This window comes from Urocitellus parryii, chromosome 6 (genome assembly GCF_045843805.1).
Source record: "Urocitellus parryii isolate mUroPar1 chromosome 6, mUroPar1.hap1, whole genome shotgun sequence".
NCBI classification, from domain to species: domain Eukaryota; kingdom Metazoa; phylum Chordata; class Mammalia; order Rodentia; family Sciuridae; genus Urocitellus; species Urocitellus parryii.
The window spans coordinates 138458124-138602302 of NC_135536.1; the positions used below are offsets into that span (position 1 = coordinate 138458124).

The 144179-nt window shown below is 41.4% G+C and overlaps 3 protein-coding genes across 5 annotated transcripts; 2 read left to right on the forward strand and 1 right to left on the reverse strand.

Moving 5' to 3' along the window:
* Positions 1 to 36783: 36783 nt before the first annotated feature.
* Sv2b (synaptic vesicle glycoprotein 2B) lies at positions 36784 to 97587 on the forward strand. Of its 3 annotated transcripts, XM_077799836.1 has the most exons (12): positions 36784 to 37234; positions 61576 to 61756; positions 62116 to 62267; positions 67449 to 67582; positions 68862 to 68951; positions 74303 to 74413; positions 75168 to 75256; positions 77962 to 78126; positions 88223 to 88356; positions 90064 to 90264; positions 94814 to 94973; positions 97404 to 97587. In XM_077799836.1, the coding sequence occupies exons 1-12, from the start codon at positions 36784 to 36786 to the stop codon at positions 97585 to 97587; spliced, it is 2052 nt and encodes a 683-aa protein (XP_077655962.1). The 3 variants fall into 3 exon arrangements, with proteins under 3 accessions (XP_077655962.1, XP_077655963.1, XP_077655964.1); XM_077799837.1 differs by lacking the exon at positions 90064 to 90264; XM_077799838.1 differs by lacking the exons at positions 61576 to 61756; positions 62116 to 62267.
* Positions 97588 to 136425: 38838 nt separating this feature from the next.
* Positions 136426 to 137820, reverse strand: LOC144255455 (sperm motility kinase 2B-like). The gene has a single exon (XM_077800157.1). The coding sequence runs from the start codon at positions 137818 to 137820 to the stop codon at positions 136426 to 136428; it is 1395 nt and encodes a 464-aa protein (XP_077656283.1).
* Positions 137821 to 140172: 2352 nt separating this feature from the next.
* LOC113183419 (ubiquitin-conjugating enzyme E2 E3) lies at positions 140173 to 141466 on the forward strand. The gene has a single exon (XM_077799702.1). It carries the CDS (start codon positions 140310 to 140312, stop codon positions 140931 to 140933), a length of 624 nt encoding a protein of 207 aa, XP_077655828.1. The 5' UTR covers positions 140173 to 140309; the 3' UTR covers positions 140934 to 141466.
* Positions 141467 to 144179: the final 2713 nt, after the last annotated feature.

Here is a 144179-nt window from a genome sequence, read left to right on the forward strand (position 1 = left end):
GAACATGCCCTATTCTTACAATCAGTGCAGGGCACGTTTTGAGTCATGTGCAAGGCACACTTTTAGGAAAAACTGACAAGCATTAACATTTTATAAACATTCATTCCTAGATGCATGAACACTGCATCTGAAAAAAAGCTATTGACATTATATTTTGTGGCATATTGTTGAAGGTGAATAATTTATCTGGTATAACTCTTTGAGGAAATATTTCTCCATATTTGCAAGTGGATTCTTCTTTCTCATTACTCAATAGATTTATTGCGTGGGTAAAATGAATTCTATAATGCTCTGAAATGTTTCCCAGTAAGAGATGAATTTCAGCATCTCACATTGAATCAATAATTTTCTACTTGACAGCAGAATGGGAGACCATTCCAACCGGCTTGCTCACCAGCATCTGAAGAGAGTAGATAAAGGTCACTCTCCAATGTGCTGAAAGCTGCTCCTTGCTATGAGATCAGTGGCCCTGGCTTTGTTTTTTGGAAGACACTTCATTCTAAGACCATAAGCCAGCATTTTAAAATACTTCGGCACAGTCAAGCTTTTTGTGACTTGCAGGAAAACATCTGCCAAGTGCTGTTTTGATCCTTAGAAAAATAGTGCTAACCCTGAAATAATATGATTTTATGCTTTTTGTTGTAGCAACATATAAAAATTTTGTCCTTGCTGCCAAGACAAGGAGATTTGTTAATTTTTTATTGTGTAAGTTAAATTAATTTGATAATTTTCTGTTTTAATTTACCCAGCACTTAGGACTTGTGGTTTTTCAAATTCTGGTTTTCTTTCTTTTAATCTTGGTGATTAGGGCTTTTGAATAACTGAACCACATAATTAAGAGTTCAGCCAGTTTCAATTTATTTTATTTGGATTTAATTTAAAACTATAATACCATAATAAGCAAAATAACAATTATAGTGAAGATATCTTGTACTTTATAGAATATTCAAATGTGCATTACTAAGAAGTTGGGGACCAAAAGCTGTCTTAGCTTTCATTTGATTTTTATTTTATCTTATCATTGTTCTTCTACATGCACCTTAGTTTAGAAGGTGACTACATCTAAGTGAGACCAAGTGACATAGTTAGGGTGTTACCTCACAACCTGTTGTCTGCTGAGGCTAATGAGGAACCCGGAGGGACCCATCAGTAAAATGTATCTTCACTCTTTCAAGTCCAGAGAATTTGGAGTCCAAAGAATGTTTTCTACCTGCAGCATGAATGTGTGGCTTCACCAGTGAAAGTTACTATGATACTTCTTTGTAAAGAAAATTACTTAGAAAGCACTTGTTTTTATGACCTGTCAAATTTTACAGTTGCCTTGCTTATCCTTCTCATTATCTAGTGGCTTCTCATACTCATCCCTCATTTTCCTACATCCTCTTTACTGCCTTATTTCTTTCCCCTCTAAGTTTCATTTCTCCCCCATCTCTTTTACTTCTTTTGGACCATGATTCGTTCAGTGCATATTGTCCTAAGTGGCCCTTGGAGAGGTGCCTTGCACTTTGAGTTATTTTAGTCATCTTTTCTCATCTCCATTCACATTTACCTCCTCCCTTAGGCATCCATTTCAACATGTTTAATAAACATTTATGTATATGTTCTACAATATATGGGTTGCTTTGTTTCTACACATTTTATATGCATAGAGAGCATTGCACCATAGTTTTATTCAATTTCTTTCCTTTTTATGCCATACTGTTTTTGTTCTCAGAATTGAATCCAGAAATGTTAACCATTGAGCCACATCCCCAGCCCTTTTTATTTTGAGACACAGTCTCGCTAAGTTGCTTAGGGCCTCACTAAGTTGCTGAGGCTGTCTTTGAACTTGTAATCCTCCTGTCTCAGCTTCCCCAGCCACTGGGATTACAGGCGTGCACCACCGTGCCTGGTTTACAGTGCTGTTTTTAATGATCTATCCATGTTTATGTGCACGTGGGTGCATGTATATACACACACACTCACACACACACACACACACACACACACACACACACAGTTGGCTCTCTTTTATCTGTGGGTTCCATATCCTTGGATTCGGTCAATAGTGGATTTAACTAAATATAGATTGAAAATATTTGGAAAAAAAAATTCTATGAAGTTTCAAAAAGCAGAACTCGGATTTGCTATGCACCTAGAACTAGGTTGAATCTGCTCAAGGGAAGTGATGTGAAGGGGCACCCTGCTGTGGTCTCCCACCTCACAGGTCCATGGTCTCCTACTCTACCCAGGGCTTGAGCTTCGTTCACCATTGTATTTAGGCTGACCTTGGTTGTGTCTGTCCTGAACATGTAAATTTTTTCTTTTCATTGTTCCCTAAATGTACAGTGTAACAACTATTTACACAACATTTACGTTATGGTAGGTATTGTAAGTAATCTAGAGATGATTTAAAGTATATGAGAAGAATGCAATATTCACCATTTTATAGAAGAGATTTTACAAAGATGTTTTTATTAAGAGCATCTATGGATTTTGGTGTCTGGGGGGGGGGGGTCCTGGAACCCATCCCTCACACATACTGAGACATAACTCTGTGTGTGTGTTTGTGTGTGTGTGCACACATGTATGTTTAAATGTACTTTAATACTTCTGGCTTTATAAAGAAGTCAGTTTTTGGAACAGGAAAAACAGTAGAATGAATCAGACATAACTTTCCTATGTTCACATATGAATACACAACCAGTGTAACTCCACATCATGTACAACCACAAGAGTGGGATCCTAATTAGAATAAGTTATACTCCATTTATGTGTCATGTTTCAAAATACACTCTACTATCATGTATATGTAAAAACAACAAATTAAAAAGTCATTTTTTTCTGGGGCTGGGGTTGTGGCTCAGCTGTAGAGCACTTGCCTTGCAAGTGCGGGACCCTGGGTTTGATCCTCAGCACCACATAAAAATAAATAAGTGAAATAAAGGTATTGTGTCCAACTAAAACTAAAAAATAAATGTTCTTTAAAAAGTCAATTTTTCTCTGAAAATTAACAATAACTTGCTGATACAATCTAAGTCTAAGATAATTCCTCCTTTATTGTCATGCCATACATGAATATGGTTAATCTTTCTATATATTCAAGTCTTTTAAAAAGGCTCTTGTTTCATATTTTATTGGTGCTTTATAATTATACATAATAGTGGAATTTGCAGTTATATATTGATATGTGCACATGATATAACAATATAATTCAGACAATAGCCATCCCTAGCATTTTCCTTTTCCCTCCTCCTTGCCTCCCTGTTTCCTTTCTTGTATTCTACTGATCTCTCCTCCATTTTCATGAGACGAACCACCAACCTTTCTTTTCCTTTTTACTTTCTAGCTTCTGCATATGAGAGAAAACATGACTCTTGACTTTCTGAGTTTGGCTTATTTCACTTAACATCATACTCTCAATTTTCATTCATTTTCCTGCAAATAACATAATTTCATTTTTCTTTATGGCTGAATGAAACTCCGCTGTGTATATATACCACATTTTCTTTATCCACTCATCTGTTGATGGACACCTAGGCTGGTTCCGTCGTTTGCCTATTGTGAGTTGCTATAAACATGGATATGCCTGAATCACTGTAGTATGATGGCTTCAGTTCTTCAGGGTAAAGATGGAGAAGTGGTGTAGCTGAGTCATATGGTGGTTTCATGCCAAGTCTTTTGAGGATCCTCCATACTGATTTCCAGTTAGGTAGTACAATCATTTACAATCCCACCAACAGTATAAAAGTGTTCCTTTTTCCCTCACATCCTCTCCAGCATTTATTATTGTTAGTACTCTTGATGGCTGCCATTCTGACAGGAGTAAGATGAAATCCCAGTGTGGTTTTGATTTGCATTTCCCTGATTGCTAAAGTTGTTAAATACTTTTTAATGTTATTTGTTGGCTATTTTGAATTTCTTCTTTGAGAAGTTCTGTTTAGTTCATTTGCCTATTTATTAACTAGATTTTTTTTAGTTCTTTATATATTCTGGATATTAATTCTCTGTCAAAAGAATAGCTAGCAAATATTTTCTCCCATTCTGTAGGTTCTTTCTTCGTATTCTTTTTTTTTTTTTTTGTACCAGGTATAGAACCTAGGGGCTTTCAACCACTGAGCCTCAACCCCAGCCTGTTTTTAAATTTTTATTTTGAAATAGGGTCTCACTAAATTGCTTAGGGCCTTTCTAAATTGCCAAGGCTATCTTTGAACTTGCCATCCTCCTGCCTCAGCCTCCTAAACCACTGGGATTGCAGGTGTGAGTCACCGAACCAGGCCATATTCTTAATCGTTTTCTTTTCTGTGCAGAGGCTTTTAAATTTGATGCCATCCCATTTATTTATTCTTAGTATTATGTTGTGAGCTTTTGGGGTCTTATTGAAAAAGTCATCGCCTGTGCCTATATTTTGGAGTGTTGGCCCTATGTTTTCTTCTAGAAGTTGCATAGTTTCTGATCTAATTCCCAGGTCTTCAGTCCATTTTGAGTTGACTTTTGTGCAAGGTGAGAGGGATTTAGTCTCATTCTTCTATTTATGGATAACCAATTTTCCCAGCACCATTTCTTATCTTACATGTTTTTGGGCACCTTTGTCTAGTATCAGGTGACTATGCCTATGTGGGTTTGTATCTGTGTCTTCTATTTTGTTCCATTGGTCTATGTGTCTGTTAAAAGGATTCTTTGACAAATATTAGATTCTCTCTCTAAGGTCTCATACATTCTTTTAAAGAATCATTTCTTGATATCTTTTAGATTTTATTTCTTCTCTATGTTTTATTGGATTTCAGATTTTATTTTCTTATTCTTGCTGATAAAGAGAATCGCTGCTGATTTATATTGATCTTCTGTCCACCTACCTCTTAGGTTGTGACATCTTACTCTTCTATCTTGGGCTGTATTACACCTATATGAATGTTATATATGATTGATCACATTATTTATCCATACTGATCATTATGCCTTTTGACTTTGTGTTTTTTCTATTTTCCCCTTTATTTATTTTTTTCTTGCCTAATCATCTCAGTAAGTACCTTCATTACTATGTCTTACAGTTGTTGTAAAAGTGTGAAATCTGTTTTTTGTTCCTGTTCTTCAGGTGAATACATGTAAAATTTCCTCATTAAGTATGATGGTTGCTGTAGGATTTTGGCAATTAGGGTATATTTGTGGTCATAAGTACTGACTTGAAGTTCTCTCTTCTTCACTCAGTTTTAGGTATCTTCAGATTTCCATTTTTATTTCTTCTTTCTCCCAGAGAGAGAACATATCTTAGTTTTCAGACATACAATGCTGATTTCTAATGTTATTGGTTTATGATTAGAAACATAATCTCTTTGCAGCTTCTGTTGTGAACTTTATAAGTGTTCTATGTTTCAACAGACCTATCTATACACAGAAATTTTTTAATTACATGACAAAATTTTTTTGCCTTCTTTATCTTTTTTGTGGAAGGAAGCCTTAAAATCTCTGGTTAGCATGATTGGTTTATTTATTTCTCTCTGTAGTTTTATCAATGTTTCTTCATACATTTCAATATTTTATCTAGAACACTAAGTTTATAATTATTACAATTTCTTATCTAATATATATTTATATACATAGCATATAAAATACTTTAATATTACATATATAAAATACTCCTTTGTCCTTATGATAATTTTATCCAATTTCTGTTTAGTCTAGTATTAAGATGGTTTTCTTTCTTTTGGTTTATACTTTTCTTTCCTTTATTTTTAAATAACACAGATTCCCTTCTAGACCAAACTTTGGTTAGGGTCCTTCTAAGCCCCCCCCCTTTTTTTGACTAGGTCTTGACCTTGGCCTGCTGAGCCCAATTTTAGCAAAGAACTCTGCTAAGTCAGTTTAGGGAGAATCCTCCCACCTTGATATATCCTCAAGTTATTCACCCCCACCCTTGACATCTGAGTCCTTGGTCCCTTTCAGCATCAAGCCATTTTTAGCAACAAAGTCTCTACCCTTCATAGGTAACCAAGTTCCTGGTAATGATTTAACACCCGTTGACCCTCTCACTCTGTTCTTGGTTATAAACCCCCAGCTGTCTTTGCTGTATTTGGAGCTCAGCTGTGTATCAAAATCTCTCTCTTCTGTGGTAGTAGCTCAAATAAAATCTATCTTGACATTTTAAATAAATGTCAGTGCAAAAGTTTTCTTCTATATAACCTCTATGTGTACTTCTGTTTTAAATGAGTCTCTTATAGGCAACAGGTTGCTGGAGAATTTTTTTTTTCCAAAATACAATCTGACAACACTATGTTTTAGTGAGTTTAACTCTTTTGTTTTATTTTTTGGGGGACAGTACCAGAGATTGAACTTAGGGGCACTGAACCACTGAGCCACATCCCTAGCCCTTTTTCATATTTTGAGACAGGGTTTCACTGAGTTGCTTAGTACCTTGCTGTTGCTGAGGCTGGCTTTGAACTTGTGATCCTCCTGACCCAACCTTCTGAGCTGCTGGGATTACAGGCATGTGTGAGTGTGCCCAGCATGAATTTACTCTTTATATTAGTTTTACTTATTAAATTACTTATTGCTCTTATCTCACTTAAAAAACTTGCACACTGGGGCTTGGGTTGTGGCTCAGTGGTAGAGTGCTCTCCTAGTGCAGGTGAGGCATTGGGTTTGATCCTCAGCACCACATAAAATAAATAAATAAAAATAAAGGCATTGTGTTCACCTACAACTAAAAAAAATTTAAAAATTTAAAATTTAAATTTAAAAAATTTGCACACTTTCTTTTTAGAAATCTTTTCTAATGGATATGTTGAATACTGTTTTGTAGGTTTTATAATTTTAATTTTCTAGACATTTTCCTTAGAGTATTAAAAAAATTTTTTTGTAGTTGTAGATGGACAGAATTGCCTTTATTTTATTTATTTTTATGTTATACTAAGGATCAAACTCAGTATCTCACACATGCTAGGCAAGTGCTTTGCCACTGAGCTATAGCCCCGGCCCTTCCTTAGAGTATTAAAACTATACTGGGGCTGGGGATGTGGCTCAAGCGGTAGCACACTCGCCTGGCATGCACGGGGCTCTGGGTTCTATCCTCAGCACCACATAAAAATAAAATAAGGATGTGTGTCCACCGAAAACTAAAAATAAATATTAAAAAATTATCTCTCTTTAAAAAAAACAAAACTATACTTATTACTTAAAATCTTCCATAAAACAAAGAAAATACTACATCATGTCCTCATCCCATGCTTTTCTAGCCCTTTCCTGCCCACTACCATGTCAGTATTGATCTTTAGTAATGGGCTTTTATAATTTTTTTGAACTCAATCCCCAGTATTACTGAGCCACATCCCAAGTCTTATTTTGTATTTTATTTAGAGACAGGGTCTCACTGAGTTGCTTAGCACCTCACTTTTGCTGAGGCTGGCTTTCAATTTGGGATCCTCCTGCCTCAGCCTCCTGAGTGGCTGGGTTTATTGGCATGCTCCACCACATCCAGCCTATAAATTTGTTTCTGTAGTCGTTGCTTATTTAGAAAATGTTGGGAGTCTCCCTGAGAACTCCCCGGGCCTTTCAAACATGGCGGTGGGCAAATTGCTCAGCTAGAACTCCCAGGGCCTTTCAGATAAGGAGTTCCTAATGCAACATGGCGACGGGCAAGTTGCCAGTGGGCGGATAACAAGTTGTTTTGAAAATTTTCTAATTGGTCCTCCAATCTTCCACGCTCATGGACAGTTTGTGCCCCCCATGAATCTTATGCAGGGCGGACCGTGCGTGCACCGGTCGGTGATGACCTAACCTTTACTATGATTGGCCCAGGGAGCTTCCTGGTTTAAGATCACTGACTCTCACTTTCTACTAAGCTAGCACCAGCTTGCAGTAAAGTGCTTCATCTTTGTCACTGCTATCTGTGTGTGTGCATTTTAATCTCTGACGACGAACCTTGGCCTTTCAGAAAATAAACTTTGTAACCTCATGTACTCATTTTCCCTCCCATATCTAGTAATGCCCGTCTGGAATTTATTTTCTTCTTTTGCAATCCTATTTCTCCTAAAAGTATTTTCCAGGTAGGTCTTTACATATAATTAACCTTCTGAATGACTAGAACATCTGAGGTCAGTCTTGGGAGTGGCCTTTGGTTTCCTTGGACTTCCACTTATTGGAAGTTAATGGATAAGAGTATCAAACATTTGTAAAATGTGATAATATCAGTATTATCTCACAAAGGAGATTTTAATAAAGTAGTGTATGAGAAAATGTGATATTCTTGATGTGTTTATAGACAAGAGAATAGTCACTGAATTGTCCCTAATATTACTTTAAACTTTTTGACAAAATACTTCCGTTTCCAAAAGGAAGAAAAAGAAAAGGGAGAGCAAATGACATTTACTTTGACTGTACAAGGTCAAGGAAGTCACTTGATTTTTCCTGTTGTTTAAAGTTGTTTAAAAAAAAATGAAGTTTTTCTTTTCTGGGCAGGTTAATGACTTGCAGCGGCCTCTTACAAGGAGGGCCTCAGGGACTAACCTGCCACTCATAGCTTGAGACCCAGCAGCTGTGCTGTGTTCCAGGTCTGCTGCTGTGCAGGACTCCAGGTTGGGTGGGATGGCTGCTGGCCCTGATGCAGGCAACTGGCCCGGCCGGGGAGGTTCAAATCATTCATTTTCAGGTTTGTGGCTGCTCTTGTATCATGAATTACTTTTTTCCACTTTTTCTTCTTAAACCTTTATTGTATTTATTTTTTGTGTGGTGCTGAGGATCGAACCCAGGGCCTCACATATGCTAGGCGAGCGCTCTACCGCTGAGTCACAACCCCAACCCCTCACTTTTTCTTTTTTGAAGTGTTAAAAAAAAAAAAAGCAGCAAATCTGGTTGCTGATGTTTTTCCATTAACACATAGTGGTTCCTTTTACTCAGTGAGGCATTTGTTTCTTAGGATCTGTGTGTGCTCAATGTCATGTGCTGTATCTCTTGGAAGTAGGTAAGTAGGGGGGGTGGTTCAGGAGACACAGCGGGATGGAAAGGGACCTCTGCAAATGCCATGGGAAGAGAAAGAGACAACAACCTGCTTTGGGGGTTGGCTGCATCTGCCTGGGTGCCCTGGCAGGTGGCAGTATCTCAATAAACAGGTGTGGAAATTTGTGTTTGTCAACCTTATGTACTTCCTGACCTGTGTGGTTAGCCTCTTATTTCCAATGATGTAGCACTGACTTTGCTTTGCCTTGACATTCCCCAAATTGGATATTTATAAAAGCAAAAACAATATTGGAGCCAGGGAACTCCCTTTGGAAGATCCAGACAGAGCCTGTGCAGTCCTTTTTGGAGCAGAGCAGATGGTCACTCCCCTTGCCAGGTCTGAGCAAGAGGCAGATCTCAGAGTGGATGCACACCATGCATTTTTAAAAGTCTAAGGCCTTTGAAGACATTCAAAAGTGTGAGAGAAGCACAAGGACATTTTGCCAGTGCAGAATTAAAGCGGCCTTCATCTTCTCAGAGTTGCCTCACATCCTTGTTCTAGAAAGCACTCAGCTTTCATATCTGTCTGTTTATATACTACAGGGACTAATTCCCCAGTGAAGTGCTTGTAAAATGACCACAAAAGAGATTGCGGGAATAGACAAAAATGCTATGCATATGTTTATCCTCTCAGGGATAGCAGTCTAGAAAAAGAATTGATAATATGTTCTCCATATTCTAGCATGCTTAAGTATATCAACCCTAAATTTTTACAAGGACACACAAAAATTTTCACTCCTTTTATAATATAAATGTGGGAATTGCAGACAGTTGTGTTTTCTAGATAATCATGAAAACCGATAAAAGATTTTTTTTTTTTTTTTAGTACTTTTATTTTTATAGGAACCTGGCCAGGGCACTTTCGGTGCCCAGTGAGAGAGAATTGAGTTTAGGGAACATTGGCTGGGATTGGTCAAGGGCAATTTGTCTGATTGATGTCTCATACTAGGACACCTGTAAAGGAGACAATGCTTCAGTTAAGCAGAAGTGGGGGGGGGGCAGGCAGAGAAGCAGGTGATGTGGCTCAGTGACTTGGGGGGATGATAGACAGAGCAATGGGCACCATCTAGGAATGCATGGCTTCTCCCTAAGCTCTGCCTTCAGGAGGGGTGACTGGAGGCAGCTTTCTTGAGCTCTGTTTCCCCTTTTTTTTTTTAAATTGGGATAATGCCTTTGACAGGTTGTTTCCACTTTGGGGTGATTATGAATAAATCTGCTATCAGTGTTCTTGTACATGACTTTTGGCACACATTTGCACTCCTTTTCTTTAAAAAAAATACTTAGGAGTGGATTTTCAATCATAGGTACACATATCTTTAGCTTAACTAGTTCTTTCTCTTGAACTTTCTGGAATATTCCAGAAATGAATTTCCAATGACTTCAGAACTTCTGATGAAGCACCCTAAGACTCAGGAGAGCTCATGAGTCAAGGATTTAATCATCAGGAAACCAGCTGGTGATACAGGTGTTAAGGAAAGAGATTCTCTACTTTGGTAGCTCTCACTGACTTGAAGGGATATAGCATCTTTTTATGTGTGTGTGTGGGATTAAATTCTTACATTGCTGTGCCTTGTAGTGGGCTGAACTACTTGGTACCCTTCTCTGTGAGAGGGTCATAGAGGATTACTCCTCTTCCCAAGTTGAATTCAAGTGTGGCCAATGTGACTGGCTTTGGCCAATGAAGTGTACATGAAAATTACATGTGTCCATGTGGCTTTAAGAGTCAGAATATAGTTTGTAATGGTGTTGCTCCCCTTTGTTACAATAACTTGCAGTGTTCAAGATCAAGGCTGCTCCTGCTGCACTGCATGGGTCTTAGAATGAAGGCAGAATAAAGCAGAGCCAAGCAGATGCAAAGATAACTTATAGCATGAACAAGAAATAAATATTAATTGTTTTAAATCACTAATATTTAGGGGCTATTTGTTACCACCACATAACTCAGCCTGTCCTGACTGATACAATGTTTCCTAACAATGGATCCTTTATTGTATTATGTAAATTCTTTGACCCACAGATGCACAATTTATAAAATGAAGACATGGCATCCCCCCGAATTGATACAATCTCCCAGAGTTGTGAGAATGGAAATAAGCAACAGCTTGTGAAATTGCCTTGAAAGTGTGCTACAAACATGAAGCTTGGTTCTGTTGTAGCAATCAAATAAACAGTTAAAGACACAGGCAGGAGTTAATCAAGTGGGTCATTTACTAGCTGTGTGACTCAACTCCTTTAAATTCCCTTAATTCTAAGATGTGGTCCATAGTAGGATACACCTTATAAGGTGACAGGTAGGTTAAATGCCAAAGTGCAGCTAACACACAGCACAGTGCCTGATTTATATCAACTCCTTATTGAGGCCAGTCTGCCATTATTGTCACCTAGATACATTTTCTGTTGGCATCAGGAGTACAGAAGCCAGGGGAGGGATGGGGTTCTGCAATTCTATTCTATCACTACTGGAGCAAAATAGGTCTATCTCTTTAAAAGAAGAAGAAAAAAAAAAAAACAAAACCCGCAGGCAAGAAAAACATCCATGCAAGGGAAATTGTTTAAGTGCCTTAGATTTTGTGTTCATAATAATTTTTTAAAGATATGCTGCTTAAAGAGTGTTCTTTCAAAAATAAATCAATAGTACACAGACGCCTAGATACTAAAGTCTCTTCTTGCTGGAAGTTAGTCATGGGAAAAAAAATCACATTTGATGTGTTTGTGAAACATTTATTCACTTTATTATGCACAAGGCAAAGTGTGGGGGTAAAATAATGCATAAAACAGGTCATTGCACTGCAGGGCTCATAGTCTAGAGGGGGAGATGGACATCTGTATGAATAATTAAAATAAGATCCCATAAAGGCTCTTGCATTGCAGAGTTACAAAGAATAGCTGATAAGAATATAGATGTGGGAATGATGTATTATGTGTGGGTGAGTCCCGGCCAAAGCTTTACAGAGGAAGTGACATTTGAGTTGGGTTATTTAGGCTAATCTGATAACCCCTTGGATATGTAGGGCCCAGTAGGATGAAGGAAGGCCCAGAATGGAATGCAGGATGTGGGATACAGCTATGGATGAGATGGAATAGGTGGCCCAGGCTGTCCAGAAAGGCAGACTTGATTCTTCAGGCAAGGTAGGGATGTTTTAGAGACATGTGCATTCAGCTTATATTCTTGGATAAACACCAAAGGCACGGAGGAAGAAAAATCAGCAAAGTTTTAAATTATCTTCTGGCTTTATGTCAAGCAAAATCTTTTGCTTGCTGAACAGGATGTGCCTACATAGATTCATTGGGATGAAATTGCACTAAAATAAGAAATATGCCATTTGGGCCTGAATAAAAATGTCACTGTGGGGTAAGACTAAAGGGGAGGCCTGAGACACCAGCTTAGCAGGGGGGTCAGGAAGATGATGATGATGATGATGATGATGATGGCGGCTGCTGTTTACACTATGCCAACCGCTGACACTTCATGGATTGTGCTGCTGCAGGGCAAGTTTCTGTCCAATCTCAGGGCCATGGGTCTCTCCCCCTCTTATGCTAAGCTTGCTGGCTGTGGCAGACTTTGATGCATAGATGCTGGTCTCAGATGGAGGCAAGTCAGAAAGACCTGTATGCTTTGCCCCTGATAGATATTGGAGGGACGCTGGTTAAAGTATTGTACTTCTTCCCAGACAATCAATATCAGTTAATGTAAAAGACTGATCCCATCATATTGTTTTTGAGAGAAAAAAGATAAATCACTGTAAAGAGGGGAATGGCTGCGTAAAGAGAGGGGTATGCAAGGGAATACTATATGGCCATTCAAATAAATTAATTAGAACTACATATATGCTAAGGCTTTAGTTTTAAAATGTTGGGCGAAAAAGCTAGGATACTCACTGAGGATAACACATAAAATTTAAATATCATGCGGACATATTTGATGAATACATTGATATTTTTATATGTATGATAGATATAAAAACTGCTCAATCTGTGGAGAGGAAGAGAGAGGAGTAAGATGGAAAAGGTGCACACAAGAGATCTGATGATTTTCAGTGCTTATTTTGCCTTGAAAGAAAAAGAAAATAAAGTACATGTTAAGATTAGATAAAGCAGGTTTTATAGTTTGGATATGAGGAATTTCCTGAAAGCTCCTACGTGAGACAATGCAGAAATGTTCAGAGGTGAAACGATTTGATTACCAGAGCTGTAACCTAATTAGTGGGTTAATCCATTTAATGGCTTAATAATTTGAAAGGACAACTGTATTGGGTGGTAACTGTAAGCAGGTAGGATGTGGCTGGAGGAAGTAAGTAGGTCACTGGGGACGTGCCTTGGGGATTATGTATTTTGTCCCTGGCTCTTCCTGCTCTCTCTCTGCTTCCTGCCTACCATGAGGTGAGCAGCTTCCTCCCACCATGCTCCTCCACCATGAGGTTCTGCCTCATCTAGGCTCAGAGCCATGAAATCTGCTGACCATGGACCAAACCTCTGAAATTATGAGCCCAAATTAACTTTTCCTCCTAAGTGAGCATATTTATTGATTGGAGTCTTTGTTTCAGAACCTAAAAACATACATTTTTTAGATGAAATGCAACATTACCTTTATGGGCTTCTGCTATGGATAACCAGGCATAGGCCACAAAATATGGTGGGGTGAGGATACCAGGGATAAGTCCAGACTCTGTGGGGGTACATTCTGACCAAGGATAAAGGCTGAAGAACTTAGCTATAGCTTTTAGAACTATGTGGCAAACTTGGATCTGACCTGGACTAGGGTTCATATGCACGAGGCCAGATCTGCTAGACAGAATAAACATCAGAGATTCTGAGCCATGTGGGTGGGGATGCCTCTCTGGGACTGGCAGAATCTCCTATGGTTTTAAAATGTATATTAAAATTAGAAACAGCATATTTCAGTATTATAAAATGCATTTTCTATTTTGAAAAAATAGAATGACAAAAAAATTTTTTTAAAAAGAACATCTGACCTACCCAGAGATAACTTCAACAAATCTTAAGGGAAGAATTTTTGAAAAACAAAAACTCTCTGGGGAAAGAAGGAGGATGAGGAGTAAATGGCCCTGTGATTTGTTGAAGAGAGCAGGACATGGGGTAAAGGGCTGAGTGACACTGCTGTCAGTGCTCAGAGCTACCAGAAGCTTGGTGGTGATGGAGGGGCAAAGGGTTGATAAACAAGTGATCTTCATCTTCTCTGAGAGTCTCTCTACCTGGGGTGGAGGTAAGCAGGTCTTGTTTTCTGTTGATTAAATACGGCTGTTATCAACCTTGGTATTGCTGGGCACATGGGCCTTCAAGTGTCCTAGAGCAGAGAAAAGGCTTTGAGAATCCCAGTAGGGTAGTGCATTTCTTGGTATTGATTTCCAGGAGTGTCTCTATTGATGCAGGGCCACAGGTAGTAGAAGCTGAGAGGAATCCTCAAGGGATTGCATTTCAGTGTCTGGGTGGGGCAGTGAATAACCTAGGACGCAGAATGGAAGCCTCGTGGAAGTTTCTATGGAGGAGAGCATGGTGGGTTATTCTGGGCTGCAGGCTATTTATTTCAGGACTGCTCATGAGGAGGAAGCAGCTCTCTGACCATACTGCCCTATAAGCAACATAGGGGCCTAGATGGTTGAGGGGGTGGGGCTACCTGAGGCGGGGCCTGCACATGGAAGGTCTTCAGTGGGTGGCCTGGCCAGAGAGGCATGCTCCTACTGCTCAGGATCTGGCTGTCTTTTGAACTAGCTGTTACTAGTGGTTGAGACTTTCCATACTTACATATTCAGGATGCATTAAAAAGTGAGGAAATGCTTTGACCCCATACAAGTTAAAGCCTTTCCTTTTTTTGCTTGTGTTCTGACACTTGACGATTTACCAAGTGGTAAAGTTTTTGTAATGAAATCTGATGCTTAACTTCTGAATCTGTCTTTGTGGACCATTCACTGAGTTCCAGGCAGAATTGCTCTGCTGGAATCAAGCTTTTGACCTTTCAAATGCTATTTTCTTTTTTTTAGCAGAATTGTTAGGAATGGTAAGGCACAGAGAGTTCAAGGATACTTATTGGTCCACATGGACTTGAAACATGTTCAAATAAAATTAGAGAAAAGGCAAATATCATGTGCTTTTTGAACACCCTCACCTAAGAGATCAGAAAGGCAGCTACCTGGGGGTCGGCTGTCAGAAGCCCCAGTATGTCAATATGGGTTTCCCATGCTCATGGTCAGTGGTGGCCCTGATCCAACTCAGTGAAGACAGGTGCATGAGAAGACCAGGTGGGCTTACTAGGGTTTATTTATTTTGAATACATAAGCTGGAAAACATTCTCAGTCTCTTTGGACACATTTTAGATTCCACAGAACCAGAGAGAAGGATAAATACAAGTGTCTTAAGAGCCATTTTATATTTGGCTTTTGCTGCATATTGGTTCTATGATCAGGAAGAGACGTGCCGATCCCTCTGTCTTGACTGCCCCACACCCTCTGCTTCCTTACCCATCTGGCTATTTCATCTATTCATCTTTCAAACACAAACCCAGATGCCCCCTCCTGTGGGAAACAAGTCTTCAGAGTCAGAGTGAATCACCCTTCCTGGGTGTCAAGTATATCATGTATAGATTCTCAAAATTCACATTAATCAAGAGCCATATTTTAATTTTTAAATACTAATAGAGGGCTTATTGCATGAGAGTTACTGTCCTGAGCATTTGCACATGTGCATGCATACATACACACACATTTAAGCTTCACAACACCCTCGTGAAGTTAGTACATATGTTCTTTCTATTTATAGGTAAGAATAATGAAGCCCAGAGAGGTGTAGGACATTGTCCAAGGTCACACAGATAATGGCAGCAGAGCTGGTGAGACTTAGCTCTGGATAGTCTGGCCATGGGATCAATGTTCATAACCTGCAGGCTATGTCTTCTCTAAGTGTTACTGGCTGGTGACAGCTAACTTGTGTTACTCCAAATCCCTGGATCCTTCCCCATCTTGCTTTTCCCTCCACAGATCTTTTTTATCTCCGGCCATGGCAACTCCATCCTTGTAACTGCTCAGGCCCCAAATCTTGGAATCATCTTTAATTTTTCTCTTGCTCTTGCACATCTGATCCGTTTGCAGATCCAGATGGCTCTACCTCTGGCATAGATCGAACAGTTCCAACCACTTCCTTGCTGACATCTTGGTCTGAACCACCACCATTGCCGGCCTGGGATATGGCAAGAGACTACTATTTGGCATCCTTACCTCCTTTTTGTTTCTGACCTAAGTCTGTTCAACACAGCAGCCAGAGTGATTCATGTAAAATTTGTCAGTTCTTGCCATACCTCTGCTCAGGATCTTGTGTTGTTTCTGACTTGGGCATTGTCCATTGCATTTGACATCCTCTTTCTTTAAATATTTACTCACTGACTTCCTACTATCTGTCCTTTACTCAAGTGTCACTTTATCCTTGAGATCTTCCCTTACTTCTCTAGAAAAAAATAGCTGCACACCTGTCCCTGCCTTCTCCTGTCTCCCTTAACTTGCCTTATATTCTGCACAACACTCGTGTGACATCTATATTTTCTTGTTTATTTGTCTATGTCTTGCCCTGCCTGCTCGAGAAGGTTAGTTTTTTTTTTAGGTCAGGGATCTTGCTCACAGCTCTATCTGCAGTGCTGAGCATAGGGCTCAGCAGATAGTGGATGCTCAGTAAATATTTATAGACTGAATGAAAAACCTTAATGAATGATTTGGGGACTGACTCTGTGAGTCACCGTTCTAAGTATATTGACATACACCATCCTTCAAGATCTCCCAAGGCCACTTGGGTGTCTGGAAAAATTATTGATCTCTTTGTAGTCTCAGTTTATCTCTAAAACAAAGATAATAAAAGTACTTAGTTCTACAAGTAAGTACACATAAAAAGTCGAGAACAGTGCCTGGCACATAGTACCTGTCCCAGGTGGGTTCTCTGGGAATCAGAGAGAGATTAGCACAAAGAACAGATGCCCGTGGCATTAATGCCTGTGGAGGTAGTGCTGGTAGTGAAAGAAGCGGGTGGATTTTCCAGAAGGAGAAGATGAAAGAGCTCATCCCTCCAGGGAGTGGAAAGGCCTTGTGGAGTTGGCCTGAGGTAGAGCCAGCAAACCTGGACTCCATAGCCCCATCATGATCAATGGCTTTAGGGATGCTCAGAGAACAGGCCATGACCTAGGGAAAGGTACTCACTTCAGTCCTGGCAACTCCAGGAAGGACTGGCGGCCACCCACACTTCCAGCATCTGGGGATGAGGGCTCCAGTCCTGGTGTTGAGAGTGGGGAGCTGGAAGACCATCACAGTTCCCACCAGAGCAAACCTTCGGTGCCCGGAAAACCTGAATCCAGCAGTTAACTCCTTGCCCAGGAATGCCTATCATTTTAGTCAGCTTTTTTTCTGCTTAAAGAACCCGACCAGGACAATTGTAGAGGAGGAAAGGTTTATTTGAGGGCTCACGGTTTCAGAAGTCTTAGTCTATAGAATTCTGACTCCATTCCTCCAGGCTCCAGGTGAGGCTAAAGATCACGGTGGAGAGTGTGGCAGAAGGAAGCAGCCCCCATGATGATCACAAAGCAGGGACAGAGACTCCACTCTGCCAGATACAAATATATACCCAAAGCCACGCCCCCAGTTCCCATTTCCTCTAGCCCACCTTACCACTTCAGTTAATCCCTATCAGGGGATTGAATCACTGATTGGGTTAAGACTCTCACAACCCAGTCATTTTTTCCTCTGAACCTTCTTACATTGTCTCACATGTGAAATTTTAGGGGACACCACTTTCAAACCATAACATCTATTGATCTTAGTACTCATTGAATAGAGTGCAAATGCATTCTTTGAGAGTCTTGACTTCACTTTGGTTGCATTTATCTATAGGACTTTCCTAGGTCACTGCTCAACAGGTTCATTGCCATCTTCTGTGACCAACGTGATTCAGAATAAGATAGGGCCAGCCTTTGGAGTAGTCTAGATCAGCAGACATGAGTACCACTTAAAGGAATGCCCCCAATCCCTGCAATCCTACCATTAGAATGCCATTATGTATTGAAGCATTTTTAAAAAGCATCAAGAGTGTTCTATTTAGATGCAAAAACAACTCTGTAAATGTTAACAGCTTAAACCTTTGTGATGAAATGCCTTTGTATCTTTACTCAAAAACACACTGTTTCTATTTTAAAATATTCTAAATGTGGCAATGCTGTTATGGTTTAGCTAGGGTTTAATGGACTTTTAGTGAAAATAAAAATAATCCATTTGGGTTCCTTCATTTGGGCATTTTCTTTGCAGAGTTGGGGATTATCACCTGGAGACCTGTCTTAACAAAATGGGGACTTTTGCATGTCTCTGATACCCTTGGTGCAAAAGAGGCCAGATCTGGATTTGCATTGTTCAACACCAGCCCCATGTGGCCATTTCCTTTTAGATCTAATTTAAATAAAGTTTAATTGATTTCGTCAGTCACATTAACCACCTTTCAAATTCTCACTAGCCAGTGGAAGCTAGTGCTGTTGTAGTGGGAAAGTTCTTCTGGATAGCATGTGAAGACAGTGTGTTTGTATCTTTTGTGTTTTTTTTTGATGAGATTGTTTTTGTGTGTGTGTGTGTATTTTTTTTTTTTTTAAGAGACAGGATCTGGTTATGTTGCTCAGGCTGATTTGGAACTCCTGAGCTTAAATGATACTCCCACCTCAGCCTCCCAAGTTGTTGGGACTATGAACATGTGCTGCCATGCCCGAATTGATTTATAATATTTTAAGTTTTGAGTAGGGTTATTTGTGTTGTGAGCAGCACTATTAATAATTACTTGGAGGTGGATTATCTTTAAATGCAAGTGTATATTTGATCATACCAATCATCAAATATAAACAATTAATGCAAAAATGTTGGGTGTGCTGGAGCACCCCAACTAGCATTCAGTGTACACTAATTAAACACCATAAGCAAATTACACAATCCTAAGGCATCCATGAGCCCCAAAATACCTCCAATGCCACACAACTTCTCTTAGCTAAAGAGCAGATATCGTCCTTGTTTAGTGGTTCTTTTTAGCCCCTGGCTGGACATCAGGGAATAGTGAAGTCAGTCCAGGGACGGACAGCAAGGAGGCCAGTCTCACTGATGTCCTTGGAGCAAAATTATTCAATGTGACAGGGCCAGCAATTTAAATACAGTTACAAGTCGGTGGTGCACATTGGTGATTGGTTAAGTGAAAATCAATGTCTACTGGTTATGTCCACTGAGGTGATGTAATTGTAGCTGGGCATGTTCTTTGCACATGTCCATGGAGCTGTGCTCCCTGTCAATTGTAACCAGTCATTGCTAAGCATGCCTATGGCTAGTGCCCCACACAGCTCTTTATGAATTGCAAGCAGACATGACTAAGCAGTTCAATGGCTGCTGTTCCTTATGGCCACCAACTTAATGAGTCCCAGCATGCCCCAGCATGTCTATGGCTTATGCTCCTGGAAGAAAAAAAATCAACCCACATATGTGATGTGTTGACAGTAGGTAATATTTATTGTGATTTACACATGTCCACCAGTGCTGATTTATGTATCAATTTCCTTTCTTTTGATTCTCATCATCTGAGCTATTTTTTTACAGAAGGGAATACTGAGTTTAAGAGGTGCTGAGTGACTTTCAGGAGATCTGCCCTTGAATTCAGACCCCGGTGGGTCTGGAGGCTCAAGTTGTTTTCTAAGGTGACCCGTGCTCAACAATGACCAGCTCACTGTGCTTCATAAAGATGTCACTGAGCTCTTCCCTTCCACTACTCTCCCTTCTCCTTTTCCTCCTTTCCTTCTAGAAAGTGTTTTTTTTTTTTTTTTTTGATCTGGCATCCTGAACATAGCTCCTCTCCTGGAGCTAATTACTATTAATATTTTGCTGAGGATTTTTGCTTTCTGGAAAGTTCTCCATGCATACCACTGTGCATATGGCATTGTCTTACATGGATGACACCCAGGGGGCTGCTCTTCAAAGCCCCAGCTGAGGATACTGTTTTCAAATTCAGTTCTGTAAAAGTTAGAAACCCCTGCAGGAATTTCTTTGGATAGAATCATGAAAACTTGTTCGTTTGCTTGGAATTCAAGAAGAGCCATCCATTAGGGGACACCATGGGCCACACCTATTTGGAAGCTAATGGTCAGAAAAATATTTGAGTCTGTTCATGTAGATGGGTGGCTCATGCCTATCTAAGGGGCAATCCCTTGTCTTCTGGTTTGTTGGCTGATGTGCTTCTAAGGATATAAATGTTAGAGACTTAATCCTGGTTTCTTTCTTCTTGGCTTGAATATATTCTATAGCAGCAAAAGCATACTCAAAGTCAGCAGTGTTCAGAGGAGGAGAAATGGGTCTTCTAATTCATTTAGAAGGTTGATAGGCTTATGTTCAGATGTTAGGATCCGTCTTTGGACTCATCATACCAAATGGGAGGGCAGATTGTGATCCAGTCCTGGGGATGTGCACATTACAGAGAGGACTGAGAGAGTGAGAAGGGAGCGTATTGGTCAAGAGCAAGGGCAAGCTGATAACTAAATAGAAGATGTGGAATTAAGTCTGGCACAGTGGTGTTCACCTTGTAATCTCAGTGAGGCTGCGACAGGAGGATCAAAGGTTTGAGGCCAGTCAGCCTGGGCAACTTAGTGAGAACTTATCTCAAAATAAAATAAAAAGGGCCAGAGATGTAGCTTAGTGGTAGAACACCCTGGGTTCAATCCCCAGTACGAAAGAGAGAGAGAGAGAGAGAGAGAGAGAGAGAGAGAGAGAGAGAGAGAGAAGAGAGAGAGGAAATTCAATGATGAGTAGTTTTCTATAAAGCTGTAGGATTTTATTTAAAAAGGTGGGACTGAAGTCTACCTCTGTGGAAGGCATCCAGTGTCAAGAGCTCAGGAACTAGTCTGTTTGAACAGTTTAATATTGTAGGGAAGAAAATGTAATTTCTTTTCCTCACCCATTGTGAGGTTCATAGCTGAAATCCCTATAACAAAAGACAGATTAGCCAGAGAAAAGCATACAATAAAGTTATGTTAACATAAAGTCGTCTTATGGATAGGGTATTGATTTAACATCCCAGCAGCCATCTTAAATGTAAACCACCATCTTATGAGATGTTTCACTTTCCTGTACTTCCTCTTTCCTGAACTCTCCCCACCCCCATTAGTGACCTACCCCATGGTACCATAAGCCAATCCCAGAAGGACAGGACCCCTTTGCTCTGGAAAGCCCCATGGTGCCATCTACCTAAGCCAATCCCATGCTGTTCCCCACTCTCCCAGCTCTGATGCAAGCACCCCCACCCTATCCCATAGCACCACAAATACAACTCCAAACCCCTACCCCACAAAAGCTCAACACCCTAACATCTTGGGGGTCTCTCTCTCCTATAGAGAGATGGCCTTTATTTGTCAGCTTTGACAAATAAACTCTCTTGTGGATCTCTGCCTGGTCTCCATCTTTCATTTCTCGCTCGCCCGTCTCTCTTTCCTTGCTTTCCCTTCGTTATGTGATCCAGGAGTCTTAAGAAATGAAGGCCCAAAGATGGAGGAGGGAGATCTGCGTATTTTTATGGATCGATGTGCACAGTGTGATTGGAAGATAAAAGGTTATAATCTAATGAAAATGAGCTCAGATGGGTAGGGTCTTGGCAATGGTTGGTTCAGTTTCTTCTGGGCATCATTGTGTGACATTCCTTCCCTCCAGGTATAGAGAAAGACACCTGTCATATAGGGTCTTGAGAAGAGAGGGAAATGAGAGAGTGGATTGTTTTTGGAAGAAGGGGCAAGGGAAATTCTAGTTTCTGTGGCCCTCATCAGGGGAGAGAGGGGCAGAAGAAGCCATAGAGACCTCTCTGCTCTGTTATTTCCTCCATCTTTCAAGATGCCAGTGCTTCCTGCATCATATCAATACCCACAACTGCCCAGATCTCTGGCCCAGAGAAAGCAGCTGGAACTTTTTCCGTGTAGTAGAAATACACTGGTGTTTGAGCAGCTGGTTTCAAATTCCCCAGGAGAGACCACTAAGCCCTCCCCATTTTGCAAAGCTCATGTTATCTATATTTCTATTTATATGCACAACAGCTTGCAAATCACTTCTTTCTTCCTCATATTTCCAGGGGGAGTCATCACTGTGCAGTTTAGGAGGAAGAGGAAAGTGTCTTCTTTTCCCTTTGAAAAGAAAACAACAAGTTGTTAGTTGATTTCAGAGGTGAAAGTTGCTAAAGATCATTTTGCTAATGACAGTCTCATACTCATGGAATGCAGAAAGACATCGTGTATTTGGTTTCAAGGCTCCTGATGACAGCAGCAGGCAGCTCTGGGGGTGGACCCCGATGATGCCTGATGTAGGAATTGTCCTTTGTGCCGCATGTTGCAGTAATGTACCATCTGTTTCTCTGATGATTCTAGTAACTGTTGAGGGGCCTACAAAAATATTCCTGCCAGGTCTTCTCAAAATGTATCTTTTTCTCTCCTTGTGTAAGACAACCTTTTATATAACAAGGAGATTTAAGAATAGGAGGGCAATGAAGACTCATTTTGTAAAAAATGATTTTGTCACCCGGCTTGGTGTTGGTGGATCGATCTCTCTCTCTCTCTCTCTCTCTCTCTCTCTCTCTCTCTCTCTCTCTCTCTCTCTCTCTCCCTCATCTCCTTTTCCTGCTCCCTTGGGATTCCAGGACACAGCAATATTGTTTCAGTATCCAAGGATAGTTTAAAGGATGCCCTAATGGACTCTGGGTTTCTGCTTGGGGATCCAGTTGCACAAGAGTCCAATTTTCTCTCTATTTTTCTTCTGTAATACCCCATTTATTGTGGGACCATCAGTGCCACATGGGAGACAAAGATGACTAAGAGATGTACCCTGTCCATAAGTTGCTTACAACCTAGCAGTGGCTGCACAAGTGAGTGCCTGGCAGGATGGCTTTTGGTGGCTTTCTCAGAGTTGTTCAGAAATGTTGACATCATTGGAATTTTTTTTCCTTGCCAAGTATGTAGGAGTTTTTTGAACAGGAAAACCCAACAGTGGAGAGAGCCATGTTGAGGAATTCTGTCACCCAGTGAGCTGAGCCCATCAGGTGCCAGTCTGAAATCATTTGTGATAGTCTGTGATCACGTGGGGAAGCCCCAAGATCACAGCGGATGCGGCAGTCTTGGTTGGGTCTGGTTCTGCCCCTTTCCAGGTTTGCTACCTTGGACAAATCCCTTGACTCTCTGAGCTCTGTTACCTAAGCCCCTCTCAGGTCTTTGGGGATTAGATGCCATTGGGACAAAGCCCCTCACATGGACTGTAGGCTCATTTCTTTCCCCTTGCCTGTTCCTCTAGGATTTGGAGTAGAGCCCAGAATGGCACAAAATGCTAGGCTCTAGAACTAAATATGTTTGCATTCCTGGCAAGATTTTACCCCTTCCTAATTACAAAGTTTATATATTGCCAAGGCTGAATTAGGGGTGAGGATGAAGAGGAGGAGGGACTAATTACAGAGAAGTACTGCACTGGAAGGGGAGTGTGTGTCAGCAACTGAGCAGTTGCAAGATGATTAAGAAGAGATGGAGATGGAATGGTATGCCCTGGGGGTGTGTTAAAAATGATGATTTCAGGGAAAGACCTGGGACCCCAAGATAACCTAGGAAGTCTCTATGCTTATTTTCCCCACTGAGAAATGTGGGGAGGTTTTCAGAGGCTGGGAGAGCTGCAGGTTGAGCATGTATGGCCAGAGCTGGGCAGCAGAGACTGGGAGACCCTGACTGTGCAGGGAGAGGTAAGTCAACAGGCCAGGGTACTGACTACAGGCAATTCTAGAGGATGGAGCTTTTCCGTGGGTTGGGTGATGGCAAAGTAAGAATGTAGTAAAGGACAGGTTAGTTTTAAGAAAGAAAAAAATTCATAAAGGCCAAGATTAGAGCAGAAGCGAATCAAGACATGAAGAAGTGATCCTTGGGGCCTGCCAGCTGCTCTCAGACTTGCATTCAGGGTGTGTGGGAAATAGTCCTAAATCCTCTTTTTATATATACGACTTTCCCAGGCTCCTTCTCAATAACCCATACATCTGTATGTACAAAGTTTCTTAAGTCGTTTGAGGTTCAAATTTGCAACCAGTGCCCTATTTTGGGACAATAAATCTGCTAAGTTTAATGTCATCTCTGTATTTTACTTTTGGGGTAGGCTTCCAAAGGTTCTAATGAGCCAATGATAGAGAATATCTTATGTTATATCCTGCTGGGTGCCAGGACCTACATTAACTCCCCTAAAGTATTGACAGATAGGTCAACCATGGCAGTGGTGAAGCATGAGAAGATCACTCCCTTGGGGGGGATACCAGAAAGGGAGAAACGGAAGCCAACTGGAGCGCATTGTTCAGTGAGGGTCTATTATGGTTTGGACATGAGGTATCCTCCCAAAGCTCCTGTTACTGCAGGAATATGTAGAGGTAAAATGATTGGATTGTGAGAGCTATAACCTAATCATGCCATCTAGTTTGAATGGACTGACTGGATGGTAATTGAGGGCAGGTAGGGCATGGCTGAGGAAGTGGGTTACTGGGGTTGTGCTCTGGAAGGGTCCACCTTCCCTATGACCCTTTCCTGCCTGCTTTCTCTCTGCTCCATTACGTCCTGAGCAGCTTCCCTTTGCCAACCCCTTCCACCATGATGCTCTGCCTCGTCTCAGGCCTGGAGCATTGGAGTCACCACTGACACCATGAATGGAGACCTCTGAGACCATGAACCAAAATAAACTTTTGCTTTTTCTAAATTGTTCTTGTAAGGTATTTTGGTCACAGTGATAAAAAGCTCACGACCACAGGGGCCTTCTAGGTCAAATCAAGGTCAGTGATCTGAAGATCTGGAGAAGCCACTAAGGGATTTAGCCAGGCTGTGTGGAGGGGGCTGATGGTCTTGGGGAAATGCAGGGGAGAGGCACACACCATGGCAGTGCTGCTGGAATGGAGCCGGGGGCTTGTCTCCAGACCTTACTTCTTTGGTATAGTGTCAGAATTTAGACGTTATTAAGATCAGAAAACAAAATCTGCCAGCCACATAAGAAGGGGATTGTCAATACTCTATTTTCTGAGGGTTCATTTGATGTTGATGGTCATGGAGTTCTTAAAGGTCAGACTCAATTCTATTATTGGCTTAGTGGTTTAAACTATTTGTTCCTTATATTTGAGGCAGGCTTTCTACATGGAGAATTGTTTTTGAATCATCTCTATTTTGGGAAGAAAAAAAAAATGTGTCTGCAATGCCCAGCGGGTTATGATATCTCTTTGCTCTGGTAGGCTACTGGAATATGACCTACCTATAAATGCTGTGGTGTGTCTGATGAGCCTCCAGGTGGCTGTACAGCAGAAGAGGGTTTCATTGTAACAGCTCTTACTTTTCTTCCAAAAGAAATATTGCTTCTCAGGAAAAATAGACATGGAAACAATGTCCTCCTCCCTCACCCCAAACTTGTCATCTTTTTTTCCTCTGATTGAACCCGAGTTCTAACTGTGCTGGTCTCACTCCTCAAGCCCCCACGTGTCAATTAGCTGACGCCCTCTGTGGTCATTCAAGCCCTTCCCACCCTGGCTCTGAGTGTGTCTCTTCTAGGTGTGGCTGCAGTCATCCTCCCAAAGCCCCTCCTGACTCTTGCTGGACTCAGTGACCCCTTCATAAGATAATTTGATGTTACCCAAGTTTGCTGAGATTCGTTGTATAATTCTATCCCTCTTAGAGTTTACTTAAGTGATTTTACAGGGATGTGTTCAGTTGTTGTTTACAGTAAAAGCTCTTCGCCAGGTGTACTTGGTTAGATGGTAAAGTGGAATTGTTAAGGATCTCTCTGGTAGAGAAGGGAGGAGGCCAAGATCCCCAGGGTGTGAGGGTGGAGTGTCTGGCCCACAGGCCCTCCTGGGGGCTGCTGATAGGGTCCTATGTACATTTAGTGTTCCCTGCAGCTGTTGTTGGTTTCCAAGAGGCATCCTCTAGCAGCAGGAGATGTAATAGGGTGTGTCTGGGAGAGTTTGAATCCTGACTCTTGAATTTACTGGCAGCGTAACCTTGGCAAATGACATAACCCTTCTGAACCTTAGTTATCTCATATCTGGAACAGAAAAGTAAAAGTATCTATTTTCTAGCATTGGGAAGTTGCAACTAGATGATCAAGTTCAATTATTCAGCTCAGAAAATGCTACTTTCTCCACCTCAAAGGCAGCATTTCCTATCTGGGTGGTATTTGAAAACTTCTCTCTGGCAAGGATCATCTATCACCTCTATTCTTCTTAGTTACTTACTTTAAAAAATATCAAGTCACTTTTCTTAACTTATGTATTTATTTAGGAAAGAAACTGTATTAATTCTGTAAATACAGGGTATCTACAAAAGCAAATACAATGAAAACAATACCATGTTACATCTTTAACTCTTCTGAATTCCAGGTTTTTTTTTTCATTTCATTAAAAAGGACAGTTGGCAAATTAGCAAGGAGGTGGGAGAGCTGAGCTGGCCCCTAAGAGACTCTTCTATTAAATTAAAAGGCATTAAAAGAACATTGAACATGGATCCTCTTTTCCTCTATGTGATTTGATGTTATTTAATGATATGTTTGAATACCTTTTGAATCATGTCAGGTACCATAAAAGGTAACATCTTTGCTTTGGGAAATATTCACCTTCAGAATCAGCCAGTTGGGAACAAATATCAGTGGTCAGGATCCTCACGGAGGTGGGGTGGAGAGTCAGGGGTCTGCTCCAGCAGAGTGTGGGGGAAATTTGGGGGAGGGGTCTCTCTTGAGAAGGCTGAAGATTTGCCTGTAGGGTGAAGTTAAGGCTCTTGCTGTCCTTTTGGCCCTGGTATGCATTGCTGCAGGATATAGTGAATACACAGAAAGGCCTATCTCTATGTGTGTATTTATAAAATAAAAGCTATTTTCATGGAGCTCTTTCTTGGTGATAGGCACTGTACCAAGCTTTTTGAAAATATTAATTCATTTAATTCTCATACCAACTCAATTGCCAAGAACCCATATTCTATTTTGCACATGAAACAGAAGCTTCAACAACCCACTGCAATTGTGATTCAGTTTACAAATGACAGAGCTTGTCTGTCTGTCTGTTTGCAATGGGCAAGAGTTTACTTTACAACTCTCACTCCAAGGCAAAAAATATCACTAAGATTTCTTTCTTGATGAAATCAAATCAAAGTAGGATTGGCAAGATGTTCCAAATTGGTCCCTTAGAACCGACTTCCCTCCCCATTCTGGGAGACCACTTACTGAAATAGTCACCTGAACAGTCAGGTGCCTGGCTCCTTGGTCCATGGCTGTCGCTACAATGGATCTCCTCTCCTCCATCTTTCTGCTGCTTGATGCTTCCTTCAGGGGCAACTTTCTGATATCTGCTGGCAGTTCTGCTTTGAATGAACCAAAGACACTTCTACTCAAGGTCTCTTGATCCTGCTGACAGGATGTGCTATGGGTAAGGGCTCTTACAGCTGATCCCAGGCTTACAGGGAAAATAGCCTCCACAGACATCCCACAGCTATTCCACATCCAGAGTGCTGCCTGCAAGAGGGGCAGGTGCTATCTCTTCTCAGGGAGCTCAACATGGAACCTCTTTTCCTCTATGTGATTTGTCGTCCTCTGAGTTCCTGTAGGCTGCAAATCTGCCTACAGGCTGAGTTCCTCTAGTGGTCGGGCATCTCTGGAAGTCAAAACATCAACCCCTTTCTTCTTTCCTTCTAGCTCAGCTCCTGAACGGACTTACCTATTGGAAGCTGTGGGTGCTTCTTTGGCCTTGCCTGTGAGTCACAAAGAAAGGACTGTTTCCTGAGGTAAGAGAACTTGGGTTAGTGATTCTTGACTTTAAGTGAATAATCTGGAGAGGTTGCTAGTAAAGCAGAGTTCTGTCCTTCTGTCTCAGCGAGTTTGGGATGGGGTCCTGGGGTCAGAGTGACATAGCACCAAGTTGATTCTCCTGAAGGGGGTTTGAGGATCATACACTGGAAAAATATGACCAGACTTTAAATACAGAGGAGCAGAGAAGGAGAAAATTGGCTTTGTAGGGAGTAAAGCACCAACATTTTAGATCATCCTGCCGGAAATTCTTGAATAAACAAAATACACATTTATATGTTATATAATAGTATGGATATTATTGGTATAATGACATGAATATATCACTTACCTAGCAAGTTCACCTGGCATTGCAGTTGACAATTTTCCCCCCTAAAAAAGTTAATCAAAATCACAATTGTTACATTACCATAATACTTAACTGTGTAAATACATCATGATTTATATACTCAGTCCCTGTTGTCTAACATATGGGTTGTTTTCAAGGTTTAGTGTTAGAAATAATGCTATGATTAATACATTTCTCCATAAGTTGTTGTCTTATCTTTTTTTTTTTGTATTTTAAAACTAAGAACCATTCTGAAAATTCAAACTAAAGCTGGTATTACTTTGAAGGACTTAGATTAATGTATTTTGTTTTCCACCAACCAACCAGTCAACCAAACACAAGGTTTGGTTCTTGTTTAATAATCAATTATTTCTCATACCTTGGGAACTAGCTTTCTATTCTAACATACTAGCTCAGAAAAGTGCTTCCCATGTCAGACTAATGAACCCGTATGGTTCTAAGTGGGGCAAAACCTATAGCGATTGATGGTGCCTCAAAGAACTGTCTCCCATTAGAAGCCAGTTAAGTCCTGGTATTTTCAGTCCTCGGGTTGATGTAACCTATCCAGAAACATGGCTCATGGGGTGCTTTTGACTTGCTTTCAGTTAGGCACTGAATAACTATCAACTTCCTTCATTCAGCAAACATTTTCAAGAACCTTCTATTTTCAAGACTTTGCATTTGGTGTTGGAGATTCAATAATAAGTAAAATTCAGGGCTTTGTCTATCCTGAACTTGCTCACAATCTGCTGGCACATAAACAGTATAATGTGGTAAAAAGAGAGACATACACAATGCCTTGGGACCCATTGGAGTAGTTCTAAATGTTTGAGAGTTAAAAAGCCATCAAATTAGTTTAAAAAATGGTTATATGGTTTGTAAATGTTGCTCTTATTTCCAGAGTCAATATCTTAGATATTAAAATGAGAATAATTATGTTATACTATATTTAATAGATGGTTCAAAGAATTTTTATAGATACATCAGAAAAAGATATTGCTAAGTGAAGTTAACCAATCCCAAATAACCAAATGTCGAATTTTTTCTCTGATATAAGGAGGCTGATTCATGGTGGGATAGAGAAGGGGAGCATGGGAGGAATAGACAAATTCTAGATAGGGCAGAGGCGTGGAAGGGAAAGGGAGGGGGCATGGGGTTAGAAATGATGGTGGAATGTAATGGACATTATTATCCAAAGTACATGTATGAAGACACGAATTGGTATGAGTATACTTTGTATACAACCAGAGATGAAAAATTGTGCTCTATATGTGTAAGAAGAATTGTAATGCATTCCACTGTCATATATAAATTAAAAAATTAATTTAAAAAATAATAAATACATCAGAAAATATTGACTCAGATTGCTAGAAAGGGCCTTAGAAATCATCCAGCACAGGAGCTGGGGCTGTAGCTCAGGGGCAGAGCACTTGCCTAGCATGTGTGTGGCACTGGGTTCGAGCCGTGGCACCACATAAAAGTGAACAAAATAAAGGCATGCCGTCCATCTACAGCTTTAAATAAATAAATAAATAAAAATCATCCAGTACAGTCTTCACTTGAGCAGTAAGGGGTAACGGCCTCAGAAATTGTGTGACTCATCCAGGGTCCCTCAGCAACTTGATGGCAATTCTAGGACTGCAGTTTGTGTCCTCTGTCCAGGGTGCAGAGGTATTTCTTTTATCTCCTGCTCTCTTTGAATACTCAATATTGGCATGATTTCTTAAAAGGGAAACTAAAGTAAGAGGTGATATAAGGGAAGAAATTTCTCACCCATTGCTAGGTTTGTGAATGGGATACCCTAAAATAAGACATTAACCAGAGAAGAGCATATGCATTTTGTATGACATGGGCACCTCGAGAAATGAATACCCAAAGAAATGGGGAGATCTGTGTATTTCTGTGGACAGTTGTGCAGAAGCGGGATTGGAGGATGGAAGGGTGTGATCTAGTGGTAATCACTGGAAGCAACTCAACAGAGGCTCATTTGTTCAGATTCTTCTGTGTCCTTCTGTCTTCAGATATAAGGATGTCCATTTGTTTGAGGTATAAGGCAGGCACCTAAGGAACAAAGATTTTATGACCTACTTTTCAGGAAGGTTTGAATTGTTTCAAGGGAGAGCAGTAAAGAGAAAGTCAGCAAAAGGGAAAACTTCTTGCTTCTGCTGTTTTATTAAATGCCCTAGTTGGGGCAGCGAGTCCTGAGTTCCTAAGCGTGGTGTCTCCTAAGCTAACTGGCACCTGTGATCATCTTGTTAATCTGAGTTTGTTGACTTGCCTCTTTCTTGTTCATGTAAAATAGATTACAGGGAGGGCCTCAACTTTTCCTCAGTCTTTATCCCACAAATTCCTACCAAATTGCTTCAGGAGCACAGAAGGGTGCCTGGTTACCTCCGAAGCACAGGGTACCCACTGTTTTCTTCTTCAGCCCTGATTCACTAAAGATGAATCTCTTAAGATCAGTAGCAGCTGAAGCCACAGCTGCTACTGACTCTTGCCAAGGACAAGTGTGCCTATCCCTCTGGAGTGGGTGCTATGGAAGGGGGCTTTGCTCAGGGGACCATCTTCTGTCATTGTTCACAGCAATTCTGGGCCCTTGATATTCCACCAAGATGTGACTGAATCTGTTGAAAGCTTCAGCATCACCCCTCTCCCTAGCTGTGACCCACCAGGACATGACCAGGCTCTGCTCCCTCATTCTCTTTTTCAATAGAAAGCTCATGGCCCAGGATGCTTCCACATGGGCTCTAAAGGCAGAAAATCCATCAACATCCTGGGATGAATACAGCATAGGCTCTTGGTGCAAAAACAGTACTTACCTACATAGAGCAACCTCTCTCTTCATGGAGTGTGACAAAGTTGCCAAGGAAAAAGAAGTTCATGATTGCAAGAAACTGTAATTTCCACCAGCAAATAGATTTTTTTTTTTTTTGGATGGTGGTAGTGGTATGGCAGCAGCTTTATTAAGGTGTCATTTAAGTACCACAAAGTCCACTCATTCCAGATGCACGATGAAATGATTTTTAGTGCATGTATTGAGTTGTAAAGTCATCACTGTAATCTAATGTTAGAAAATTCCCATCACTCCCCACCTTTTCCAATTCCGGGTTCATCCATAGTCAAACCCATTCCCACCAGTGGCACTAATCCATTTTCTCTGTTATGTATTTGTTTTTTGCTGGACATTTCTTATAAATAGAATCATATAAGGTGCAGTCTTCTGTGGTTAGCCTAATATCCATCCAAGTTGTGGTCTGTATTAGTAATTTGTTCCTTTTTGTTGCCAGTTTATATTCCAACGTACAGATAGACCACGTCTAATTGGTGCGTTTGTATTGTTCTCAGTTTGTGGCTATTTTCAGTGATGTTGCTATTAACTTTCATGTGCAAGTCTTTATGTGGACATATGTTTCTGTTTTCCTAGGGTAGATGCTTAGGATGGAATTGCTGGGTTGTTTGTTAAGTGCATGTTTAACATTTTGAGAACCTGCCAAGCTGTCTTCTAAAGTGGCGGGATCATTTTATGCTATGACTATCACTTTCAAGGGCTGCAGTTCATCACATCCTAGCCAACACTTGTTATTGTCTGCCCATTGATTATGGCTATTCTAATGTGTGTGCAGAAGTATGTCATTATAGTATTAAATCAGTTTTTGTTGAGGTCTTCTCACAGCATATAATATGGTGCTCATTGTGAATTGCCAAAAGAGAACAGCGAATAAAAGATGTAATGTTTCCCAAATTTATTTGCTCTTTTTTTTCTCTTAAATGAGCATATTCAAGGCCAAATGTTGTACGGAATAGATTTGGGGAAGCATTACATTGCTTGGTTATATTTTAGCTGTGTTCTCTATGATATTTAATTATGGACAAGTGTTCACTGCATAGTAATTCTGAATCAAGCAGCATTGATGCAGAAGTAAATAGATTTGTAAGAGATAAAGGAAGACATTTAAGAGATTAGCACTAGGACATTTTTGAGAAGTGGTTTTCATTAGTTACTAAATGTTGGTTTGTTCTTCTCTGGAGTGATACTGGGCTCAAGCGGGGATCACTTTCCTTACAATCCTCTATGACATATGTACTGTCTTATAACCATCTTACAGGTGAGGAAACTGAGGCAGCAAGTGGTTAAGTGCTTGTACACAGGTAGTATGAGGGCAGGATTTGAACCTGGGGCCCTCTGACACCAGGATCTTTGTCACCTATTCCCCCACCATAGTAAAAGGGCAGATCAGTCTGCAAAAAGACTTTTATTTGTCTTGATTTTACACAGAAATTATAGGGTGCTGGAAAGATTTTTCTGTCCAGAATTCAGCTGCTTGGAGTTACCATGGTTCCAGTCCTTGGCCTTCTCCTTTACACATTTCCCGATACTGGGAAATGTCCCACTTGCTTCCCATTTGTCTTTCCTCCCATCCCCATGGGCAACACCTTTTTCCAGGCCTTACTCACTTCTGAACTGTTACCAAAACCACACAGACACACGCTGACGTGTATGTGCACATGCATGCACGTGCGTACACACACACACACACACACACACACACACACACACACACATAAGCTTCTCTCTGGTTTCATTGTCTCCAGGTTTTTTGTTCAAGACCAAGACACACTCCCAGCAGAAAGATCTTTCTAGACTCCTGCTTTGCACACAATGCTATGCTCACTTTAATAATCCCTTGCTCAAAGAAAATCCCCCTCCTGAGCAGGGCACTCAGTCAACCTCTACATACTTCTTCATCAGTCTCCCATATGTCCCCTTCTTGGATCATTTGCTGTAGGCCAACTGGCCTCTTCATCACTGCCCAAACAAGCGAAGCCTTTGGTACCTCCGTGCCTTTGCCTATCTTCACTCTGCAGCCTGTGATAAGCTCTTCTCTGTTGCTGGGTTCTCTGAGCCCTTTGCTGCCCTTGGGTGCCCCTTTACCTTCACGATGCCATCTCAAAAGATCCAGCAAGTAGTGGTCCCTTGCTCCTCTGAAACCCCTTGGAGAACTTACTATCTATCTGTGACCCTGGGTCACCTCTCCAACTTCTTCAGCCTCCATCACGTCTTCTGCAAAGTGGGATAAGAATAGTCCTGCCTCAAAGGGTGAGAAGAACAAAGCACATGGTAAACTGAGCACAGCACCTGCCACAAAGACACAAGGCAAGCACTCAATAAAGGAAACATGATAATATTATTAATAGTTAAGGTTATAAGTTTTAGTACTGCATTATGCTTTGTGTAGTTTTAATCTGATTTTCTCATAAAAAGTAGACCTCCTGAGAATGGGGATCTCATTCCATATTTACTATAATGATTTAAGTTAGCATTCTGGGAAATGTTGAGGATGAGCAAGCAAACCCTAATGGGGGAGTCAGAAATCCAGCTTAGCTCTTCTGTCAGCTCAGTCTGTGACCTTGACTTATCTTGGTTAGTCAAGTCCCTGATAGTCCTTCCTAAATCATCCTTCACTTCCTATTGGAACACGTTTTCAGATCCAAGCCCTGATATTGACTGTATTGATTTGGGCCCATTCTTAATACTCTTAGGCCTCAGTTTCTCCATTTGCAAAATGGATAAAATAATCTTGTTTTGCTATTCACTCTGAGAATCAATAAATGTGCTTGTAACACACTCACTTTAGTGGTCAGTTAACAATTGCTCTCGTGATTGTTTTATCATGGCTAGTTAGCTGATAAACTCTAGGTCTGTTGAATGTATTAGCTTCTTGAGGCTGCTGAAATAAATAGTACAAATTTGGGTGACTAAATAAAAATCTGTTGTTGACCAGTTCTGGAGGCTTACAGTTCAAAATGAAGTTGTCAGCTGGTCAGCTCCTTCTGAAGACTGCTGGACAATCTTTTCCAGGCCTGGCTCTCAGCTGCTGGTAGCTTCAGGCATTTTTTTGTCTTATAGATGGTACTCTCCCTGGGTTTCCATATCACCTCCTCCTTGTGCACATCTGTCTCTACATCCAAGTTTCCCCTTTGGATTAGGACCAATCCTCATATTGGATTAGGACCACCCTAATGATCTCATCTTAACTTGATCACCCCCTATAAAGACCCTGTTCCTAATGAGATCACATTCTGAGATCCTGGGGGCTAAGGCTTCAACATACCTTTTTTGAGGAATACAATTTAATCAACAATATTGCAAATAATTAATTGCTGCATTCTCTAGAAATTGTACTGCTGCCAACAAACAATCGAATAAACAACTTGGCATTTCTCAATTAAATAGATTTAAAAAATAATAAGAATGTTTGACTGTGAAGCCCCTTTATGCTACTGCATTTAAAACTGCATCAGGTAAGTGGGATTAGTGTTGACAAGGATCTGCTTCTTTCCATAGGCGAGTCCCAGAATCTTTGCCCAAAGTGGTATTTCCCACATGTGCTTTTGAAATCACAAATCCATCATTTCTGGCTCATGACACTTTTGCAGGGCCTCCAGAATGGAAATAACACACCAGATCTCAGGCAGTTGGCATTCCTTTCCCGTTTTTGTAGCACTCTGCAAATTCTCATGCTGTTTACATGTGATTTATATTTCTCCTGTGGTCCCTAAATGCATGTAATAAAAACAGATTTAGAATATTAATCTGACAAGTTCAGGCCAGCATGGTCTAATATAAATGTATTTACTGGGAATGATAAAAAACCTGGAAGGGTGGTTAGTAAATATTTCTTGCGGGCTCCCATAGCACTTTGGAAGTGCAGTCCCCTGGATTCCCTGTGGTGCTCATGGAAAATACAGATTTCCAGGCCTCCTGCACTTTGTGTCTTTGAGTCTGCACTCCTGTTTTTGGGGAGGAGTCCTCGGATTTGCATAACTAATGAGCCTCTCACTGGTACCCTGTGGTTCTGGCCCACATCTGAGAAAGGCCGCTCTCTGGCGTTCTCCTAGAAGGAAATGCATTGTATTGTTGGGGTCAGATGATTTCCAGAGCTGGAGTCTGTCCACTGCTGAGGACTAGGAGAGCCAGGTGGCAGATGTGGGGCAGAAGACCCAGGGATGGGCTGTGGGCAGCTGGAGGACAAGCCTGTCCAACCCATTGTGAGGTGACATCTGCTGAGCCTGGGGAAAGTACAGTAAATCTCAGGTGAGATAACGAGGACTGTAAGAGTTGATGGCAGATGTATTCCTTCCTTCCTTCCATCCTTCCTTCCTTCCTTCCTTCCTTCCTTCCTTCCTCCCTTCCTTCCTTCTTTCCTTCCATGTTCTGAGAATTTCAGATAAAGGATGTGACACATTTAGCACATTTCCTGCTACAGGGTAGGTATCATTAAATGGTGACTCCAAACCTTGTGAGACTTGAGATTCTAGGAAGGTAATTTAGGGCAGGATGTCAGTGTGTTGGGTATAGAACTCATCAGTGGGAACTAGGGATTGAAACTGTGATATAAACCAGGCCCCTGGCTTCCAGAAGTGGAACTAGCAAACAACAACAATAATAATATCAGGGCTTAATTCAGATTAGACACTTTGTGTATAATCTTATGAGTTAAGTACCATTGTTATTCTCATTTTACAGATGAGGAAATTGAGGCTTGGGAGGATGAATGAATGGTCACCCAACCAGTTTCAGACCCAAGCAGTGAGGCTCTGGGTCTTCACCACTCCTTCCTGTTCTTTCCCGTTGAAGCCAATACTAGGTCAGAGTGGTCTTTGAACCACAGTGTTGAGCCTCAGGAAAACTGTCCTGGATTTATCTATTTATATTTCTTTCTTGTCTTCCTTCCCTCTCCTCCCTTTTCCTTTTCTTTCCTTCCTGCCTTTCTTCCTCTCTCCCTCCCTCCTCTCTTTCTCCCTCCTTACCCCCTTCTTCCTTCCCTTCCTTCCTCATACAGCCACTTCACAAAGTTAGCAAAGCTGGCATTTTCATAACAGACATTGAACTGCAATAAACTTCTTCTGTTAATAAAGCCCTGTTACATTCAAAGAGGAAATCTGGGGCACAAAATTATCTTGTACCAAAAATTCCTTGACCACTTCATGATTCATTCGTGCATAAGATTTGACCCCTTTCATGGGTGAATCAGAGCTTCAAAGGGCCTCTGACCTGGTTTCTTCTCCCTCCTCCTTCAGTCTCACTGAGTCACTCATCATTCAGTTGATACGAATTCAAATGTTTAATCAAGATTTCCTCTACCTTACCCATGAAGCATTGGCATGACTAAATATATTGGTTTAATCCTGAGAGCATTTTGTCAGAACTTCAGCCTTCTATAACATTCTTCTCTTTCTCTATTCTCAGGGCACAACCTTCAGTGGCAGAACAAATCAGTCTAGCAAGCAAGCTGCCAAATCTACTTGCTCCTTGTCAAGAAGAGCAGCTGGGTCCATTTTTAATCAGCACTTCCCAGCCCGTGTCTCTGGGTCACTGAAGGAGACCAGGCCAGAGCTTGCAACTTTCTGAAGACCTCCAAACAGACACTGACTGAACGCAAAATAACACTTAGGTAATCTTTGCACAAATCTGGTTGTCTTGAGAAGCAAAGAGGAAGAAAACAGGTGTGACTTTCACTCAAGAAGACACATGAACATATTCTACATTTAAATCCTACACACGGATGATGGTTTTTGGAACAGCCCAAACCTCTACCACAGACCAAGAAATATAGCTGAGAGATAACTAGTCAGCCCCAGAGTGAAGAGATGGATAACTACAAGTATCAGGACAATTATGAGGGATATGCCCCCAGTGATGGCTATTACCGGGGCAATGAATCCAACCCGGATGAAGATGCACAGAGTGATGTTACAGAGGGCCATGATGAGGAGGATGAGATCTATGAGGGCGAGTACCAGGGCATCCCCCATCCAGATGATATCAAGGCCAAGCAGAACAAGATGGCGCCCTCCAGGGAAGATGGCCTCCAGGGCCAGGCAGATCTTATGGCTGAGAGAATGGAAGATGAGGAGCAGCTGGCCCACCAGTATGAGACCATCATTGATGAGTGTGGTCATGGGCGCTTCCAGTGGACCCTCTTTTTCGTCTTGGGTTTGGCCCTGATGGCTGATGGAGTGGAGGTGTTTGTGGTGAGTTTTGCCCTGCCCAGTGCAGAGAAGGACATGTGTCTATCCAGTTCCAAGAAAGGAATGCTTGGTAAGTAGAAATTTCTAAAGATCATTCTTCTTGTGCATTCAAAAATGTGAAGAGGCAAAAAGTAAAATACATGTAATGCCTGTCACAGGTAGACACCTTAAAATATACCAGAGTGTCCCTGCAAAGTTGTCATTTTATACTCATTTTGCAATTAAAATATTTTTATCTCAGAGAAATCAATTCATTGGCTCAACTTTACACAACAAGTAAGTACCAGGGCTTGGTTTCCTATTCAGGTCTGTTAGACTTCTGAGCTCTTAATTTGTTTTTCAAGTCTTGTTGCCTCCCTGAGAGTCAGATTTATCTCTTCATATTAACCATATTCCATGTCCAAATTACAATACATTTTGGAAGTGGAAGGCCAGAAATCTCTTCCATTCAGTCCTTCTTTCTGTGTCTTTCCAGAATCCAGAAGCATCTGCTCCTGGTTTCTCTTGTATCTGAGTATTAGTGGCTGAATGCCCATGTGCCTTGGGGATGAGTGACGGGCCTGAGCACACCAGCAGAGCCCCTGAAGGCTGTTGGGCATCGTGCTGTGAAGCACAGATGGATTCCAAAGATGGAGGACCAGCTTTGCAAGTTAATTATGAGGCTAGCACCAGCAGTGCCAAACTTCAGAGAAAATTTTGTGAGGTTAAAGACAGGGTGGGCACAAATGGTGTGGTATAGAAGAGATTCATCAATAATGACAAGGGTTTGTCTTGTCACCAAATGTCCTGAAAAAACATATCTACGTTCTACATTTAGAGTCCATGAGATTTAGAGTTCAGAAAATATGCTGATATTGAGAAGTTTCTATGGCTTGGGTTTTTTTCAGAACCAAGAATAAGTATGACCCTCAAGAGCTCAAACCTATCTAACAATGTAACTCATTCACTCAACTAATAGATATTAGTTTTTCATCTATATTGTGCTAGTTTCTGTGCTTAGGCCCTGGGAAGAAAATAGCCATTGTCTCTCAAAGGAACTTACTTATAACAGGACAAGCAGGCACTCACAAACAGAGAATTATTTAATTACTGTAAGGATAAGTGCTATAAAATACCTTGTGTGATTCTGAACCTTACTATTTGCTTTAGAGAAAGAGTTGGCAAACATTGCTTCAAAGACCTGAATAGTAAATATTTTAGATTTTGCAGGCCCAGATGGCCTCTGTCACAACTACTCAGCTCTGCCACTATAGCACAAAAGCATCAATAGGCAAAATGTAAACAAGTCGATGTGACTGTGTTCCAATAAAACTTTATTTACAAATACAGGCAGTGGGCCAGATTTAGTCTGTGGGTTGTAGTATGCTAGTCGCTAATTTAGAGCCACTATAAATAAGATTGGGCATAAAATAAGTAAAAGTTCTCATAAAGAATTATCCTGGAGGCTTTAAAATTATTTTTTACATTCATGTTTAACAAAAAGGCAATTTAAAATAGTTAGAACTGTGTCAGACGTGACCTTCAAGGAACCAAAAGAGATTGAATACATGTACACAGAAGCAATGACTTGAGAAGCAAGGGTATCGACCAGGGATTTTAAACACTAGCAAAATTTGAAAAGTTTTAAAAATGATATGATAGATAAATAGATTCTGATAGCTGCCTTTAATGTTGCAGGTTATTAAGGATGAATGCCTACAACAGTTTTATTTATTTATTTATTTTTAGTTGTAAGACACAATACCTTTATTTATTTTTGTGGTACTGAAGCTCGAACCCAGTCCCCATTATGTGTAAAGCAAGTCACAACCCCAGCCCTACAACAGTTTTTTTTAAGAGCAAACAAAAATCCAAACCCAAACCAAACCATTGTCAAGTGATGTAAGCATTTCCAAGACATTAATTTCTTTTACATTATTGCCACCTGAAACCTAGGTCCCTATAACTCCAAGTTGGCAATGATCCAATAATGATTTCATGCCCTGTCAGATTCTCTGGCACCATGGTGCCTGGAAACCTCAGTAACAGGGCTATAGTATGTTTGCAGCTCCTGCTGGCTCCCAGGGCAAATGCTAGTGGTGGAAGAAATGTAGTCCTGAACTGGAGAGCCCATGTACGGGCAATTATGCCCATAGTGTTTGCTAAGAAGATGCTATGACTTGGCCCAAGGAGGGAAGACAGTCCTCCTGAGTAGGGATGGACTTTCGGTGCACTTGTTGAATTCTTTGTATTCAAAAGATGTGTAAGTGGATCCAGGGAGGTAGATGATTTGAGGGCCTCTGAGACCAGAATTTCCACATGCCATCACACATAACACTTAGAGTCACCTTGAGGATTAGACGTGAAGAAATAGATGTAAAGAGTCTTATTTAAGACTGCACAGACAGTAAATGCCAAGCAGGAGTTTGACCCCAGCTCTGGATGACTGCAGTCTGTGCTCATTCTGATACACCTTACTGCCTTGCTCTCACACATGCTCTGTGGGAAAAAGACCATGCCATGCCCAGGCTCCTCTCCATGTCATCAAGCACACACAGATTGCTGGGGTACTGCAGATTGCTTGCAAGAAAGAGAGCGTGGTGCAGTGCATAATGATTTGGGTACTGGACTCTGACCTCCAGGGTTTGGTAACTGGCTATGCCATTGATCAGCCAGTGACCCCGGGCACATCATAATTTCTCTGGTTCTCAGTTTTCCCATCTATGGAATAAGGAAGGGTCATAATACATTTGGAATGAAGAATAAGTGAGATAACACAGGTAAAGCAATCAGAACTTAATGCCTTCTAAACAGCTGTCAGTTTCCTTTGTGTTATAATGCTCTCCCTTCTAGCATTTGCAGTGAATTATAGCTGCAGGCAAATAATGGGTCAATGTGGATGCTGGACCAGTTGCTTGGGTTTGAATTCTTGCTCTGTCAATTCTTAGTAGAGTGACTTTAGAAAAATTATGTAGTTTCTCTGTGCCCTGGTTTCCTCATCTGTAAAATGGGGATGATGAGGATGTCTGTTTCACAGGGTTATTATGAGAATCGATGGAGTTTAATAAACTTGGCTAAAATACTGCCTGCATATAAGAGGTACTCAAGATACCTTAGTTATTGTTATTGTTGATTGAAGTTATTATTACTAACCTGATTGCTTAAAATGATGAGCCACCCAAGTTCAGGACCAGATTTTCTCAGATGATGTTGTGCATTTTTTCTCAGCCAAATCATGTAGTATAGATTTTGAGGTCAAGCTATTTGACCTTAGCTGATGAAAATACCTTTCCTGCTCCGGTGCTAATCCAGTGCTTTTTCTCTTTCCCTTTCCTTTCTCTTTGCTGGGGGTGGGGGACCCTCTGAAATAATGCCTCTAGGCTTGATTCCTAGTCAAAGACTCAGGAATACTGTAAGAGAACTCCCTGCTCCCAGATTCAGGTCTCAAATCACAGGATATTTTGTTTTCTTCCTGGAAAGGAATGAATCAGTTCAGAAAATAAAAGAAATGCCCCTGGGCCAGGTAAAAAAGATATCTGGGCCACTTCTATGAGCTTTTTGGAGAGATGAAAGTTTGTTTCTCTCCAGCATTGTGTTTTATTGAGTTCCTCACCTAGAACTGTCTCACCTGGGGAGGATAAAGGTCCATGAACATATTGGTAGCATCAGAGACTCAGCCCTGCTTAGCATCTAGTGGTTGGTCCCCTTCAAGACAAGGAGAATACATTCGTTTTTTAATCAAACCTTTCCTTCATTATTTAAAAAAATTCTTGAGCATTACTATGCTTCTGGTATGCCTCCAGTCTGTAGCAATACGAGGCAGACCAAGTCCTGGCATTCAGGGAGTTTTAGTCTGCTGGCAGAAATAGAGCTCTTACAAGAAACAGAAAATACAGCATGGCTCAAGACAATTGTGCAATGTAATATCCACTCCTATCATTTTGATTAAGATAGGAAAGAAACAAAAACAATATAAGAGATAGAGCCTGGGGAGTGCCTAGAGTTACATGACTTGTTTTTGCATCATCTCTACTGTTGTGTGTGACCTTGGGATTATCTGAAGCTCCATGATTTCAGGTGGCTGATGAATGAATCCATGTGTCTTTTGATTTCCCCTCAGGTGCATTTTCTGGATATTTGCTAAAAAAAACCCTCCCCAAACGAACAAACAAACAAAAACCCCAAGTCCAATCACCTAAAGAAATGTCGAGAAGGTAGGAAGTCAGTGATGCCTGCCTGACAAACCATCTGGTTCTTTCGAATGACCCTGAATTATTGACAAACCGTTTTTTTCAGCTAGGACAACATTTAGTATAAGTGACATTTAAGACAAACCAACAGCATCTTTCTCTGATTACATTTGATAAATTGACACCAAAGTTTTTTTCAGAATTGCAAAAGTACTTCTTAACTATGGGATATTTTCCACCTTTATGCTGATCAAAAGAGAGCCCCACTGTTAGGCATGTGTTCTGTGTTTGCTTGAAAAATTTTGATTTCTTGGAAGGGTTTAGTCCCTTGAGGTGTATTTTGTTGGCTGTTAGTTTTTCTTACCATCTGTAGTGGCTTTCCAAGACTCAGGGAGTCTTATGGTTCAGACAGTAATTTAGAGCCTAATAGGGGACCCCCTGGGGCTTGGGGTCTGTGCCAGCTATAAGGAGGACAGAGAGCAATGTCAGATAGGGTGAATCCATTAGCATAAATTATGAGTTGAATTTTCATAACATCTCAGAGATGGATATATTATTCTGCTGTCATGAAAATGATCTTTTAATTGTTTTATATGCAAATGCTAGCTGAGCCTCTGGGGAGAGCATTTGATGGATGAGCTACTTTGTCCTTAGTCCTGAATTCAGTGAGTCAGTTCCTGAAAGAAGGGGCCATTCTATGTCACAAACCCTGACATGAAATATGCACCTAATAAACAGCTACTCATGATAAGGAGACCGACAACTGGGAATTTTCATATATTCCTTTATGTGTTTATATCTGTAATTTTTATTTATAGATCATAGGATGCTTTAGAATAGAATGAAAGCTCAGGGCTGCCTTACTGATTGCCACCTGAAGGAGTGTGGACTTGGTGCCACAGGCAATAGGGAGACACTGAATGTCTTCGTGGAAGGGAGTGACGTGGCAGGAACTGTGATGTCCACTCTCCCCCCAGTGATGTTGGTCCTGGGAGTGATTCCAGAGGAACAGAATCTTAAGGTTCAGGTTTCTGAATTGGTTCTGGGGTTTCTGGAATTTTTTCTTTAATCTTATTAGATTTTTTTCTCTTTTTTTTTTTCCACGGTTGGGGATCCAACCCAGGGTCTTGTACATGCTAGGCAAGCATTCTACCACTGAGGTCGAATGAAAAGGCCTATTTATCTATTTTTTAAAAATTTATTTTGAGATCAAGTCTCAGTAAGTTGCCCCAGCAGGCCTCAAACTTGCAATCCTCCTGCCTTAGCTTCCTGAATAGTTGAGATTACAGGCATGGTAATTTGAATAGATTGGAAATACTGTTGATTCTATTTCTAGTGGTAATGAGAACACTGATAATCTCTGGTGGGATGTGCAGTAGAGATTATGTAAAATATTGTCATTGAATACTCCTAATCAAACACTTATAAGAGGCAGTGATCTGGTTGGCCATGTATATGATGCATTGCTGTGACCAAAAGACCTGACAGGAACACCATAGAGAAAAGGAAATTCATTTGGGTCTCACAGTTTCAGAGGTCTTAGTCCATAAACAGCGACTCCTTGGCTCTAGGCCTGAGTGAGGCAGAACATTACAGTGGAAGGGCTTGGTGGAGGAAAGCAGATCAGAACATGGCCCCAGGAAGCAGAGAGAAAGCTTCCCTGATTAGGGGCAAAATATAAACCCCAAAGGAACAATTCAGTATTGAAAAAATTAAATTATGAGAGCTGTAACCTCATTGGTAGATGAATGTAGTTGATGGGTTAATAATTTGAATGTAGACAGGTTGGCATTTCTGAAGGAAGAAGGTCACCGAGGCTGTGGCCTTAGACTATATCAGTCCCTGGTCCCTTCCTCCTTCCCCTTCTCTCTCTCTCTGCCTCTTGTCAGCTTTTCTCCACCGTGTACTTCTGCCGTGGTGTTTTGCCTTACCGTGGGCCCAGAGCAATAGAATTGGCAGCCTAAGGACTGAGACCTCTGAAACCATGAGCCCCAAATAACTTTTCCTTCTCTCAGCTGTTCTTGTCAGATATCTTGGTCACAATGACAAAAAGCTAACACCTACTCAATTCTTACTTGATCTGTGTAAGCAAACACATTCTAGGCTAAGTGAACAAAAATCTAAAACCATTCCGCAGATTGGAGCCAGTTTATAGACCCAGAACTCCTTGAATGAAGGGGATGCTGGGTTTGCTTGTTAAAGAGCCCCAGTACACTACCACAGATTAATACTGCTAATCTTTCTCCCAAGCTCTCCAAAGGGACCTGCAAACTTTTACCAGGGTAGCTATGCATTGGGGAAAGGAAATAAAGGGAACTTTTGGGAACTACTGGATATTGGTTCTGAACTGACTCTCATTTCAGGACACCCCAAATTTCACTGTGTTCTGTGAGGTTGAATACGGGCTTATGGAGGTCAGATGATTGATGGAAGTTTGGTTTGGTCATTTCATCCTAGGCCAGTGGGTCTGGGGACCTACAGTATTTCATCAGTTCTGTAATGTCTGTAATGTCTGTAATGTCTGTAATGTCCCTATGTCAATGAAGAATGGATCACTGGGAACAGAGACTAGAGATGGGAGACCTGATAGAAGGTTATCTGAGAAGCAAACTGAATGTTTTGAAAACTGAGGTTTTAATATAGGGCTTAAAACTTAGTTTGAATTTAAGTACCATTATTTTCTTGTACAATTTATGCAAATTTCTCTTAGAGAAATTTATGTTTTTAAGCCATGCATGGTGACACACACCTGTAATCCCAGCTACTCAGAAGGCTGAGGCAGCAAGATTGTAAATTCAAGGCCAGACTCTGTAATCTAGGGACATTCTGTCTCAAAATTAAAAAAATAAAGTGCTGGGGGTGTAGCTTAGGAGTAGAGGACCCCTGGGTTCAGTTTGCAGTATAAGGATTAGGGCTGGGGATGTGGCTCAGTGGTACTACACTTGCCCAGCATGCATGAGGCTGATTTTAATCCTCATACCTCCAGTACCCACCCCAAGAAATTTATATTTTTAGATTTATGTAAGTTGTGTTTCTTACAAAATTGGAGAACTCATGTTCAGACAAGGTTGCTGAGTAAATTCATTTTTCTACAACTAACATAAAATGAATAAAAACAAATTCTAAACAACCTACCAGCTAACCAACAATCAAAAGACAAGCATGGTAGCTTCATGATTAAGAGCTATCATGAAATGAAAAAAAAAAAAAGCTCAATAGGAGATCTTATCAGCAACCCACTTTGCTGATATAGATGTAGATTAAGTATGGATTTGGTTTAGAGTGGGATGCTTTTCCCTTTTGTCTAGAGCAATTTTGCTTTTGTGCTTTTTGACTTTCTCCCACGTTATAAGATAGAACCCCTGCCTCAGTCTCAAAAGTGCTTGTGTTGACAATTTCCAGTGATTAATTTCTTGTTCAAATTTATAATTTCTCAGTTGTTACTTAAATTTTGACCAAGAGTGAATAAAAATATTTGAAGCTTAAAGTGTGTGTATTTTAGTTTTGCTGGGAGTAAAGGGAAGTGTCTAAAGAGGGAGGATGTGGGGAGAGAAGAACAGGGTGCAATGACAGTGGAGGATGCTAGGATGGTTCTTAGTTCTCAGGATTTTGGGAGAGTCAATGAAGTCACCCAGACTAACTGTCCAGCCTAGGGTCTGCACATGGTTGTTTCTCAGTCAATACTCATCCTGCTCTTTTGATCCAACTGCAATCCAATCCGATGCTTTAGTTTCTCCCTTGTATTAACTTTATGTAGGGCAAGGATGTACTAGGGATGGGACTTCAAAGACTTTAAGGAGTTTGTAAATTATATTCTTCGCAGTTTGATGCATACTCCTGGAAGACCTTGTAAGTAAAAGATGTTTGGTAATTATCGATTTTCTATTTATGGAATAAGATATTATTTATTTAGATTGATTCCCTTTATTATGTTTATATTTGTTTCCATTCACTAAGAGTAAACCATATGCTTTAAAACATGACCTTCAGACCATGGAAAACACAGCAGGCATGGATGGAAGAACCTTAAGTAAACTGTATTTACTGAGAATGGAGATAGAGGTTGCAGGGTTGTGTGGGGGCTGGAAATATGTAAGTATCTCACTCTCTAAGTGAGTTTATGCAAGCATTTAATTTTGGTGGCCTAACCAAGGGGGTTCAGACGTGGATCTTCTATAGAATCATAACAGATTTTGTTTTGATTACCTATTGTTGCATATTAAACAAACAGACTCCCTGGAGAACCAAAACCTCCACACCATTCACTTTGCTCATAAGTCTGCAGTCTGGGTGACACAAGGCCTCTGCTCTAGTTGCCCGTCACCTTGGGCACCTGGAAGCGGGATGCTGGACTCCTTAGTAAGGCTCACTCACACTCTGGGCCCTCCCTAGGAAGACAGACACTGGCGCTCCTTGTGGGCTTCTCTATGTGTGATCTTTCCAAGATGGTAGCCCATTGTAGCTGGGTTTTCCACTTGTCAGCTCAGGGCTTCCAAGGTGCCTACCCCAAGAGAAAAAGGCAAACCAAAGCCACATTGCCTTTTGTGACCTCACCTCAGAGGCTGAGAAGCATTATTTCCTTTGTACAGTTATAAAGATTGTTTGATTTCATGGACAGGAGAAGTACAGTCCACCTCTTGAGGTGGGGAGAACAGATGGGAACAGAAATATTGCTGAGTCATTTCTGTGTATTACAATTAGCTACTGTTTTTTTAAAAATTATTTTTTAAATCAGTCTTCTGATGCTTTGGGATGGTTAATTCTTTGTTCTTGGATGGGGTTGTCTTGTGCATTGTAAGCTACTTAGCAGCATCCCTGGTTTCTACGCACCAGATAGATGCCCATAGCAACCTGCTCCCAGTTGTGACAACCAAAAATGTTAGACATTGCCAATGTCCCCTGGGGGGCAAGATCACTTTCATTTGTGAACTGCTGCTCTAGAAGAGTATTCTCAGCCCTGACTTTCCATTACAGTCATCTGAGAAGCTGTTAAAATTACAGATCTGGCTCTGGAAAAATTAAGTCAGAGTCTCTGTAGGTGAGTTATAGGCATATAGTGATTTTATTGTGCAGCCAGGATAGAGAGCCAGGTAGTTTTACACAGAAACTCTGTGTCAGCGGGAACTGCACAGATGCCAGGACTTTTTCTTTTTGTGCTGTATAAGGTGTAGGCACTTACCCCACTGGGCTTCCTTTTTGTGTTTGCAGTGATGGTTTTTGTGTGTACATAAGTCTTGTCCAGCATAGTGAAATGGAGTTGCACCTGAAAACCTTGTACGGTGCTTGATAGATTTTTCAAGTTTCCCTGGACACTCTCATTTGATCTTTGAATGACCCTGTGAGATGGGCAGAATGCTAATCCCAGTTCCCACAGTAAGGGAAGTGCTGCTTTGAGATCTTAAGCAATGCATGGTGGACTCCAGTTCCTAACAAAGTTTTCTGGACCTGTGATCCACTCATTGCTATTCATCTTCACTATGGGTTACTTTATACTAATGAGGTTGGAAGATTTATTTTATTATGTACAGAGTTCTTCCTAGAAAGCAAAAGGAACTGGTGGTAAAGAGTCAGTAATTTCCAAATGCCTGGTTCAACCTCTATTACCTTTCTTCTACTTTAAAAGAAAATTATAATAATTATACCACCACCACCAAGAGTTATAATTTGATAAGCTCTTTCCTTGCATGCATTCTGTACTAGGTATTTTATATAGGGCATTTCTATTTCTTATTACAACCTGCAAGGTAAACATTATTTTCACCATTTTACAGATGAGGAAATGTAGGCACTAAGAGGTTAAAATAACTTGTCAAAACTAGTCAGTGCCAGAGCTGGGATTTGAAACTGTTATATTTGACTTTGTACTCTTGCTTCCCCTGTACCTTGCTGTACCATCCATGGAAGATTTTTGCAGGTGCCCATGACATATATAACCTTCAGCAACCTTTCATGCAAAATACATCACTCCCATAAGTGACAAGTATGAATCAGGGCTGGGTCTCTAGCAGAGTGCTGAACAGCTCATCTCTCTAGACAAGAGGATGTCCCAGACAGCTAGATCACAATTCCCAGGGGAACTTCAAGGGTCTGCAATGATCCCTAAGGCATAAACTTTCTACCCAGAATAGGCTGTCCAGAGACCTGTACAGAAACACTGCCATCATCCTGAGTCAGGCCATGAAAGGTGTCCCAAGGCACCATCTGTCACCAGGTATAGATCAGAAACGCAGAAGCACAAATGACTCCTCCAATCCCCTTCTCCAGCAACCACATCAGACAGTGAATATGCATGTCCTCAGTGAATCTCATGATTGCACAGCCAAAATGGTCCTTTGTGGGTCAGTGGGTGTGAAATCTCTCTCTCTAAAATAAATCTTAAGCGGCACTAGCCCAGGTGAGCTGATTTTCACTTTGCAAAGTACTGATTTAGTTTCCAGAGAAGGAAGGTTGAAAGTCAGATGTTAGCAGGGGAAGAGGGAAAGGAGAGTAGCCTTTGGCGTGCCCCATGGGGTCCACTGAACAGACTGAGTGTGAACATGCTTCTCTCCCTGTGGGCTGCCCTGGGCTGCTCAAAAGTGCAGAGTGAGGGTGTTGTGTTTCACAGCTGGAGCTTTTGCTGACTCAGAGCACACATTAATCTCTCTGGGGATGTGCAGAAGAAAGTAGCTCAAAGAAGTCTCTCTCATTCTTTCTTTGGCCTCCATGCCTTATCGCTCAGTGGGTCTGAGAAAGGGAACTTATCCTTGAAAGATGAGACAACAGATTATAAAGCAGACAGCATGGGTTTACAATATTATGAAACCACCTGATATTAGATGTGAAAGGGATCGAGATCTGGCATGTTCTTCATTTCTAATTCATGGGGAAACTGAGTCCTAGAGATGAAGTATCTTGGTCAAGTTCACTTATTCAGAGGCCAGGACCTGGGACTCCTGTCTGTTGCCACAGAGGTCTTTCCTCTCTACTAAGTCATCTTGCCTTTCGCTATTAAGGAGTGACTATGTAAATCAATCAGATGATCTTTTATCTGGATGATTTCTTTTTTCTAAAGGGTTGTATGCCTCAGTTGCATTTGGCTGTTGGTAACCATGACTAGAGATCCTAAAGATCTTTATTATTGACTGAACAAGAACGTTCAAGTAGGTGTGGTTACAGAGTTGGTTCAATGGCCCATTGATGTCAGGCCCCCAGGTTGGCATCACTGTGATTCTCTTTGCCTTTTTCTTTAAGTCATAAGATTGCCACCCTAGCCCTTAGCTTTACATCCTTCCATAACAGCTTTCTAAGTAGGGAAGAAGAGAGATGATGGCGAGAAAGTGCTTCCCCCATAATGCCCCTCTTGAGGCATGGAAATATTTCCCAGAAGCCTCTGGATGATGCCTTCACAGGGATGACTGCCTCCATGGATTAATCACTGGCCTGAGACTTGTTGAAGATGACCGTCTTAAATTACCCACGACTCATCTCCCAGCCTTGAGCCTGTATGGAGGCGATTCCTCTGAATACATTTTAAAACCTGAATAAAAAACAAGGTTCCCCTATGTTATGGTTTGCATCTAGAATGTCCCTCAAAGTCTTATGTGTTTAGAGGTGGGTTTTTTTGGGAGGTGATTAGATCATGAGCACTCAGATCTCATTAATGGGTTGATGGCTGAATGAAGTCCTGGGAGGTGGAACCTGGTTGGAGGAAGTAGGTCATTGGTGGCATGCCCTGAAAGGGTTCATCTTCTTTCTTTCTGCTTCCTGGCTGCCATGAGCTTAGTAGCTCTCCTCTGCCACGCCCTTCTGCCATAAGGTTCTGCCTCATCTCAGGCCCAGAGCCATGCAGCTGGCTGACTATGGACTGAATCCAAACGATGAACCAAAGCCAATCTTTTTCTCTTCTAAGTTGTTCTTGTCAGGTATTTTCATCACAGTGATGAAAGGATGACGATTGCCTTCCTTGGATTAATCACTCAGCATACTATAGTGACCCATCCACATCAATGTTCATAGCAGCTCAGTTCACGATAGCTAAGCTGTCGAAGCAACCTAGATGCCCTTCAACAGATGGATGCATAAAGAAACTGTGTTATATATACACAGAATGGAATGTTACTGAGCATTAAAAGAGCATAAAATTATGGCATTTGCAGGTGAATGGATGGAGTTAGAGAATACCATGCTAAGCAAAATAAGCCAGTCCCAAAAAACCAAAGGCTGAATGTTTTCTTGGATAAGTGGATTCTGATTCATAACAGGGAGGGAGAGCATGGGAAAAATGGAGGAACTTTGACTGGGCAAGGGGGAAGGAGGGTAGGGAGGGTGCATGGGGACAGGAAAGATGGTGGAATGAGATGGATATCTTTATCCTAGGTACATGTATGGCTGCACATATGGTGAGATGCTACATCGTGTACACCATAGAAATGTAAAGTCATGCTGCAATTGTGTACAATGAATCAAAATGCATTCTGCTGTCATTTATATAAATAAATTAATTTTAAAAAGAAACATTAGTTGAAGATGACCATCGTAAATGAACTACGACTCATCCCCAAGGTTTGAGTGTGTATGGTGGAAATGTCTCTAAAAAATATTTTAATACCTAAAAAAAAAAAGTTCCCCTACCAAGAAAGAAGAGAGAAAAAGGCTGCTGGGGATGTGAGTAATGGAATGTACCACATACACAAGTTTTCAGAGATGGACTTGATTTCACAGCTTGGCTACATCACTAACCATCTTGGACAAGTCACTTAAGGTCTCTGAAGCTGAACTCTTCTTTCTTTCCTTCCATCCTTCTTTCCTTCCTTCCTTCTTTCTTTTCTTTCTTTCTTTCCCCCCCCCTCCCAGCCCACCAGATATTGAAACCATGGGCATTTAACTACTGAGCCACATTCCCAGGCCCTTTTTTATTTTTTATTTTGAGAAGGAGTCTCACTAATTTGCTTGGGATATTGCTAAATTGCTGAGGCTGGCCTCAGACTGTCATCCTCCTGCCTCAGTCTCCCAAGTCACTCAGATTACAGGCCTGTGCCACCACCCAGCTATTTCTTAATCTATAAAATGAAGATATTATTAGTATCTACCTCCTTAAAATATTATGAAGATCAAATAAGATAATGCACATGAAATATTCATCAGAATCTCTGGAACAACATAAGAATCCAATACAAATGAATTTATAGTTGTATATTATTCTTAATTTTTTTTTACAGTTGTAGATGGACAGAATGCCTTTATTTTATTTGTTATGTGGTGCTGAGGATTGAACCTGGTGCTTCACACGTGTTAGGCAAGCGCTCTGCCACTGAGCCATAACCCCAGCCCTATAGTTGCATATTTTTAATTTATTCACTTTATTCAATAATTGTTTAAGGAGTAAACTCTTTGTTCACTTGTTCCTTGATGACCAAGACACACAAATCCCTCTTCTCATGAAACTGACATTTCAATGGAGAAACAGATCATAAACAAGCTGATTCCCCTGGACCTCTACTCTTCCACTGGCAGGACTGAAGAGAATTCCAGAGCTCAATGCATTCTTGATAGGATCCCAAGCATTTTTTCCTTCACTACACTACCAGCCTTGCCATGGAAATCAAGATTAGTTTCATTATTCATTTTGTCCCTGTAAATGTCAGTCACCCTGAGAGGCCTTTGTCTCCCAAGACATCACTTATCACCCAGACTTATTCCTGTAGAACACTCTATAACCTTCAATCCCCAAACTTTTATGTCAGGCTTTTCTCCCAATGCTGTTGGTCATGGGACCTGGGTGACAGCTCTGTGTGGGTGGTGAGAATTCACCAAGACAAAGAGAACAGTTAAGAGAGTTTATTGGAGAAAGATACTCTATAAGAACACAATGGGGACAGAACAAAGACATTTGCTTGCAGGTTCACAGTGGGTCTGGGATTATATGTGCTTCTGAGTCCTTTATTTGCCTTTGGCAGGCTTTTTGTTAGAGTGGATTGTGTTAAATGGGGTGTGATTGACAGATTACAGTGCTTTGCCCATAATGCCTATTGCACATGCACCGAATGCTTATTCCCCAGATGTTACATTAAATGCATGAGATGCAAGTAAAATATATGAGATAGGGGATTCTCCTTCCTAGATTATAGGTCAAACTTGGGGGTTTGTGTATACTCCTTGGGATGTTTGGACAATCTTTCCGAAAAACAGTATCTTCCACTTTGGGAAACTATAGCCCCTGTGATAAAAGCAATGGGGCAAGGTGACAGGGAGATCCTTAACCTTATGTCAGCTCTGCTGATGGAGGCAGGGTCCCTAGTCTGTCCTACCTCACCATTTACCCTGTTGTTGTAACTGAAACATTTTCTCCTCTGAGGACATAGCTAAGCTGTGAAGTCTTAGACGGGGGCTGTTTTCTCTGTCATACCTCACACCCCACACCTTAGCACTGTTGTCTTCCTTGATATTCATTGACCTTTCTGGACAATTTTCTCTCTCCTCACTAAAAACCCCACATCTGAGTCTTTTGTCATCAAAGTGTATCACTTCCTATGCATTCTTGTAGTGATCATCTGCCGGCCACCTGACTCATGCTCTCTCTTATCTTAAGAATTTTAGTTCCAAATTCACTGTCACATTCCAACAGTATTTCTGTTATAATTCTTGGTGATTTCAATAGCTATTTCCCAATATCTTGTTCTCTAAATTCCTTCAAGTCTTCTCCAATGGACATTTTTTTTTCTTTGCAGTGCTGAGATGGAACCCAGGGCTTTGTACATGCTCGGCAAGTGCTCTACTACTGAGCTACACCTCCAGCCCTCTGTGTAAAACAATTAAAAAAAAATTTGAGACAGGTTCTCACTAAGTTGTCCAGGCTGTCCTCAAACTTGTGATCTTCCTTCCTCAGCCTCCTGAGTATCTGGAATTACAAGTGTGAGCCACCAGTCCTGGCCCTATAGCTTTTAATCAAACTGTCTCTAATTACCCTCTTGTCCTCACTGAACTTAATTTCAAGGCCCATTATCATAACCACTCTTTGTGTATGCCATCAATTTCCTTGTGCCTTTCTGACTTTGCTGTACTCTCCAAACCTAATTGCATCTAAGTTTTCATCAATCTGTCCCTGTACCCTCTACGTGGTGGCTGGTGAGAAACACACTGTGCTGACTGGCTTCAATAAATTCATTCACTAAGGTCATCCACAAAGGGGGCCCTTTGTGCTGCCAGCCAGCATCCTTCTCTTCCCTGGACCATTCCCTCTCCCATTCTCCTCAATAACTATTTTGTGCATTATCTACTCTTCTCCATTTTCCAGCATCCCATCCCCATCCTCTCACTCAGGATGGTGACCTCAGTTTCTCTTTCATTAAGAACAATAGAAACAACCAGAAAAGCACATCCTACCTCCACACCTACCTCCCTGATTGCCTCTGTGCTTCCATCTGTCCCTGTGGCCCAGGCGGAGGTATCCTGTCCATTTGCACACTAGGTCTCATTCTCTCTCACCTCCCTGGGACATCAGATTTTCTCTCTGCGTGGAACCATTCCCACCTGCACACAATGCGATCCTGACCCCACACATACCTTTCCTATTCCCTTTTTAGCAGAACTCACTGAATCTAATTCCTTAGTTCCCATCTGCACTTGAACCCACTTTGAGGAGGATTTGGTCCCTATCAATGTAGAAACATGCTCTTGTCTAGACAACTTGTAGCCCTCACTTACTCAATCCAGTGGTCAGACCTTAGTCCTCGGCTCTCCTGACCTGTTCACAGCCACTGTAGCCATTGACCACTTCCTTCTTCATGATGTACTTTCTTTGCTGGACTTCTAGGCTACCCTTATCTCCTAGCTTCCTGCTGTCTCACTGGTTGCTGGCCATCGTTGAGTTCCCCCCATTTCCCTGACCTTTGAACACTGGAATATTTTGATGCTGGGTCCTTGAATTTCTACTCTGTTGCCACCCACTCCTTTGGGGATCTCATTCAGTCCCAACTTTAAATACCATTCTTCTTTTTGATGTTACCCTTAACGTGCGTCCATTATCCAGCCACATCTTACCACTTGTACTGCTACTATCCTGGACCAAGTTGTCAATATCACTCACTTGGAATATATGTAACAGCTTCTACCTGGTTTTTGTGATTTCTTTCATTGGATGAAAAAGCTATTGAAGATGGAGGGTTAGGAAAGGCTCTCTGAACTTGGGCTTGAACCCGGGCCAGCTATGCAAAGATCTGAACAATCAGCATTGACGAATCACTCAACTTGGATTCTTCCATCCAAACTGGAAGCTTTACGTCAATATTCTAGTAACTGTGGACAGAAAGGAAAATTCCTAACCTCAGTTTCCTCATCTGTTAAATGAAGACATTAATATTCCTCATAAAGTTGGAATGGCAAACAGAAATTACTGTATATATCATCTAGTAAAGTAACTAGCACATGGCAGAGACTTCCCAGATGCTAGTTCCTTTGTCCTTTCATTTCTCCTCTATACATTTGTTTCTGAATATTTTATGTGACATTTAGGAAAAAATTCCAATAGACTGGGAAAGTTAACCTACTCCCCGAAATTCATTCAGTTGAATGTGTTGGACACATAAAGGAATTAGAAAAGTCTAGCATGGTGATTCCAGGTTGTTTTCTACTGGACAACAAGGTAAAGCCAAACGTTTTCTTGTGCCAAGAAGTACTTAGCTCTCATAGAAAATGTTTACACAATTGGAGGTCTCCAAGCATCAAGATGTCATATAAATAATTTGCCCAAATTTCCCAATGCATTTGATTTCATAGGATGTGCAGACAGACATCCTGATGTTCTTCCGTGATCTGATATCCAAGTGAGCCTTCCCTAGGGGATTCCCATGATTCCCTTATCACATTTACTACTTGTGAGCCTGTGAATCCTAGACCCTAATCCAGGAGAGTATCACCTTTCCAGAAGATATATTTTATTAAATAATAAAGAAATGGAAAGGAGTTGTCAGGAATTTTCTGTTAGAAATTGTAAGTAGAATGGAATAGTCTAGTTGGGAGATGCTGATTTTTATCCCTGCAAAGAAAATGTATACAGTCAAATAAATATTTGAGTGGTTGCAGTAAAAGAGATCTCAGAATCCTCTCAGCATAATGAATGCATTTAATGTCTATGTATTCAAGCAAAGAAAACTAGAAATGGCTTCTTTGTCCTTGGTTAATTGCTGAATAAAGATGATCATCCATGCAGGGGCCTCTTTTTTCACATTATCACTATAAGCCAGTGCAATCTGATTGTGTGCCTCCTCCTCCCACTGCCTCTGGTGCAGAGAGGAAATATCTTGTCTGTCTGAGGATAAAATCATCTGGAGCTGGTGATAGGTTTATGATACGTGTCAGCTCTCTGGAAGAAAATCTGGTATTGCATCTCAGGAACCACAAAGCTGTTGATTCCTTTTCACCTTATGATTCTGTTTCTATTTTGAGCAAATAACCAGAATTGCAGATGAGGATATTATGCACAAAGATGTCCTTTGCTGAGTTACTTATGAAGTGGAAAAAACAGAGTAGGAAACTTCCAATATAGAATGGTCTCAACCAAGTCAATACAGTTTGATGTAAACATGTAAATACAAAAATAAAACATTCGGCCTGGGGGTGTGACTCAGTGGTAGAGCACTTGCCTTGCACATGTGAGGCACTGGGTTAGATCATCAGCACTACATAAAAATAAATAAACAAAATAAAATTATTGTGTTCATCTATAACTAAAAAACATTAAAAACAACAACAAACAAACAAACATTCAGGGCTGGGGATATAGCTCAGCTGGAAGAGTGCTTGCCTTCCATGCACAAGGCCCTGGGTTCAATCCTCAGGACCACAAACAAACAAACAAACAAAAACAAACAAACACGCTAACAACAGCTGTCCTTCAATGGTGATGTGATGGATAGTTTTTGTTTTACCTTTTATTTGTTTCAGGTATATTTTCAGATTTTTCTATAGTAAATATGAATTTTTATATAATTTATTTTTCTATTGAACAAATGTTAATGGAGCACCTACTATGTGCTTTGTATGTGCTAAATGCAAGACACAATAAGGAACTCAACTTAGAACTAACTCTGTCCCCACCTCCAGTAATTGACAGTCAACAGACCTTGATAAGCATTGAACCAATAGATATTTACTAGCAAATAGAGATATATGATATGAAGAGATGGACCAATATATTATGAAAAGAGGAGCAGAGATGACTGAATTTTGTTTAGAACAAGGTTCAGCAAACAATGACCCACAAACCCGTGATCTTCTTTTAGTTTTACATATTTAAAGGGTTGCAAATTTAAAAATTTTTAAAAACGATCCACAATAATTGTACATATCTATAGGATACACTGTGATAATTTGACATACATACACACTACATAATGGAAATCAGGCTAACTAGCATTTTCATCTCCTTAATCATTGATCATTTTGCTGTGTTGAGAATCTTTGGCATCTTCTCTTCTAGTTCTTTATGAAACAAACTATGTTGCTGTGAAATATAGTCACCCTTCAATGCTGTGGAACACTAGAATAGTCCTCTTGGGTGTGTTTTAGTATAAAGGGTTAGATATTTTATTTATTTTTGTTACTGAGGATTGAACTGAGGGGTGCTTTAACACTGAGTCACATTCCACCCCCTGCTCCTTTTTTTAAAAAAAAATTTTGAGAACACGGTCTAAGTTGCTGAGTCTGACCTCCAAGGTGCAATCCTCCTCCTTCAGCCTCCTGAGTTGCTGGGATAATAAGCATGCACCACCTCACCTGACAAGGGTTGTAAACTTTAAAAGGAGGAAGAAAAGGTGACAGAGACTATCAGAGGTATACAAAACGATTATTTGTGAGTAAAATATTTACTTTCTGGCCCTTTACAGAAAATGTTTGATGAGGCCCAGTTTCGAACATCAGAGTTGCCCCTCTAAGTGAAGATAACATTTAACCAGAGAATTTGACAAACACAGAGTTAGAAAGATAATTCCCTGAAAGTTTTGTTAGAGAAAATTTGAAAACTATTTTAGTCAAAGGAAGGTTTTTATTGGAATCTGGCTCCTTCTCCAGGTAGAGAGAAAGGGAAGTCTATTTAAAGGGCATGTTGCTAAAAATAAGTTTCGTCTGCTCTTCTGGATCCTCTTTCTTCAGATTCCTGTAATATGTGGCTGGTTTGACTTTAACATGCTACCATCTTATTTTCACTTTTCTGAGCCACAGTACTGATAACAGTAGCAGCTGTTATTGACTGTGGAGGTACATGGTGGCAGGCATCCTGCTCAGTACTTCCAACCCCTTCCTCTATGTAATCCTAACTACTCTGCAGGATGCAGACTGTGGTCCTGAGTCTTACAAAGGGCAGCGATGGCCAGGGGAATGGAGTGGGCTGCCTGTGGTGGTGCAGCTGGTGATCCTTGAGCCCAGAACCCACCAAACACCATCTGTTTTACAACTGGGCTCTTCCTTTCATGGTTCCCGTCAGCACAGGCTCCTCGCTCTTCCAAGGAGGGGTAGTCCATTTCCTTTGTTGCTTTATCACCAATTAAAAACTTTCCCCAATCCCTCCAAAAAAAAAAAAAAAACCACCAACTTTCCCCAAGGGCTGGAGTTGGAGCTCAGTGATAGAGCACTTGCTTAGCACGTGTGAGGCAGTAGGTTCTATCCTCAGCACCACATAAAAATGAATAAGTAAAATAAAGGGATTGTGTCCATCTACTAAAATAAAAATATTTTTTAAAAAACTCTGTAATCCTAACTATTCTGGAGCCTGAGGCAGGAGGATCACAGCTTGGGCAATTTAGTGAGACCCTGTCTCAAAAATAAAAAAGGCTGAGGATGTAGCTTAGTGGTAGTAGAGTCCCCCTGGGCTCCATCTCTAGTACTGCAAAACAAACACAAAGCAAAACCAAAACAATACTAATATATTAAAAGAAAAGCTAGGGTTGGTGTTATGGCTCTGTGGTAGAGTGCCCCTAGGTTCAATCCCAAATAGAAGAAGAAGAAGAAAAAAAAGCTTTTCCCATCTCTCTATACCCTTTCCCTTTGATTTCATCCTCTCTGCTCTGAAAGTTACGATCATAGTTTTTAATTTCCTTAAAAATTCAGTGTATTGGGGACATCTCCCTAATATACCACTCAACTTGTTGAGCAGAATTGAAGGATGATAGTTCCTTGCTTTCCCCTCATCTGCTTCATGTAATTTTTGATAACTCCATTGCACTCTAATTTTCTAAATTTATTGCCTTAATTTCTTCAGCTGAAGACAGATTTTAAATGAGTTTAATAGCGCAGCCATTTCAGAGGCATCGTTAATTTCACATTTTCCTTCCCGGGTGGAAAGACTCATTTTTCTTCCATTCCTCCTTTCCCAGCCTCCAAAGACAGCATTCGAGAAGCTCTCCTTGTTCTCTCTGGTGCCTCTGTGCCTTGGACAGGGAGGTTTGCTAGCAAAACCACTAGGCTCAGAACCAGGAGACCAGGGATCAGTGACAGCAGATATTCGTCCACTGTCAAGGTTCTGGGCGAGTCACTGTCCTTTCTGGGGCTCAACCTCTTCTTCTGGTAAAGCTGAGGGGTTGGATTCCATATCTGATTTCTAATGTTGGTTCATCTGCCCCTGTGTCTGGATCAGCCATGGCATGGTTAGGAGACAGAACTCATGCTAGTGACTTTGGAATAAAATATTAATGGGGTAAGTGAAATATTTTTAGAAAGTATCACTAAGAAAGTGAAAGCATCGAGCAGCTACCACCACTAGGGCTGCAGAAATCAAGAGAAGGGATTGGAATTATTGTAATTTGGCAGCTCAGAGAAGGTGCCCCAAGGAGTGGCAGCTCAGATTGCAGAAGAGGGGCCCCAGCTGGCTGGTGCTGGTGTGGGAGAGGAGGGTGGGGCACACTGTGGCTTCTATTCATTGCATTCAGCTGCTGCCTTGGAAAGGCATTGCTGCTGCCAGGGTGAAGAAGTAATCTCGGTAAGTCTTAGTTTTTTAGGAAAAGAAAGCACAGTTGCTTTCTTCCTCCTCCATGGTTGGAGCCTCTGTCTCATGTCCTATTGGCAGATCCTTGTGGGGAGCAGCAGGCAAAGTCAGAATCTAAAAGTAGGGTCTAGAAGGGTGGCTTTTACTTGTCAAACAGAGGTGTTGAAGATTGCCTTACTGGAGTAAAATAAAAATGAATTTTTATTGGATTATAATGTTTTTCTCCAAGTTGGGGGCCAAGGTAGAGCAGGTAGAGATTGGTTCTTAGCCAATCTCTGGACTACACCTTTAATTTTTCCCTTTCTTTCCCTCCAATTTATGGACTTATGCAAGCATCCATTTGTGTACCCACACATGGCATACATCCATACATGGGCATGTTTTTTCTCCTCTTTCTCTTCTCTCTCTCTCTCTCTCTCTCTCTCTCTCTCTCTCTCTCTCTCTGTCTCTCTCTCTCTCTCTCTGTCTCTCTCTCTCTCCGACACATACATACAGAGCCATTTATCATTTTTATGTTATGGCCTCTTTTCTACACTTCAGCCTCAGTCCCTCATTGGGTTCTCCCACATGAGCTATGCTTTGCTTACACTACACTATACTAGTAGTTGCCCAAACGTATCAGGCTTTCCTTGTGCCTTCCTGTCTTTGCACTTGCCATCTGCCACTTCCCTGAGTGCACCCCCCCCCCAATCACTGAATGGAAACTTAGGTTTTGTTTTTCCTTCAAGAATAACTCAATGACTCTCTTGGGAGCCTTCCCACAATGAGTGTGATATATCTAAGTTATGTTCCTTCTCTGTCTTAGTAACAATTGACACATACCTTTATTGGAGCACTTTTTCTCACTTGGTGATAATAATTATACATTTAATTGTTTATCTCCTTGGATGAAAGGAAGCCACTTAGCAAGCAGTCCTGAAGTTGAGCAAAGAAAGAATGAATTAATATAGAGCTGAGAAATCTGGTACTATTAGTACCATTAGTACTATAAAGATCAATAAAGTGTAATAGTTAAAGCATGGAGTTGGTTATTTGAAAAGACAAACAATGTTATTTGTTGACAAACTTAGTTCAACTAAGAAAAAGAGAGAAGACTTAAATGAAATCACAAATGAGAGAGGAGACATTATAAAAAGTATGAAAGATCATGAGAGTAATGTGAACAATTTTACAGAAACAAATTGGATAACTCAGAAGGGATGGATGAATTCCCAGAAATATACAATCTGCCAAGTCAGAATCATAAAGAAATAAAAAAACCTGAAAGACCAAACATGAGTAAGAAGTTTGAGTCTGTATTCAAAGACATCTCAACAAAGAAAAACACAGGACCAGATGGCTCCATTGGCAAATTCTACCCAATATTTGAGGAAAAATTAATGCCAATCCTTCTCAAACTCTTTCAAAAAATTGAAGAGGATGAAACACTTCCAAATTCATTTTACAAGGCCAGCATTACTCTGATACTAAAGCCAGACAAATACACTACAAGGAAAGAAAATTATAAGCCAATATTACTGATAACATAGATGCAAAAATTCTCAACAAAATACTAGCAAGTCAAATTCAACACCACATTAAAAGGATCACACACCATGATCAATTGAGATTTATCCCTGAAATGCAAGGATGGTTCAACAAATGTGTGTCAATAAACACTGTATACCACATTAACAGAATGAAAAATAAAAATCATAAGATCATCTCAACAGCTGCAGAAAAAGCACAAAATTAAACATCTTTTCATGATTAAAATCTTTCTGAAAATCAGGTATAGAAGGAACGTACCTCAAAATAACGAAGACTGTATATAACAAACCCAGGGTTAATATCACACTCGATGGTGAAAAGTTGAAAATCTTTCTTCTAAGATCAAGATCAAGGTGAGAATGCCCATTCTTACCTCTTCTGTCAAACACAGTATTGGGATTTCAAGCCAGAGCAATTAGACAAGAAAGAGAAATAAAAATTATCAAAATGAAAAGGAGGATGTAAAATTGTTTGCAAATGACATGATCTTACATACAGGAAACTCTTGACTTCACCCAAAACTGTCAGAACTTATAAACAAATTCATTAAAGTTGCAGGATGGGAAACTAACAGGCAAAAATCAGTATGATTTCTAAATACTAACAGTGAACTATCTGAAAAAGGAACCAAGAAAACAATGCCATTTATAATATCCTCAATGGGAATAAATTTAAGGAAATGAAAGATCTATACATTGAGAACTACAAAATATTGAAATACAAAATATTGAAGAAGAAGCATATAAATGGAAAAGTACCCTGTGTTTATGGATTAGAAGAATTAATGCTGTTAAATTAAAAAGACACCAAATAGACAAAGCAATGTTGAGCTAAAAGAACAAAGCTGAGGACTGAGGGTGTAGCTCAGTGGTAGAGCTCTTGCTCAGCATGCAGAAAGCCCTGGGTTCCACTGCAAAACAAGACAAAAAACCCCCAAATCTTATGGCATCAACACTACCTGATTTCAAATATAGTTTGATTACTGTAGTAATCAAAATAGCATAGGATTGACATAAAATATATAGAGACCAATGGAAGAAATTTATGGTTAATTGCTATATGATCAATTTGCCAAGAAAATACAACAAAAAGTCCAACCTCTTCCAATCAATGGAATTGAGAACACTGGATACCCTCATGCAGAATTAAAGTGGACACACCTCACATTATATTCAAATTATGTTACATTCCCTTAAGAAGACTAAACATTGATTATAGCTCCCAGAAGCGTCTCTATGGATGTGTAATATGATAGTCGACCCCGTATGCAATCGCTCTTTTACACTTGTACCATATCCTTCCTTCCCAACCTTTCCCCTACGGACGGTGCCACTCTTTACGTTGAAAATTCTCTCTCCTTAAATATCACCCCTAGGGTGAGGACTTTTTTTTTTTTTTGTACAAACATTTTTTCTTGATTCAAAGTAAAATTACAGCCTTTTGTTTGAGAATTAGGCATTTAAAACAATCGTCTTTAAGAGGGGAACATCTGTCTTAACTTCAGTTCATCTGTGTTGGTTTGTGTACACAGATGTAAACCTGGTGAGGTTATTGTTGTTGGACTAACATTTGTAAAAGGTCATATTTGTATAGAATTGTTAATTTTCCATGAATATCTTGTCACATTTCTTTTTTTGTGTCTATGATATAGAATTTCTAGGATGGGTAAAAAGGGGCATTGGATTTTCTAAACATCAAATGGTCTCTAATGTCTTATCTTTTCTCTCCATCTTCTCCCCTTCTTTCTCTGTCTTACAGGACTGATAGTCTACCTAGGAATGATGGCGGGGGCCTTCATTCTGGGGGGCCTGGCTGATAAGCTGGGAAGGAAGAGAGTCCTCAGCATGTCTCTGGCCATCAATGCCTCCTTCGCCTCCCTCTCCTCCTTTGTGCAGGGATATGGAGCCTTCCTCTTCTGCCGACTCATCTCAGGCATAGGGTATGACTCAGAGACCTTGGGCTGGCCCCTCTGAGACCAAGGGTCTAGGCACTTGGGTTCTCTAGCTATGTGTGCTACCTCCAGAAAGCTCTGGATTGTTTGTGATTGACTTTCAAGACACCATATTAAGGTTGAACATTAGGAAAAAATAAGGGTTAGGGCTAGCAATTGTCAAGTCAGTGTATAAAGTCAAAAGATTGCTTCCCATAGGTAGAGAGGAGCTGCCTGGCTGGTCTGTCACATTCCTGGGTTATTTCACCACAGGGCCTAAGGGTGGGGTTTGAGGTGACTTGGTTCCTGTTATGACCATTTTCAGTATATAACTTGATTCTCTCTTTCTGGCATTTTCCTTTCTGCAGCATTGGAGGCTCTCTGCCGATTGTTTTTGCCTATTTTTCTGAATTCTTATCTCGAGAGAAGCGTGGAGAACATCTCAGTTGGCTGGGCATCTTCTGGATGACTGGGGGCATCTACGCATCTGCCATGGCTTGGAGCATCATTCCACACTATGGTGAGTCATAGGCTTAAAAAATGCCCAGGGGGCCCTGTTTCTATGGTACCTGCACCCAAACAACCTTTCCTGTTCTCAGCTTCATTCCCAGTATTCACACAAGGTTGGTTCCTATATGTGACTTTGATCTTCCTAAGGAACTAATGCTACAGACATATTGTTAATTTCAACGTCCATGACCTTTTACACATAGTATACTCTGTCCTCCCTCTTTACCTCTGTTCCTTTTTATCTCCCCCTTTTTTATCCTTCTTTTTATCTGAAAGGATTTCACACTTCATGTCCTCCAGCCAGCCCTTCTCCCTCCAGGGTTAGACATTGGTAACCCCATTTTATAGATGACAGATGTAACAAAAGCCAAGAGCAGCCCTTGTCCAAGGTCATGCCCCTGGCTGAAGGTGGGGCGGGGGTTAGGATGCCAAGCCTCCTTCAGGTGCAGGACACTTGCACACTTTCCACTCTGATACCTGCTGTCATTCTTGTTTGGCTGCACAGTGAAGCAGCCCTTGGAGACAAGGTCATGGTTTTAGCTGGGACAATTTTATTACCCTGGATAGTTATAAAAACTGTATTCTGTAAATAGAGATCTGCCAACATTAACATTTACGATTGATTTTCTCAACAGTAAATTAGGGAGGAGGCAGCAGTTTTGAATTTTATTATGAATATAACTGGTCACGCCATCAGCATCCTTCAAAATCATTTTTGGTAAACCATGGATTATGAGTCTCATCTTTGCCATGATTTAGAATCCTGAGGACCCTTAGCTAACCTTGTCCCTGAAGATAACCAACACTTACCTCCCATTCACCTTCTTGTTTTATACCTGATACTCTCAGCTAGGTGTTCTGAGATAATGGAGGCTCGATTGTATATCTTTTTAGAAAGCTTTAAAGCAAACAATACCTACTGTATTAGTCTAAGGTGATATTGGGTGCGTTACTGCAATAAACTGATAGGCCCTGAAATCCCAGTGGTTTAATACAATAAAAGTAAAGTCTGACTGTTCTTTCGGTCCTGTTGGTGGCTCTGCTCCATCAGTAATTCTGGGGCTCACACTCTGCCATCATGCGATGACACCTTCTTTAACACATGGCTCACAAGGTCTCTGGTTTGGAAAGAGAATATGAGCAGTTGTATGTTTTTATGTTGGTGTTTTAAAAGTTAGGCCAGGAAGTAGAGCACAACGTCTCTGCTCATACTCTACTGGCCCCACAATTGTGATATGACCACACATGCTATTGTAATGGCAGTGGGAAACAGTCTAGCTGTGTGTGCAGAATGTGGGGGAAAAGGGTGTGAGAACATCATGTAGCCTTTGCTATATCTACTATTTAAGAACCTGTTGAGTTTTGTCTCAGAAACAGAGAAGAAATATGAACAAGAATAGTGAAATAAAGATTGAAGAATTTCTAGCTAATTCTGACACTAGGCAGTTCTCTATAATTTTAGGCACATAATTGTATACTCCTAATATCAGGTTCTGCATTCTACCCTTTACTCAAATGTATTGTTTAATTTTCCTTGTGAGAAATTGCCTTTTTTATTTTTTTTTTTGTTACAATCCTTGACATAACATCACTTCCTCTGTTAACTGCTCCAAATGTGTTAAAACTAAGAAATGATTACCACCTTTAAATGAAGTGATTGAAAAGCCTTTAGAGGGAGGGGAAAAATTGAATGAAATTCAAATCAATATAGTGGTGTTATGTGATATGGGACAAGTCACTCCATCTTTTCAGCCTTTGTACCTTCACCTATAAAATAGAGAGAGGGAGAGAAGGGAAAAGAACTGACTGTAGGATCATTATAGGATCATGGAATCACATGATGGAAGAATGTGAAGTTTCATCAATTCCTGGAATGCAAAGGAGTGTTGAGAACATTTTCAATATGGTTCCAGTACTTGGCTGTCTTCCTTCGGGGAAGCAATAGCTACTCCAGGCTTTCTGTTTGCATACTGTCCTTGTACAAAGGAAGCAGCCCTCGTCTTCAAGCAATGAGTGAAAGTCTTTGACTTCCCTTTAATTGGATCATGTGCCCACCTCAACCATCAATATACCACAGAGAATGCACCTCTTGAATGGTTTAGATATAATTTCTCATCCCTGGAATTGGGGGTGGGGTCAGTCTCACGTCACGTCCCGTAGTAGGAAAGGAAGGCCAGGGTGGGTGTTGTGAAGGCAGGCGATAATCCATGGTAGTCACTACAAACTAGAAATTATACTTATTAATAAGTGCCTTATTTCTAAGAAAGCATTGAAAGCAATCATGTTGGATTGAATGAGAGCCCATGGTAGAGGGACCGCATGGTTGCTGGCTGACCACTGCTATTTTGAGGGCAGAGCTTGTGGTTAAATATTTTACCTCAAGTGGACAGGATGTAACCCTGTTTGTATGACTTATAAAATCTGTGACTTTGACACTTGTATTTGAAAATAGAGGCTTAATCAAATAGCCATTAGCTTGGTGAAAACCTATTTTAGAAATATGATGGACTAGAATTACAATATAACAAGAGAGATTATTTATTTTAAGCCTCCTTTTACTAGGACCAGATGTTTTTGTCCACAGGGAACCAGACATGTGATGATATTTCTCAATGTGCTTAAGTTATTAATCCTCTAACAAATGCAAGGGTGACTACAAAAAGGAGACTGATGTTTGTGTACAGCTTGTGTAACCCACATAATTGCTTTTGCAAGAATGAATGATGGGAGGTCTTGGCACCAGAAATTTGAGTGACTGACTCATTGAGTGAGAAAATTACGAAACTCAGAATGTTTTCCTGGGATCTCATGGGCATAGCCCAGAAAAAGATAGATATATTATGGAAGATTAATTCTCATTGTAGCCAGCATCACCAGATGTTTGTGAAATCCTGACAGAAAAGTAGGGCAAGCTAAAAGATCAGTGAACAGAACAATCCCTGCCTCCAAATTAATATTGTTCCAAATATTTGGAGGCAATTCACCATTTAATTTTATTCAATTTAAGGTCCCAAGGATGTGCCTAATGAATGCAATAAATGCAGATTACTGAAGTCACCCTAAAAACCACAGAGGCATGAGGGATAATGGATTTTGGATAATTTACACATATTATCATAAAGAAAAACAATTTCTGAGGCATAATACTTTATAAGCATACCTGCTTCTGCTCCCTTTCCTAGTTATCCATCTAAGTTTGACTACCGTGCAGTTCTAATCAACATTACTTCTAATGATGCTAGAGTAGTTTTTGGACATGAGCTGAGAATGTGTCAGTATTGCTATGGTTTTTATCTTCCTCTTTCTAGTGTTACTCCCAGGAGAATGGAAGGGCTTTTTAATTAAAATTAAAACAAATAAACAAAGCCCTGTGAGATGAAAAGCAACCAAGCTGTGCAAAATCTGATTGTGTTGGATGGGGTATGTTCTCTGTTGCTGGGTCGGAATGTGCTTGAGTGGCCACAGCCCCACATTTTGCTCCCTGGTTTCTTTCTTCTTAGTCCTTTAATTGTGCAGAGTAGGAAATACCCCCCAGGGGGCAGCCCATATTGTTTAGGAGTAAACAAACTGTGGCAAACAAGTAGAAGCCCAAGGGGGAGCCAATGAAAATTCAAGAGGTTAGTTTCCCCCACTGGAATAAGTCAGAAAGTATAGTTTTAAGTAAAAGAACTAGAACTTATATATCCAAATAATTATTACCCTCTAAAATTTAGGAATGGATGTATTTATGTAGTTTTGATTTACAAAAATACTGTTTGAATTGTCTTTGGAGATGCGTTGAGTGGGATCATTTTATTTTATAATCTCAGGATTTTCTTTTTTTAAAAAATTATTTTGCTGATCTTTGCTGAAGTTCATTCATTTTGTATATTTTATTCAACATCTTTGGCACTAAATGTCATTCAGCTATTTTGAAAACAGCAGTTGAATTTTTCATGGGTTGTTAGGAGGTTTGCTCTTAGTAGATTTGTGGAAGTACTATTACCTGCCTTCTACAGTTGGGAAAACCCATCGTTATCATTTGGTGTGATAAATTCAGGATCTGAACTCTGATCTAAATGATTGTAAAAGTCCAGGGTCTTCCTATTGTGTTATGGCTCCTCAGAAGAGGAAAGTTAGCTATCCATGAGGTATTAAAAAATAATGCTTGAAAGTAACTTCTGAATATGAATTTTAGCAATACTTTGTAGAATGATAGTTGCTTTCCTTTTCAGTGATGGTGAACTTTATTTGAGTGAATCAGTCCACTTTATTATAAAAAGTATATATATATATATATATATATATATATATATATTACATATAATACAGTGTTTTTAAAAGTGTGGTCCCTAATTCTTTGCATTGAAATCACCTGGAGCTGGTATTGCCTTTTTAAAAATAATATATATATATATATATATATATATATATATATATACAAATATTACAGATATATAATGTATATATATTTGTAGAATGGACACAATTATAATTTTATTTATTTTTATGTGGTGCTGAGGATCGAACCCAGTGCCTCACCTGTGTTCTACCACTGAGCTACAGCCCCAACCCTGGCATTACCTTTTGACCTGGGTGAGAGGCATCCTTAAGCCCTGGGCCACAATAAGACCTCTTTGGTCTTCCGATAAAATGAGGGGTTCCTTGGGCCTTGACTTCCTGCTCCTGATCAGATCATGCTATGAACAATCAGGATCCAGACTTCCTACTAAATTCAAGGGATCAAGGCAAGAGTGTTCTTCTTATCATGGTGGTGTGTCCCTACATGTTGGCACGGAGCCCCTGTTCTGCAGAGGAGCTGGAGGAGAAAGAGAAGTTCTTCTGGCAAAAGTGGATGTAATTCTGGGCCGGGCCATCTTGTCAAAGCAGGTGGATAGAACATCTTTTATGTAAATTCATTCACTTGAAATTTAGCACCCATATAGAAATATGGGGTTTTGTTTCTACTTGTACTCTTATCTAAGGCTTGTAAATGTCAGGCCATCTAGACCTAGGGATTTGTCCAAATGCAGAGGATTCCCAGGTTCTATCCCAGAATTAGGATTCATAAACTTTGGGGGTGCCGCTGGGGAGGTGGCATGTTAACCAGCTGCCCAGGCCGTACTGTGGTACCCTCAAGTTGAGAGCTGGTGCTTCTGAGTTCAGTCTTCTGCGGTGGAAAGACTGCCGGAAATCCTCTGCTTCTTTACAGGCTGGGGGTTCAGCATGGGGACCAATTACCACTTCCACAGCTGGAGGGTATTTGTCATTGTGTGCGCTCTGCCTTGCACCGTGTCCATGGTGGCCCTGAAGTTTATGCCAGAGAGCCCCAGGTTTCTGCTAGAGGTGAGTCTGTGCCTCCTCATGGCACAAAAGCCACATCCTTGCTTCTTTCAGCCCTGGTTCCACTCCTCACCTCAGTGCATGCTGCAAACCTACCCATGTGGGCCAATGTTAGCCCATAACTGACAGTGGCTTCCCTCCTGTTGGTGATTGGGGCATGCTGTGGGTTTATGGTCCATGGATACTTCAGGGCCCAGGAGGTCATGAAGTGCAGCTCAGGAGCCCTATCTGAGGCTGGGCAGTGGTAGGGGCAGCTCCTGAGCTGCCTGGTGGTGCCCACTCCCCATAGAGGTCCTGGTTGAGGAGGCTCTTTAAAGCCGTGTGCTGTTTTTCCTATGTTGTTGCAGTGAGCTCCGTGGGAAACCTCTTCACTGCTCCCAGGGCCTTCAGGACTCTTAGCTATGCAGGCCCCTCCCCACTGGAAAACTGCCCTTTGGTCCTGAGAGACGTCTGTAGGAGTCTTCCAAGTTTGGGGGGATTCTTTGTGCTTGCAGTGGTCAGTTAGAGCAGGAGCTGTCAAAGGGGCAGAAGGACTCTGAGGCTTCCACAGAACAAGTCCTTTTATCTGCCTGCTTCTGGAGCTTTCTGCACAGTGATCCTCCACACTGAATTTCCTCCTGCCTCCCATTGATCAGGCAGATGCAGCGGGGAGTCATCTTGAAATTCACCCTTTCTTATGTATTTGTTTTTGGGGGGCAGCTATAATAAAATGCCACAAATGGAATGACTTAAAATAACAAACTTATGTCACAGATCTGGAAGCACAAGGTGCCAAATCAAGGTATCTGTAGGGCCAGGCTCTCTCTGAGATCTGCAGGGGAGCATCCTTCCAGATTCTAGTGGTCTACAGGCAATTTTGCTCAGAATGTGGCTTCATTTGCAAAGAGGGTTTCTGCAGATGTAATTACCACATTCTGAGGTACTGGGTTGAGGACTGCAACCCATAACATGTAGCTTCTTTGATTTATCTACTCAGTGAGGAACATGGCTCTTACCTCTTGGTCTAGTCAATGTTATAAAAAACTGCAAGTATTATTCCTAGTAGGTGATGATAGTAATAATACCAGGCATCTGCACCGTGAAGCACAACTTTATTCTCCTTCCAAGATGGTCTGGGGATGGAAACTTGTCTTAGTCTTTCCCAAGTCATTCCTAGTATAAAAAGTTGGTGTCCAATCCCTCTGACCCAGGCCTCAGTACCCTCTATTATCCTCCATAGACCTAATGAACAGAAAGCATATTCAACGATGGATTTTCTTGTCTCTTTCCTTGGTTTTACCAGATGGGCAAACATGACGAAGCCTGGATGATTCTTAAGCAGGTCCATGACACCAACATGAGGGCCAAGGGGACCCCAGAGAAGGTGTTCACGGTGAGTGTGCAGTTCCTGAGCCAACATGGGGGTCACACTGCTTCTGTGAGGTTTGCTCATGACTAAAAATAATTTTATTATACAAGCACATAACTGAAATTTGTCAAAAGAAAAAAACCCCTGATAGTCCTGTCACTTTGTCATAATTATTCTTTGTATTGTAATAGTATCTTTCTAGGTTTTTCCCTGGTTAGTGTTGTTTAAAAAAAAAGAGATAATAGCAAAAACTAGCTCTATTTGTGTGGGTGTAAGCATACATGTGCATATTTACATATACATAGTTAGCAGCGCTCATAAGCATTTTATATGTTGCCTCATAGTATTCATAACACTCATCTTAATGCATGTTAATGTTAGGAACGTTAGCACGATTTTCCTAAATGTCCCTAAAATGTTTGAGTTTTATTTACCCTTTTAATTACCTTGTTTCTGCAAATGTTATTGCAATGAAACTTCACAGGCATATAATTCTCCCCTTCGTTTTCTGAGTTTGTTTTCTAAGAGTAGATTCCTAGAAAGAAAATGACTGGTTCATAGTGCATGGGTATTTTTACAGTTTGTGAGTTATATCTCCAAATTATATTCCATTGGGGTTATGCAACTCTATGGTGCCACCAGAAACAGGGTATCCATTTCTCTACACATTTACCAGCATTGGTCCTTAGCCAGTGTTGTTTCTTGCTAAGATGTCGTGTTGCAGAGATGCTGTGCTCCTGCCTGCTATGCTCTGTGCTCTGTGGCCAACCACAAGGAATGCCTGTGCCAGGCAGCTCTGTGCACCTGTTCCTGTAACTTCCTTTAAGCCCTACTTCAAACCCCTTTCCTCAGGAAGCCTTCCTGGATGAACTCCCACCTACTTCTGATTCAATGCTTTTGATTCTTTGGCTTCCATAATTTAAGTCTAGAGTAAAATGTTTGTCCTTGCTTAAAACTCCTGATTCTCAGGTGGAATCCCAGGATGGCTAAGCATCTGCATCCGGAGCCAGGCAGTGTGGGTCCAAATCTTGTCAGTTTTAATATTTTTTAGCTGTGTGGCCTTTGGCAAAGCACTCTCCGTACTTGTTTCATCATTGGGAAAAGCAAGAAAATAGTATCTGTAAACATGTAAAATAGTATCTGTCAACAATAGTATCTGTAAAAAAATGTTATTATTAAAAAGGTTATGAATGTTTTTCATAAATTAATTCAAGTTATAAACTATTAAAAATTGCTTGAAGGCATATTTCCCCAATTCCAGTGCTCCTAAAATATCTAAAATATGGGATTAATAGTTTTATCACAAATATTATTAAGATGTAGAATTATCAGAAATACCCCAAATGAAAGATGTTAATGGCTCTCCCAGTCTTCCATCCCCCACTCCTCCCTCTCAGTGATGGATTTTACATAATACCACAGCTGGGCTCCAGGTCACTGGGGGCTGGCCATACTTGGCTCATTCCCGCATCCTCCCACTGCCACCCCATCCCCCAGCCTGGGAAGTCCAAGTTTCTCTCCAAGCTCCTGCTTATTCCTGGGAAATGTTTCCCTGGTCATTCATTTCTGCCTCCAACCTCTGAGTCCACATCAGCTGGATTGATTTTGCATTATATCAACTGGGTATAAAACACAGACAGACAGACAGACACACATGTGCACACACACACCCTACCACCACCACTACCAACACCACCCACACCTAGCATCTGTGAATTTAATAGCCTTACTGAGAATTTAAGGATAACAGAAATTACAACAGAGGACACAGTCTTCTTCACCCCATCCTCTCTCCTCTTTCCTCCGTTAATTTTTTGGGGGTTGGGGAATCTCCCCTTTCCTTTCCCTTGCTCTCTTTTTCCTTGTGGATTCAAGCAACTTCTCCTAGCGCGTGTCTATAGTTGCTGGTCCTTCAAGTATGAGCCCATCTCCCTGATATTTCTTTTACCTCAAGAAGTACACTAACATTTATTCCATGCATGGTCTCTCCTCCTAAGAGGGGTTCTGATAGATAAATCCTATCTGCCTCATTTTGCATGTTTTCCCTCATCTTTCCCCAGGGAACTAGTGGCTCTTCCTGTCCCTCATCTTACACTTGGTCCCTGGTATGGTAGCTACTCCATAGCAGTATACTCCCGGGGCCTTCTGTCTTTTACTTCTGGAAGGACCCCTTCTAAACCAACCAGTTCAGCTTGTCCTCCTGGAAACTCCTTATTAGAGAAGTGATCCTGTATTCTCTCTTGGCAACTTCTTCTAATGTCTTAAGAGATAAACTTCAGCATGTTGAAATCTTAAAGAGTTTATTTGAGCAGAATGTGATTTGGGTAGATCCAACTCAGAAGTGGTTTGGAACTCCACAGGAGGAGCAAGGAGAAAAGCTATCACAGGTGAACCTGGAAGCAGATTAATTAAAGCTTGAGCAATTGCCTTATTTATTTGGACTTTCCTGGTGGGAAATACGAGATAATGTAACTAAAGTCAGTTGAGTGCCTCTCAGTGGCAGAGCTTAAGTATAATTTTCTCTTAAATTCGGAGTTAGGTTCAGTTTGCTTGTGTTGGAGCCCAGAGCATTAGCACTGCCTAATCCTAATGGCCTCCCATTTAATTATGTTAGCAAATATAAGCAGCCTAAGGTTGAAGCATGAGATCTTAGCCTGCAAATCAATAAAACTCCAATTTCCAAAGGCAAAAGTTAAGCCTTTTACTTCTGGACCAGAGTTCCTTATGTCAGGAATGGGATCTAGGGAAGAAAGCTCAGGAAGAAATCAGAGATGAGGGGTCCGGGATTGTGTTTTGTCCCAACAAGCATGTAAATTCCTAGGTCCTCAGAGATCCCTGCTTTTAGTAGTTTGTGACTAATTGGAAAATGGAACTTTAAAAAGGTTGTTGTTCAATATTCCATCACTGTAAATTAGGATCCTGTGAACCATTGAGAAGTGGATGAGTGCACAGGCCACGGGGAGGGAGGGAAAGGAAGGAAGGAAAGAAGGGAGAGAAGGCTGACTTCAGAGAGCTGGCCCGTGCTTGGTTGTCAATCAGTGAGTACTCAACCTCCCTGATGGAGTTAACTGTTAGGTACCTGTGTGCCCCCCTCGGTAAATAAATGACTCAATGCTCTCAGTAGCCCAAGAAGATGAAATGAGGGCTGGCCAGAATACCAGTTAGGGCTGAGGCTAGGTGCCTCCCTCCTCACTTTCACCTCGTGCCCCAGGTTTTAATCAACTCCTTCCCAAGCCTTACATGCTTCTGAATCACCTGGCAGTTGTCACCGGAGAAACCTTTGGAAGGTGGCGGGAGTTGAAGCATTCTGCTGAGGACCCATGTTCTGCAGGACTGGAAGGAACACAAGCCATTTGCTAATCTGTTTTTGCGTGATGCTGGGAATTGAACTCAGGGCCTCGCGCATTCCAGGCAGACACTATATCACGGAGCCACATCCCCAGCCCTTCCATCTGCTAATCTAGACTGAATCAAAGACGAGTATTCTAATTAATCACAAATTAGAGTAATTGTGCTTGAAGTTGTCAATACACCTGCTCCCAAATCCCTAGGGAATGGGGTGTTAGTTTCCTAAGGAGCAAAGCAAAGAAAAATTTACATTTGAGTGCAAGTTTTAATGCTTCTGAGAGTGTTTCCTAAGGTGCTTGCTGATTTGGTGTGAACCTTCCCCTCTGGCCTCCTTTGGAGTCACTGGGGTTCATGATGTCCATGGGGTATTGGATAACTTGAACTTAAAGCCCAGCTGCCACTGAGAGTTCTTCTGTGTAGCCTGCTGTGACAGTTCTCTCTTCCTGTGTGACCCTGGGCAAAGGAGGCTTTGCAACAGCTGCACACCTGGGAGGGTGGAGGAATCCAGGAGGCTCAGTGTGTTCAGGGAGGCCAACTCCAGGGAGAGCCTGTGCCTTATCAGATTCTCCAGTGGGCACCTGACCCTCTGTGGTGAGGCTTTTGAGAAGCCCTGCCAAGCTCTCTGGGTGCTCAAGCAGTAGTGAGCCAGTGTCTGTACCAGGCGCTGGCTTCTTCTTGCGGATCATCCTCCTACCTCATCTCCATTTCTCTTCCATTGGGTCCTCAAATTCTCAGTCCTTGGGCTGAAGAAAGAGCTGGAGACACTCGTAGGACTCATTTTTTTGTACTTTAGGCTTATTGGGGGACGTGATGGACACTTTTTTTTTTTTTAGTACCCTTTCCTAGTTGTTCTATGAATTAGGGGAGATTATCTGCAAGCATGAACCTTGATAATTTGACTAAAAAATGTGTGGGGTCAGGAATCTCCTTAAAGTGGTGACTAGTTATATAACTTCAGTGGTTGCTGTAAGTGAAAGAAAGTGACCACGACACTCAGAGTGACTAAGAGATCTTTATTGCAGCAGTGCAAAAGAGGAGGAGGAGGAGGAGGAGAAGGAGGAGGAGGAGGAGGAGGAGGAGGAGGAGGAGGAGGAGGAGGAGGAGGGAGAAAGAACAGGGGGAAAAGGGAGTTTTTGTAGCCCAAATCTAATGGGGTCTCTGGGTCTGCAAGCTGCCTTGTTGGTGTACAATGATTGGATCATACAGTAGTTGCTAAGGGTGTCTTCTTTTGCCTTCAGGCAGATGGGGCAGGGGTCAGATGTGGTTTTCCATTGTACCAGATGGGTGGGGGTGAGTGTTCAGCCTTGATTGAGGTTGGGTGTTCAGCTTTGAGGCAAACAGGTGATAAAGGACCAGACAGAGGGGGGTTTGAGTGCCTGGGTTATCCTGCAGCTAACATTCATTCAGCCTGCCCTGCAGAAAACTTAGTTCAGCCTGCCCTGAACTTAACAGTAAGCATCTGATTAGCCTGAAGGACATGTCATGGTGAAGGAGGGTGTGACTTTGGCACACCAACTTTCCAGGGCCCTTGAGGGGAATGCTGAGCTATACTACTCTATCCCCTTCCTCTCTTTGATTTTTACCAGCAAACTCAGGGATTGCAGGGAGGCTGTGATTTCTCTGTTGTATTTTTGTTGTAGCAACATCCCTTCTCATCTGTCTGGGTTCTAGATTTCTGTGATGTTTATGTCCATTAAGGACAGAGTTGTAAATTTTAATGCGGCATCAACTTTTCTGTGGGTAAAGCAGACATAAATGGGAAACCAGTATATTGTGGACCCACTAATACAAATCTCCTAAAGGTGTAAATTAGCAAAAATATTCTGAACATTTTGTTTCACTGAGATATATTCATCCAAGAAAGTTCCCTAAGAGACATTATACACACTTTTGGCCCAAAATCACAAAATTAGAGGGTGACATTTATCTCACCTACATAACTTAATCAAGTTAATCAGGTAGACTTAGAAATGAAATTCTGAAGACAAAGTGAAGTAGAGATTCTCTACACCAGCTTTGCTTTTCAGGTTTCCCACATCAAAACTCCCAAGCAAATGGATGAATTCATTGAGATCCAAAGTTCAACAGGAACTTGGTACCAGCGCTGGCTGGTCAGATTCAGTACCACTTTCAAGCAGGTATGAACTGGGGACATATGTTGGGTGGGAGAATGGCTCCGTGGGAACCCATAACCTTAGTGAATGAAGAATAAAAACCCTGAACACTTTCATCAACCAGAACAGGGAGCAGGAGAAGAAGCAGCTTGTGGGGGATGTGGGGTTCCAGCCCAGGACTGCCTTTAACTTGCCAAGTGCCCTCAGGGTGCAAATTCCCTGAACCTCAGACTTTTCCTTTGCTCATCTTTCTCAAGGCAAGAACTTGACCAGCCTGAGTAAGCATCCTTCTCACTAGCAATGTCTCTTGCTGGATAGAGAAGTGAATGTAATAAATGGCTCCTTGGGGTTTTTAGTGACTTAGGGGAAAGATTCTCCATACAGGGCAAAACCATTTCTCTGGAACAGGTCAGCTATTGAGCATTGAGATGGCTGACCAGCCAGTCTGTAGAGACTGGACGTTGCTCATATTGTGTGGTCAATAATCACATGTTCTATTGCCCCTGCCAGCAGCAGGGAGGACTCACTGCTCTGGGTTGCTCAGGGCCCTGAAATCCTGATTTGGTGTGCTTTCTGTCACATGCATGTGTTCCCAGGAGAAGAGCGACGGGAAGCCCTCCTTGGCATGTGAACAGATCTACTGCCTCTGGGGGATAATGGATTGCTCATTCTCTACTTGGGGTTCTAGGTCATTGATCAGGCCATTTATTAGAAAATCTGGTACGTGGGCTTTCCCAAGTTTCTTCCTTTAACCGTCCTTCTCTGGTATGGGTTTTAGGTCTGGGATAATGCTCTGTACTGTGTGATGGGACCTTACAGAATGAACACGCTGATTTTGGCTGTGGTCTGGTTTACCATGGCTTTGAGGTAAGTTCTGTCTTATGTGAGCTCCTCCATTCCCCTGTGCCTCAGTTGCTTCCTTTGCACATGGAGGATAACGGGTTCTAACTTGGAGAGTTTGTATCAGAGCGGATGCTTTTGGCTGCAGGGAACAGGCAGCATATGCTAGTGGCTTCTGTTAGAGGAAATATTTAGTCCCAGCAAGAAGTGGACTGCAGGAGGGGTTTCAGCTTCAGGCCTGCTCTCATGGTGACTGCAGGATGCCGGTGGAGGCATTCTGTTGATGGGGGAAAATGTCCTGACTCCCTCTCCCATCCATACTGAGGTATAATTGATGCATAATTATTGTATCTATTTAAGGTGTACAAATTAATGTTTTCATAAGCACACACATTGTAAATTAGTGGCCTCAATCAAGCTAATGAGTGTGCCCATCATATAGCTAACGTCTATGTGTGTGTGTGTGTGTGTGTTGAAAACACTTATGATCTCTCCTTTTAGCAGATTTCAAGTAAACAATATGATATTGTTAACTGATTGCTAATTGCTAATTGTTAGCAAATTGCTCAGTACAGAACTTCCTTTTTTAATGCCAGAGAACTTTTCTCTGAAGGTTCCCAGTCAATTTTCCCTCCTGTTAGAGTAGGCAGAGGTGGCTTACAGGCTAAACTCATCATGATGAAGGGGATGGAATTTCCCAATGTTTTGAGCAAATCAGGATTTACCTACAAGCTCCATCCTTTCCTAAGAGTTGACACCTGAATGGAAAAAAGTTTCTGTTCACAGAGAGGTAGCAGGGAACAAGTGTGGAGAAGACAAATATATGTTGCTGAGAATATAGGAAAGTTTGAACAGGGGACCCATGCAACACTGCCCTGCAGCAAAGGGGTGCTTAGCTGACTCCTCTGAGAAGTTGCAGGCTTACACCAAGTCACTCCAGTGGCCTCCAGCTTACATGACTTTACTCTTTATGCGTGTTTTGGGGCCCACTTGGGGCCACTGTGGGAACATTTTACTGTATGTATCAAGTACTTGCAATAGTTTCTGGCACTTAATAACTACTCAATAAATTGCTAGTATCAACTTGGAAATATTAACAATATTTTAAACTTCCATCTGGGAAATTGCTTTGTTCACTACCACCTGTATCCCCAAATACTCCCTCACCCCAGGAAAGCAAAGGGGCTCTCATGACCTCTGATTGTGGGAACAACATGGGGAGACTTAATGTCCTCCAGCACCTGTGTGTGGAGACCTGACCTTTGAGACGCAAACAAACAGCTAAAGGTATAGAAGAAGCCTGAACTAGCACCCCTCAAATTGTTCAATCCCAACTAGGAGTCAAAGGATTAATTCACTGATGGTGTTAAAAATATGTTTTATTCATATTTATTTATGTTTAATTTAATTTCATTGAATAGGTAATGCATTCAAATGTAGAAACAACACAGGAATCTTGAATCCGTTCCCTCTCCCTCCACCCACTCCCTTCTGCCTCCAGTATGTAATCACCTTCCATTTTTCTATTTATTATCCCAGTGATTCTTTTTGCAAATGTAAACAAATAATTGTATGTGTGTGTATACGCACACGATATGTATGTATATATATATATATATATATATATATATATACATGTACATGCTTATATATTTCTTGTTTCTTCTTCCTTCTCTTATTCAAAGAAACACATTTTGCGTTTGCTTTTTACACTCAGTGATGTATTCTGGAAATCTCTCCATGCCAGTAAATTAAGGTTTTCTTCATTCTTCTTCATAGCACATAGTTCCTCTGCCTAGCCCCCCACTGTAAATTGTCACAATTTATTCAACCAGGTCCTCATTGCAGAACTGGTGGGACAGTTTTAGATTTTTGTTGTGTAAACAATGTCAGAATGAGGAACCGTGTTTGTAAGATACTTTTTGTGGGGACTGGTTTATCAGTGGAATGGATTCCTGCAAGTGGAGCTAAAGGGTCAAAGGGTCCAGTTCATCTGTCATATTTTTAGGCATCGTCAAGTCCTGCTCCACAAGGCATTGTTCAATTTTGTCTTTTTCCTCAGCAGTTATGACAGCACCTGTTAACCTACAGAGTGATTTAGCAAACTTTGGGGTTTTGACAATCTGGTAGATGAGAACTAACAGTGTGATTTTAATTTGTATTTTTCTTTCTATCTATAGAGTTGAGCATCTTTTTTTCATATGTTTAATGCTCATTTTTTGAGTTGGTTATTTTGAGTTTTCCAGGCATAAAAATCATATCATCTGCCTGTAGAGATAGTTTTACCTCTTGCTTTGCAATTTGTGACATTCCTAAGTTTTTTCCCTCATCTGAATTGGTGAAGACCTGCAGTGTACTGTTAAGTAAGTGATGGTGATGTTTTGTCCTGTTCCTGATGTTACTGGCAATGTCTTTAGTGTTTCATGATTCACTAAGATTCTGCTGTTTGAACTGAAATGTGATTTTTATTCCTGTGTATTAAGGAAATGTCCACCAAACCCTACTCTCTTGGTGTTTCTAAAATCAAGACTGATTTTTTAAAATCAAATCCAAATTTGTGGAGATGGTCCTAAGTTTTCCTTATGATGAGGCATATCATTAGATTTTTCTATTCGTGAACCAAATTCCTATGTCTGAAAGGAGTCTGATCTCCCTCTAGTGAGGAATGCAGACTCTGATTTTGAGGAATTCAATCACACTGCTGCTCAGACTGTCCGTCTTCCTCGTTGCAGTTACTATGGCCTGACAGTCTGGTTTCCTGATATGATCCGGTATTTTCAAGATGAAGAATACAAGTCTAAAATGAAGGTATTCTTCGGTGAGCACGTGTATGGTGCCACAATCAACTTCACGATGGAAAATCAGATCCACCAGCACGGGAAACTTGTGAATGATAAGTAAGTGTGGGACGATGGGCTTTCCTCGGGTCAGGGTGACAGTGTCCACTGGGATGTCATTGGGAAAGAGCCATTGGGAAGATAAGAGTTCAGTATAGCAGGGAATGAGCTCTGAGGATGCGACCATCATCACACTTCTTGTGGCTGCTAGAGACACAGTAATCCTGGTGGCTTGTGTCATATTGGGCTGACCTCTGTCACTCCTGTCTCTTGGCCATGGCTAATTCATCTGAGGATGAGGCACTGGGCTGAGGACAGTCAATCTGGCCATCTTTACTGAGAACTGGAGCTTCTCCATGCTGGACCTGTTATGACATGACTTTTAAAAATTCTTTCACTTAACGTAACCTCATAGGGTGGGTCAGTATGTTCTGTTGTCAACCAGAGGTGGTGTTCTTCAGGAGAAAACATATCGGTGTAGTATTAGCCTCTTTGAGGCTACTCTCTGAAAATCTCATGATGGGTCAGGGCAGGACATTAGGAAAGTTTATCCCACATCACACTCTTCTCTAAGCTGAGTATGGACCTGCTGCTGTTTCCCTTCTCAAATTATACTTAGCAAGCTCCCGGGTTGTGAATGATCAGTGTTTGAGTGCTACGTGCTTTGCGGTGGCATCAGAAATATCATGGCCCAGATGGTTCAGTGTCAAGGACATAAACTGCTCCTTCTTTACCATCACCACACACAATTAACAGCCCCAAATATTAGACCTCCCCCTACCTGCTCTCAGCTGTGTCTGGCATCCTGGTAAAGTCCCTGCCTGTGGTGACTGTGGGAAAGGACCCTGTGGTGGGGGAGGTCTGGCAGATCCCTGCTGGAGTCTAGTCCCCCATTGCTCTTAATGACCTTAGCAAAAAGGTCGCTGTTACTTGGGATAAGAAAGTGGGAAGCCAAAGGGGGAATATGACTTCCACAAATATGTGACCTTTGGGTATGGTATTGTATGTGTGTCTCTATATGTTTCTTGTTTCTTCCTCCTTCTCTTATTCAAAGAAAAACATTTTGCATTTGCTTTAGGAAGCAGTAGGAAGGAGTATCATTGGACATGGGGTTCAGATTTTCAGGTGGTTTTTAAAAAAATGCTGGAGCTCCACACACCCACATGCCCAGGTAGCCACACACGCATAGACTGCTTGCTCAGAGTGACCTTAATCTGCTCCAGGGACAGCAGCTCCGACACAGATGATGTTTGAAGCTGTTCCCCCAAGATGTTTCACCTCCGAGATTTTGAATAAGAGCCAGGGCACCTGATGTTGGCATACCAAGGAAGAAATGTCACCCCTGCTTTCTGGGAACACTTTGGAAATGTTGAAAACTAAGGGACACCATGGATGATTAGCTGTCACCCATGATATGACACCACTCCTGCAGATTTGAACTCACTAAAGGAGTCTCATTTGTGAAGTTCCATGTTCAATCACACCCTACTGTGATACAAGTGACAATGATAGGAGCTGCAATAATGCTGATAGTAATAACTGTGGAAGCCAATGATATTGAGTACTTGTACTGTACCAGTTCCTGCTTTAAATGCCTTATGCAAATTATCTCATTTAATTCTCACAAAAACTCTGAGTTCAGAACTGAGCTATTTTTCAGGTGGGAAACAGAAACTGAGTGAGGTTGAGTAACTTGCTCAAGGTCACATAGCTAATATAAATAGAAATGTCTGTCTCCCCTCCCAGGATTCCAGATCTCATGTGAATACTGTCCACTATAAATATCATTCCCTTTGGGAGACTCTTCATTTCCACAGAGGCCCTGATTGGCATGATGTTTTCTTCATTAAAAATTTAATTGAAAAGCCAGAATCCTTGTAATTTATAATAGAGTTGAAAGACTTAGCTATGTAGAAAGTGAGGAATTTTAACCCACTCTCTCTTTTTAATTTTCATCAGTTTCTCCAAACTTTCAGCGGACTGCTGGGTGGGAATGAGAAAGAAGGGCTAATGAGAGTCTTGGTTTCCCCTCAAGGCTCCAGGACTCCTGGGGACCACAGAGTTCTTGCCAAGGGTCAGGGAATGAGTAGGCATGTCAAGGATTGTTTGAGAGTACTCATGAACACTCTTCCTGTAAACACAGGTGTTCTTCCACATTTCTGTTTCAAATGTGTATATAGATTCCTTCAAAAAATGCGAGAACTAACTACAACTTCTGTATCTGATTTTAAGAAGTCGGCCTCTTTTCTTGAGTTATGTTGCCATCTGCTGGTCATAACGTGGATAACACCTTTCCTTTGAAAACCCCAAACTTGAGGAATTAGGCATGAATCTGTTCTTTAGCTTGATTGGGGGGCATTTCTCCCCTGTGTGCCAGTATTCCATGTTCAACATTATCCACACTTTGCTGCTTTAAAATTTAGATAAAAATAACTTATTTATTTATTTACTATTAAACTTGGGAGAAAATGATTTCTGTATACACAGGCTTCAAACTTCATCCTTTTGAAACCTAAAAGTTTTCCTGCTGCAAGACCAATCTCTTTGAACCCCCAAAGAAACAAAAAATGCAGACTAGTTTCAGTCTGTTCCCAAAGCATTGTCTGCTGCCTCCAGGTGCATCTTACAGGACCAGGTGGCTCTGAATTCCACACAGCCTTGGCTTCAGAATTTGTGAAGTTTTGAAAAGTGCAAGAAAGACAAAAGAATAAGTTCATGTTTCAAACCCTGAGACAAAATGTCAGGTTTCCCTTATTATCCATTGAAGACAGGATCAGTTTTCATTTCAGAATACACGTTAACTAATTAAAGGACTCACTTGCCCTCTCCTCCCTGGAGGGGACCTCTGATTGACAGGGCTGACTTCAGTCAGGGTGGGGATGGGGGAAGGGCATTCCTCAGCAATAGGTCATGATCCAGGAAGTAGGGTCCTGATCCCAGGTCTCCTCAGAGCTGCAAGGGAACTTGCTTTGAGTTCTTCAGGTTCAGGATTGGAGTCTTAAATGGGAATGTCCAACCCTCTACACTGATGATCTACCCATGAAGCATCGAAGGTGAGGAGCTCAGAATGAAAGGGACGTTTATAAGATTTAGCTCTAAAATGAAGTAGGGAGAGGAGAGAGAGAAGGCAAGCCATGCACAAGAAGAAAAGAGGAGGTCATGTCACACTTCACACGGAAATGTTCGCCGCACTGATAGTCTCTTTTCAGTAGGGCATAAATAAGATTTTTTTTCAACTACTAAAATCACCAAATTTTAGTAAAAAGTCTTTGAAAATGCTGCTGGTGGGAAATGAGCAAACACACCTGCTGACTTCTAGGTCTGAGAAAGCAGCCAGAGCTGAGTTCCTCCTTGACTGGTCAGCAACTAGGTGAGCCATCTTGGGAAAGCTCAGAACTGTCTCAGCTTTGGATTCCACATGGGAAGGACTAATACTGGTATGGAATGTCCATCGTATTTCAGAGTTAGTACAATTTCTCAGTAAAATTTGTAGCTTAATAAAGTTCCTACATGTTCTTGTTGGGAGTCTTCCTGGATATTTTATATTTTGGTCATTGAAAATGGGATGGCTCTCCCCCATCAACCATTTGCATATGTTATTGCCAATAATAACAGATTTTAAATTGTTATTTATTTATTCTTATTAGTTTATTTAATTCTATTGATTTTTAGATGTTTATTTTGTATCAGAGCTTTTATTCATTCTAACAGTTTTCCTCATTATTGTTATATAATCCCACCATCTGCAAATAACTATTGTTTGATGCCTTCTCTTTTTTTTTATTGTGAAATATTTCAAATTTGCAAAGACTAGAGAATGATACAAACAACTCTATTCAGAGCACCTTAGCTTTATAAAAACTATGATATGTTTACTTCAGATTTTAAAATAGATTAAACTCACTGTGTGAATTTTCATTTCTTTCTTCCTTCCTTTCTTTTTTTGTTTGCTCTTGGTGCTGGGGATGGGACCCAGGGCTTCCACATTCAAGGCACGTGTTCTACTTCTGAGCAACATTCCCAGCCCACTGTGTGAACACCCTCGATACTATTCCTCTCCCTGTCTGGTCACTGTTGTCATGAATTGGTGCTTTACATTCACGCATGCTTTTGTACTTTTCTCAAATGTTTCTATGATTGTGAAAGTTGTCATATTTTTCAAATTTTAGATAAACACTATACTATTAGATTACACATTCCTATATTACTATTATATAAATTCTTCAACTTGTTTTTTGCATAAAATCAGGGTTTTGAAGTTTCTCTGTTAGCATAATTGCATAACTCATTTCATTAAATTTTAATTGCATTACATGCATATTCCATAGTGAATTTGTCTGTTCTTTTGAGGGACATTGAAATAACTGACAACTTTTTTTTCTATACAAATGTACTGCAAAAAGTGTTCTTATGAAAGATGTTTTCTAGTCTATATACTTAGAAGTGGAATTACTGAGTAGAAGGATATTTTGGATATTCTCACAAGAAGTCTGATAAGTTCTTCTTCTTTTTTTTTTTTTTTTTTTTGTGCTGCTGGGGATTGAACCCAGGACCTCATACATGTGAGGCAAGCACTCTACAGCTGAGCCGTAACCCCAGTGTGTTTGCTCATGCTCTCTCTCTTTCTCTTCCTTCCCTCCCTCCCTTCCTTCTCCCTTCCTCCCCCTGCCTTTCTCTCTTTCTCTCTTGGTAAATTTTATTTTGAGATAGAGTCTCACTAAGTTGCTGAAGCTGACCTTAGATTTGCCATGTTCTTGCCTCAGTATCCTAAGTAGCCGGGATTATAGGTGTGCATCACTGGGCCCAGTTTACTATATTCTTATCTTTGATTTTTTTCTCTTGCCCCTTTCAAGATTCCCCTTTTATATTTGATATTTAATTGTTTGCACCTCGTAGGCTTGATCCTTCCCTTTCTCTTCTTCCTTCTTCTTCTGGTATTTACTCTGCTTGAGGTTTTCTCTTGACTTACTGTTGGCCTTGTTTCATTACTTTAGGAAAACTCTTTGCAGTGGTCTATTCAAATATTTCTTCTGCCAAATTCCCTCTTTTCTCTCTTGAATTTCAAATGCACCTATGCTGGTCTGTTTGATATTTTCCCATAGCTCTTAGATGCTCTCCTCTGTTCTGCCTTTATTTTTCCTCTTTGTGTTTCAGTTTTTGTAATTTTTCTGGGATTAAAATTTCAGTAATTCCTTTCTTAATTATGATGAATCTACTGATTAGTTCATCAAATGCATTCTTAGTCTCAGTTATTGCATGTAAAATTTTTCCAGCATTTTAATTTTATCTCTTCTTAGAATTTGCATGACTCTGTTGTAAATCCCCAACAATCATGCATGTTATTTATCTTTTCCTTTAAGAATTAACGATATCAGTAATAATTATATTAAATTCCCTGCCTGATAGTTCAAGTATTTGTGTCATGTGGCTTATTTTTTTTCAATGACTGTGCCTTGCCATCATGCTGTTTTATTCTTGCTGCTTTATGTGTTTATAATTTTTGGTTGCATGCAGAGAGCATGTACCAGACAATCAAGATGAAGAAGGGAGTGCCCCTCCTCCTCTGCTAGGCTTTTGCAGTGTGTGGGGATGTTGAGATCTAGTTGGTAGGTGAACATGGTTTGGATTTTGTTATGATTACCTGAAATTTGTTGGGAGTTTTTTTTTTTAATTGAGATTTAATTTACAGACAATTAAATTCCTACTTTTTTGTACAGTTCTATGAGTTTTGACAAATGCATATGGTTGTGTAACCACCACCACAAGCAATGTACAGAATAAGGCCATTACTCCTCAAATTTTCTTGTGCCATTTTATACTTGTTCCTTCTTTAACCCCCAGCCCTTGGCAGCCAGTGACCTTCTGTATGCCATAGAAATGTAGTCATACCCTATGAAGCCTTTGGAACTTGCTTCTTTTACTTTGCATAACACATTTGGAGTTTACCCATGTTGCTGCATGAATAGCGGTTTATTTGTTTTTATTGTGGAGCAGTATTTCATGATACGTATGCACCCTGAATGTTGATTTTCCATTCATCAGCTGAAGGGATTTGGAATTGTTTCTAGAATTTGGCAATATTTAGTGTTTGACTTAGGATGTATATATCTATATATGTGAATTTGTTCTACTATTTTAGTCATTGTTTTTATCTCATTGTTTTCCTTTTTGCATTGTGTTCTGTTCTTGAAATTCTGCTTTGGTCATTATTTTCAAAAGCAGTAAATGTGTTAAGATCTTTGTAAAGAGAAAGCACGAGGTATCATGATTTCTGTACTTAATAGCCTTATGTGTAAGAGAAAGAGAGAGGAAGTAGGATTCACTGGTAGATCCATCAAAACACAAGAATGTATCTCCTTTGAGTATTTGATGGGCACTGTCACTAGGATTTCCTATCATAGACATTTTCTGGGTTTCCATGAAATAATATTTCAGTATTGGGAAAGACAGCCATCTCCTAAGTCCATTCATATGCTTCTTCCCCAGGGTTCCTGAGGAAGTTAGGGTGCTCCTTATTTAGAGAATTAGAAAATAAAGCTGGAAAAAGCCATCTCCATGCCCCGGTTTTATGGATTCTTAAGTGAAGTCCTAGGGAGGAGAGCTGACTTGCCCAAGATCTTTTAGTGGTCAAGTCCTAAAAGTTGGTCTCTTGAGTTTTTGGAGAATGTTACTAGACCTGGGGAAAATGCCTGATGCCTAATGTGTGTGGAATACAACCAGTTATACAAAGTATCAGGCAAGATTGCTTCCTCCGATCTCTAAGGAAATTAGATTCAAGCATGTATTTTCTGAAGTGAATGATCCTTTTATTTTGCTTTAGGAGTTAACAAGGGAGAGACTGGGGCTCTACCTCTTTCCTGAAGGACTCCGTTTCATTTCACTGTGCCTGCAGGGCTTGTAGAATATGAATGGACGTGGACTTCCAGGAAACACATTCGTTATTTTCTCCCTGAAAATTGATGTAATGTATGTGAAAGTGAATTCTCTACTTAAAAAAGAAGCCAACTCAAGGGCACTGTGTTAGTCAGCTTTTCATAGCTGTGATACAAATACCCAGCAAGAACAACTTAGAGGAGGAAATGTTTATTTTGTAAGGCTCATGGTTTCAGAGGTCTCAGTCCATGGTCAGATGCGTTCATTTGTCTGGGGCCGAGGTGAGGCAGAACGCCATGGAGGAAGGGTGTGGTGGAGGAAAGCTATCAGCTCAGAGCAGCTGGGAAACAGAAAGAGTGAGAGAGAGCAAGAAGCCAGGGACAGATATAGTCCAAGATCATGCCGCTAGTGACCTGCCCTCTATAGCCATGTGCCATCTGGCCATGGTTAACACCCAGTAGCTCATTCCAATTATTACAACATCAAATGGATTAATTCACTGATGAGGTTCCAACTCTCATGATCCAGAACATTGCCGAACACAGGAACTTTTGAACTTTTGGAGAGAGGATATGAAAGATTTAAACCATTAACAGGTTTATATAACCTGCCTCTACTTCTGTACCTGCTGTTCTCTCTGCCTAGAATCACCTTCCTTGTCTTTGTTTCTAGAATTTTTCTTGTCCTTCAGGCAAGTTGCCTTATGCCTTACCCCACTGGATCACAAGTGCCCCCTTTGAGGTGATGAGATTGCATACTTCTAACTTGACATTTATCACACTACCTTTTTCATTGTTAGGTTTTTTTCATCGTCTTTTAAATTAGACTGAGTTTCTGGAGAGTGACACCATCAAACCTGAAATATAGTGACTAGATAATTGGGACTTTGGCCAAATTCAGATCCTTTGTTGGACTAAGCATTGGACCTCCAATGCGGGTAACTGAATTAAGTTCTTGTAATCCTCATTCTGTCATAGGCCCTGGACCCTCAATGACTCTGAGTCCTTAAAAGAAAAGTCCCACAAGATACTTATCCTTTGGCTAATTTTTCCTTCAGCTTCTGAACTTTCCTGAATTAAGCATCTTGGGCCAGTTCACTACGTAAGATATCAGGAGAGATGATTCATATAAAGACTCATAAAGCATGTGCTGGCCCTTTCTCTGTTCATCTCTTTCATCCTTTCGGCTTTTAATAACCCACTTGGAGATACATTTTAAGATCTGCCTGCGTCAGACTCATTTATGATTTATGGCTCTGCTTTCTCACCCACCCTTGGAAGACTATTAAATTATCACTGAAGGCCACATCACCAGCCTACTATTATATTGAACATTAGGATATATTAAGAAAGGCAAAGGCCAGAGACAGTCTCCAGGAATAGCTGTCCTGAGTAAATACATATGCCATGCAAATTTGAAGTCACAGGCATCTTCCTGAAATAAAAGGCTTACCAATTAGTTTTTCTTATGGAAATGAAAGCGTACATGACAATGTTTGGAAGCCCCTGTTTTTCAAACCCTGTAGCAAATTTGGCCTAAAGGAAAAAATATTCAAAATAATTTGGTTTTCCAGACCAATGATTTTCAAATCTTTGTGTAAGTACTATAATGGTCTGTTGCCTCCGATGATCATTATCATTTACAAGGTCAGGTTGGAACCTAGGAAGCCATATCTTTAATAATAACCTTCTTCTTCATTGTGATGTGAGGGTCTGGGCATCTCCCTTTGACAAGTACTTGCTCTTCTTATTGGGTGGGAGGCCGTTTTGCAGAAGATAATTTTAGGTGACTCTAGGTGAGATCTCTGAGTAGAACACTATGTGGCAAGATAGACACTGGCCTTCATATGTGTTTGGGAGTGAATTATCTTGGAGCCTGAAGAACAGTGACCCTCAGGTCTCTCTGCCCGCTCTGTCCCTGTGATTCCCACTGTATCCTTGTTGTCTGATGCCTGTTCTTTTCACCAATTAGACCAAAGGGCAGGGACGGTGGCTTCCACTCTATATTAAAAGCTCCCAGCCCCATGCTCAGCAAGTTTTTGCTGAAGATGGGAAATATAAATGAGTGACTAGACAATGAATGAATGAACAGATTGTGATCACTCACAAATGGAGATATAGCTAAAAGCAAAGCTTGCAGCCTGCAAAATTTGACCAAGCAACAGAAAGTGTCAATGAATGTGAGGTAGATTCTTAAATGTGATATTGTTCTTTGTAAGATAATGCAGAAATTGGAATAATGCAAGTGGATCCGAAAGGTGGCTGGACCTCATGATCATCTTGGTGACTTACCCCCTTATTAGCTGAGTTTTTTAAAGTGAGAAAGTAATATGATATAAAGTAAAAGTGAAGTTTATCTCATTTCTATCCCCTTTTGCATCTCCTCAGATCCCAGCACTTGTTTCCTGTGTAACTCCCTACATATATTTGGAGAGTATATATTGGAACCACACAGACCATCTTTTTTCTTACATGAATGGGCACCTTCTGTGAACTTTATATTGCATCTTGATGTTTTTCACTTAGCAATGTATCTTTAAGATCAGCCTCATTGGCTATATCATACATGGTATTCCATTATATGGTGTTTGTCTATCCTCTATCTAGTATGTATGTTTGTTTGTATGTGTGCGATAATCCATTACTAATATTACCAATGTCACAGTGAAGACCAGTGAATGTGTCTCTTCAACTGTATGAATAAATATATGTAAGACAAATTCCTAGAGATGGTATTCCTAGGTGAAAGAGAATGGGAATTTTAAATTTTTGCAAAATTGCTCACCAAAGAGGCTGCCTTGATTAAATTCTACCACCAGGGTAAATGAAAATGCCTATTTCCTTACATCTTTGTTGGGGCAATTTTAAAAATAAAGATTTTCAGGCCTTCGCCATTGTATTACTTCCAGACCTTATAGGACCAGCCAAGGGATCTGCATGTTTTTAAAGCCTTGGAGAAAGTGAACCGTTACCCATATTTTCATTGACACTGTTTCACACTCTGTTATTCTGATGGGGGAAGGTCCATGGACTCTCATTTGGGAATACCCGATTTGTGTACCCCATACAGACCTGGACTGGACCCTGACTTCTGTAGTTCTGAAGGCCTTCCTCACTAATTAACTAAACAGCTAAGAAATGCAGAAAAAATCTGGGTTGAAAGTAGTGTTCCAGCACCTTTTGTCATGCAGTTCTTATTTTGTCTTTCTGTGTTTTCCATTTTGGTCTCAAGTCTCTTTTCTTTTCCTGGATGAATCACTCAGAGGCTAACATCTCTCCCACAGGTTCACAAAGATGTACTTTAAGCACGTACTCTTCGAGGACACATTCTTTGATGAATGTTATTTTGAAGATGTTACATCTACTGACACCTATTTCAAAAACTGCACCATTGAATCAACTGTCTTTTATAACACAGGTGAGAAGGTGGGTGGAGTGGGAGGAAGGCAGCAGGGGTGGATCAGTGTAGGCTAAGAACCAGCACGCTCAGTTGTAAGCTTTAGGAGGAGGGAAGTGTTTGTAGATATTAGTGCCAAGCCTTAGGGAGGAGAGATGGGCTCTAGCCCCAGGAACGGCACAAATTAGACACACAGCCTTCACCAAACATTTAGTTTATCTATGTCTGTTTTTATCACACAAAAAATTAGAAACCAAAGTTCTGGCCAAGTGTTCACATCTTGATGAGGCTGATGGTACACGCTAAGGCCCTTTGGTAGGAACAAAGTGTGACACCAATAAAAACCAGCACTCCAGGGGACTGCATTTTTGCACAGAATACATTCTTAAAGACTTTGCCATGATTAAAAAATGAAAAGAGAAAATTGCCTTTGTTCAAATTTTGTGCGTAAAACAAATGCTAATACTGTTTTAGGAGCACACCATTTTAAGTTTCCATGATTTAAAAAAATCATGAAATTCCACTCATCCACTACTCCTCATCATTCTTGCTAGAGATTTATAAAATATCGAATAGAGTTGGAACATAAGGAAACTAACTGTGTGTTACCAGAGACCTTACTTACCTTATCTCAGTTGAGAAATATACTATTGTTATCCCCACTTTATAGTTAGGGAAACTCGGACTTCAGCAACTTGCTCAAGGCCACAGTTAGATGGGGGATTTTGGATGCATTCTTCAATTATTTGGCCCTAAAGTCTGTGATCTTTCCACTAAACTACTTGCATCTTGTCCAGATGGATGCCTTCTCCCCAGCACCAGCATCAAAGTGTAGTTTATATAAGAACATCTTTCCCCTCCGTGATACCAGTCTCAAACCATTCAATATCTGGTCTCCCAATATCCCTCAGTTTCTTAATATTCTTATGAGACTGACTTTCTGAATTTCCTGTTAGTCTGAATTTAAAACAATGAGTTCCAGAAATTTACTATTTATCATTAAACTGTGCATGCTCTTTTATTCTTTCATGTTTTAATGATGCTTCTTCATTCGAATACTCTTAACACAGGGGTTCTTGCAAACACTTGTAGTCAGAAAATGTCAGAGCTGGGAGAAGCACTGGAAATAATCCATTTTTATAGGTACAGGTTCAGGGAGGTTCCAGGGATTTAGTGGCATGGCTGGCTCCTTAAATCCAGGTGTCCAGGGAGCCAATCTAACCCTCTTTCTGTTAGGACAGCTTGTCTTTGAAGGTGTCAGAAGATATATGAATTGTTTCCAAAGGAAACGGTTTTTATTTTGAAGAACATGAAGTCTCTGCACAGACTACAGCAGGAGCTCTGGAGTGGAGAGTTCCATACTCAACTCTCTTGTGTTCTGCTTGCCTAAGTTGGGTAGCCTCAGAGGAATGGGCCAGCCTCTGTGACCCTCAGAGTCACCCAGTTGGTATAAACTGGACTGTTATCCAGCTGGGGAGATGATGCATTTTAAAATGTTCCTCCCATTAACGTTGGTTTTCTTTCTCCTCGTGGTGATTAGAACAGGTCATTGAATTTCTGAAAGTCAATTCAGTGTAAAGCCTCTCTTCATCCACACCTGGTACACATCACCTTTACTCTGAGGTCACAGCCTGCTCACGGAAGGGGCAGAGCCTCCTCTCTGCCTCTCTTCCCCTCTCTCCAGCTCCTCTACACTCTCATGAGCCAAAGGTTTCTCTCTCTTTCCAGACCTCTACAAGCATAAGTTCATCAACTGCCGGTTTATCAACTCTACCTTCCTGGAGCAGAAGGAGGGCTGCCACATGGACTTCGAAGAAGACAACGACTTCCTGATTTACCTCGTCAGCTTCCTTGGCAGCCTCTCTGTCTTGCCTGGGAACATCATTTCTGCCCTGCTCATGGATAGAATTGGAAGGCTCAAGATGATCGGTGAGTTGTTAGGGTGTCCCATCTGGACTCCGCTGGGCTGGGCCAGTCAGTGGCTTTCAAGCACCCTAGGGCCATGGGGTATTTCTTTAAATTAAAGAAAGCTTGCACAGGAAACCAAGCAGGTAAGACTGAATCTGGTGCAGTTGAACCGAGGAGGTGCATCTGCAGAAGCCCAGGGGCCTGGGGAGGGAGTCTGAGAGCTCTAGCACAGGAGAAGGACTCCCTTTCATTTTCAGGCTGAGAGATTCTGTGGCCCTCACTCATTCTATTAGCATTCAATATGAATATGAAATATATCTGCCCTTCCTGTGTCATAAAGGGATTTTAAACAAACATGCAAAATGCTCTTAAATGATAGTTTGATGATTTAACATAAATCAGATTACTCTTGTTGTTTAACTATAATGATGGGGCTTTGGCGTTAGATAGACTCATGTTGAAATCTGAGCACCCCATGACTGTTAGATGTGAGAACAGTCTTTTACTTCTCTGGCTTTCAGTTTCTTATTTATAAGATGAGGTACCTGTAGATAGCTGTTGGGATGATGAGGGTTGAACATAACATATCCCAAGCATGTGCTACGTTTGGCACACATGGGAGGCTCCCACAAATGGTAGCTATCTACACACACCCCTCAGTTCCACCAGGATTTGCAGCTGTGTGTTACAGCAATATAATGGCATGCATGGTGAGCCAGAAACACAAAGTACACATCGAGGACCGTGGAAAATGTACATTAGAATACATCTTACATCCCAGGGCTGGGGAGGCAGGAGACCCATTAATAAAAATGCCATTAAGGATCTGCCCTCGGGATACAGTTGGTCAGGAAAATTAATACCTAGATTCCTAGTACCAAAACTCAAAGGGAAACAAAATAAATCACCTAGTCATTATATCGGAGAAAACTTGTCAGGTGTTCATGAGAAGAAAATCTTTTCCTGGTGTTAGACTCGTGTGGAATATTATTATGACAAATAGCAGCATGAATATTCCGAATGGTGAGCCTAAGAAGTGCCTGTGACTTCAAGCTTTTAGTCTTATGGGCAGGCTGCAGAGTCGTCTCACAGATGTGGGACCCTGAGCTGACCCTGCTACAGGCTGTGCCCTGGTCAGTTCTGATACCCCTGAGGGAAGGGACAGGGACTTCCTCATTTCTGAAACCCCCATGCCTGGCAAGCACCTGCCGCGCGTTGACACTTAGTCACGTGTCCATGAGGGAGGCCCCTTTCCTGCATTCTCCAGAGGCACCTCGCTCTCAGCAGAGGGTACCACAGGGTGGCATCGTGTCAGCGCCTGGTGGCTATCTCTTTCAAAATTAGCTTTATGAGTCCGGAGACATTCTTTTACCATCCCGAGCTTCATTTTCATAATTGCCAAAATCATCTCTCTATTTGCTCCAATGAGATCATGAGAGCAGGCAGGTGACACTTCTGCCACTTGATGGCTGGACTTGAGTCCAGAGTCTGACCCTGTTGGCCAGGTCTTGAAGTAGCTGGGGAAGGTCTGGGGAAGGCAGGGACTGCAGGGCGGGTCCTGCTCTCCATGGATGCAGGAGGAAGGCTGGGCTCAGGGGACAAGCTGGGCAGCAGGACAGCCGATACCTTCTCCATGCCATCGAAGCCCCTTCTGATCATCCCAGGTCATACTTGGGCTCCCAAGTTAGAGATCTAGAACTACCATTTAGAATTCCTCCATATTCGACTCCTATGAGAATTTTGTTTCTGAGCTGGATTGCAAGCTCATTTGGAGCTCGGGCAGTGCCTCCTCTAGAGGTCTCTGTACCCTGAGTCTTTAGGGAGAAGCCGGACTCCCAGGGGTCAGTGCGCAGTGAATTCTGGGTGCTCAGTAAATATCCATTCCACAGTGTCACGATGGGACATGGTGAGCTGCTCTGAAACAGCATTTCCCATGCCCCTCAGACCAAGCCCCCCATAGAATACGCAGAGCAGCTCTGTCCTGCTAACTCTCCGGGGCTCTTGGCAGGTTGGAAGTTGCTTCTTGTGAACAGCAGAGGAGAGAAGTTTTCCTAATGAGGCTGTTGCCCACTCATTCATTCAATAAACATTTATTTATGCGGTACTTATTCTCTGCCAGGCTGTGTGGGAAGCAATGAGACTGGAGTGGTAATTGAGAGAGTCAATATCTCCGTGCTTAAAGAGCAAATGATAGATTGGGAGAGACAGACATAAGCTAGAAATTTCATTTAACTAACACTATGAAACGCTTGTTATAGGTCAGGCTGTGTTCCAAGTATTTTATCATTATTAACACATCAAACCCTTGTCATAACCCTTGGAGGCAGGCACTACTTTAATGTACATTTTACAGATGGGGAAATGAGACAGCACAGAGAGGTTAAGTGACTCATTCAGGGTCACATAGGTTTCGAAGTGGTGAAGCTAGAATTGGATCTCAAACCTCTTAAATACAGGGGAATAAATTAGAAAGTGGGAGGACCGTGGGCTATAGGGACCTACAGCAGGAACAACTAACATGGTTTCTTTGAGGGCTGCTGTGGGTAGAGGGCACGGTTCTCATGGCACTTGTGGTCCGTGGGTGCCCGTCTCTTCCCCTTCTAGTTCTCTCCTAGCAATTGGGAAAGAGACCACGGACACCTACTTTCAGCCCTACCTTCCCAGGGTCTGCAGCATCCAGGCGGACAGTTAGCATCTCCCAGCTCATCAGCAAGCCCTGGTACTAGCCTTGCAGCCCTGGGTCTGGGGCCAGGCCTCTGGGTTCTTGGCAGCCAAAGCCTGTCTTTCTCTTCAGCCCGATGGCTGCTGGGAAATGAAGCCTGCTTTCCCGCTGGCTGTCTGGGATCTGCTTTCCTGCCTCCTCTCCAGCTCTGCTCCTGGGCTGCAACCTGTCCTGCCTCGCCCTGCCCCCACCTGGGCTTCCCGAGCTCCCAGGGTGGACCCACCGAATCTGGCCCGGTCTTCTTTTGAGGAGATCTCTCATCATTAGCTCCATCAGCTCGAGTCCTGGCTGAAGAGATCCATCCCCACTGGTTTCAAGGAAGAGACTGTATTGATGGGTGGCTTGAGAAATGTGGACGGGGTTTTCAGAACAAATGAGGCAGGTAGGCAACCCGGTGGCAGCAGGGACAAGGGGAGAAATCACCATCATAGAACGTAGGGGGCTGGAACCCTGGAGGAAGAGCCACCTGGCAGGAGCTGTGGTCCTGAGAGGTGAGGCCACTGACCACCAACCAAAAACCAACCAAACAAACAAACCAAAACAACAAAAGTGGGGGGTTTCTAAAACAGAATGGAGTTGAGGAACAATGCTCCAACCTGTCTCTCCTCCCAGGTGACAATGATGTCCATCAGTCACCCTGGAACAGAGAAAGCAGAGGGATCTTGGGGTGGAGAGGAGATGGGAGGGAGAAGAAAGCAGGTCAGCCTTTTCTGAGGTTCCCTTTTGGTAGCCCGTTCCCACAGGAATGTAAGATGCATGAGAATCTTTTTTTTTTTTTTTTGCTGAAGTTTATTTTAAATTTTAATTTATTTAAAAAACATTTTTTAAATTAAAAAAATTAAAATGATTTTAATTGACACATTTAAATTGTATATCTCTATGGGCTACAAAGTGATTCTCTGCTATACATACACAATGTGGCATGCTTAAGTCAAGTGCGTTGACCTCCTCACCACCCATACTTATTATTTTTTTGTGGAGAAACATTTGAAATTTATTTTCAGTGATTCTGAGGAACATGATATGTTAGCATCAATATCATCACTGTACTGTACAATACATCTCTGAAGTTTATTCTTCTAACTGAATTCGTATCCTTTGACCAGCATCTTCCTGATACATCCTCACTCCCCAGCACTTGGTAACCACTATGCTACTTTCTGAGTTCCACTTTTTTAGGTTCCACATGTGAGTGAGATCCTGTGGTATTTGTCTTCCTGTGTTATTTCACTCAACATAATGGCCTCCAGTTCCATCTGTATTGCTGTAAATGACAGGGTTTTCCTCTCCTTTAAAGGGCTGAATGATACTCCATGATGCATATGCATTATGTATATGTATTATCCACTCATCTGTTGCTGGGTATTTAGATGGATTCTGTATCTTTTCTATTGTAAATAGAGCTGTGAGAACCTGGGCAGGTGTCTGTTTGACATATTGATTGCAAATTCAGAATGGAGCTTTTTTTTTTTTTTTTCCTTTTTTAAACTGATCTTTGTGTCTCTCGAGCACCTTGAACAGTGTCTGGCACTTAGTGTATTCTCAACAAATACCTCCATCTCCACCACCCCCAACTCTTTTGGACTGAACAGTACCATAGAGTGGCAATTTCAAAATCTTTCCTGGAGGTAAACTCTGGTGACCCATGCAGAAGCCTCTGATCCCATGGCTGGGGTACCATGGAGGGGGATTCAGGCTATATTCTCTCCATGTGGAGGATGGACCTCATACTTCAGGTAACTTGTCCCATTAGGTGTGAAATGGGAGACAGGACAGAACCTGTGGGTGACAGTCTTGTTTGAGCCATGAAGTTTCATGTTTCTTTCTGCTCTTGACCTCTCTCCTCAGGTGGCTCCATGCTAATCTCAGCAGTCTGCTGCTTCTTCCTGTTTTTTGGCAATAGTGAGTCTGCAATGATTGGCTGGCAATGCCTGTTCTGCGGGACCAGCATTGCGGCCTGGAATGCTCTGGATGTGATTACAGTGGAGCTGTATCCCACCAACCAGAGGTCAGTCCTTCCTGGGATTTCCTTTGGACTTGTTGGACTTCTTTAGCTAGAAGTTCACCTGCCCACTAAATCTTGCAAAGTGCCTGGCTATCTTGGTCTTTCTTGTGCTCCATGCACCAAATATATTCTAGGTTATTGAGTTTCTCTGCATAGGGGTTGGCAAGGCCCTGAAGTGGGCAGTCTGTGGCTCCATAGGATGGGGTGGGTGGTCAAAAGGTAAAAGACAAGATCTAGCTACATCTAGGCAGAGGATTAATATTGAACAATTAGCAAAACCTGTGTCATGCAATCCTCAAGGGAGGTGAGAACAAGCCTGCCCACAGGAGATAAAGGGAAAAGGTGAACTAGAAAACCAAGGGTTGGCGTGGGGCTGGGGAGTGAAATAAAGGTGGGGATGAAGGATGAAGTTCCAGGGCATTTGCAGAGAATATGTTAGAGAAGCCCAGGGTTTACTTTTATTTTGTACAAGCCACATGGGAAAAGGCCTAGTTTAAAGGCACAGGGTCAAGGCCATTACTTGGTAGTTGTTTCTCCACGTGGAGGGGGAATTGTGAATTTTAAGGTGAAGATAAGTGGCCCTGTGGCTAAAAAAGAATGTGAAGGAGTGTGGAAGGTGGGTAAATGGATTTCTAAAAACAAAACCAACCAAACAAACAAACAAAACAAAAAAACCTTAATAATATTCCCCAAATTAGTGACAGAGAAGATGGGATTTGGGTAGCTACACTAAGTCCCCCCCTCCAAAAAAGAAGAAGAAGAAGAAAAAAATTGATCGTTATTTGAATGGGATGTAATTTTATTTCTAGGAGACTGAAGAGAAACAACTAGAAACAAGAAAGTAATACTGGTCTGGTGGTCAGCAATAAAACTACTTTAATGGCTTACAGGTTTTAAAATGTATCAAAACAAGTTAAAAATGTAACTGAAGCTGAGTGTGGTGGCTCACCTGTAATCTCAGCAAGTTGGGAGACTAAGGCAGGAGGGTGGCAAGTTCAAGGCCAGTAAGAACCTCAGCAACTTAGTGAGACCATCTCAATAAATAAATAAATAAGGGCTGGGGATATAACTCAGTGGTTAAAGTACTGGGGTTTATAATCCCCAGTACCAAATAAATAAATAAATAAATAAATAAAATAAATAAAAAAATAAAAAGGAATTGAAGTCCATTTGTAATAAAACACCTAGAAATCAATTTGAAACACTCATAGGAATAAAACTATAATAACCGTAAAACTTACAAAGAGGTAAAAGGAGACTTAAATAAATGTCAAGATATAACTCATTATGTATAAGATGATTTAATCTCATGAAAATGTCAAATTTTATTTAGTTTTTCTCTAACTTATGAGAGTATTTCAGAATTCAATGAGATTTATTTCCTCTGGGATCTTGAAAAAAATATTCTGAATTTTATTTAGAAAAGCACATGTGAAAATAAATATACAGGAAAATGCTGAAAACAAAAATACTGGGATTAGGTGCTAGTGATTATAAAGGTAAAGAGTTTTTCAATTATAGACAAATATAAAAAGGAATTGTGAGTACAAAAATATAACCACATTCTTAAATTCTGGTATAAAAATATTTTACTTCAGTTGGGGAGCAATGGTGTTGGGAACATTGTGTCTGTGTATAGATGAGGTCATGGCAGGATAAATGGTGAATCATAGTTATCATTTGGAAGTGTGATTGAGGGACAGTAACTAGGATTAGGTGATAAACTCCAAAACTTCATGGCTTTCCAAGGAGGTAGGCATTTCATTTTTTTCTTTTGTAGAAAACTACAGCAGGCAGTTTAGGCTCTTTCTATGTTGTTCTTCCTTGTCTAGACTTAATTGTGGTCTATGATGAGACCATCTATGTTTTAGGAAGTAGGATAGAAGGAAACAAGACAAAGAAGAAAGCAGAAAGCCTGATCACGAGCTTTCTTAAGGAAGTGTCTTAGTAGGTACCATTTGTATTTACAACCCATTGGCTAGAACTAAGTTACATGACTACAGTCAGCACCAAGGGATTCTGGGAAATGTAGTCTTACATTTGAAGAACTATATGGAGGGACAACTAGCAGTCTGCCACAAGGAGGTGTTACTTAGGGGGAACATTACACTTTCTGTTTTGCATATGTCTTTATTATTTTTGCAACAAGCAAGTACTAACTGTAAGTATTTTAAGAACAGATATATTTGAAAAGAGAAGGAAAAAAACTTGAAGGCAATAATTCAAAACATTAATCATTGTGATTGCCTTAAATATCCTCGTATCTTTATATTCTGTATTTCCAAATTTGATTAATTGAGAATGTGCTAATTTTATATTTAGGAAAAAACTGCCCCCACCACCCCCCCCCCCGACTCAAGAAAAAGAACCCTGTTTCATTTATCTAAAAAGGTGCAGAATTTCAGAATTCTTTCCTTTCCTTTTCTTTTGCAGGGCAACAGCCTTTGGCATCCTCAATGGACTATGCAGATTTGGCGCCATCCTGGGAAACACCATCTTTGCTTCTTTTGTTGGGATAACCAAAGTGGTCCCAATCCTTCTGGCTGCTGCTTCTCTGGTTGGGGGTGGCCTGATTGCCCTTCGACTGCCAGAGACTCGAGAACAGGTCCTGATGTGAACAACCTATGGGGAAAGGAGAGATCAAAAGAATCTTGTCCAGGACACTAAAATGCAGCCACATCTCCTACCTGTCATTGTCCACAGGACACCTTGGATAGCGCAGGAGAAGTTGATTTTGAGATCCCTAGTTTAGGACCCACTTCGGTTGTCAATATGTTTGTTACTCAGGTGACTGATTTGGGGTGCCCTGAGCCACTCTTAGGATCCCAGAGCTGTGTACTTGGCCTCAGGTTTCCCCAGCCCAAGGTAGAGGGAGGACCCTTCAGTGAGTACATACCTAAGCAAAGACTGCATTTCCCTAAGCGAGGTGCAAGAACTTATTTGCATTTCAAAATGAATTTGAGGTTGAGAAACATAAAGCTTCCAGGAGATCAATGACCTAATGAATTAACTTGCCTAGAAGTTAGGGAGATCACATATTTTTACATTCAAAGGTATCACCGAACGAACATATTTTCCATTTGAAAATTGGCACAATAGCATTGAAGATACTCTGATATACAAAACCAAATATTTAAGCACTATCTATAGAGATCAGCTTTGCTAAGCGTCCTCAGCTTTCCATGATGACTAGGTGATACATTTAAGAATGACATTTATTGCTGTTTTGCTATTTGAAGAAACTTAACAGGATGAGTATTCTGTAAACTAAGTTTGTATATAACTGTCTTTGGGTTTATTTGCAAATATTGCCAGCATTTTAGCCATATTTTGGGAGAACTTGGTGTTTGAGGTCCCAGGAAATTGGGTGCAATCAAATAAAATGCAAGCACAATTTCTTATAGCCATTTAACCTGCTGTTCAGAGGATGCACTTAGCAAATTAAGTGCGGTTTCATTTAGTCCAGGCACTTTTCTTCCTGTGGGTAGAGAGGTTACATTTTTCTTCTACACAGATGACCTGTGAAGCTGAAGCTTACCATCTTCAGTACTGGTCTTTGACTTGGCTTTTCAACCAGAAACAACATAAGATGTTTTCCTTGGCCTCTGGCACTTTCTTTATAGGCAAGAATCAAATAACATGGGGAGTTCAGGGATAAGGAAACATAGCCACAGTTCTCCCAAGTGTGAACTCTTTCTGTTTGCTTAGCAGTAAAACAGGATCCATATTTGTTACAATGATCAGGTCCCATGAGACATACTTCATGTTCTGGTTTGAGGCTTTTGAAACACAGGCCACTAGCCTGGCAGTCAGGGAATACAGTGGAGTCCCATGTATTTTCCTTCAGTGCTCTAAGACGAAATTCCAGTTTGGGACATAAGAAGAGAGTGGGTGAGGTGAGGAGGACCAACCTGTCTGGCAAAGGTCAGCAATAGACTGAAGACCTGCCTCCAAGAAAAAGGAATAATTTTGTTTTAATAGTCAGAATTGCCTAGCAGCAAAAGCGGCAGTGAGCCCCATAGGGAGTTCCTACCACTGAAGGTGAATGTGCCCAGGCTGGGTGAGTGGCAATCTGCAAGAACTAGTTCTCTGATTTGCTGCAAAGGGCTTCACTTTGCCTATCAGAAAGCTCCAAAAATTAATACAGAATGATAATGGTGTTGAATGTTTCTTCCAAAAATGCTTACATCCTGCCCTAGCTTCAGGTCATATTTCTGAAATTCTCTCCATTAACAGGTCAACAGGGGGAAGGAGTAAATTTTATGACACCTTTCCACCTTCAATTTGAGATCAGTTTTAATGGTTAAAATATTTACTCTGCTTCTCGTATCCCCACCTCTTTATTTATTCCACCTTTGTGTGTGTGTGTCGGGGTAAGGAAGACCAAGTCTGATTTGACATCCCAAACCCCCCAACTGTACATATATATCTGTAAATATACCATCATGTATTAACATTTCTCTCAGTGTTTTATAGGAGTTAACTAACGTAATGCTAAGTCGATAATGACAGACTCTATGTAATATAGCTGTAATATACTTTCCGTATTCTTGTGATATGAAATACAGTGGCTAGCATCATAAAAGAGAATTGCATAGATCCAGGATTACCACATCCCTTGTAACATTGTTCTTCAATGGATAGTACAATTGAATGAGCAGCAACCACTTAAGAAATGTACAAGACAGAGCTTGCTTTTCTAGTGAAGATGGCTCTTGTAAATTTAAATTATGATTAACTTTTGAGTGCAGGGTGGCTGCAATAATTCATGGGTTAACTCCAGTTGGTTTCCTGGACTCAACTTCAGAATTATCTTGATGGCTCCTTAAACCAACTACCTAACCAACCAAGTGTGACTCCCATTCCATTCATCATGTGGGCATTGGTGAAGGCTTTCCCCCTGGAGAGTTTGCCTGGCACTGGGACCTGGCCACTTCTCACAAGCTGTCAGTACTGCTGAGATTAATGTGTCTTTAAAAATAGTCTCCGTGGCAGGACCTTGGGGGATAATGCACAGCTTTCCTGACCATCCATTTCTTTTTCATTTTGTGTTTTACCCTGAGAAACTCCTGACGGCATCCATGGAGGGGCAGAGGGACGATGTGTTCTTTCATTGAGCAAATCCCTTCATGGTTCGTGATGCATTTAATGATGCCCAGTTTGGGAGTAGTTTCTTTCAACAGTCTCAACTGTATTGTGACATCTCCTGATGTTGATTTTTGATCTTTTGTTTTATTAAACATAATTAGTGAAAGAGGTGTGCCTATATGTGAAGTTTGTAGCGTCTTATCTTGAGGTCATGTAATAAATAACTCCACTCCCAGAGTTCCCTGGTATATGTTACTTCATGAAAAAAAAATAATAAAAATAACTAATAAAATCTTTAAGAACTGGGGTTAGAGATTGTTTCCAGGCACTAAGGTCTTTTCTGTACTCCTAAATTAGCTGAATCATTTTCTTATTTGTGCACAGGGTACTTGAGAGGTGAAATGGAGACACTGTGGCCACATGTGATGTGGGCTAGTAGTGGGCTACAAGGTCCTATGCTGCTGCTTTCTTAGTTTCTGAACTAATCCCCCCAGTCACCGATGTCTCACTATAGAGCCTCCCACAGTGTTTTGATAGTGAGACCATGTGACCAACACTTACCTGAGACCATTGTTGACTATCCACTGGGCTGTTTAAGGTAGAAGATGTGAAGGATCAGTGTAAACATGAAAAGGTTAGTATTTATCCATCTTCTTAGCCATTCCTTCCTTCTTTCACTCACTCATTCACTCTCTCTGCAAATACTCCTGTGCCCATCTCTTGCTATGGCCTGAGGTTAGGGTAAAAACGCTGGTCACAATTCCTGCCCTCTGATTTATTCTACTTACAGTGAGCAGGCACGATGGGTATTAAATATGTCTTAACACAAAGTGCAGGGACCTTATAGCTGGCAGGATGCACCTCTTGGTTGCAAGGGGATTCCTACTGCCCTGCCAGACAGCTGTGGGCTTCTGAATCTGGTTCCTCTCCAGGCACTTTTCCTGAAGGAATGTGCCAATTTCTTATCTTGATAAGGGAAGGTAAGGGAAATAGTGCATTTGTTCATTTCCTATTGATTTAATCAGTTTTTATGGAATGGATTTTGCAGAAAATTTTGTCAGGGAAGAAAGAAGAGAGGCCAGGAATGCATGCAGGACATTGGAGGTGAGTCTTCCAGTAACCCTGGGAAGGCGTTCCTACCTGCACATCTGTTTTTTCTAGACAGAATTTGTACTGAGATAAGACTGATGTAATAGTTGGGATTTGTAAGAATTAACTCAAAATTAATTAATTAACTGAAAACCCCAATAAGCTAATTTATAGTAAGTTTATAATAAGTTAGTTTGTTTCTCTCATGTGAAGGGAACTTGGAAAAAAGGCTGTTATGGTTGCCCTGTGAGCTTATCGTTGGGAATACACTCATTTTACCTTCAGACTTTTTGATCTTTCATTGAGGCAGCCTCATGGGCTGGGACGGCTGTTGAAGTAACAGTCTTCACACCCACAATTCAAGCAGGAAGCAGAAGGCAGGGCAAGGAACCAAGGGGCGACACCCCTCAGCTGAGCCAGTCTGTATGAAAACTGCTCTCCACATGCATATCCTTGACCTCCCTTTGTTGAAGAGAAGGCAAGGAAATGTGATACTTACTGGGAACGTGGACAACACATCTCTGCATTGAGGATCTTGGTACTATAAAAGAGAAAGGATGGATGAACAAATGCTGAAATATTGCATACATCAGAATCACCTGGCAGGGTTTCAAACCAGAGACACTGATTCAGTAAATCTGGGGTGGGGGTCTGAGAATTTGAATTTTTAACCATCTCCCGGGTGGCATGGACGAGTTCAGCTTACATCCACATCTTGAGTAGCGCTGACAACCTGCCAAGAGGTGATACTGATTTGTTGGTTAAGTTTCATTGTCTTGATAACTTAATGTCAGCCCAACCAGAAACTCACAAAAACTAGCAGCCTGTGAAAAACGATAACCATCTTATGAGAGTTTGAAGACTATCAGCTAGTGGCAGGACATGAGCACATACACTGGAAGTGTCAGGGACAATATTTCCTTCCCTAGAGACTACTTGGTTTCTCTCAGGCCTTGTCCTTATGGGCCCATGTCTGCCTGAAGGGCTCTAATTATTGCTAGACTAAGCAGAGGGTGTGAGCCCTTCCACCTGGGTGCAGAGATCTCTGTTTTGGCTATATCTACCTCGTAGTGAGTTTCAGAGACAAATATATTTGTGGCCACTATGTTTATAGATTTTTGTAGATAAATATGCTTGTGGCATGTTGTAATTCACTGGGCCTTATAATGGGACTCTTTGATCCTAATAGTTTTTCCCCTATCTGAGGAAGCACAGGGCGACTGAGGCATGGCTAGGGGTGAGCCTGACCCTTTCTTGGAAGTGTTTCTTGAATAGCATTCTCCTTTAGAGAAAGGCAGAGTGGGACAAATTCTTCCACGTGTACCTTGTTCTACACAGATTTACAGAATGGCTTCCGTAGGGCCTGCACCGTGCTAGAAACCTAAGTGGATTTCCCCCTGTCCAAAACATTGTGCTACTGTGGCTCTCTCTGTCATGTTTAGTCACAGCCCTAAGAGCCGTTGAGAAATCAATCACCTAGAGCCTTGGCATTTGAGGCATACTGAAAGCCCATTTTGTTTAATTTGCAGAGGCGTGGCGGAGAATTCATGTGCATGACTTTTGGTGGCAGCACAAGATTCCCAAAGCATTGAAGATGAAATGAACCAGACTAGAGCTAGCCACAGTGGAAAAATGAAAGTTGTTAGGAGCCGGCACTATTTAGAGGTTGGGTGGGGGATTTGTTTAGCAGGTCCTTCCCACACCTTCTGGAAGGTTCAGTTCCTAAGTGGAGAACAAGGACTCACTGTCATGTCACCTTGAAACACACATTTAGTTAGTTGTCCATTTGCCTTTCATCCTACAGGCTTAAAATATATTAAAATTTCAGAGACCATAAAGATGGGTTTTCAGAGCTGCCCTCTGCTAAAGGTTGCCTCATTTGATAATCACTGGTAGGGAGTTTTATTAAATCACAGTTACTGTCACTCAGGAGAGCGAGCCATTGAGGACCCTGAGCTTCACCTCTTACAAATAAAATAGAGCCTCAGTAATTCACCTTTCTCCAAATCGGCATTAGTGATGATTTCAGTAGAGTCTGAACAACAACAAAAAGAGGCTATAGAAAGATCTTCCCATCTCACCACAGAAGAAAAAAGGTAGTGAGGTATTGTGGATGTTAAGTGGCTTGACTTAGCCACTCCACAGTGTATACCTACAGTCACGTGCAGCTTCAGGACGGAGGCACATTCTGAGAGAGGTGTAGTTAGGCAGTTTCATGGTTGTGCAGACATCATGGGGTATATTTATACAAGCTAAAATGGCTAGGGTGATATAATTATATTGGAGCCACCATGTTACATGTGGCCCATTTTTTATGAAGTGAATTACTGTACACCAAAACATCATGTTGTGTACCACAAGTATATGCAATTTTGACTTTTCAATTAATAAATAAATAAAATCAATTTCCAGGAAAATTAGATTTTCAACTATATCACAAAGGAATTGCTTAAAAATATGGAGAAAAACAGCTAGTAGAGCCAGTAAGCACTTGATGAACCAGTTATGACTATCTATTGAAGAATTTCCCCCCAAGAATTACCAAAACAATTCTATAGACCCCTCCAAATACCCAAAGTGATAAAAGTATACTTCTTTAAATGTATTTTGTGATTACATTTACCAGTAGCACAGGTACTAATGGTTTTAAAAGGATACTTTTCAGAAACCTGTGTTTACATAATTTACAGTGGAAATAGCAACCTTATTATGAGTTCAAAATGTGCAAAAATTTTGATAGCACATTCCTAAGCTGTGATAAATAAGCTAGAAAAGAGAGTCATTTTAGAGGTAGCCCTGAATATATAGATGCTCATCCGGTAAGCTTAATAAATGATTTTGAAAGGAAGCACATTTTAAAATTACATTCTATGGAAGTATATGAAGGTATTTATGACATAAAAAATAGAAATAAAGGCATAACTTATTCTCTCTCTGTGGGTCTCTCAAATCATTATTATTTTTAACATATAAGCCAGTTTGGACTATTTTTACCTAAGATGTAAAAGATATCTTAAATAAGTTCAAAATATTTACTGAGTAGTTCAATGCAAATTGTCAATTTTGCTATATTTCAAAGGAGTAAAATATCAAAATGGCCAATACATGCATTTCAGCCTTCAGGAATGAAGGTATGTGAGGTTATTATTTTGCATGAGATTGTGTTCCACCTTTTTGGTCCATCTGAATCCTGAAGGCCCTGGCCCTATCAGATGAAGAGAGCAACCATATCTTCTATTCTTATTTCTCTGTTCATGATGTGATGGGTAACATAAATAAAACAGATTGAGGTATTAGAAGGTTTTTTTTTAAGTTTATATAGTTTTTAAAAAGTCTATCCACAGTAATTCCTGTTTGCGAATCTTTTTTTCCCTCTTTTCTATTTCAAAGTAATAGCCTAAACTTGGAAAGTTCAAATTAATCTTTGGGCTCTCATAAGCAAATTTGGAAGATTAACAGGTTTCATTCTTTGTGGTAGGAGGTGGTCCTAGAGATGTGCCATTTTGGGAAGAGAAAAAAAAAATGCCCAGATACGGGTGACTGTCTAAGTCTGTTTTACATTGCTATAACAGATTGCCTAATATCAGGTAATATATAAACAAAAGAGGGTTCGGTGGCTGAAAAGTTCAAACAGCATGGTATAGGTATCTAGTGAGGGACCCTTGATTGTACCACAACATGGCGGATAGGAACATAGGGTGGAAGCACATGTGAGAGAAGTCACATAGTGACTTGGCAGGGAAAAACCCTATCCAAACCATAGCAGTGACTATTCTTGGGTATCCCTGAGTGTCTGGCCAGTGGTTTTGAATCATCTGTTTAGCAACTGCTACAAAAGCAACCATCTTCTTCCTCCTTCAAGTAGGTGGGACATTACCTCCAGCCTGTCATTACCTTTCATTACCTTGGTAAGCTGTTAAGTACCAGTGTCCACTACAGAAATTTACTCCTGTGGATATTGCCTTTGAACTAAGGCAACAGTGGTGCCTGGTGTCTACAAGTCTCTACGGGTGTCCAGGTATCTGGAGGTATATGGACCTGTGAAGCCGGAAGAGAATAATTTGTAGGTACAGAAGGCATGTGACACACTTGCTGTCATTGAGAGGTGCTGACTCACAGCCAGCTGAGGACGGAGAAGTTTCTTTGGAAGTCTGCCATCTTCCTGTAAAGCACCTTCAGGTTGACATGATTAAAACTGTCAGTTTTACTTTAGTCTGTGTCATGCTTACTTATCAGACCTGTGATTTCCATGGCCAGGAGGGGGACACAGAGCCTCATGCTATGGGTCATGATGAAGTCTGCAAGTGACGGGCAAAGGGACCCATTAACCAGTTCACAATGATGTGACAGCTAACTGGACAGTTTTTACCATAAGTTCATCTAGAGCTCTTCACATTGCTCTATAAATATGCCACATGCTGTGAATGCAGCTAGGGAATTCTGAAGCGGATGCTGTAGGTGCAACCAGAAGCATGCTTGATTTCTCATCATGTTTTTTAATGCTCTGGATTCCCTCTCCCTTTGATTGTCTCTGGAAAGTAGAAATGTTCCTATGATCTACACTTTTTTGTTCTTTGCTATGATAAAGTAGTAGACATATTTGATTTGGTAATGGACAAATACATTTTTCATCTTGAGTAATTGTGATCCACAGATTATCAAACACTTACTGAAAACTCACTTATCATACATAACAAGGACTATGATGAAGACGTTTAAAGCCTATCGCCTTTAGTTCTTAATATAAACAATGATGTAAGTGCTATTTTCCTCTCTTTAGAAATGGAGAAACTGAAACATAGATAAAGTAACTAACCAAAGAACAAATAGCTGTTAAGAGAGGTGAGACCATTATGCTCATCACCAGGCGTAGAGTAGGGTAATAAAACCCCACTGACCTTATCCCAGAGAAGCCTGAGCATAGGTTGGTCATTAGCTGCAGATGCTTCTGTGCCTCCAGGCCAGTATCAGATGCCATCTGTAGTGTAGAGTACTCTACAAGATTGTGAGCTGATGTGACAGTCCTATGCATTTTCCTAGGCATTGTGACTAACACAGTGCTTGGCACCTAGGCATCAGTAAATGAGGAGGGGGGCAGGTGAATGAGCACACTGGGTGAATGCAGAAGAAAAATAAAAACATCAATTTTCGAAATGACGGATTCAACTGGATTGCTTCAAAGTCTTAGCTAACACATTGCAGCTGTAGCTTTGGGCAAGGATCTCAAATCTCCTGTTTTGCTGAGCTTTAAAACTTTAGTGAATGGTGGAGAGGTTTGGGGTGGCTCAGAGGAGGGCCTTGTTCTGAGGAGTTGGTGTTAGTCCTCAGGGGGCTGAGGGTGGTATCCTTTGCTAACTGGCTAGGAAGCCTTTCAGTATTTTAACAAATATGGCTGTTTCAGTGTGCATTAGCTGAACGGGCAACTTGGGAGCCTGGAGTCAACCCCAGGGCAGTTTCCTCCTCTAGTACTACCACAGCTGCTGAGAAAAAACTGTGAAGCTGGATTTAGATTGTAAAGCATGCTTATTGCTTTGTTCCTGTACCAACACTAGAGGGCAGTAGATACCTTGAGAATGCAAAACGGGTGCCTGCTCTGAGGTTGGTTGGCCCAGTCTCTCAGTCTCTGCTCAGTGGAAGGGTTCAGCTTTTCTAATACGCCTAGGATTTCCCCCTCTGCTCTTTAGGATGTATTCAAATGTGAAAGTGGTTCCAGAAGACATTTGATGGAGGACCTGGTGTTTCCTTTAGGTACATAATAGGCTCAGGTCTGAAATCGAGACCATCCTTTTGACTTTGGGTGATGGTGGGGAGACGGTAGATTCAGCAATCATTTATTAGACATAACTGTATGAAAATATCCAGAACCATTTTTCTTTTAACCCAGGTTTATTTAACCAATCCTTCACCATTCCTTCACCTGGGTTAGGGCTAATGTTGCTGATTAATTTCCAACTACCTCTGGATGTGCCTGGGAGTATGTGAGGACAATGTAGTGTAATCAAGGATGTGGACATGGAGGTGGTTTGTGTATTCATAAGGCATCTGCTCAAATACCTCTTCTGCATGTGGGAAGAGGCTCCTGGCATTAACTATATTAAACACCAGCAGCCACTGAAGAGCTGAGCTCACTCAAGCGGATCTTTTCAACACACCTGATTCATGCAAAGGCAATTGTGTACCCAGCTTACTTTTGGAGCCTTCTGCTGCTTGGCTGTACCCCTAACTTGTGTGATGTAAAGGAAGGCTTTGGGATCTTGGGTTGGTTGCTTAATTTCCATTTCCTCATCTTTAGGAAAGAAAAAGGCAGACAAAGTAGCTGCAGAGTCCCTCCAGGGTTTGACCATCTACAGTGAGAACAATATCCACTTGGGAATGCAAATGAAGCAAAATGCAGAAACAGAATTTCCTGTGTGAGTCTTGGTAGGATACAAGAAGGAGATTGCATGCAATATTAGCTGTATTTCATTGTGAGACGCTTGGCAGGATATAATTTGCTTATTGCCCATGAGTAGCTTTTGCAGAGGGAGTAATAGGTGATCTTTAAGTGTAGCGTGCAGAGAAATGTGGGCTTAGGTCTAAACATCCTCAGAGAAAATGGAGTTTAGTTTTGTATTAAGATCTTGGCTGAGATACCAACGAGGTAGTGATGAAAAACTGCATTTAGCTAATCAGTGAAGACTGAAAGAAGGCAATCAGAAAGAACAGGAAATAGCCTGGAGAGAGAGAGAGAGAGAGAGAGAGAGAGAGAGAGAGAGAGAGAGAGAGAGAGAGAGAGAGAGAGAGAGAGATTGGAATTGATTTGTAGTTAGAATGTCAGAAAGTCCAAGGTTCAAATCCTGGCAAGTGAGGGACCCGTCTGAGACTCTTTTTCCATCTGATGGTCATAAATATTAGTTGCCTCTTCCTCTTTGTTGTGCTTTGAGTCTGTGAAGAGAGAAGGCACTTCATGTTTTATTCTCCCTAGAGTCAAACAAGTGAAAAGGACACTAGACAGTGTAGTGGAAGAGTGGAAGAGTCAGGATATGTTAAGTCTGGTCAGAAGAAGCCATGCCATTTCCAGAATGTTCCATAGCTAAAGATGAGCATGCAGTGAAAGGAGCTCAGAAAAGACACATGGGAGAGGGAACTGTAAATTATCTGGGTGAGTCTTAGTGTGTTCTCTGAAATGGACCTTCTGGAGAGCATTCTTGTAGAATTCTTTTCTGGCGGGTGAAAAACAGATCAAATAAGCGCCCAGTATCTGGAGAAAGAAGGGTGGGAAAGACAGATTCATGGCAGAGATCAATCAGTTGCTGGGCCACTGTGTGAGAGGCAGCCACAGGCAGGCTGAGGACGGTGAGGCAGTGGTCTTGACCACAGTGAGAGTGGAGAAAGGCCACTTCCCACAGCTGTGTGTGTCTGGGGGGCACTGATATTGATGTGGGGTTCAAAGAGGCAGAAGACTATGGGGGAAAGCATTTATATGTAAACATGTGGCATCCCTTGTAGACTTCCAGAAATAACCCACAAAACTCTGAATGGGATCAGAAATTCTATACAGTTGCTTCCCAACTTACGATGGTTTGATTTACAATAGTTCAACTTATGATGGTCTAACTTACAATTTTTGGACTTTATGATGGTGCCAAAGCAACACCTGTTCACAAGTAACCCTACTTTGAAGTTTGAATTCTGATCTTTTCCCAGGCGGATAAGTGGTATGATCACTCTCTTGTGATGCTGGGCGTTGGCAGCAAGCCGCAGCTCCTGGTCAGCCATGATGTTCAGGAGGTTAGGCTTATTAAATTCATTTTTCACTTAGGATATTTTTATCCTGAATAATCCCCTAAGAAACACAGCGATGACTGTAAATGTGGCCCGGTTTATAGGAGACCCAGAAATGCACAAGAAACAGTCATAGGCCTAAAGCATGTAAAGAGTGATTGAAGGAAACTGGTGTTTCTTGCATGGAAAAGAGATGTAGGGAGCCTGAGTGAAGTTGAGCAGAGATTAGATAGTACTCACCATCTCGAAGTCAAGGTTTCATTGAATCTGAATGTTACATCCGACACACGAAGAGAATTGTTTAGACTCTCGCCTCCATGGTTTGGTCATTATGTATTTACTTCAGGTTGCCCTATATTAAAGAACTTCAATTTCATAATTTTCTTACAAGAATTTCAGCGAGCAAGAATCATAGATGGTCGGCAATTTATATAATCTTGCTTAAAAAATCAATAATACATCTGCATCAAATTCTCAAATCTAATTTACACTGCATATAGGATTTCCCTCAGGGAAGTGAAGCCTAAAGGAAAGATGAAGAAAAGAGAGGGGGGAGGTGGAGAGGGAGACCGACTTAAGTGGCAAAGACAGAAGAAGGCAGAAGGTGAAAGAGTCAGAACTTCCAACAAGGCTACACCAGGAGGGGATGGCGCGTGGTGCCTGCAAAGGCAAGAAAGAGGTCACCCTGAGACATTCTAGGTGTAGGGGACTGTTTGGTGATTCTGATTCCTTCAGAGGAACTTGGGGCAGCACCACGCATTACAGTAGGTCAGAGGGAGACAGAATGTCTGAGGAGGCAGAGTTTCAGATGGAAGTAAATCAAACGGTTATAGTTTGGATTTGGAATTATCCACTCCCACAAAGCTCACGGTTTGGTTCATAGGTGGGGCTTTTAGGAAAATATCAGATGATGAGATCTGTAACCTCATCAGTGGATTAATCCACTTGATGGATTAATCATTTGAATGGACTACTGGGTGGGAACTATAGGTAGGTGGGGCATGACTGGAGGAAGTGGGTCACTGGGGGGTGAGTCTTTGGGGGCTATATCTTGTCCCTGGATCCTTGCTCTTGCTGCTTTATGGCTGCCATGAGCTGAGCAGCTTTCAAGTTCCACACTCTTCTGCCACTCTGTCCCATCTCACCTCAGGCCCAGAGCAATAGAGTCAGCCAACCATGGATTGAGATTTTTGAAATCCTGAGTCCAAAATAAATGTTTCCTCTTCTAAGTTGTTCTTGCCAGGTATTTTGGTTACAGCGACAAAAAGCTGACTAACACACATGCACAGAGCAATGGTTGGAGAAGATTCTGCAGAAGGAAATGGGAAATTGCATTGCTGGTCAGAACTGGACAGTCAGATCCTTACTACTCCCTATGTAAGAAATGACCAAGGATTCCAGGACAGTGTCTACCCACATGGGGTCCCGATGCATAGCTACTGTTCTTTGGGTGTAGTGGATGCCTCCTAGGTATCACCTCAACTCTGCTTGTATTTCAAGTCCACCTGCACTTCAGTGGCTGCTGCTGTGGCAACCAATTCACACAGGCTTTGACAAGCTCCTTCAGCGTGGACCCCTTGCTTCCTGCCTTGGGTGTTGGTGAACCACAGCACGGTACACCCAGAGGATTGCTCAGCCCTCAAACATGTGAAATGGATGGGAGTGTAAAACCCAGACCAACGGAAGACAAGAGCCCATGGATACACACCTTCTTCTTTCTTACCTGGGCAGGTGTTTCAGAGCACACTTCATGACTTCTCAGGCGATTCTATGCAGGGCAGTGACCCCAGAGTGAGGGCCGGTTGGTAATGCATGTGCATTCTGGAGCTGGTTTTTCTTCCTAGTCTCCATGTCCTCTATATTTCTGGTTCCTAGAATCACCCTCCCTAAGAAATCATACTAACATAAATTTTCATCTTGATCTTTACTCTGAGTAAGGCAGACTAGAAAAACAATAGACTAAAACTGAAGAGAGGTGGGACTTGCCTCCCTGGAGGGCATCTCAAACTCACCGCATCACTGTAGGGAGCACACGGTGAGCAAATAGCACAAGCGGCTGGGCACCGTGTGTTCCCCATCTTTTGCTTTGCTTTGGAGGGTGGTAAATGCTCAGGGCAGGAATCTCCCTCATGAAGGACACTCCTTTTTGAGGAGTTCTGTGCTCTCAGAGGTCACTTGATATAAAATGCAGGCTTTGAGATTTAAAGTCCCTCACACTCCTGCCCACCAAAGATTTCCTGCTTCGAGAGCATTAAGACAAGGTTTGTAGATCTGCCCACTGACTTGGTCTGCTGTCCCTGAATGTGGAGCTGTGTGCTAATGTTCCCCTGAAACCGGTCTCTTGGGAACTGGCCACCTCAACCCAGGTGTGACTGAACATGGCACACACAAGGGAATTCTTACCTCCTGTCTTTGAGGTTCAGTTTTTGGTCAAATAAAAGGGACCAGGATTGTAGAATGCAGGTCTTTGCTTTCAGGAAATTCAATTACTGTGTTGGAAGCACTAATTACCTGCCTTAAGAACCAACATTATTAGCCAAGAATCATTATTACTGCAAAGAAAGTGAAAACAGTCAGGAAGGAGCACCTCTTTTAAAACACCTTCAGTTTCTGCTTTCCCTTTAGCACAGGGAAACACACGAATTCCCCACTCTCTATTAAGAAGGAAGTCCTCAACCACAAGCAATCTGCCATCAAATCCCATTTGTGTTTTTTACCTTTGGTGTGAATAGTAATTAGACACAGTGACAAAAACACAACATGTGGAGGTTCATACAACTTTGTATTTGTTATTTTAAGCTTATTTTCAGGATAGAAATGATGATTACAGTTTGAGTTGTGAGTGAATGTGTGTGTGTGTGTGTGTGTGTGTGTGTGTGTGTATGTGTAGCATAGTGAGGCTTTGGGGTTACCATGACTACGCTACACAACTCCCCAGTTACTTGAACAGTGTGTAAGGCTAAAATAGGGGTGGGGGGGTTGGAAAATCATGCAAATGAAATCAGAGGGGGTTACACATTCCCAAATTGGAAAACTGATTTCCTTAAATACCTCTACCATCTGGGCACATTCTCTTTTAAGATTTTGTACTCCAGATGCATTTTTTTTTTGGTCCAACAAAGCAGAGTTATGTTTAGTAAAACCAGATTAAAGGAGCCACAACTTAATGAAACAGTTCTAATGAAAACTGGGCCCCCCTGGCTCTACAGGATGACATTTGATTGAGCTGGCATTGTTGGGGTCTCTGTGCCACATAAACAAAACCTCCCTCTAATGGGAGCTACCTGATGAATTGGGTTGGATGCGTGGGGCCGTGGGGAGATTCTCATCCTTCTTCCTTCTGAGACCTGCACCTGTCATCTCTCTCCCAGGTCTCAGGGCCCTCAAGCTCCCCAAAGCTTTGCAGACAGAGAACAGAGGAAGGAAGATGAGGATGAAGGGTCCCCATGGCCACTCTGGTTCTTTTACACTTTCCTTTCTCCTTCAGCACAGACTTAGCCCTGAGATATCTAATGGAGGAGAGAAAGGAAGCAAATGAATTTTTTTCTTTCCTTCAGGCTACAAAATCCAAACAATTTCTCATGTACATGTTATAGGGCTTTTGGTGAATTCACTGCCTTTCCCTCTTTCTCGATTGCTCCATCTTTCCCCCCTCAACCGAATCCCCTTCTTCCATTTTTAAAAACTTTTAATTGAAGTATAAATATATGCAGAAGAGTGTAGAATTACATGCATGAAGCTCAAAGACTTTCCATAAGGGGTCACCCTGGGGTCCCCAGAGCTCAGATCAAAATGGGATATTAGCACTTCTCCCTGGGGTCCCTCCCACTTCCAACCCCTTCCAGAGTAGGCACTCTGCTCGTCACAGACTTGCTCTATTTTTGAGCTTTATACATATGGAAGCCTACCATATGTTCTCCCTTTGGGTCTGGCTTCACATCCTTATCAGTATGTATGGCTATTGTTTGCTTATTCTCATTATTATACTGGATTAACTTGTCGGAGTTTACCTTGATTTGTTTATTGGGTGAACATACTTCACTTTATTTATCCATGCTACTGTTTGCTCTACCTAGCATCCTAATTCAGGACTGAAGGACAAATTCCCCTGCTCTTTTGGCCAAAGAGAGCTGGGCTTGTCCAGGGTTGCACACCTGTGCTGGGCAGACCATATCTAGAGCTAGTGATATATGGAAACATGAAGGCCCGGTTCCCTTGCCCCAACTTGAGACCACTCTGAAGAGCTATCCTAGTCTCAGGGCTCCTTGTAGGGTTGACTGAACTCTTGTGTGAACTGCACTGCAACTTCTCTCTGTCCAATACTTCTTCCCTCCTCCCCTATTGGTACAGTCCTTGAGGGCTCTCTTAATAAATGGCCTGTACTCTAGTGCTGCTTCCTGGGGAGCAGTGGGTTTTGGCTCATTTCTAACTTTTGCAAGTGGTGCACTATGAACATTCTGGTACAGGTCTTCTGGTGAATAAGCATAGGCATTTCCCTGGGGTACATATCAAAGAGAGGAATTGCTGGGTTTTAGAATTAGCATGCCTTCAGGTTTAACAGATATTGCCAAACACTCTTCCAAAGTGGTTGTATCAGTTGATGCTCTCACCAGCAATTCTAGTTGCTCCACATCCTTTCCAACACCTGGTCTTGCTTCTCTTTCATATATTCACTACTTTAATAGGGATGTTATGATATTTCAATGGGATTTTAACTTGCATTTATATTTCAGCTCATATACATTGAGGCATCTCTCCTGAGCTATTAGGAAGACACTCTTTTTTCTTTTTTTAAGATTTATTTTCTTTTAGGACAACTTTAGAGTCAGAGCAAAATTGAGTGTAAGGTGTAGAGATTTTTCCCTATGCACCTTGCCCCCATATATGGGGGCAACAGCTTCCTCTGTTATCAACCTCCCCTACCAGAGTGGCACATCAATGAACCTACACTGATACATTATTATCACCCAAAGACCATAATTTGTCTTAAGGTTTGTTCTGGATATTGCACATTCTATGGGTTTGACAACTACATAATCTGTATACCTGCCATTATAATACCACACAGAGTATTTTCACTGCCCCAAGAATCCACTGTGCTTCATAATGATCACTTCCCCCTTTATCCAGGTTGGGCACAAGTTTTCTTGTGTACTATCAAGCTCCCAGTCAGGACTTTCCCTATATTGTCCCTATCTGCCTGTTAGGGTCCCAGACAACCCTTCTGCTCAGTCTGCACTGTGGGACAGGGCAGGTGGAGCATGCTGGGCTCATAATCACTCTTGCCCCAGCTTGTGAGGTGGTGGCTCCTTGTGACCTCAGTCTACTTCCCCCTGCTTCATCAAGCACTCTGTTTCTAGAGCAGAGATGCTTGTCATGCCCTCAACTCATGCTCCAGAGCTGTGTCCTGGAGATTTTGCCTGGGAGAGCAACAGGCCTTCCTTAAAATAGACAATTCCTAATCTCTCTCCAAAGCAACTGACTTCATTTGCAAAGGAATGTGAAGTTCAAACCTATGGATCCTCTCAAGTATAGTGGAGGTTGTGGTGAAAGGAAATTGATTCCTAAATCTCATGATGATATAGCCTACCCTGTTGAGCAGCTAGTTTGCAGAAGAGAACTGGGGAATGAGTAACAGATATTCTGAGCCCTCTGGGGTCAGAATGATCTCTAACATGAACCTCAGCAATTGTTTCCCCCCCGCCCCAAGGAATCACAGTTGGATTGGATTAGTTATAAAGCAATATATGCTTTGGGGAATTGTTGAAGATAATAGAACAATCAGCAAGCAACTAGTAGAGCTGAACAGCTGGGAGACGGCAGGGAAAGAAAGAGAACTCCTGTCATCCTAGGGTGACCGGTGGACATACCCAAAACTGCACCTCCCAGAGGACCAACATCAGAGGCTTAAAACTGGCTTGGGAGGTAGGGAGAGGAGGGATAGATTCAGTAAAATCCAGTTGGCCACAAAACAATGGACAAGCAGATGCTGAAAACATGCCATGGAGGGGGATATCAGTACCTAGAGCTGCTACAGTTTTGCTGCCATCCTTGACCATGGTTCTAAAATGTCCTGGTTCCAACGAGAGGTACGTGGAGAAACAGCAAAGTATGACCCATACACTGGAATAAAACAGAAGGCAATAAAAACTGCTTATGAGAATGAGCAGATGTCACATTTAACAGCAAAGACTTTGAAATAGACATTGTAGCCAAAGGACCTTTTTTTTTTTTTTTTTTTTTTTTTTTTTTTTTTTTTAAGACAGGATCTCGCTATGTTGTTCAGGCTGGTTCCAAACTCCTGGATCTAAAGAGTCCTCCTGCCTAAGCCCCCAAAGTAACTGGGAATGCAGAGATTATCCATAGAATTAAAGGAAACCATGATTAAAAAAATAAAAGAAGGCAAGAGGACAATGTGCATCAAATAGAAGTTATTGATAAAGAAATAGAAATTGGAATACAGATTCAACTGGAAATTCTGGGGTTGAAAAGTGCATAACTGAAGTGAAATTTTTTTTTTAAAGTCAAGATTTTATTTTTAATTTTGTTTTCAAAGAGAGAGGGAGAGAGAGAGAATTTTAATATTTATTTTTTAGTTCTCGGCGGACACAACATCTTTGTTGGTATGTGGTGCTGAGGATCGAACCCGGGCCGCACGCATGCCAGGCCAGCGTGCTCCCGCTTGAGCCACATCCCCAGCCCCTGTGAAGTGAAATTTTTACCAGAGGGGCTCAATTTGAAATGGCAGAAAAAAGAAGAATTAGCAAAAATGAGGATAGGTGAATAGAGCTTATGTAAGATGAACAGTAGAGAGAAAAAAAGGATAAAAAAATGAACATAATCCCAGAAAAAATATGAGAAACCATCAAGAATATTAACATAGCGGTATCAGAAGAAAAAGGAGGAGTTAGGGGAGAAGTGGGAGGGGAGGAGAAGAAGGAAAAGAAAGGAGTAGAAAAAAGTATTCATGAAAATAATGGCTGAAAAATGATATAGGATTTTGAAACAAGTGAAACAATCTGAAGGTGTATAAAGTAAATGCTGATAACCTTTCACCCATGTTCCAGAAAAAGCCAGTTCCAGTGTCTGAGAATTGTCTGCAAGATATCTTGAGACCAAAGAAAGAGACAGATTCAGGATTGTGCAGAGTGCAATTTGTTGGGGACTTATTGACAGAACGATAGTCAAGGGTGGCAGCAAAACCAGCAGATCTTCATGATTTGGGCCAGAGTGGAGGGCTTATAGAGTGGTCAGGACAGAAGTGATCTTCTCAGCTAGAATGTACCCAATTTATCTGAAGGTAATATTAAGGATGCCAGCCATATTCCTGGCACCAATGGCACCAGGGTACAGTTGAAAAGCTTCACATATCACTCTATTGGCTCTGTTTATTCACAGTGTGTTGAGAGACTATGTGGAGGAAACAGACCAGACTTATTTGGGGCAATCATGGTAGTTACGGCCCAACATGGCTGTGGGCAGGTTAAGCTGGCTCTCCACACTGGACAGCTGTGCTCCCTCCCCGAGCTAATTAGCCAAACAGTGTAGTGTATATTCTTCTGTGCTTTGCTTTATGATTATGCAAAAATAAGCAAATAGACATATTTAGGTTTTTATGTATAAAATAGAGGGATAATATTCCATTATTTGGATGTACAACAATTTATTAGCAATTTTTTTCTATTTACTACCTCCCTGATAAGATCTGTAACAGCTATGATTCTGTTTATCTGATAGTGAACATTACTTTGTAAAATTTTTTCTTGACCACACTGAATCCAACTTCCAAAGTCCCAGGCAAAATCATATTGGAATAGGCTTAATAAATTTATTGTCATTTGAAGCATATGGACCAGCCTAATTTGGATATTTAGGCATGGGAGATTATAAGTGGGAAAAGAGAAAGGATAATAAAAAGTTAACTTGTTCAATATCCTATTTAGTTCAGCATAATTTCCCATATATCAAGTGTGAATTTGAAAAAGTTTCAGACTCTGTGGTAATATGGCACAGGATAACAAGTTCTAGTATTACACAGAAGATCAACAATTGTCAACAACTATTCACTGTGTGCTTCAAAATAGCTAGAAGGGTGGATTTTGAATATCCTTACCACGAGGACGTGCTAAATGTTTTAGGTGATAGATATACTAATTAGCATGATTTCAATTATGCAATGGATACATGTATTGAAATGTTACACTGTATGCCATATATAAACAATTACAGGTATCCATTAAAAATTTAAAACTGAGGGCTGGGGATGTGGCTCAAGCGGTAGCGCGCTCGCCTGGCTTGTGTGCGGCCTGGGTTCGATCCTCAGCACCACATACAAACAAAGATGTTGTGCCCATCAAAAAACTGAAAAATAAATATTAAAAAAATTCTCTCTCTCTCTCTCTCTCTTTCTCTCTCTCTCTCTTTAAAAAAAAGATTAAAAAAAATTAAAACTGAGCCTCTCTCCAAACACAGTAAGGATTAGTTTAGCACATGTGTTTGTGGGACAGAAAGACTGAGGGTTGGGTGTGTAGACAGATCTAGACCTGACTCAGTTAAGGTGGTTCTGTTTCATATGTCCTTTTGGGACCAGAGAAGTAGTAGACTTGTGATGGCAAAGAGACAAGAAAGCAAGTCCTACTGCAAAAGCACATTCTGAGCTGCTAACAACCCAACAGCCAAAACAAGTCACCTCTCTAAAACCAGGATCTAAGGGGCACTGCCAATTTACAAGTCAAAGGTTGGCGTCCTCTCATTGGTGATGAAGATGTGGAAATACAACTTGGTCTATTGCAGTTAACTTCTAGCAAGTTGCTTTGTGTTACCTGAAATAAGGAGGCAATGGCGTCTACCATGTGTAATTTTGTTGTGGGGATTAATTGTGATCCCTCAACATGCACATCCCTCAACATCTCGTAAGTTCTCATTGGCAGTTAACTTCCCTCCTTTACAAAAGCTATCATGGATAGTGTGAGTGATGTTCAAAATTTTAGACAATGTTGTGAAATTAATAAATTTTAAAAAACCCATAAAATAATTTAAAAAAATCTTTACCTAACATGCTAGCATATAATGGATTTTCCCCCGATGATGCTTGTCATGTTCCTATTATGCTGCCTATATGGTTTCACTTGCACAAATGCTTTTGCAGAGTTGTATTGGAAGTGTAGGGCCGTTCTGAATTTTGCTATCTTACATTTTCTTACACCAGAACATTGTCTTCTATGTTCACGTTGTTTTGTTTTTCATTAATTCCTTCTTGTATTTATGTAATAATTTGTCATCTGGATGGGTCATATGAGGTTTTATAATTTCAGGGGGAGGTGTGGAGGCCTCCAGGCTGAGCGTCTGTTACCTGAGCTGATGTCCTTTTGGTTTCAGAGCGCTGACACCTGCTGAGCAATGGTAGGGAGGATCTTAGGGCATGGGGGCTCTCAAGCGCCTATAAATCCTTTCTTCTCTGAGAAGACAAGCGAGATTGCTGGAAAAGTAATAAAGTCCTCTTTGTTAGATTGGTGTAACTGCTGCCCGTGGGAGGAAAAACAAAGGCATCTGTAGGTGCTGTCAGCATCAATAACACACTCCACCAGGCTCCAACCCCACCGACCTGACTTTGTGGTCTAAAATATTTTAGCCACACAGAGAACTGAATCTGCGGCTTTGTAAATCTGGTGAAGGAGCCATATAAACTCATTTGCTAAATATAAAAATATTAAGCAAAGTGGAACTAAAATTGGCTTAACCAAGTGCTTAAACAAGGACAATGAGCAGCAGGTGAACCCTGCTACCTGGGAAAGTTTAGTTCTTAATTTAGGGAAGGTTTGGGGCCCATCTTGTAAGAGACTATCTGCTGAGACTGGTTTCATCGCTATAATGGTTTCATAGCTACGATGGTTTTATAGCTAGAATGGTTTCAAGATGATCCATCTCAAACTAGGAGTTAAGTTCAGGCAGGGAAAGGAAATTCTTTTTGGGGGGCTACCTAATAAATCTTCCTTTGTTACTTGCCCAGGGCCCTCTGTGGATGAGACTGGTCCACTGTGGGCCCTTAACTCTCTACCACATAATAACCAACTATCCAGAAATAGTTATATCCTGTCTTAGGTTTGCCTAGGAGTTTGTTTGGAAGAGTCTCAGAGGATGATCAGTATTCATCCAATTGTTTTTGTGAGCATCTTCCTATTTCTCTGTGACATGTCTCTCTTTTGTCTTTCCATATGGATTCACTCTGATGCCCAGGGAGGATCCCTGAGGGCTGGACAAACGCTGTGTGCCTGCTCAGGACTCTGGAAGCACACTGCCTGGGCTCCACAGGTTTAGCTGCTTGGATTGTTGTCACCTTTGGAAGATCACTTACCGCTCTCTGTGTTCAAGTCTTTCACCTTTGATATGGTGATAATAAAGGCACCTACCTCAGAGGATTCTCTTAAGAATTGAGGGATTATGTAAAGCTCTTGGAATAGCTCCCAGGGCAACGTACGCAGCATTATATAAGAGTGGCTCTCATTATCTTAAGACCTTAATGAACATAAATTAAGTGAGATTCTCACATAAGATGACATTGAATTGTAGATATTTTTATCTCTACCACTATTGTTATCTCCTCTTGGACAAGATGTCTAAGTGGTAACAGAGGCTTTTTGCAGATAAAGCCCTATTCTGCCTTCTCCCAACTGAGATTGGGTCTGCAGAAAAAAAGTGTTCTATGGTTAAATATGTTTGGAAAATGCTTCATAGCAGGTGCTGTTTGTATATGCATGCATGTGTGTGTGTGTGTGTGTGTGTGTGTGTGTGTGTGTTTCTGAAACATATTTGGATCATAGAAGTATTTTGCCTAAAAACTTACTTTAGGAGCTTTCCTATAACTCACCAAATGAGAGTGGGGATTTCAGATGGGGATTATTGCTGGAGGAGATAGAATTCTGAACCCTTCTCAAATAATGCTAAGCAAGAAACTGCCCTTGTCATCTCCAAAGTAAGTGACAGAATTTATTACATCTCCTCTATGCCAGACATTGATCTTGGCACTTCAGATGCATTATATCTAATAAAAATGTATTAATAGCTACAATTTATTGACCACCTGGACATGCTGGCATTCTGTATAAATTATCTCTAATTTTCATAAGGATTTTGCAGAGTAGGTATGACTACTCCCAGCTTTGGGATGGCGAAATCAAGGTGCTGTGACGATGAGTCATAAGGTGAGAACATGGAGTCCAGGTTCGAGTTCAGGTCTGAAGGCTTCAGAGCACAACTTTGTGAAAATGTGATGGGGGAACGTGGCATTCTCAGCAGCACTTATGGAGATTCGGGAAGAAGTCATAGTTAATGGCTGGCATTCACATTCATGTTGCAGTTTAGAAAGTGCTTCCCCATGCAATTTCTTATTTGATTCCAAATGTGCGTAACCTGAGCCCTCCAGTGTCTGCTCCCGTGGTTCTTCCCACCTCCTAGGTCTCCTTCTCCAAACTCACTTGGCTTTGGCAGTTTGCTGCCCTTTCTCACGCTGGTCCCTTTACATGGTTGACTTAATGGGCCTTCCAAGTTCCAATTTGTCTTCCCTGAGCAGCCCAGCTCAACTCCTCCTGACAGAATCCTTTGCTCCTTCTTCACAGGCCACAGAATTTTATTCAAACTCATTTATTACAGCCATCATGTTGAGTTATAATTGCTCATTGCAATATCAAATGAACACAGAGGTGGTCTTTTAGGTGTGAATAAATTCTTATCTTTTTTTTTTTTAAGTGAGGAGAGTAGAGCTAAAGAGATTCAGAGACTTGTTCATGATCATATAAATGGTATGCAATAGAGCTGGGCTTCAGCCTTAATTTTAGGATCTAGAGACTTATGAATGCTAGGTTGGAATTATAGTGATAATACTGAAACATTCATCAACTCTTTTCACAGCCTCTTCCCTGAAGGATTCATCAGTTAAATAAGAAGACTATCATAGGATGAGTGAAGAGAAAACATGACTATACCCACCCATTCACATGCATTTAGTTTGCAAACCACTTCTTACATTACTTTCTTCAACAGGAATATAAAGAGGGTCTCGTGGTGAATTTTTTTTCTAACTGATTGAGATAAGCAAATATATCTTTGGTGTGGGAGGTCACTAGGTTAAGTAGAGTTCCCACTGCAAACACCTCCTCTCCCTCTCTCTATCTCTATTCTGATGTTTGCTTCACACAGACCACCTCTCTGTCTCTCTCTCTCTCTCTCTCTCTCTCTCTCTCTCTCTCTCTCTGGGAAAGTTTACACTTTCACACACTACAGAGGGCAATTAAAAGAAATCAATTAAAGTGAAACTTGTGAAGGCAGTGATCCAAAAAGAGGGAATAAATGAGCAAGGGATGTTTATCATAATGGAAGCTGAAAGGCTAATATTGCAAAATAGTCATTTGCAGGCTGTGAGATTGACAAGATCTTGACTTAGAGGCCAAAGCTTTCTACTTCGCATTTCCTTGAAAGTTACCCTTTGCACTGTGGCTTAAGGCTCAGATCTTCAATGGGCTGGGACAGGGAGATGGAACAGATAAATCAGGAGATGGAACAGATGAGCTGCCCTGATTTTCCTTTAGAAATTGGAGTCCAAAGCCAGATCTTTGTCAGCCGTGACATTAATTATAACCATGACCTGTGTGGCCAACCTTCCTGATTATTTTTGGTAAATTTTCTTTGGAGATAAGGGGGTAAACCATTAAACCAGACTATGGTTTGCCAGTTCTAGGAAGTGTCTGCAGGCAGTATCTAACACTGTTCTAGACAAAGAAGAAAACAGTGCAACGTTGGGCACTTTGAGGGATGACATACTGCCACTCTTGGAGCAACTCCAAGCTGGGCCCCCAGAGCTTCCTCATCCCTCTCTGTAGGTTCCTGCAGATTTGTCTTCTGATTGCATTGTTGAGAAAGTGGGAATATGGCTTATGACATCTCAAGAACACCTCCAAAGAAGCTGTGTCTTTTTTATTCACCACTTCTCTTAGAGTTCTTCTCTCTCCCTTTTAGATTAAGGTTGTTTATTACAGTCTATCTGCTTTAGTGTGATGGGACTGGCCTTGAATTTACAGAATTCATTGAAGGATGAGATCCTTTCTCCTAATGCTAAAACCAGAACCTCAGAGCTGAAGGGGTGAATGAGCCTGGTTCTGCCTGGGTTAAAACAGTCTCTTTTATTAATTCCTCTTCCTGCTGTAATGGGCACTGGATTAGATTCAGACTTTGATCTCCTGTATTTTCTGGAAGTGTTTTTTTCTTTGGAAAATGAACAATCTTGGTTATTATATCTGAGATGAATATTATACATGTATGTATTTTGTTACTTGTCATTTTAAAATCTCAGCACAGTAGAGTTCTGGGTATCATTACGATTATACCTAAATGAACAACGACCTCAGCTGCCTTGCAAAAAATGTATCATTTGGGAGAAATTAGGTGCAAGTGGAAGAAACTAACACTAGCTAAATTAAACAAAAGGGAAACTTATTTTAAGAAAACTGCATGTTCTCATAAAAGCCATGGATACAAATATGACCAGGTCTCAGGACACCTGGGATCAGAAATTTGGTTGCTCTCAGAATTGACTTTGTTTTTCTTTTATCTCCAATTCTCTTTACATTCGAATGACTTTCTCTCTTTTTTATATATAAAGATTCCCTCTATTTTAAGTCTATGTTGCAGAAGACACGATTATAAATACAGTCTGTGCTCCCCATCCTACAGTAAACCCTCAAGTAGTGGCTTTCTTACTTGGTCCTGGCTCCAAGAATCCCACGGCAGCACTGTGATTGGCCTATCTTGGGACAGGGACCCAAGTCACAGGGCTCACATGCTATCAGGTCAGACCAAGTAGTCAGACATGGCTGGTAAGTCTCAGAATGCTGGGCTCTTCAGAAGATGAAACATAGGCATGGAAACAAGAAGCTTGTCAATATATTTAAGAGGCATTCCCTAAGCAAATACTGAATTCATTAGTTCTGCTGAGTTAAGTCAATTCATTTTCCTAAGAAGTGAGTTGTTGTAGACTTTTAGTCTATGAGCTATTAGCCTCTATTATTAATTGGATTAGTTACTTAGAGAAATCAATTTCTTTATCAGACAGGCACTCACTGAAAAACTATCAATTTACATTGTCCTTTTCCCTAAGCAGTGTACAACAATAGCAAACACATATAGAGGGCTTACTGTATATGATGGCACTCTTCTATGATGAGTGTGTGTGTGTGTGTGTGTGTGTGTGTGTGTGTGTGTGGTGTATTCATTTTAGTCCTCAAAGCCACCAAATGAGAAAAATGAGTTTGAAAATTTGCCCAAGGTCAAGAGATAATTAGTGGTGGAGCTCAGATTCTAACTCATATAATCAAACAGGGGAGAAGAGATACATTCAGATTAATAGATCATAATAATGCAGTGCAGAATGTCATATAATGACTGCTTTGTAATCTGTATTAGAATTTGGAGAGCTTTAAGAACCACATGAACCAGTCTCATTACCTCATGCTTATTTTATTTTTTTAAAACAAAATTGCTATAATTAACATGGTCAATCACTATTTTTCCACAATAGCAGAGAAAATAGTTAAAAATTTATCAAATAACTTTGTACAGTAGCTGGCTAGATGTGACTATAAAGAGGTGGGGTGGGCAAGAAATTTATCTTTAAATGTTTGAAGGCAGTCATGTGGAAGAAGGCGAATTTCTTCAGCATTATACGAGAAGGCAATAACAGCAAGGGTGCATTATGAAAAAAATCTAGATTAAAGTCTGTTAGAAAAACTTGCTAACTATTAAGTCAGCCTGACCTTGTAATAGTATGCCTTTCAGAAGGGTAGACATCCCAGACTATGGTCCCTGGTCCAGCAGCATCGGCATCATCCTCTGGGATGTCTTGTGGAAGGGTGACATCCAGTTATTATAAATGTGGGACACGCTCTGGAAATTGGTGCTGAGCTGATGTATCATCTCCAAGAAAACCACTCTCCTGGTTGTGTTGCCTTATGAAACAGGAAAGGTGTGTCTGCAGTGCTGCAAGACCTTCTGCAGTCCACACAACGTTTTAAGGATTAAGAAACCAAGGTCTAGAGACCATGAGTTGGAATTAAAACATGGATCTCCACAGATTCAATTCAGAAGAGCGTGCACTATGTTGGTTGGGGAGGAATGTCCAAATAAGAGACTTCTAGATCATTTTCACATGCACTGAAGGCTGAAGTGCATGAGGTGACCATCAATTGGGAGAAGGCCATTTTCATAATTAGGAGAACTTGTCTTAGGTTCAAGCACCTTTTTTTTTTTTTTGTGGCCATGTAAGAGAATTGTCATGGTTTAGATATGAGGTATCCCACAAAAGCTCATGTGTGAAAGAATGCAAGAAGGCTTAGAGGAAAACTGATTAAATTATGAGAGGTGTAACCTAATTAGTGCATTAATCCACAAATGGATTAACTGGGTGGTGACCATAGGCAGGTAGGTTGTAGCTGGTGGAGGTAAGTCACTGGATGGGGGCCTTTGGGGTTTATGATTGTCCCTGGTGAGCAGAGCACTGTCTCTGCTTCCTGTTTACCATGTCCCAAGCTGCTTTCCCCCACCATGCCCTTCTGCCATGATATTCTGCCTCACCTCTGGCCCAGAGACATGGATTTGAGTGATTGTGGACTGAATCTCTGAAACGATGAGCTAAAATGAACTTTCCATTTTTTCACTTGTTCTTGTCAGGTATTTTTTGGTCATCATGATGCCAGGCTAATGATTAAGACAGAAATTATAGATACCATCTCATCTGGTTTAACCAGCTCATTTTGCAGATGGGGAAAAACAAAAACAAGACTTTGAGAACCCAAATGCTCAAGAACACAGCTACATAATGCCAGACCCTATCTTTCCAGAATAAATTGAAATTTGGCACTTTTTATTGCTTCATTTCAATATCTACTTCATTTGTTTGCTCATTTCCATAATAGGTATAATGACATTTTTATTCCTATTTACAAAAGAACTTCCTGAGTATAAAATGCATGCCGATTGAAAAAATTTTAAAATAGATTTTAAGATGTTATAGGATATTAATTTTATATAATATTCAACGCTATGTTTTTATTCATTGATTTTATTGTAAGAGCTGTATATTAGAATAGGCTTCAGGTGTAGAATTTTAATGCTAGGAGGATACTTAGAGGTTATTTCTTCCAAACCCTCATTTTACAGATGAGGACACTGAGGTCCAGGGAGGCCTATGCAACTTGCAGAAAGTCACAGGTACTCAAGCAAGTTCCTGAATATTGGACTTCTCTAAGGATAAACATCTCATGGAGTGGCTCCCTTGAAATGCCTGCACAAAATCAGGCTGAGGCTGTTGTCTATTTCACATGTAATTTCCCCTCTGGTATTTGACATCACCAAATGAAAGTACAAGGCCAGATGCTTAATTGCTTCTAAATGGGGACTGTTAAATGATAAGCAACTTTTCCCATCTTTTCTGTGGGTCATGGTGTCTTCTCCAAAGTCATTGCATTTTTGTTATTTGCTAGCTTATTTCTAAACTGGGAATTATGAAAACAAATTTTAAAGCATCAGGATGACTTACAGAAAACTATAATATGACATTGCTCGTTTTTTTCAGGTGTTATACTCTACCTTACATTTCCATTTGGTATGCGATTAAATGACCATAGCTGGTATATTTCTAGTCAACTTTTAGCAGAACATAAAGTTATAAAAGGAAAAAGAAATACTACTTTCAGGGAAAATTGTCTTTGTAAGTCTGCTTTCTTTCCTTCTTTAATAAGCAGAATATATTCTTCCCAGGTTATAAATAACACTTTTGTTCATAGCAGAATATTAGGAAATATTTTAAAAAGTAGGATAAAGGAAAAATATTCAGGTAGATGCTGCTGCCACAAATGCTGCTGCCTGACCTGGAGGTCTCTTCTCTGGACCCGGTTTCAGTTGCCTCGGTTACCTCGGACACTACTTCCAAGGTTACTTCCATGGTCTCTGCTGCTAAACCTGAAATCTCCTGTCAATCAACTGATGCATGCACCATTACTACCATTGCTGCTGCCTCTGATTCTGCTGCTGCCAGCCTGAGGTTGCCTGGAGGTCTTCTTTCTGGGTGCTGATGCCACAGAAGACGCTGCTGCCCTGGATGCAACTGAAGCCAACACTGCTGCTGACCTGCTGCCTGCTGCCTTCTGCCAAAAACTACTGCTACTACCACTGCTACCACAGCCTAGAGGACTGCTTCAGGGGATACTCCAGGTTTGGTTGCATGTGGCTGCACTCATTTTGGGACACCAGCCTGGACTTGGGGACTGGGTGCCAGCAGGTTTACCACCACAAGAGCCTCTGTCCGGGGACTCCAGTGGGGACCTAAAAGTCTGGTGTGGAGGTGCCTATGGGTTTGAAGGAGCCTGGGATCTTCCTGCTGAGAGTGCTGGTGGCCCTTGTCTTGCTGCTGCATCTTGAGGTTGCTCCTTTGCATGAGTGTATCCCTGGTGGTCTCTCTGCAATAGGAGCAGCATTGAGATCTTGGGACTGCAGTGTGGCTGAGCCTGAGGTATCTGAAGCCCAGATTGGTGGGATAGAGACTGGGTTTGTGAGGACTGATCTGGGTTTGGTGATCCCAAGAGACATCAGAGACAGGACTGAGAAACTGTTGAACACTGACAGAGACAGTTCGACTTTCCAGCACATTTATTTTATTTTATTTTTTGATTTGCTAATGTCTCTACCATATTTGGAACATGATGTTTTTTATGCATCAGTGTGTGGAGAACAATGATATATGAATGGTGTTTTGCATTTTTGTGGTATTCTTATGTCTCTAAAATTTTTTCTCTTTGTTTATATTCTTCCTCTCATTTATCTATTTTCTCTCCAATTTTTCTCCAACCAACAGCCAATCTCTGTTGGTTCCTCTTCCACTCTTCCTGTGAATTTTTACTTCTAGCTTCTCTTTTCCTTCCTTGCAAATATCACATATTACACTGCCTCTGTTCTCTCATCCACCATTTGAAATTGTAAAGTGTTTTAACAAATTTTCTGTTTGTACTATAGTTATTGAACTCATCATTTTGGTTTAATACGAAAAAGCAGTAGATGCTTTAGTGGAAGCTATTAGGTTTAGGGCTATATATTGTGTACACTGGTGCTGTTGATATTGGTCTCATCAGTAAAGGCAAAGCACTGGAAACCTTCAGGGACACTATAGGTAGAATTTATGTTGCCTTAGATCCACAATTCTACATGGGAAAACAGAATAACAACATGAAAAAACAAGGGTATAAAGTGCCCCAAACAAATCAAGATGCTTCAAAAACAGAAGCCACTGATAACATAGCAGAAGAAATGTTCAAGAAGGAATTCAAGTTGTACATAGTTAAATTGCTATGTGAAGTAAAGGATAATATAAAGAGTTAAATCAAAGAAAACATACAGGAGTGAAAAACCACTTCAATAAAGAGATAGAGATTGTGAAAACAAAAACAAAAACAGAAAACAAAAAGCAAGCAGAAATCCTCAAAATGAAGGAATCAGTAAAACAAATTAGAAATTTAATAGAAAGCATCACCAACAGACTAGGTCACTTGGAAGATGGAACTTCAAACAATGAAGACAAAATATATAATCTTGAAAGCAGAGTTGACCATGCCGAGAAGATAGTAAGAAACAAAGAACAGAACTTCCAAGAATTATGTGATAACATGAAAAGACCGAATTTAAGAATTATTGGAATAGATGGAGCAGAGATAAAAATCAAAGAAATGCACAATCTTTTCAATGATATAATAGCAGAAAATTTCCAAACCTAAAGAATAGAATGAAAGATCAAATATGAGAGGCTTACAGGACCCCAAATGTACAAAATTACAGCAGACCCACACCAAGACACATTATAATGAGAATGACTAACACACAGAATAAAGAGAAAATTTTAAAGGCTGTGAGAGAAAAAAAAAACCAAATTACATATAGGGGAAATCTATTTGGAACTCAACTGATATCTCATCCCAGACCCTCAAAGCTAGGAGGTCCTGGAATAATATATTTCAAGCTCTGAAAGAAAACAGATGCCAACCAAGAATTTTATATCCAGCAAAATTAAGTTTCAGATTTGAAGATGAAATAAAAACCTTCCATGATAAACAAAAATTAAAAGATTTCATAACTAGAAAATCTAAACTACAGAGCATTCTAAACAAAATATTCCATGAGGATGAAGTGGTGGGGGGACCCGAAAACTAGCCAAGGGAGGATCTACCCTAAAGGAACATTTAACCAAATGAGAAACTAAGACAAATCAAAAACCAGAAATAAATCAAAATGACAGGGAATATAAATCATATTTCAATAATAACCTTGAATGTGAATGGCCTAAACTCATCAATCAGAAGACATGGACTAGTAGATTGGATTAAAAAGCAAGACCCAACAGTCTACATCTTCAAGAGACTCACCTCATGGGCAAAGACATCCACAGTCTGAAGGTGAAAGGATAGGAAAAAACTTATTGCTCATATGGGTTGCATAAACAAACAGAGGTTTCTATTCTCATTTCAGATAAAGTAGACTTCAAACCAAAGTTAATCAGAAGAGACAAAGAAGGACATTTAATACTTCTTATGGGTAGTATATATAAGCAGGGCATATCAATTATAAATATTTATGCCCCAAACAATGGAGCAACAACGTACATCAAACAAACCCTTCACAATTTCAAGGTCAAATAGATCACAATACAATTATACTGGGTGAATTTAACACACCGCTCTCACTACTGGATGGATCTTCCAAACAAAAACTAAATAAGAAAACTATAGAACTAAATAATACAATCAATAATTTAGACTTAACAGACATATGTAGAATATTTCATCCATAAATGAAAAAATATACTTTCTTCTCAGCAGCACATGGCTCCTTATCTAAAATAGACAATAATTTATGCCACAAAGCAACTCTTAGTAAATACAAAAAAACAAAAACAAAACAAAACAACAACAAAAAACCCAGAGATAATACCCTGCATTCTATTAGACCACAATGCAATGAAATTAGAAATTGATGATAAAATAAAAAATACAAGCTACTGAAACAAATGGAGACTAAATTATACACTATTGAATGATGAATGGATAGTAAAAGAAATTGAGGATGAATAAAAAATTCTTAGAGGTAAATGAGAACACTGATAAAACATATCAAAATCTCTGGGACACTATGAAGGCAGTGCTAAGAGGAAAGTTTATTGCATTGTGGGCATTCATTAAAAAAATAAAAATTCAACAAATAAATCACCTAAAACTTTATCTCAAAGCCCTAGAAAAAGAAGAAAAAATGAACACCAAAGGCAGAAGACAGGAAATAATTAAAATCAGAGCTGAAGTCAATGAAATCAAAACAAAAGAAGCAATTGAAAAAATTGACAAAACAAAAAATTGGTTCTTTAAAAAAATAAATAAAATAGATAAACCCCTGGCCATGCTAATGAAGAGAAAAAGAGAGAAAACTCAAATTACTAAAATACAAGAGGAAGAAAGAAATATCACAACAGACACATCTGAAATACAGAAGATGATTAGAAACTATTTTGAAAATTTATGCTCCAACAAAATAGGAAATATTGAAGATATCAAGAAATTTCTAGAGATATATGATCTACCCAAATGGAACGAGGAGGTCATACATGATTTAAACAGATAAATTTCAAGTAATGAAATAGAAACACATCAAAAGCCTACCAACCAAGAAAAGCCCAGGACCAGGTGAATTCTCAGCTGAATTTTACAAGACTTTCAAAGAATAATTAACACCAATACTCTCAAAGTATTCCATGAAATAGAAAAGGGGGAAACCCTTTCAAACTTATTCTATGAGGCTAATATCACCCTGAACCAAAACAAGACAAAGACACATCAAGGAAAGAAAACTTCAGATCAATATCCCTGATGAACATAGATGCAAAAATTCTCAATAAAATTCTGGCAAATCACATAAAAAACATATTAAAAATATAGTGCACCACGATCAAGTGGGGTTCATCCCAGGGATGCAGGGTTGGTTCAACATACAGAAATCAATAAATGTAATTCATCATATTAATAGTCTTAAAAATAAGAATCATGATCATGTCAATATATGCTGAAAAAGCATTTGACAAAATACAGTACACTATTATGCTCAAAACACTAGAAAAACTAGCAATAGTAGGAACATATATAATATATATATTATATAATATATATATACACACACACATATACACACAATATAATATTACTTAGCTTTATAGAAAAATGAAATGATGGCTTTTGCTGGTAAATGGATGGAACTGGAGAATTTCATGCTAACTGAAATAAGTAAAACCCCCAAAACCAAAGGCTGAATGATTTCTCTGTTAAACAGATACTGATCCATAATAGGGAGGGGCAGAGAAAAATGAAGGAACTTTGTATTAGGCAGAGGAAGGGAGGGGAAGGAAGGGGGTGTGGGGTTAGAAGGACAGTGGAATGAGATGGACATTATTACCCTATATAGATGTATGACTACACTACTGGTGTGACTCAGCACCATGTACAACCAGAGGAATGAGAAGTTATGCATCATTTGAGTACCCATGTCAAAATGCATTCTACGGTCACATATAACTAATAAGAACAAATTAAAATATTTTTTTAAAAAAATTTAAAACTCAGCTCTGCCATTTGCCACCTACATGACTCTGGGAAGGTCACCTACCATGTCTGAGCCTACCTTTTTTATCTTTAAATGGGATAATGATAGTTCTCCCCTAGGGTAGCCATGAACATCAATAAGAACACTTGTGTTAAGAGCTCAGTCTAGAGCCTGGCACCAAGAGTGTTCCCACTAGGCAGTGTCACTCAGATTGTCACCCAAGCCAGGTTTAGAAACTCATCCCATGGTAAAGTCAATGAGAGACGTGAGTTAGGGGAAGGAATGACTTTATTCTGTTGCCAAAGAATGTAAAAGAGGGAGCTTTGCTCACAAATCACTTCTCCAGTGCAGAGGGATGGAGGATATGATTCTGCACAGGATAGGAATAATGGGCAGCAGGATAGCCTCATAGGAAGGGGAGTATTAGTATTCACGTCTTTCTGGGTAATGGGTGGAAATCTTCCAGAAACTCAGGCATCACCTGTGAAGACAGAGATGCCCAGCCACTCCTGCCACTCCAGTCATCCATTGAACATCTGCAGGCCCTGTGCGCAGGGAAGAGCTCTGAGCCTGGGCTTTCCTGGGATCAGAATAAGGCCTGATATATGGAGTATTTACTAAATGATTTGGTTTTGGAGTGTAGAGGTCTCCTACTCTCTCCTCACTCACTCACCAGTTTAGGCATTGATTCATGCACCTGGCAATCACTGAGCTTCCATGTGCCAGGCATGATCATGGGTAAAAGGCGTAAAGAGACATTAAGGCCCTGCCAGAAAGCTGCCCAGCTGCCATGATGCTGGGTACCAGGCCTCTCTGTCTTGGGTCCCCTCCAGTATCTGGGAGTGGGGGGAGGAACCCAACTCAGGAGAGTCCCAGGTCATGGGCATGCTGGTAGATGCTACATTGTCCATGGTATTGATTGAAGGTGCCAGGAACCAGGATCCAGACAGGGAGGTGAGGACTGTGCTGTCCATGTGTGCAAAAGCCTGACATGGTCCACACAATTGCTTCAGGAAGAATTTCCTTACCCTTGGGCTGTGGTGCAAATCCTTCTCAAAATTCCTCTGCCACAGGAAGGAGTAGGGTCAATCTGGGATCCCGGATCCTTATTCTATTGGCAGCAGCACGGTGGCTCCCTCAACCAGGGCTCACCACACTGAGTCCCACAGCCGTGCACCCCATGTCCACTGGCAATCAGCATACTCACCACTGGGAAAACCCCTGGATAGCCCATATGGTGGAGAGTGATGACCACAGGTTTTGCAGTTAGGCTGCCTGTTCCCAATCTCAGCTCTGCCATCCGCTGGCCCTAGGTTTTGTGAAAAGTGACCCAGTATCCTCTTTGAGCCTCAAATTTCTCATCAGCAAATGGACATAATTAGTAGAGCCAGCCCTCCAGGTTAAGGATTAAATATCATCAACATGCTAAGGTATGTAGCCTGGTGTATAAACAACACTCAGAAAATGTTAGATGTGCAAATGCCCTTTTCCCAGAAGGGCAGAGCACCTTCCTGCTCAAGGACATTGGGATGTAGTATTCATTCATTGACTCATCCATTCCTTATACTTCTAAATTGGGTGGGCCAGGATGGTCAAGTGCACTACAAGCACGGGAGGCAAACTGACCCTCATTGGCTGGGTAATCTTGGGAAAATGACTGAACTTCTCAGAAACTCAGTTGCCTCCTCCATAAAACAATCATCATAACAGCACCCACCTCTAGACTTGAGGATTCTATGAGAAGACTCCAAAAAGCACGTGGTACACTGCCTGACCCAGAGTGAGGGCCTGATAAGCCTTTGGAGCCTCCGCACAGGCAAAGGGCTGGAAAGGAGGTGAGTGTGGGAGGCCTGGGGAGGAGCCTGCCCAGCTGCCTGGGACAGGGAGGATTCCTGGAGGGAAAGCCTGAAGGACGCACAGGAGTTAACCGCATAGACAGAAATGACGGCATGCGCAGCACCCACTGACCTCAGGGAAGATAGGGGTCCTGCAGAGGTGGCCTTCGCTCCCCTTGCCAGCCACCTCCCTCCTTCACCCAAACACACTCCACCAGAATGAAGTCTCTGCCATCTGGGGTCAAGGACCTGGGGAGAACTGCATCACGGCTGGGCAGCCAAGCCTAATACCAGACTCAAACTGTACATTCTTTTCACTTGTTCACCAATTTAGGCATTGATTCATGCACTTGGCAATCACTGAGCTTCCACGTGCCAGGCATGACCATGGGTAAAAGGTGGAAAGAAGACCGTGAAGGTCCTGCCAGAAAGCTGCCCAGCTGCCATGATGCTGGGTAACAGGCCTCTGTCTTGGGACCCCTCTAGTCTCTGAGGGTGGTGCTTTCTTAATGCCACCCAGGGCTTTCACGTGCAGTGACCTCAGTCATGAGTGAGCTAAGAATTCCCCAGGAAGTTTGTCACTGTCAGGCTGCCCACCACCTCGGTCAGCAGGCCTGCAGGCTCCTGGATCTGCCTTTTACAGACACTCCTGCAAATTTGCAGTTGGCATTCCAGGATTGTTCTTGGAGACACAACCCTTTAGGTTCTCAAGTCACTAAGAACCTGTGACCTACAGCATGGAGTCTGAGCATTCAGCTCAGTCAGGGACCTTTGCACTGACCTTGTCCCCTTCCTACTCCACCTCCAGTTCATTCCTTGGCACTTGCCACAGGGAACCCTGATTATTCGCCCTCTCTACACTGCCATTTCTTTAAGGCCAACTCCAAAACCACTGATCTGGAAGCCCTCTCAGACTCACCACTCTGTGTCACCCAAAACGTAGGGACTCACACACATTGTGCCAGACTACAAGAAGTTCTGTTGCCTGGATGAGCCTGCATATGGCTGGAGGTCTAATGAGAGTGAGGGTGACCAGATGTGCTTGGGACTCTGTCACAGGAGAATAGGTAAAGGACCTGAGTGTGAGGCCTGAAGAATGTTGCTTCCAGGGAGCACAGGGGGTGCCTCCATCTGCTGAAGGCCTGATGGGGACAGGGAACAGGGCTACTGAAGGTCCACTGTGTGGCTTCAGGAGGACAGGCAGGGACATGGAGAGGCAGGTCTTGTCTCTGATGAGAAAAGGTGTCAACAGCTTTCTATCAACAGTACGCATGCAGGAAATGTCAAGAAACCTGTACAGTACAGGACATGCCATTGACCAGATCATCTCAGTGGTAGGGAGTGGAGACCAGATCATCTCAGTGGTAGGGAGTGGAGACCCCCTACCTGGGCCTGAGGCTTGGCAATCAGCTCTTGGCTCTTAGTCTCCCACAAGTAGCTGGGGGACCCAGATAAGTCATTGATCCTGCCTGACCTTCCTTTCCTTATTTCTCCAGTGGAGATACTGTGCACTTGGACAAACCCCTGGGACCCAGGCCCATATGAGAGAGTGGAAAGGGAAAATGCACTGTAAACAGTGAAGGGCGCAGCCTTCCCCAGCAGGACATGGAATCAGCAGCCAGAAATGAGAAGACAACAGACCAGACGAAACACAGAGTAGAAACTTCCCTGTGAAGAAAGAACCCAGAAGAACATTAAAAGAGACTGATCTGGCAGGCTGGGGGACACAGTGCCAATATTCACCACAATAGAGTTCACAGATAAAGCGCCTCACAAATCAATAAAAGAGAAATGGACAAAGGATATTTTAGGGGAAACACTAGTAGGCAATAAACATGAAAAAAATGTACATTTTATCACTAATCCAAGAAGTTTCACATTCAAAATACCAGTGAACTCACATCTGTTTCTAGCAGGCTGGGAGAGTTTGCTACTGCTTTTTGGCACTGGGGTGAACACAGGGCCTCAAGCATGGGTGCAGGTCAAGTGCTTCAGCAGGGAGCCACCTCCCCAGGACTCAGAAACATTTCTGAAGACCAAAGCTTTTCGACTTCAACAAGAATGTAGTGATGTTGGGTTTCCCACACACCTTCTGGGAGTGCACATCCACAGGACTTTTTCAGATCACAGTGGAACAATATGTCTGTGTTTTTCAGGACCTACCCTTTGACCCCACCAAATCTCTGATAGGAATGGGTCCTGCACTAATGATTGCCAGTGTGCCCAAAGGCTCACAGACAGTAGAGAAAAGCCAGAGGAACTCAAGTGTCCACACCTGGAGGAACCCTGAGGTCAATGCTGGTACCTCCACAGGGGATACAAATGAGGCAATTTAACAAACAACGTAGGTCTCTGTGCACAAGCTGAGAAGGTTTCTAAGATGTGTTGTGAAGTGACAAAGCTCAAACTCCAATATAATAAATAGCTCATGGCTTAATTTTTTAAAACCTTGAAGGAAGGAGGTATGAATGGGTGTACATGTGGACACAGGCAAATGTCAGGAGGGGTGGGCACATAACTTGTGGTTGCTGCTGGGAATGGGCTCTGGTTGAGAGCAGGGTTTGGGGGAGCTTCCAGGCTGGGGCACTACATCCCTCTTTATGGATGAATACAGTGAGCACTGCTGTTACAAAAAATAAAAATAAAAAATAGCCAACAGGGTGGGAAGGGAGAGCAGGTCCACCACCCACCTGGGTCCAGGACTCCTGGCTCCTGGCCCGCACCTGGGACTACTGGTGGCCTTTGCTGTTCATTTCTTTCCAGCAGCCCTTCTTCCCCTCCCCTGCCTCTGATTGGCACAATCCACCCTTCCCTGCACCTCATCAGTGCCCCACCTCACAGATGGCTTCTGTTGCATAGCAAATGACCCACCCCCAACCACAGGGCACATCCCCATGAACATGTCTTCCTCCCTGTGTGGGACATGCAGCTATGCAGCTGAGGTGGGGGGATAAGGAGGGCTTACTCATGCATCCCTGGGACAACTAGAGCTGCTCTGGTGGGGCTGGGACACCTTAGTCACATTGGGCACCCACCCATGTCTTTCTCATAGGCCAAAGGGGTGGGGCGAGTGTGGGATAAGAAGGAAAGGAAAGACACAGGATGCCTGAGGAGGCCTTCACACACAGCTGGCCCCTTCTCATTTGCATCTCTTTCTACTGACCAGAGACAGTCACAGAGCCAAGCCCAGGTTCTACAGGAAGAGATCCATTGCACCTTTTATTTAAAGGGAACTCCAAGTCCCATGACCAAGAGCTTGACTGTGGAAAGAGTGAACAATTGGGGCCCTTAAGGCAATTTCCTTCAGACACCATGAAGAGGGAAAAGATGACCCAGAGAAAGGGACAGGTTTGCCACCATGTAGCCAAAGAATCCACTGTACATTTTACTCATTCCCTTGTTTATGCTACACTATTGTAAAAAAACAAAAACAAAAAAAACACTACTTTTTACAAATTCATTCCATTATTAATGAATATTTAGGTTTTTTCTACATTGGGGCTCCATTCATAAATGCTCCAAGGTGTCTTGGTGCTAATGGGATCACATTTCGGTTGTGTGTGTTCATGCCATGGAGTGGAATTGCTTGGATCATGGGATATGAGTATAAACAATGGTTTTATACCAAATTTGTCTGAAACAAATTTAATGAGAATCATCCCTCGGGAATGGGGGAAAGGACAGAGGAGAAGGGCAGGGAAAGGGTCCCAGGGAAGCAGTCTCTGATGTTTTCTGCAGGTGGGGGCAGAGGAGAGTCCTGATGTCCCGATGGATGCAGAAGGGTGCTTGGTTCTTAGGCAGGGTGCTTGGTCCTTGGGCAGAGAAACCTGAGGTCTTGGCACATCATGCTCCTGCATTGTTTCGGAGTCCACACATCCGATGCCCATACAAGGTGTGAGGATCCAATAGAGCACAGGGTCCTCTGGCTATCCCCTGGTTTTGCCTGGGTCATCTCTTCCCTTCACTGGAGCCACACTTAATGAAACTGCCACCTTTCTGTCCTCTTACATGGGAGCCAACTTATTGCTGACCCCTGGTGAGCAACAGCACAGTACTCTGACACAGTTAGCAATCCTCCTGACAACCCACCTCAAGAGCCTTCTGTGGGCCTGGGGTTGCCCAGAGTCCAGCTGAGGGCCTGCATCAGGTGTGGAGGCCCCTGCTGGCTGCAAGTGGAGATGGAGAGCAGGCTCACTGGCACTCCTGATGTGCTTCTGCCCTGCCTGTGTGGAGCCCTCAGGCAGCTGAGGCTCACAGGGCAAGGGGAAGGTGCTCAGGGCAGGCTCGCTGGGGCTCCTCTTTGGGAGCACAGGGGAATGGGAAAGATCCACAGGGCGTGGGCGAGGCTTCACCCTCGGAAGCACAGGCTTCCCCTGGAACATGCAGCCTGCCCCCTGGCTTTTCTGGTGCTGGAGCAGGAGGTAGGTACCCATGGCCGCATTGAACTTTCTCTTGGCCAGGGACACCCAGGTCTTACGCAGATCAAAACCCATATCAAACATGGTGGTCAGTATTTCAGGGTCTGGGCGGATGGGGATTGGTTCACAATAATCCTGGGGTAAATCCTGCTTACCCTTTGTCATCCATGGGTGCTGAAGGATCTGCTTGGCTGTGGGTCGCTTCTGGGGGTCCAGGGTCAGCATTCCTTGGATGAGCATTCGTGCTGCCAGGGAAATACCGGGAGTGTTGCGGTAGGTTGCCAGAATGATCTGAGTCAGCATCTCCTTAGCGGTGTAGCCAAAATATGGGTACCTCCCTGTCAACATATAATGCAGTATGACACCCAGGCTCCAGATGTCCACTGGGGGTCCCTCATACGCTTTCCCAAGGAGAATCTCGGGGGCAAAGTGTGACAGAGTGCCCCAGAACTGGAGCAGCTTCTGCCCAGGCGTGAACCTGGCACTGAAGCCAAAGTCGGTAAGTCTAGCATGGCTCCTGGCATCCACCATGATGTTCTCTGGCTTCAGGTTTCGGTGTACAATGCCCTTGTCGTGGCAGTAGCTCACGGCACTCACTACCTGCCGGAAAATTCTTCGGGCCTCTTCTTCCTGCATGCCACCCTGTGAGACGTGGTCCAGTAGCCGACCCCCTCCTGTGTGTTCCATCACCATGTAGATATTTCTGTCTGTCTCAGCCACCTGCAATAACTGTATCACATTGGGATGCTCCAGGCTCCTCATGATCTCTGGTTCGGAGAGGACCAGGAGGTTCTGCCCTTTCTTCCGCAGGACTTTGATGATCACCTCTGACCCAGTCAGGCAATGGCGGGCTAATTTGATCTTGCCAAACGCGCCAAACCCAATGTCCCTCAGGACCTCATACTGCTCCCTCAATACTGCCTTCTGGCGGGACCTGGGCCCCTGCAAGACGACACTACTGTCACTACTCTGGCTATGCATCCTAAGAACACCAAGCAAGGATGCTAGCAAATATAAAAATAACAGAACAAAACAACAAATCAAAATCAATAACAGAAACAAGACAAAACAACAAACCCAAATCAAAGAAACAATAGTCAAGGACCACCAGCAACAACTGTCAACCGCCAACCGCCAAAAGTCCTAACTATCAAGAAGTCCAACAGGTCACCTACAAGGGCTTCCTGTACTTGTGGACAAAATCCCAGCTGTGGACAGTCTCTCATATACTTTTGAAACTTACTCACAATGGCTCCTTGTGACATCAGAGCAAGTAATTGCTCTGCCATGCCTGGCCATAACTCCCAGGGGTCATCTCCCTTTGGGGCCTCTAGAACTTCTTCCATTTTCAGGCTAGGAATAAAGAACTTCACACACTTTTTCCTTTATTGGTTCATGGAGACTGATGTGTACTTGCTTAGGAATTAATATTCTGTGGAACTTCAATGTAATTTTCACTTTCCATCTAAAAACCTGTAATAACTTTTGGTTATTTCCTTAAACACAGCACACAAAAATAGCATTTATCCTGGTTCCTGAATTTTGGGTGTCTTCTCACATTTTACACATCTACCTCATCCTTGTCCCTTGTCCATGCAGTGGCAGCAGTTTCAGGAAGTCTGGGAAGAGTTTGGGAAATGACAGATCTGGAGAGGCAGGCAGAGTGGACTGCCAGATGACAAGCCAGGAGATACAGACCATCTAGAAAGATGGGCCAGAAGCTTAACTAAGGTACCAGAAGCTAATGATGTGGTCAGAATGCTTTTAAAAATGGATGCTCAAGGACACAGTGGGAGGAAAGCAGTAGTGAACATTGTGGACTTGGTGGATTTTTTAGGCGGGGGGCGCGGGTGTGGCATCAGCAAGGGAATCACCCCACATGGCCATCCACATGGGGAAGACATACCAGTGAATATTGTTGGAGAACAGGACGTTTGAGAGGAATTACAAGGACTAACAGGATCTACTCCCTATTTCGGTAAGGGGCATAGGAAGAGGGATAGGTGCAACAAAGACCAGGGGAATCCAAAAACCACTGAATGGATCAATGGATGAACCTGGAGGACCCTGTGCTAAGTGAAAGAAGCCTGACACAGGGAGAGGATACCGTATGATGTCTCCAGTGGAATTTGAAAGACATGTACTTGTAGATGCAAAGAGTAGAATGGTCTATGTGCAACAAAGAGGTGATGGTTAAGGAGTTGTAACATTTCAACTATGCAAGTTGATTAAGTTCTGGAGATCTACTATTTGGTATCATGTCTAGAGCTGAAAGTACTGTGTGGTATACTTAAAATTTCTAAGAGGGCAGAATGTATGTTAAATTTTCTTACTAACAAAGCCCCCGGCCCCAGCCATAATAAGAAAGAGAATGGGAAGAACCTTGGGGAGGTCTATTTGTCATCTTGTTGCTGGTGATGAATTCATGGGTGTATACTTTCCCCAAACTCATTGAGATGCATACACAAAATATTCAAGGTTTTTTGTCAACCATTTCTTAATAAAATGATTTTAAATAAATGAATTTTTTCATAAAAATGACTTCAATTTATAGGCTAAGACATTAGGAGACTGGCAGATAAAAAAGATTAGTAAGAGACTACGAATCACATTGAATTTGAAGGAAGTGGCTATGTGGAAGTGGTTTTCCTAGTCTAGGATCTGTGCCTGTTCAGGTTGAGGCTGGAGATGTGAGTGGCATCTTCACAAAGCTAGTGAAGGACACTGGAGGTGGGCAAGATCTCTGAGGGCCAAGGCAGATCTGCTGAGGGGAGTGCTCAGTTAGAAATGATTCCTTTTGAAGACCTCAATATCAGCTCTTCAGCCTTCAGGGGCAGGTCTGTGCCTCATAAACACCACACTTGGCCTATAAGTGTTCCTGATTGCTTCTTGTACTTGTACCTCATGTGAAATCTTCCTTTTCTTCCTGTTTCACCTAAAAGAATTTAGGAGGCTTCTAAAGCAACTTTTACTTAAGGAAATTCAGAATAATAATGAAATTTTCAGAAGCTGAACAATAGATATTTTCTGACTCAATGTGCTCACTGAAATTGAAATGTCACAGGAGCCTGTATGCAAATTATGTCGGCGGCCGGGAGGAGCCGAGCCCGGCGGCGGCGGCGGCGGCGGGAGGCCACAGCGCGCAGGGGTCTCCCGCGTCCCCTCCGCCGCCGGGAGCTCGCGCCCTCGCCCAGCCGAGCTCCCACCCCCCCTTTTTTTCCGAAGGCGCTGGGCGGCGCCACCCTCCGGCCAGAGCCCGGCACTGCACAACCCCCTCCGACTTTCAATGTTCCACACTCCCCGGCCAGAGCCTCCTCGGCTTCTTTTTTTCCCTCCCCCCCCTTCCCCCCCCCCCAGCTGCCTCCATTTCCTTAAGGAAGGGTTTTTTTCTCTCTCCCTCCCCCACACCTTAGCGGCGCGCGAGCGGGCCGGGTGGGCGGCCGAGTTTTCCAAGGGATAACTTCATCAAGATGTCCAGTGATAGGCAAAGGTCCGATGATGAGAGCCCCAGCACCAGCAGTGGCAGTTCAGATGCGGACCAGCGAGACCCGGCCGCTCCAGAGCCTGAAGAACAAGAAGAAAGAAAACCTTCTGCCACCCAGCAGAAGAAGAACACCAAACTCTCTAGCAAAACCACTGCTAAGTTATCCACTAGTGCTAAAAGAATTCAGAAGGAGCTAGCTGAAATAACCCTTGATCCTCCTCCTAACTGCAGTGCTGGGCCTAAAGGAGATAACATTTATGAGTGGAGATCAACCATACTTGGTCCACCAGGTTCTGTATATGAAGGTGGTGTGTTTTTTCTGGATATCACGTTTTCATCAGATTATCCATTTAAGCCACCAAAGGTTACTTTCCGCACGAGAATCTATCACTGCAACATCAACAGTCAGGGAGTCATCTGTCTGGACATCCTTAAAGACAACTGGAGTCCTGCTTTGACTATTTCAAAGGTTTTGCTGTCTATTTGTTCGCTTTTGACAGACTGCAACCCTGCGGATCCTCTGGTTGGAAGCATAGCCACTCAGTATTTGACCAACAGAGCAGAACATGACAGGATAGCCAGACAGTGGACCAAGAGATACGCAACATAATTCACATAATTTGTATGCAGTGTGAAGGAGCAGAAGGCATCTTCTCACTGTGCTGCAAATCTTTATAGCCTTTACAATACGGACTTCTGTGTATATGTTATACTGATTCTACTCTCTGCTTTTATCCTTTGGAGACTGGGAGACTCCCCAAAAAGGTAAATGCTATCAAGAGTAGAACTTTGTAGCTGTAGATTAGTTATGTTTAAAACGCCTACTTGCAAGTCTTGCTTCTTTGGGATATCAAAATGTATTTTGTGATGTACTAAGGATACTGGTCCTGAAGTCTACCAAATATTATAGTGCATTTTAGCCTAATTCATTATCTGTATGAAGTTATAAAAGTAGCCGTAGATGACTAGGAATTATGTCATTTGTATTAAACCCAGATCTATTTCTGAGTATGTGGTTCATGCTGTTGTGAAAATGTTTTACCTTTTACCTTTGTCAGTTTGTAATGAGAGGATTTCCTTTTACCCTTTGTAGCTCAGAGAGCACTGATGTATCATCTCAAACACAATAAACATGCTCCTGAAGGCATAAAAAAAAAAAAAAATTTATGTCGCCTGCAGTCCTGGCCCACAGGGTCTTGGATTCATCTTCCTTGACAAAGGTACACCTGCTTCTCTACTTCTCTAACCTGCTCGTTTCATCTTAATCATATTCATGAACAGGTTGGTAAGGCTCTTTATATGGTTTGGCGAAATGATGTTCCTCTTCAATCGTTCTAAAATAGCATCTTTAGATCTCAGTGGGAGCACACGCAAACACATACTGTGAGAAACAAATTAAAGACTCTTAACGACTCTACCAATGCACTAAAAACCTTAGTTGAAGCATTTCAGAAGTCTGCAAAAAAAAAATAACTCAGGCATTTTCCCTGGTATATATTTTTTTTGTGTTTTTCACCATGAACATGCACTGCATTTTCAGTAGCTAGAAATAAATTGCTTTTAAAAGTAATTAGAAAAACATACAGTGCTTAAAGATTTATCTAACATTAAATGGAATAGTAAGAGTATTAGGTGTAGAAAATAGCCTTGTTAGTTCTGCAGAGATGTGCATTTTCTATGTGTAGGTATTCCGGGGTACATTTGAGAGAAGTCTGTTATTTCTGAAAGTATTTGGTATGGACACCATTAGAAAGACTTGAAGAAGGTTTTTACTGATTAAAAATTTATTAGTAAAGCCTTGACAACAACCCAACCACCTCTTAAGCATTCAAATAAGTGACAAAAATGTCCCAGAGGAGAAGAAACAGGGAAATTATAAGACAACATTTTTAGTGACTCCCCTTAATGCATTTTTTATGACCTCTGGAATATTAAATGAATACATCTGGCCTGCAATATTTTTTACACCTTTGTCTTTAAAAGCCTCTACTTAAAAATCTTCCAGATTCATTGGCACAGAGCAAGTAATTTCCTGGTTTTGGGAAAACCAAGATAAAGAGTTGTCCAAAAATACAAAAGAGAAAGAAGCACTAATCATGGAACATAAACTTATTTCTCAAAAGTAATACACAGTTAAAGGTATGCAAGATGCAAAAGTTAAAATAATCAGGAGATGATAACTAATTAGTGATAAAGCAGAAGCATTATAAATGGATTCTGAAGTCAACTGGGCTCATTCCGTAGTCCTTTAAAACTCATGACTTGTGGGCATACTCCAGATGGCTTTCTTAAGGTGACACAGTGATTGAAATGATCTTGGAAGTAATAAGTTCATACTGTATTATGAGGTGAAGGAGAACACATTTTTAGGTAGAAATGACAAGCAAAATTAGGAAGAAAGAATGACCAATTTATATATTGGTAGCATTTCAGTAGGACTATTACTGAACATAATTTGGGGGCATTAAGACGAATGAGGCTGGTAACATGTTGATGAGATACAGTGAGATGCGCTGGGAATCTAGGAATAGAACATTCACAATTAAAATGTTATACTACCTTTCACCTAAGAAGTAACTAAATATGAGTGGAAAGAGCCCTGGAATTAGACTCTGAAGATGTGGGGTTAAATTAAGCCTACTGCACACTTTACCAGATCCTCTTCATTTAAAAATCAAGAGAATGTTATCACTCAATTTGCATTCCAAATTAAATGAGGTAAGTTATGTTGAAAGACCTAACTTAGTTCTTTGCACAGAGAAGGCTCCATGAGTGTTCCTTCTTGAAAGTCATCCAAAATTAAAGCATGAACAGCCCCAAAGCGACTATTTCTGACTTATTTCTTGTTAAGTTACTATAAATAAAGGTCAGAACCAACTAGAAAGTTAGCCAGTCAGCAATATATCAGTGTGGATTTATTGCAGGGCCAGAAAGCATATTGCCCATTCAGGTGAATGTCTTTCCTCTTAAACCAGTTCTTTTGAGTGTTCGGATGAATAAATCTCAACTGTCCTGAATTGAGGGAGTCCTCCAAGGCAAACACTCTCTATAGGGTCCTTCCCCTAGCACCAAGCTATCCACAAATTCTCCCACAGAGCTTCCTTTGCTATGCCCTTGGTGGGTAACAGGTGGCACTGTTGTCGATGGTCTATAAAAATCCTATAAAAGGATTTCCTGTGGAAAGGCTCTCTATCTCAAAGTTTGGACTGAGCAGGATCCAGCACTATAATCAAGCTGACATCGCAATTTGTCTTCTTCCAACCACTGTAATTCCTCTCCTTGCCCACAAAGCGTTGTGGCCCAATTGCTTTCAAAGATCTCAGGAAATGCCCTGTGAACAAATTAAAGAGAAGGCATGAATAACTGGTAATTAGCTATGCACCACACAGCACATTGCCAAGTTCTTCTGTGGCCACAAAGAGGAAATATTGGAAATGATCAAGGGAGACTGAGTGTACACCCCCTAACCCCAGTGGCTGCAGCAATGGAAAGAGGCATTTGGCAGTTCGGAGCAGGATATCAAAGGATCATGAATGTGAACATGCTAGGAAAAAAGCTCCCAACCCCAATTTCTTCATCTATGAAATCAGCATACTCACTTATCCCAATTTTGTCAAGAACAGAGAGAAGTTAACATGTCTTAGGTTAGTGTATACTCTGGAGAAATTATGTTTTTAAAAACTACCTAAAACTAGTGGCTAGAAGTACCACATCTGGAATCCCCATTTACCAGATCGATGACAGAAGACAAGTTAGTAATCAAAATCCCCAATTATGGTCTTCCTCATCTGTAAGACCATAGAGAAACAGAAAGAATTAAGACTGACTGGTAAGTCTACTAGTGGAGTGCAAGGCT

Coding starts and splice junctions, on each gene's coding strand:
- LOC113183419 (XM_077799702.1), top strand. CDS start 140,310: ATGTCCAGTGATAGGCAAAGGTCCGATGATGAGAGCCCCAGCACCAGC.
- Sv2b (XM_077799836.1), top strand. CDS start 36,784: ATGGATAACTACAAGTATCAGGACAATTATGAGGGATATGCCCCCAGT. Junction 68,952..74,302: donor CCCCAGAGAAGGTGTTCACG/GTGAGTGTGCAG, acceptor TTTGCTTTTCAG/GTTTCCCACATCAAAACTCC. Junction 74,414..75,167: donor TCAGTACCACTTTCAAGCAG/GTATGAACTGGG, acceptor TATGGGTTTTAG/GTCTGGGATAATGCTCTGTA.
- LOC144255455 (XM_077800157.1), bottom strand. CDS start 137,820: ATGCATAGCCAGAGTAGTGACAGTAGTGTCGTCTTGCAGGGGCCCAGG.